Genomic DNA, 144,179 nt, shown 5'->3' with positions numbered 1-144,179 from the left:
CCGAGATTAAGTTCATTCTGGTCCTCTTTCTACAATACTTTTTCAAAAGCTCTAAACAAACCGGTGCTTTGGAGTCCTTTAACCTCCATCTTTGGTGTGCCTGAAGAATTCACACACACTTCACCAACAGGGAAAGCAACTCTATCGCTTTCGCATCTCTGGTAGCCTGCAGACGTATTTTACTTCATTGGAAGGATAAGAATCCTCCCTCCCCTAACTCTTGGCTAAAGGATCTAATGTCATTTCTACACTTAGAAAAAAAAATCAAGTACAGTATTAGGGGGTGCTCCGACAAATTTTATAAAACTTGGAATCCCATTCTTTCCTTAATCAATTCCATTCCCTCCTTAGTTGATTAAGATAGATGGTTCTAGTTAAGATAAACTGATGTCACTTTTTTTTTTTTTTCTTTCTCAGTCAGGATTCTGTAAGAGGCCAGTAATTGTCTTTGGTGCGATGATATGGTGGTCGAACTTCAGGCACAACATATACAAATTGTTATAGTTCTTTTTTTTTTTTTTTTACTGTTCAGCCCTCCTGGGTTTTTGTTTTTTTTTGGGGGGGGGGGGGGGGGGGTTGGGTTGTTTGTTGGTGTTCTAAAAGGGGGGAAAATGGGTGAAATGTATCTGTACTGATTGAACATACATTGTGTCTCGATAACCCAATAAAGATATGTATGAAAAAAGAAAAAAAAAAAAACTGAAAAAGTTTTTAAATTGCCATATTTTAACTTTTTGTTGGGACATGTTCAGGGCTAGACTGAAGCTGTCTCTTGGGGGCTGGTTTCACAAAGCTCTTTTGGACTGGTCTGTGATGTTGGAATGATCTTCATTTTGCTCTTAGATTAGTCTAACACAATGGCTGCAAAAAGTGGGTGCCATGGTACCCTGGTGTGCCTTGAAGTCAGTCCAAATCATATCATTGTTTATTAACTGTAGATTTGAACATCTCACCACATGAAAGATTTTGGTGACATTTCATTAACTAAGTTGACGTTATATCAAACTGTATTTTAGACTCTGTTTAATATGCAGCTATGTCAAAGCTAATCGCATGACAATTCCAGGTGCGATGGTTGTAGTTCTGGCTCTGATGTTTTTCCAGGAGCACAGCAGAAAAATAGTGATCATCAAAGCAGTAATAGAAGGATTTAACCTGGTAAATGGAACTATAAAAAATACACTGATACATCTCAGGTATCAACAGCATCTGAGCTAATCAATAAAACAAAAATCAGACTGACTGAACTCTACTCAGAAAACACCTTAAAATAAGGGTTTTGGCTCCTTGTGGAAGAAAGACATCCATTCTCTGTGGTATTATGCATACCCAGTACTTAGCCTTCAATTCTGTGTATCATTATCCAGTATCATGGAGACTGGTATCAACTTTCTATTTCTGTTTTTTCTACAACCTACATATAAAAAGGGGGAATTGAATTAATTATTTACTTCTAAGCCAAATTTTGTCTTTCTACTTTCTGTATTTAAACCACTTTGTTTTAACATATTCACTAGTACGCGTAATTCCAAATTGCCAGCCTCAAAATGTACTAGCCGTGACTTAGGCAAAGTAAAAATAAAGTACGATTGGTGCTGTAGGACTGCAGTACTTTGTCATGATGAAAAAAGAGATAACCGAGTAATTAAATGTAATGTAAATACATACTTACTTAGCTTGGACAAATATCGAATTATGTAAAGTTCAAACTGAAAAAAATTAGGGATTACTCGACACAATTCCACTGATTCTATCATGTTCTGATTTAATTTCTTCAGGCTTTTTTCCATCATTTTTGTAGCCAATTTTGGGAGAAATTTGTGATCATGTTTCATTCTGTCTGTTACATCCCTTTGTTATGTCCAAGGGGAACAGGGAACGGCAACATGACAAATCAAGGATTCAGACAAGACAAAGTTAACGGTTAAAGAAAAATGTTTTGAGGATGAACTCACAACTTGGTTTACAAAATGTGGGGGAGGAAAGGAAGGAGGTGGAGTGCCAAAGCAATAAAACAAAACAAGGCCTATACTAATCCTTATTCAAAACTATAACAACAATACACAAGTGGCATCCATCCACCGCTAAACTAGTGTTTTCAGACAGAGTTTACTACGTGATGAAATGTATAGGCCACCCCAACTTACCTAACTCCTTTCTTCCACTACATACCTTTAGAAATCCACAGCAAAACCAAGTCTGCCAAAGCATCTGTATTATGTGAGGACCAAATGCAAAATGAGAGAGTGAGCTCCTCAGCCAGGCTCCCTTTTATTGGGCCTCCAGACAGGTGATTGGCCACGCCAGAAATTACTGGGGGCAGTGGCTTCATGGCCTGTCAGGTGCAGCTCATCACCTTGTTAGCACCTGAAGGAAAACTATGGGAGGAAGAGACAGAGGAGAGAGGGAGAAAGAAAACAAAACCCTCTGCCCCTGCTGAGCACTAACACTGTCTCATTAAAATGTTTCATTTGTGCATTGGAATGGTTATCCACTGTTCTTCACACTTGGCATACCTAGGTTTGCAGACTCTTGATGTCTGTAGGTAGAGACAAAGATGATCCTTATGAAATTCCAGACTCCATATGAGCTAATGGATGACACTGACCAAAAATCACATACATATTGTCTGGTGCCCTCCTGTCAGATGACATGAGAATCTGTGTGACATATGACAACTGTATAAAGCTGAGCAAATGTAATGTTACTTTAAGGTTTTGGTGTGACTGTTCCCATTTATATATGCCGTCACAAAATCTTCCCTGTTAAAAGATCTGCGTTTGTAATAAAAATAATATATTCAAGTAAGTCAACTAAGAAGCACAGGGTTTTTTCAACACCACCAATTAAGCAATATAGAGAAGATATGATTTGAAAAAGTTGAGGAGAATTAACCTGATGCTAATGAGCTGTGACTTGAGGTCTTCTTTGCCATGAGAAAATGTGCAGTGGAGTTTTCGAGGTCAAAACTTTACAGTCATATAATATAGTCATTTCCACAGAATGTGCCTCTAGTTACTGTTAGTGTCTTGAATCGATACTGTAGTGTATCCTTGAATGGCTACTTTGAAACATTATCCTTTAATGTTTGTGTTAGACTGCCATCCAGTGCTCACTTTAGGAATCTATTACATATATAGTTAAATAGTTTTTACAGATCAGGGGTCTCATTCATTAAACTCCATGGAGGATCCACCCCACAAAAGCTGATATGTACCTATGCCAAAAAAAAATCTGATTTAAAAAACCTACGTTCACCCGAGAGTGCACCATTTCCCTTTTATAAATCCCAACTCAATTTGCAAATATGAATAATGAAACACTTTATAATGAGGAAAAGTGAAAAATAATTTCAATTGTTTTTCAATTCATTTTTGGTCCAAAGCCATTTTGAGCATTTCTCTGCCAAATAAGCGTCTTTTCGCACAGTAAGGTAAGGTTTTTCACTGAAATACAACTTAATTTACTTTACTGTGCAAAAAGACTCTCCTGTCGGAAAGAAAAGCTCAAAATGGGCACAAATGACTTTGGACCAAAAATGAATTGAAAAACAATTGAAATCATGTTTGGCATAATATTTATCCACTTTACACATTCCTTGGTAGGAAACTTATTTGAAAAAACAGTTTTCACTGAAATACAACTTAATTTACTATACTATGCAAAAAAAAAAAAAAACACAAAAAAAAACATGTTTGCCATAATATTTATCCAAATTTACACAAACCTTTTTTCACTGAAATACAGCTTATTTTTCTTTACTGTGCACCAATTCACAGAGAAAAGCTCTAAATATCTTTGCAGCAAAAATAACTAAATTTGCAATAAGCGAGTTTTGACTGAAAATGAATTAAAGAACAATTTAAACCATGTTTGACATAATACTTATCCAACTTTACATATTCCTTGAAAAACCTTTGAATAACACTTTAAACATTCATTGGTGGAAAACTAGCTTGGAAAACCTTTTTCGCCTGAAATTAAGCTTAATTTACTTCACTGTGCAAAAAGACACTTATTTTGCAGAGATAACTCACGGTTCAGTGTCTGTGTGTTTTCTGTTTCCTGTTTTACTTTGAAGTTGTACCCTTGTGTGTCGCGTCATACTTGTTAGTTCCTCCCGTGTGTTTTTCCGTTAATCCCCTCACCTGTCTGTGTCCATCCTCACTCCACCTGTGCCTCGCCCTGTCATTAGTGTCTCTGTATATAGCCTTTGTTCTCCCTCATGTTTTTGTCAGATCGTTTTGTTTTCCCCCGTCTTGGTCCATGTTCCGTGTTTACTCCGTCTTTCCTCTTTGATGTCCCGTTCCCGACCCTCTCTGCATTAGTGTGTGTTAGCCTAGCCTGTGTTTGTCCTGGTCTGTCTTGCTCCGTGTTCGTCCGTGTATCTCCGTGATGTCCTGTGTTCTCCACCAGCTTCCTCCCCAGTGTCTCCTTCAGTGTCTCCGCATGTCTCCAGTCTGGTATGTTTCTAGTTTTGGTTTTTGGTTCTCTTTTGATTTGTACTTTGCGTTTGTTTGCACTTTGTTTTAGCCTTTAGTTGTTACTTTATGTCTACTTGTCCCTAGTTAGTTTCCCTGTATTTTCCCATTTGTTTGCGATTTAGCTTTGTTTATTAAGAGCTTGCCTTTTGTTCCCCCCTAATCCTGCCTCCTGTGTGTGTCTGCACGTGGGTCCTCATTTAAATACACGTAAAACATAACAATAACTCCAAAATTGACGTTACTGTTTTCTACACAAATTATGAAGGGGAAATTGATTGAAACCATATTTGCCATAATATTTATCCAACTTTAAACATTCCTTGATAGAACACTTTCTTGAAAAACCTTTTTTCATTAAAAATACTCCTTAATTTACATTACTGTGCAAAAAGATGCTGATTTCGATGAGGAAAGCTCATAATGGCTAGAAGTGACCTTGGACCAAAAACGAATTACAAAACAAGTGAAACCATATTTTGCTATAATATTTATCCAACTTTAACATTCCTAGTTAGAAAACTTGCTAGAAAAAACATGTTTCACCTAAAACCAGCTTAGAGGTGTTGAGGCCACCCTAACCCTAACCCTTAGAGAGGGTTTCCCTCTTCCCTCCCCCCAATTATACTTCGACATATCACATCCTGCGTCACTGATTAAGGGAATTTCACCCTATATCAGTCGCGCATCCCACTCGCTGCATCTGCCTTTTCCCTCTGAAGAAGCAATACTCTTGCGAAACGTCAGGGATTTTGGTTGACCAAACTGGGCTTGGAAACCTCTCCTTAGCCTTTTTTAATCGTTTTCATTCGGGCTCTTTTGCCCTCAAATTGGATCCTATTTTAACCTTTTGTTGTTTAAATAAAGTGGATTTTAACTGTTTTTGGAGGCTCAACCGCACCACACTCGCCTCTCTTCCACCTTGGAAGGCCACATCAGCTGACAAATTGCACTGCATCAGAAACACTCTTTTCTAAGAACTACTATGCTTTTTGTGAAAGACTCAACATAAACCTCTCTGCCTAACTCCACTCCGGAGCATCCTCTTCCTGAAACTGTCTCTGAGCATCTCTCAAGGAAACCACCCGCCGCCATTCACCACGAGGAGCCACAGAAGCTGAGAAAGAGGGAACCCACTCCAAAAACAACCCTCAACGCTCTAGCTGGCTCCTCTCCCCACACACACACACGGATACAGAGAGGTGAGCATGCTGTCAGGTAAGCACCCACTCACAGTCTCTTATTCCACACACAGGAGACAACCCCCCCATTTTGGCCATCATCCTCAGGCAGGTGCAGCTTTTAGCAATAGACAGCCTTTCTCTCACCTCTCCGTACCCCGTAATGCGACCGCTCAACCCCACTATGGGAGGTGCGTGGACAACCCCAGAAGCCACATTCAGACCACCGCAACCCCGATTAGACAGGCACTAGATCCAGACACCAGAGCAATAGCCAAAGACATCTTTAAACTCATCCAGGCACTCCACCCCGAAAAAATAATAGATCAGGCTATCAGCACCAACACATTCCCGACAGGCATGAATAGGGTTGGGTATCGTTTAGGTTTTATCCGATACCGGTGCCAAACCGGTACTTTTGAAATGGTGCCGGTGCTTAAACGGTGCCCAAACCGGTGCTCAAACCGGTGCTTAAAGAATGGAAAACATACAAACTTTATCCTTAAACGGTGCCTTTTTATTTTTAAGGCATTTTGTGAAGTGCAAGTTGAACAGAATATTAATTTAAATCCCAACATAATATAAATACAACTAAGAATAAGAAATAAATTAACCAATATAAAATAAAATTCACAACAAACTGTCATAATCATCATAATAAAAACAGCAATGTATCAAAACCAGCAGCAATACAGAATACAGAACATACAGAACACAGAGAACATGCAAACAAATCACAAGATTTTACAGTACTTTCAATCAACTTTCAATTTTTAAGTGTTTCAAAATCACCTAGCAACTTTAAACTTTCAGCAGTTTTTCTGCAAAAAGATGACCATGTAAGCCTTTTCTGGTGATATGCGGCATCGCTCTTGGCTGATGGCATGCCCAGCACAAGAGAAAACCCTTTTGGAGGGCGTTGATGAGGCTGGGACACACAAGTACGTATCTGATAGGGGAGATAAATTGGGGAGAGCATCCCTCTTACCCCACCACTAGGCCACAGGGGCTTGTCCAGAGGGAATTGCAGGCAGACCTTTGTAGATGTCCAGCTCCTTCTGCACCTGCTCTGTGATGGAGGGGGCACTACTTGCTGTTTGAGAAGCTGCCTGGAGAAGCTCTCTGTCCTCAACAGCTGTTCCAAGGCCGACTTCCTCTGGACCTTTCTTGGCTGGAAAACAAAAAAGAAGTGTAAGTCTTGTAAAAATAGAGATCAGTTTTAGAATATAGTGGTACATGGTTCTTCTGATTGAAAAATTCTGAACTTACACATTTTTTCTGGCTTGTCCATCTCATCATCAACCTCACAGTCTGCCTGAGGGCCCTCTATAGGAGGCTGTGGACACACAGATAGTACAACAGCATTCCTTCAACACAGAAACTACAACATGATGCAAAAGAACAACGAGATATAATGTAATACCTGATATTGAAAATGCTGTGGTTCCCCTCCTTTTTATGAACATAGATATTGTCTGCAAATGGAAAATACCTGGTATCTGTTCTGCAGACTACCCCAGACCTTCTCTTTTTATTGAGAAGGTGAAACCAGTATCTTCATCACATTGCCTGAAGTGTGCCTCCAGCTTGGTCAGGATGGGGATGATTTGGCTCTATGTGGGAGACTTCTCACTTGACACACACAGGGTTGACATGTACAGGACGTGCATGCACTTAATAAACTCCTCTGCCTTCATTAAATCGGTCTGTGTGAGCCTTTCTAGCCTGTGGAAAATGATTAACAATGTTAAGCGTAAATGATAAATTGACATTGTAATTTAGCTATAACAAGTGACCCTCTTGTCATTCACCTGTCCTTCTCCATTGACTTCCTCAGCCGTTGATCCAGAGCAGCAGCCTGGATTGCAACAAACTGCTCCATAAATCTCTCCACCATCAGGAAAAGAGAGTTCCAGCGCATCTTAATGTCAAGAATGACATTATGCTCTGGCAAATCTAAAGCACAAACAGATATACACAAAAGTATTTTGCAGGAATGTCATAAACCTTCTGTGCTGCTAGGTAGAGGGTGTGAGCAAAGCATCCCACTTTTAAAAAATCCAAACTTCTCAAAGCAACATCCATGTTGCTGGCGTTGTCTACAGTGGCAGTGATTATTTTCTCCCCTAAGTGAAATTGCTCCACAACGCTGGCTATTTCTTTGGCCACAACTGGTCCTGTTTGTGACTCATAAACCGCTTCAGTGCTCAGCACATTCTGCTCCATTTTGCCTTTGTAGACGTAGTGGACAGTTACTGTGAGGAAGTGGTCCTGTGCAACACTGGTCCATCCATCACAGGTGATAGCTGCCTTGTTAACCTGTGCCTAACTTCTGGATGACGTTGCTTTTCTCAACAGAATACCATGCAGGTATAAATGTATTGGATAGGTCATCCCTAAATGGGAGTTGGTACCTAGGATTAAGGGCAGTGGTCATCTCCCTGTATTAAAAAAAATACATATGAATTGTCTTGATAGCATGTAGGTACAGTCTACACAACAAATACTTATTTTACATCATAGCAATATAACATTTTTCACCTGAATGATGGTGACTCCCCCGTTGAAAATGGATGGAGGTCTTTCACCACAAACTTTGTGACTGCCCTGTGAATTTCCTCCACCTTTTCTTTTGTCAATTGAGCCTTCTTGGCCAAGGTGAAGGGAGTCACTGCCATCAAACAACAAGAAGACCACTCCATGAGACAACTATGTCATGATTCTGTTTAAGTGCATACATTCTGCTGCCTAACCCTGGTGAAATAACTCAACATCATTTTACTTTCAACTAGCACGTGGCACATAATGTAGCCTATGGTGAAACACAAGGTAGGCCAGCCTATCCAGCCAACCGGTCTCATTTCTGATTGAATGCATAATTACGTTTTTATGCATAAAATCATGATGTAAAATGAAAGATCTGAAGTTAAACATTTTGCAATCACACACACTCGAACTTTTGCATTAAGCAGAGACAGCTGACATCCAGCAGGATTTTCGAACGTAACACAACAAATTGATACACAACGCTAGCGACGTTAGCTTGCCATTACAACGATGTTTGCTAGTTCATTCTACATGCAAGATTAGTGCATTAATTTAACAACATTAAGTTACTTACTCCACATAAATTACACATTAACAACATCAAGTTACTCACCCGAAGAAGAAAGGCTGCTGGTTGGGCAGGTTGAGCTGGATGTGCTTAGGGATGTGTTCCCTAAGCTGAGCAGACCCACGGCCCCTCCAGCCAGAGGCCTGTACATGGGCCCGCGGCCTGCGCTGATAGAACAGTACCCCCAAATTCAAAACATAACCACTCATAAAACCCACACAGCTCCTACTCCAGAGTCCCCTGCAGGAGCTGGCGCTCGCCCTGCTCATTCTATTTCTCCCCCGCCCTAACCTCACACCTGCTCTCGCCTCCCCACGTCGTCCCCCTCCTCCCGCCCTTAACAACATTAAGTTACTCACCCGAAGAAGAAAGGCTGCTGTCATCATCATCTGTGATGTCTACGACACTGGCAGGGCTGGGACTCTCTTCTACAGGGATGCTAACTCTGCTGGTGGCAGCAGATGTGCTTGGCGTGGGGTCTCGCAGGCTTTCAAAGATGGTGCATTTCTCGGCTTTTAAAAAAATGCCATGCATCATCAGATGTTTAATCAAATTTGAGGTGTTACCTCCCTTGCACAATATTGCCTTCAAGCACTTGTTGCAGGTAGCCGAGTCTGCTTTTTTTGTCGTGAAGTATAGCCAAACTTTTGAATGTTTCGCCCTAGGCATTTTGAAGGTTCGTGCATGTTGTGTCTGAGCCCGGCCCGGCCTGACACATTAACTGTAATTATGAGCCCGAGCCCAATTTAAACCCGACAATTTTTTAATATGTGGTGTAACAGTCAGAGTTATTCAATGTAGCGCCACTAGGTGGCGCCTCCTTTTGTTTAGTGGGTAATGTAACCTGTACGATGAAGAAGAGCGAAGACTCCCCATTTTATTTTGTCTTTTGTAAAGTGTTGGTGCAAGAACCTCGGCCTGTGTTCGTTTGCATGACTGCCTGTAACATCTAGTGCCGTAGAGACCTGGCATGGTATGGTCAGTATTATGAATAAAAGTGCCGTGCGGAAACTCCCACATGTTGCCTGCCGTCTCTTGAGTAACCGGAGCAACCTGCACTAAAGTGGACCATCACCTTCCCCTTCACCAGCCCACGTGACAGTGGGCTGTTATAACTGACGTTCTCAACTACAATTCCAAGTTGTTTGAACTACAGAAATCTGTTTAGAATTATCTTAATGAATAATGCAACAAGGACGAAGCATGTAAACTGCGTTGTTTGTTTATTCAGAATGGAATGGATCGCAAATGAATAAAGTAATGATTAAAAGAAAAAAAAAACCCAAATGCTTGATCAAGGGTCCGGTCCGGCCCGGCCCGGCCCGGCCCAAGGATAGTGGCGGGAAATATTGACCCGACCCTGCCCGCGGGCCGATTCGGGTCAAGTTTGGGCTCGGGCTCAGGCAGAGAATCTAAACTCTATGTCACGTGTAGCAGCGGCACGGCAATAGCGCCAAGGGTGCAGTAATTAAAGATTCAGTGGCACCAAAATGAAGCACTGAAATCTGCATCTTTCGGTCTGGTTACTACCGTTTACGCCAGCACCGGTGTTGTTATGGTACCGAGTATTTGTACCCATCCCTAGGCATGAATAAGCAAGTACACCATCTCACCGCATTTATTAAACCATCCTCACCCACCGACCACTTCAGAAACAGCACAGCAACGAACACCAACAACATGTCTCTAATTACAAAATCATTGCATTGATGTCATAGCCCGCCATACCAACATCTGGGCAAACCAGGCAGCCCTCACAGTAGCGATGGGCTGGGCCCAAAAGCGCTATGGCCACCGACTTCACCCCGAAACTTTCAACACCCTTTCGTCCCTCACCCACAACCCCTCCGCTCACAACAACACACATGTCTCCAAGTCCGAGCGGGACTCAACGGCAGCAGACAGTGACCCCCCGCTGACCACCGAGGTTGAGCTGGATGTGCGGGATGAGCGCCAGCTCCCTAAGCTGAGCAGACCCACGGCCCCTCCAGCCAGAGGCCTGTACATGGGCCCGCGGCCTGCGCTGATAGAACAGTACCCCCAAATTCAAAACATAACCACTCATAAAACCCACACAGCTCCTAATCGGGAGTCCCCCGCGGTCTACATCACAGACCGACGGGACCATACCTCCTCGACCCCACTACCGCCTAGGCGTACGGGCCGGGTGAAGGACCCCGGGATGGGTGCCCACCACCCTACAACCCACACACCCCACTCCTCCCCTATCAGCGCAGGCATGACTACACCAGAGCGTGCGTAGCGGGGAGATGGCGCTCACCCCGCTCATTCTATTTCTCTCTCCCCCTCACCTCCCCCGCCCTAACCTCACACCTGCTCTTGCCTCCCCACGTCATCCCCCTAATTGTTATTATGGACAAACAACAATACGCTTTTGAAGCACATCGTCATCATTTTCTCCCTCTACCACAACAAATTCATTACAGCAAAACAATGCAGCTATTTACTTCCAAAAGTCCACAAGGACCCCAACACATGGACCGTCCCTGCGGAGATTGCACCTGGCAGACCCATCGTCTCAGACTGCGGCAGCACCACCTACAATATATCCCAGTACATAGACCACTTCCTGGGCCCACTCTCCTCATTACAGGCGAGTTACATTAAAGACACTTACCACTTCCTAGAGATCATACGCCCCATCACCGTCCCGACCAATTCACTACTCTTCACAATTGATATAGACAGCTTATACACAAATATAAACACCAACATGGGCCTGTGCGCCGTGAACAACATCTTCACCCGCCACCCCCACCCCACCAGACCCAACTCCAAAATATTTTAAACTTCTGGAAATCTGCCTCACCAACGACGACTTTGCCTTCAATAATCAATGTTTTTTACAAATGGAGGGGGTCGCAATGGGCCACCACTACGCGCCCTCATATGCGAATATCTACATGAGCGAGTGGGAGCGAGAGGCCTTAGCAAAATGCCCACTTCAACCATCGTTTCACCTCCGTTACTTGGACGACATCATCGGCGCATGGCCACACAGCGAAAACAACTTTCATACCTTTGCGCAAATCCTCAACGACCACCACCCCTCCATAAATATCAAACACCTGCTACATCCCCAGTCCGTCAATTTCCTGGACACCACTCTTCAATTTCTTCCTACCTCCCGACCCACAAAAAAAATATTTCCACCATTTACTTTAAACCAACAGACAGTCACGCCTTACTACACAAAGCCAGCTACCACCCGCGCCACACTTTTAGGGGAATCATCAAGTCCCAAATACTACGCTTCCACCGCATCTGCACCCGCGAATCACCACGCCATTTCTACATTATTCCAGAGCCTCTGCAAACACCACTACTCAGCCAGATATTTCCACGACATTAAACGTACCACACTGGCCACACTCGCTCCCGCTTGCTCACTCCCCACCTCCCCCGAAACACTCCCAACCCTGCAACCGACGCACCAGTGGGCAAACAGCCCCTTACAGGGTGACTCCTCCCTCTCTCCAACCGCGCAACCCAAACTCGCCCCGTTAATAACATTTTCCCACAGCCAAACCAGACACGCCTATGGAATGGGGGGCCCTGGTTTGCATCCCTTTTAACACATAATAACTTAACTCATATGTGGCTGCTAATGACGACCACAAGGAGGATTACACGCTCAAACCCCTTCCCCCCCCCGCCCAACCGATTTCTCCACTCTAATTTGGTAGCCATATTGACAGGACCCTCTGGTGTTGATACCATCACCGCCCGTTGGCGCGTGACATAAATCTCCTGCCTACCACATGGGAGCCCTGGGTTCAAGTCCCCCATCAGACCTTAAGACCTTACAGTGTGATTGAGAGTGATGGCTTTCGAGACATGGTAAATATGTTAGAGCCGAGGTACAAGATACCAAGTAGACAGCATTTCACTGACAAATGCGTGCGAGAGTTGTACAACAAAGCAAAGAAAGCAGTTAAACAAAAACTGAGAAATGCAGAGTGAGTGGCGATAACAACCGATGCCTGGACATCATGTGCAACCGATTCCTATGTGACGATCACAGCACACCACATCTCTCCGGGCTGGGAGCTAAGGAGTCATGTCTTACAGACCAGAGTATTCAATCAATCACACACAGGGAAAAATATAGGCACTTTATTGAAAGAAGCATGTGTTGACTGGAACATTGCTGATAAAGAACCAGCCCTGGTAAATGATAATGCCAGAAATATGATTGTAGCTGGAGTGGAAGCAGAGATGACCCCTCATCTGGGGTGCTTTGCTCACACATTAAATCTGGCTTCACAGAAAGCCTTTCAAGTGGACACTGCTGCAAAGTTGCTGGGAAAAGTGAGGAGGGTGGTTTGGTTTTTGCATCGCAACATAAGGGCAGCTGAAGTCCTAAGGGAGAAACAGCAGCAACTGGCTTTGACTTCCCACAAGCTCATTCAAGATGTGTCCACCCGTTGGAATAGCTCCCATGACATGCTTGAATGCTTTTTGGAGCAGCAACCTGCGGTTCTTGCCACACTCATGTCAAGGGAGCTCAGAAAAGGGAAAGAGGTGAACACTCTTAATGAGAAGGACATCTGCAACGCTGAAGACATAGTCAAGGTGATGGCACCTGTCAAAGTTGTGACCACTATAATGTGTGAAGACGAGCAGCCGACTATATCAATGATTGCTCCCCTCAAAGCAAAACTTCAGAAGCACTTTGAGGCATCTGATGAAGACACAGAACTGATTAATGAGATGAAGGTGTTTAACAATGACTTTGAGAAACGGTACACACACCTCCATGACCTCCTCTACACTGCATCCGCTCTGGACCCTCACTTCAAAACTTTGCCATTCCTGAGTGACCATGATGCTGAGAGGATATTCACAAGTATATCAGCTGAAGCTGCAGCCCTGCATAACAAGGTAACCCCACAATAAACACACTCTCTCATTCACTCAACACAAAATAAATTATTACAGTGCATTCTAACAGTCTGTGACTGCTGGTACTGCACACTGTTTACTGTCATTGTCTACTGACAGTGTGTACTGCATTTAACCATACTGCACACACTGTTTACTAGTTAATCCAACTTTTAAGTTTGTTATATATGGTAAACATTTGTCTGGTTGTTAATCATAATTGTGATTTTATACATTGATTATTACTAGGAAGCAGAGCATATAGACAGTCAGGGACATCCAGTTCAGAGAGGTCCAATGCAGACAGGGCCAGCTCAGATAGACCCTGCTCATAGAGATCCAGACAACAGCATAGTTAGTCCCCAGATCCAGCATGAGCCAAAAGGTGTGTTTTTTTTATACACTTTGAGGTATAAGCAGATTAAGATTTATACATAATAGTAAGTTGAAAGAAAAGCTCTTAAGAGTCATGGCAAACAAAACCAGTAATTGTTTTGTATTTCAGATGCTGACCCACCTCGCAAAAAGAAAAAAGTGCAGCACTGGACCAGCTGTTTGGAGAAATCTTCAAAGTGAGAGCAGCAGCAAGATCTTCAAGGGAGAAGGCCAGTGAGGAAGTCTTGAGGTACAGAGAGCGGAATCCTTTGCCCCTGAATGGCAACCCACTACAGTGGTGGAAAGCACAGGTGGACCTACCACTGCTGTCGTCTCTTGCAAAAAAATATCTCTGTATTCCAGCCACCAGTGTGGCGTCAGAAAGAGTTTTCAGCACTGCAGGAGATATTGTTTCCGCGCAACGCAGTGTACTCCGACATGATCATGTTGATCAACTGATTTTCCTAAAGAAGAATCTTGACAAGTACAAGCATACATGAACTTCTTTACTGTGTGTGAGGTATAAACAGATTAAGATTTATATTTCACAAAATCATAGTAAGGTGAAATAATGTGTATTTGTGTGAGAGTGCAAGCATACATGAATGAATATTTTGTCTCACAGAAGAGTAACTAAAAAGAGAAAATGTTACAGTTATTTTATTTTCAGTGTTTGTGGCGGCTTTGCACTGTTCATAGTACTAAAGACTAAAGAGAGCTAATGCTGCATTCAGATTGTATCGGGTAGATGCATGGTACACACGGAAGGGAAAAAAAGGACATTTGTACGCTAGTGCTTCGTATAGCTGCTGCTTACATTTTGCTGCGTTATTGTATCCTGTTTTCAGTGAAATGTTGCACTTATGTTACTGTTGTGTTACCTTAACTTCTCGAGTCCACATGACTTGGCTGAAGCACTTGTGATATTATGAAATGAGAAAATCGATTTCTCTGAAATGCTGTTTTATTTTATTATTATTTTACCTCAACAGTCTGCTTATTGCCCTCCCATCTGAGCAGACAAACAGAACTCTGTCCAACAGTATTTTTTGTTTTTGTTTTCAGTGTTAGAGGGGCGTTGCAAAGTTCATGAATCGCAATGTATTGAAGAGCTAAGACTTCTGTGTTTTTTAAAATATTTTTTTCATATTTCTCCCCCTAACTAACTGCCAAAGTGAGGCACCTGTCTTTTTTTGTCTAAATGTGTCTATTGGACAAGTAATAAACACATTGACATTTAATTCTGAAATACAAAAAACATTTGCCTTCCATTTTCTTTCCCGTGCCATAAAGAAACAAAAATACTTGGGATTCCCTGGTCTTTTATGAAATATATCTATTTGAAGGTAAGCAATGCAACTTTTATAGAATTGCTTATTTTAATTTATAATGGAAAATGAATGTCTACATTAAACAAATGTTAAGAACTGTATCAGATTGCATCGTATCATATCGAATCGCATCGAATCGCACCAAATCAATCCGTATTTAAAATGTATCGCCCCTGAATCGTATCGTAGCCCATGTATCTAGATGCGTATCGAATCGTCTTATGAGGGAGAGACGCACACCCCTAGTATTTCATCCTGTCAAACAAACCTCCAAAACGCTATCTCCATCCTCTTCCGTAGCCTCTGACGCAGAGGATACTCTAAACGGTTCCTCCGGTCCATTAAAAGCTTCACTCTGGCCGCTCTCTCACCTGCTGAAGCCACGCGTCACCACTCCTTTGAAGTGTCCAGGGAGCGGGTCCACAAGGCAAGCACAAGCACCAATGGAGACTTATGTGTCTCACTAATCAGCACCTACTCTAAACAATATTTACTCCTGCAGAGAGAATTCAAAAACAGATTCCAAACTCACCTGAGCAGCCACCACCGCCTGGGCCAATACAGAGTCATCTCCGTGTTTAGGAAAAACAAAAACCTCCACAGTGCGCTCATTAAGGCCTTGTTTAATAGACAGGTGGCCGGCAGAGAGCTAATTAATCACTGGGCATTCAGGAATAGGAAGTTTCTGTTCAGCCCACACGGGGGTGTGGGGGCTCCAATAAATACAATATTCACCATGAAAAGCACAAATCATTTAATGCATAATATGCCAATCCTGCAATCTCCTGTACATAGCCAAAACAGGCAACACCCTGCTAACAAGGCTAAAACTGCACCTATATAACACTGGGGAGGGCAGACTGTCCACCCCCCTGGTACAACACTTCCAAACCCACTCTCCCCAGCACCTCTCCATCATGGGCCTCCAGACATGCGCTACATGGACAGTGGACCAGCGCAGAAGACACAAGGGTCTGTGGATCACCAAATCGAGGACCGAGGTGCCTTCAGGCCTCAACCTCCCCTAAAAAAGTCAAAGGGAGAAAAATTGTCACTGTCATGATCCTACTGCCTATATAGAGCTACAATAAAACCTGTACTTGCCAACTCTGTATACTTGTGTGCTGCCTTTCTTTCTTACATGCATTGTTTTAACCCCCAAAAAATCCAAAAAACTTAAACCTGAGTAAGCAAAAATATAAAAATATAAAAATGAAATTATAATCATAATTTCAATTGGCCAACACTCACCTACCCTTAACACCAGGGCTTGTGTCTGGAGGCTCTTCCCAACTGCGCCCAGCAGAGGGCCTCCTCACACTTTAATTGAATTGCTGGGCCTCTTAACCTGCTCCTCAAAAGGCCCCACAGGCCAGCCTGCAGGCTTATATAAATATAATCATTAAAATAATAAAAATGTGGTATCACAATGTTTATGTTATTCCCCTTTCTCTTTAAGCCTTTCTTTTCCCCACTTGACAGTGTGAACTCAGCAGTGACCCAGTCTGGCAGCTAACACTGCACTTTTTTCCTCCTTCATATTTATTATTATTTATTATTATTTATATACACCCCAGATTGCCTGTATGACAATATGGGGCATTTATTATGTTCTATCTGTCTTACGTTATTAAAACTATACATCTTTATATATATATATATATATATATATATATATATATATATATATATATATATATATATATATATACACACATATATTTGTGTGTGTGTGTTGTTGTGTACAGATAATTATACTTGTATATTGTCCTAATCATAATTATCCATAGAATATACCATATACTATACATACTATAAATTGTTTATAACTTTTTTCCTCCTATAATTTGCCATGATTTATGCATGCTATATGGCAATAGGATTCCCCTACTTATGAATTGTTTATGTTTTTTTCCTGCATGCCCAGCACTTATGGGGCCAGTGACCTCTCGGGAGCACGTTCCAACCCCAACTGCCTTGGCTCCAGATCTGGGTCCACCGCTGACCCCCTGACCCCCCTTCATTTTCATCCTTTTGTCATTACTATTTTACAGGCCACACACTGCACAGCTGCATGCACGCACAACCATGTGCACCTCTGTCCTTAACCCTGTAAGACCCAGATATAGAAAAAAATGAGCAAAATTTTTTTTGACCTCTCAGATATTGTTTTAGGAGGCCTCTGATGTAGAAATTAACAATTTACATTTTAGTAAGTTTTTAGAGAAATGTTGCAAATTTGCAACACTGGGAATAGTTGGAAGCAGAATTTCTGTGTTTGTACTCACTTTGTCTGAACAGATATACAGAACATTTAAGTAGCCATGGTCTGAGTTTCCAGAGTTTGTCCTTCTTTTCCATCTCTGACACAGTCAAGTTGTTTGTAAAGTGTAATGAAGTCAACAGAGATTGGAATCTGTTGCGGGACATCACATCAGAAACAGGGGTGTACCGTGTGTCTGTCTCCCAATACATACGGACTCCAGCCATTTGCATTAGGCCCATCTTCAGGTACATGCCAAGCATCTTCTCAATTTCCTTATTATTGGTGTTAACAGATGTTCCATTTTTTTGCAAGCTGTACTCATTTGTGTTTCTTGTCAGAGCCTCAATCATGTCTTCTGTCACAAACTTTTGGAATAGACAGGGTGGTAGACCATGTGTCGAGGGTAGAGATCTAAGTATTTCCATTAGTATGTCCATAAGTATTATCATTTCAATACAAATGCTAATCAAAATTCCACCACATTCAATCAATACTGTTTGGCTGGCCTATTTATGCTCTCTACTTACGATACTAAAAGGAACACATGCATCCCCCCAGAGCACTTACAGGTTCACATTCAAGACCATTTACACCTGTCCCTGAACAATGCAACAGGCATCCCCCTAACAAATCCAGAACATTCAGAACCTGTTTTTCTATCTCCTAAGGCTACAAACTGCTACTTGGGCAACACTGAGAAAAATAGCTCAGGATCATTTAGAAGTTAAAAAACAAACAAGAAACTACAAATATACAGGGAGTTTCAAATACTGCTATAGATGATGGAGTTTCAAATACCCCATACAATTTATTCATGTGTTTAATTATGGTCTAAGCTAAACTAAGTAAAAATTTAACAGAAAAACACATTTAGAGCTTAGTTACAATGAATCAGCTAACACTTTAAATTTCTACTACATTTTTTTTCAATTTGTGACCATGTGAGAAGTGCAGTGTCCTTATGTAATGTGTAAGGAGCACAGGCTATTTTGACTACCACTCTGATCCAACGTTGTAGAATTGCAACATAGACATAAGAAGCTCTAAATCAAATGTGATGAATGTTTTCCAAAATAACTAAATATGTACATGTTCTAAACATTGTAATAAACACAACAAAAAAAAATTAAGGAATTTTACTTACTTTAATCCTGACAAATCCAGTCATGCAAAAAAAGGAGATGAGCTCAGCGGGAAGTTTGCAGGTAGAGTGAGTTCATGGCCAGATGACCGAACCTATAAACACTTATTCTATCCAATAGCATTGTGAGGACAAACAATAGGACCCATTAACTATGTAAATGTGGTCTTGAGAAAAAAAACAAACATTTGCAGGCATTTTTTTAGAATTGTTAAAAGTGATGTGGTAAATTTGCAACAGTGGGTCTTACAGGGTTAACCATGGGTTGTGTGGGTACGAGCAACTGTAGGCAGGCCCCTGTGCCGGAGCACCGGACCCACATAAGTAGCAATTTAAAAAACAATTTTCCACACCTAACCCCTAAGCCTAACCCTAACCCCTTCCCTAATTCTAACCTTAACCCCTTCCCTTCTCTAACCCTAACCACTTCCCTTTCCCCTTCCCTAACCCTAACCTTAACCCCTCCCCTTCTCTAATCCTAACCCTAACCACTCCCCCTTCTCTTAAAAAATGAATACATAATTTATACTTACCTTCACAAATCATACTTACCTTAAATAGTTAAAAACAATAATCCATACTTACCTTTAAAACTCTAAATTAATATAAATTCATATGGGCATTAAAACAGTGGAGAAAAAAAAGGGGGAGGGACAAATGAAGCAAAAAGGAAAAAGAACACAACACTAAGCTTAAGGGATACAAATTTGGGAGGGTATAAAAGGAGGCATGTGGGGGAGAGAGCTCACTTCTGCTCTGACCACGGGAAGAGAAGCATCTCATTCAGACAGTCAAAAACAGCCAGCTTTTTCTTTACAGTGTGCCTTTGCCTGAGGAAGACCTATCATAGGTCGAAACGTCGCCCCTTGGCCACGTTTTTTTTTTCCATTTATATACATAACAACAATTTTATTTTTCTTCATTTAATAAACAATTTCATTTCATAGTTAATTTTAATTAGTTAAAAATACTTATATAAATACAATTTCATAAATAAATAACTATTATACATTTCAATAACAATATATAAACAGGGCTAGATTATTTAAATACACCATTAAAAAAACAGCAATGGATAGGGGTTGGACGGAGGTGCGTTATGGCAGGAGGCGCAACCGTCAACCCGGCTGGGACCAAGTAATTGAGGCTTCCAGGGGGAAGGACCGTGCACCTCCCGTGCCTTTTGGGCCGCGGGCTCAGTTCCCCTACTCTAGCCCCTAACCCTAACCACTCCCCTTTCTCTTAAAAAATAAATAAATAAATTATACTTACCTTAAAAATACTTAAAATAACAAACCATACTTACCTTTAAAAGTCAAATATAACAATTCATACTTACCTTATGGAGATTCTAACATTGGAGGAAAGGAGGAGGGACAAATGAAGTGAAAAGGACAACCTAACGCTAAGATTCCAGTGGATGCATATACGCTGTGTTACGGCTCCAGTACGGTTTTGCTCCGTCGTCCGGCAACCCCACCAACTGCGTTTTGAGTCCGCCATGCCGCAGCTCCGCCGAGCAGCTGGAGTTATGAAACCGAGGAATTCCGGCGATAATTACATAATCATGCACGACCGCAGTTATACGCATGTGTTATAAACACAATAACACGAAGTGTTTCTGACCGAATGATTAGAAGAAGAGCTTGTATTTGTCTCTTTTTTGAGGTTTGTGTGCTGGCATCAACACGGAGTGTTTTATTTTGAAAATTAACCGGATGTCATGTTGTTGTTTCGTGTCTGACTTCCTGTCTGCTCTGTGCTGAATTCAGCTGAATTGCTGCGCCGTGCTCCGGCATCCGCCAGATATAGAAGTCCTGCGTATCTGCTCCGGAGCAGGCACGCAACGCAGCGGACCTGGCGGAAGTTAACAGATAGACTAGAGTGAAACCTATCAGCTCTGCTGCCGTGGCGGAGCCGTAACACAGCAGACACGTATCTGGTGGAATCTAAGGGGTAGGAAGAAAGTTTAAGGGACACAAAATTGGGAGGGTATAAAAGGAGGCTTGTAGGAGACTGACTACAGTAAGAGAAGCATCTCAGTCAGCCAGTCAAGAACAGCCAGCTTTTTTGTATTTAGTGTACCCAGGCCTGAAGAAGACCCAGACAGGGTCGAAACGTCGCCCCAGGCACACGCATTTTTTGTTTAAAACATATAAAAACAATTTGATTTCTTTAGTTTATATCAAAATTTGACTTTAAAAATATTCATTCATAAGAACAGTTCATTTCATAAATAAATAAATAAATAACAAACATCCACATTATTACATATATACCAAAAGGCTACACCAGAATTAAAAAACGATTGAAAAATACTTACCCACAAGGATGGGAAATTTTGATGGAGGGTGGACTGTGGTCCGATAGGGCAAGAGACGCCGGCGCACCAAACAACCCTATGGGAACTGTTGGGACTGGGGGGTCGAGTATGATAATTTCACATGACTGTGGGTGGATGTGGCCAGGGGACTCCATAGCACCACCTAACATCGAAAAATCTGCATGCAAATCATTTTTGATTGTCATGAAATTCACAGGACTCAAAGGTCTCATCGATTTAGCCACAAATTCGTTTTATTGGAATTTTTGCTGCAACAGGAAGTCGGCCATCTTGAATGGCGTGCGGCGATTTTCATTTTTCCAACACTTTTTAGAGGACTTTAGGATGTTCGCAGACTCACCAAATTTGACACGTAGGTTCAAACTCAGGAGTACTTTAATTTGATGCCACAACTGCCCTCAGGTGCAGCACAACAGCTCAGTAGCGCCCCCTCATGCCTTTTCCCATTTAGTATGTACAGACAAACTCCTACAAACACCAAATTTGGCAGATCCATCACCAGTCACGAACATTGATATCTGATATGGGTCTGGGCCTTTTAAGTGCAAAGATGGCACCACAGCGCCCCCACAAGGATTGAAAAGGGCGCTTAAGCTTGAAGCCCCGCCTCCTACATGCACATACATGGACGAAATTCAGTATGCATATGTATCATGACCAGACGCACAAAACAAGAATCAACACCCATACCCTCAGTCCAACAGGAAGTCCACCATTTTGATTCGAAGTTCAGATTTTGTCGCAGTTTTGACCAATTTCCTGCTTCGTACTTTAACAAACTCCTCCTACAGATTTAACATCACAGACTTCACATTCAGTCAGTGTCATCCACATACCTTGAAGATGAAAAACTTATCACAATCTTTCGCCTATGTTATACCTGGTGGGAGTGGCGATGCAGTCCATTTCAGTGCTTCGCCATCAAGCAGGAAGCCCTTATAACTGCAACATACAAATTCACATCTACACCTGCAAGACACGAGTCTCGGCATCCCCACATTGTCACTCAGGTGGACCTGCAAAAATAACACATTTCAACAGACTTTTACAAATGATGTCCTATCAGTGTGATGTGTCATGAATTTATCTTGTGATATTAATTATAACAAGTATAATTCCCTCTTCCACATATGCCTCTCATATACAATTTCTGTACTTACACCATCTCTGTTCCATAGGTCACGCTCGCCAAAAGGGAAGTCTGCTGCAATGTCATAGTACTTCACACCTACACAAGAAAACCAGCATATTCATTACATTGCTCATGTATATAGAAAGTAGACAATGACAAAGCCATTATGGCAATTATGTGACCTTGTAGATATAAAATAGTAAGCAATTGTATAGTAGTTACATTATTTCTTCAGTGCAGATTGTCTACAACAACATCACTTGATCTACATGCTGTCACAGCTGGCTCTAGGCCATGACAAAAAGAGAGACGCACTGTTTCAAAGGAATAACAAAGGATGTTTATTTAACATAACCATAAGAATAAATCAGGCAAAATGAATGAACATGAGGTATGAGTAGTGTAGGATGGGCATGCGTGATGAGTGTGGGGTGTGTAGGTGTTGTAAGGTGCATAAAAAAGAACAAAAGAGTAATTAAAGCTAAGGCTGCCGCATCGACCGGGGAGACAGGCGTCCATCTGAGAGGAGAGAGAGAGACACAATGAATGAGAAACTGCTTAAATAGTAAATCAGATCAGTGGGCCCAGGTGTCTTCAGTTACCAGATTGCCAGGCTGGCCCAGCCCCCAACAACCAACTCCAGACCCAACTGGCAAACACCAACAGGGGTCGCCACACCACCCCCCTGAAGATGGGGTCCCTAAAGGGATCACGTTACAAAAAAACTGTTTTCACATAAACACCCAATTACATGTTACGCATTTTCTTACACACTTTTTTTTTTTTTCTAATTTTTTAACTCTACATTATACACATTACTTAGCTCACAGGGGCACGAGAAAGAGCATCTGCCATAATATTGTCTTTGCCTTTAATGTGTCTAATATCTAAACTGTGAGACTGCAAGAGCAGAGACTGCAGAGAGAATGTTGAAGTGCCCAGATAAGAGCTAGCGCTTCCTTCTCGATTGTCGAATAATTACGCTGGTACGAATTAAACTTTTTTGAGAAGTAACACACAGGTCTATCAACTCCATCCGTTTCCTGCAACAACACTGCCCCTGCCCCCAACTGGCTGGCATCTACCTGGATCTTAAACGGCTCATCTACACACGGCGCAGCCAGGACCAGAGCAGAGCACAAAAGAGACTTCACGTTTTCAAATACACTTTGACAACGAGGGGACCATACATACTTCACCTTCCCCTTCAACAAATCCGTCAGAGGCGCGACGACCGACGAAAAATTCCTACAAAAGCTCCGGTAATAACCGGCCAACCGTAAAAAATGCATTAGCTCCTTTTTTGTAGATGGGACAGGGTACTGCTCAAAAGCTCTCACCTTAGCATCTACCAGACCGACACACCCCTGTCCTACTACCCGGCCCAGGTACGTCACCGTCGCCTTGGCAAACTCACATTTGGCCAAATTGACAGTGAGACGTGCCTCGGCCAGACGGCCAAACAACGCATGGATGCACTGGACGTGAGCATCCCAAGTGTCACTAAAAATAGGCTGAAATTTCCCAAGCACGAGCAGAAAGAGGAACTTGCCAATAGCCTTTCAAAAGGTCGAATTTACTCAAAAATTTGGCTGTACCGACCTGGTCAATGCAGTCCTCCATCCGGGGTAATGGATATGAATCTGGTTTTGTGACTTTGTTTACTTTCTGGTAGTCTGTACAAAATCTGGGCGATTTATCAGATTTATCAACTAATAAAGAAGGTTGATGCCCAGCAGGACGACGACGGGACTGCAATATTGTTATCCAACATATATTGTATGTCAGACTCCATTACTCGGTGTTTGTGTGGCGTACACCTATAAAAATGCTGTTTTATTGGGGTGCAGCCCCCGACATCAATATCATGCTCTATAAGACGTGTGCGCGGCGGGGTATCACCGAACAAAGTTGGATAGCTCCGTATTAATTCCACAAGCTCAGCGCTCTGGGACTCTGAGTCAAATGACTGAGCAGACTCCCTAGATCATGCAGTGTGTCTGAGTTCCTTAGCCTACCACAAACCACAGGATCATCAGGTGCTCTGACATCTACCTCCCCGTCCAGCCCCAAGGCAATAGACACCAAACCTGAAGGCACAGAATCAACAGTGAGTGCAGGGCTAACACTTGAACAGGTGGAAACCGAAGTTACAGGAGCAGCATGAGAATAATAGGGCTTTAATAAATTCACATGACAGAGGTGGGACGTTTTCCTCCGCTGCGGAGTGGCAGTGAAGTAATTTTGCTCTGACACTTGCCACTCCACAGTATACGGACCTGTGAATTTTGCCTGAAATGGAGAATTCAGAACTGGAGTCAGGACCAAAACTTGATCTCCTGGACTGAACTGATGCCTCTCCGCCTGACGATCATAATGATTTTTCATTTTAGCCTGAGCTACATCTAAATTCTCGCGCACCCGCTCAACAGCTGTAAACAAGCGATGCCGAAACCCGTTAACATAGTCGATCAAATTTGTAGGTGGATCAACCTCAGCCATATCATCCCAAAGGACCGCAAGCGGACCGCACACCGTATGACCAAAAACAAGATCGTTTGGACTGAATCTGATGCTCTCTTGCACGACCTCCCGGGCTGACAACATCAGCCACAGCAGGCCTTCTTCCCAATCCCCCCCCCCCAAGCTCAACTCAATATGAGTGCAGCAGCGACTTTAACGTTTAGTGGAAGCGCTCCAACGCCCCCTGGCTCTGTGCATGGTACGCCGACGCACGGTTATGCTTCACCTTGAGCTGCTTGAGGACCTGTGAGAAGAGATGAGAGATAAAGTTAGAACCTTGAATCACCCTGGGAATACCAAAAATAGAAATAAACTGTGACAAAGCCTTCACTATTTACCTGGCGGTAACCGAACGCAACGGATTGTAAGATTTCAAAAGGCTGTAGCTTGGAAGTGGTGAGAGATAAATTCATAGTGTAAATGAGAAAAATATTCATAATGACCTAAAGTTTGTGATGTGAGTAAATTTAATCATCTAATTTGCATATTGTGACGTCACCAGGTGACTGAAAGTAACTTTCAGTAAAACTGATTTTTGAACATATTTACACAGAAAAAAAATATTTATATTGTCATCTCATCCTCAAAATAAAGGAACAGGAGTTTGATTGGCGTAAATTTACTAATCTAATTTGTATGTCACCAGGTAAAATTCAGTAAAACGGAATTCTGAACATATTTACACAGTAGATTTTTTTTTTTTCATCCTCTCATCCTCAGAGTAAATGAACAGGAATCTGATAGGAGTAAATGTCCTAATCTAACTTGTAAAAAGAAAAGAAAACTCTCGCCGTGATCAGCGTGTGTTGCTTGTGTGACAGTGTGCGCAGCTGCAGCATCGTCAGTCACTCGTCTCTGACGAGCGATCGTCATCAGAGGGCAAATCGTCCCTTCTGAATCGCGATCAGCAGAGATCTGTGCAAGCACCTCATCCGCACTGTAAAGTCTTTTGGGCATTTTGTTTTTTATTACAAAAATCGCTATCTGTCTCTCGATCTGTCCAGCACACTTCTGCCACGGCTCCGCGGCTCCCTCCTCTCCCACTCTGCCCGCTTAGCCGCTGCCGCTCCGACAGCCGGTGTCGGGTTTCAAACTTTTTTTTCTCAGGTATTTTGCATAGAAACACACCCCCAAATGACGTCAGGATTGAAGCTGAATCTATTGGCTATCTAGTGGTAGCAAGCAGTAACAGCACAAGGCAGTAGATTTAAAGATATGGGCTGTTTTAATGAGCAATGTTGCTTGTCGCAAAAATGCGACTTTGGCGCCTAGAGGGTTAAAAGTAATCAGAGGAGGAGGAGGCACATCAGCCCATACAGCACCACCAGCCAGATCGTTTCCCAAAATCATCTCTACTCCACCCACAGGCAACTTGGGCCGCACCCCCACCGCAACAGTGCCATGAACAAGCTTACAATCAAGCACTATATTATGCCGTGGCACAGATACCAGGCCCATCTCCATCCCACGCATCACAATATAATCCCCCGTTTCCATGACAGACGAAAACGGCAACACTGACTGCACGATAAATGAGTGTTTCGCACCTGTGTCCTGCAACAGCCTGATCGGCACACGCTCAACACTGCAGGGACCAACTCATAAGCTTTCAAAACCCCAGATTTCACTTTAGCGTAGCTCAAACAGTCAGCCGCACTCAATGCCGAGTATGCCTCTTAAGCCCTCCCCGTAAGGACACATTGAAGCATCAGAGTCCGGTCCACATCCGGCCACCCTCTCGCATCTGCAATGTGCTCAAACAGCGTAAAGAAGGTATCAGGGTGCCTCTCATTGAACTTGGGCACTAAACGCAAATTAGCACCCACATCAAAAGAACGCGACACAGTACCAAAACCCCAGGCACCCTCTAACCCTGACTCACCTGACAGCTTACCTTCCCTAATCAACTCCAATTTCATTTTTTCAGTCTCCTGCTGAACTTTCTTCAGCTCCATCTTACTCTCCATCTCTACTCTTAGTCTATGCTTTTCCTGCTCAAACTGCAACAACATCAGTTCTTTCTGTTGCTCAAAAGTTAAATTTGACACTGGCACGGAGCCTGGCGCACCAGCCGAAGAGACCCACAGTGCAGCCAGTTCCGACAGAGGCTCTCCCTTTCCCAAGACACCTTTCTCCAATAACTCGGACAAGATAACACACCTAATCTCATCCTTTCGCTTTTTGTCTGCAACCTTAATCTCAAAGTGCTCTGCTATCTGCAATAATGTTCCTTAGTACAGCTATTCACAAACCCCTCTGAAGGCGCAGCAACAAAGCCCAACACGGAAGCCATGCTTCCAGGTCTTTGGACCGATTGACTCGAAATCGCTCCCAAATGTGGTCCTATACTGGCTGAACGAGACACAGCAGTTCCCATTGGATTCCGGTGGAATTTGTATTTTTGGTGAATATTTTAAAGAAAAAAGTGGCCATTTTTCATGAAAACCTCGGCCCATTTTTTCAATAGCTTCCAGGTCTTTGGACCGATTGACTCAAAATCGCTCCCAAATGTGGTCCTATACTATCCCATTGGATTCCGATGGAATTTGTATTTTTGGTGAATATTTTAGTGAAAAGGGACAATGTTTCATGAGATTGGCTTAAGGCTGGGGTTAGGGTTAGGGTTATGGGGCTAGGGTTAAGGTTATGGGGCTAGGGTTAGGGTTACAGTCGTCTTTTGACCGATTGACTCGAAATTGATCACGAATGTTGTCGATACTGGCGGCAAGGAAAAACAGCAGTTTTTATTGGATTCTGGTAGAATTTGTATTTTTGGTGAATATTTTAAAGAAAAAAGTGGCCATTTTTCATGAAAACCTCGGCCCATTTTTTCAATAGCTTCCAGGTCATATCTCCACCAAATACAGTCCGATTAACACAAAACTTGTGTTTGGTTTGTGTTCCATGCCCACATGAGGGTTTGTGCAAAATTCGGTGCATAGCCACCAATAGGTGGCTATGCACCGAAGATGATGTGTGCAAAGTTTGGTGCAAATTGGTGAAATTGCCTGGGAGGAGTTCGAAAAAGTAGGTTTGCGACATTTTGCGAGCTAGCGAAAAAAAACGGTGGGCGGAAATGGGCGTGGCCTATATCAGGAGATTCAGCACAATTCACTGAACGCGTGGATGTAAGGTTTTTGAATGTACAACAAAGTATGTGGGAGTTATTAGCCAAAATGCACTTTCCTTGATTATAGCGCCACCTAGTGGTGAAAATTCACAACGACAACAGATTATAAAATTTTTCGCCAAGCCTAATGACTTTGCCAAATGAAATCGCGTTTCTTCCATGTTCAGGCAGTGAAAAATGCGATCATTTGCGACAAAGAAAAATAACAAATTAAAGCTGCAAGCAGCGATGAACGGGCCCTCGCAGTCCACGCGCGTCGGGGCATGCTGCTGACGTTACATGCTGCTGTCCGGGCATGCTGCTGTCGAGGCTTTTTCATGCAACAACTTCCGTAGAGGAAACAAAACTGAAGGCAGTGAAGCTGCTGTTTTGTCATTTAGCAATAAAAGCGCCACCTATTGGTCGAATTGCACGAAATTTTGTAGAAATGCTAATCGTGCCATGGAACACAATTGCCAAAAGTTTTGTGTTAATCGGATTGTATTTCATCAAGATACACAAGAATGTCTGTTTGACCACAATGTGCAGGAAATTGTTGTTTTATATTTTGGGCGTTCTGTGGACTAGCACATTTCTTTTAATAACTTTTTGTCAGGAGGGTCCACAGATGCTGCGTGCAAAGTTTGGTGTAAATCGGAGAAATTGCCTGGGAGGAGTTCGAAAAAGTAGGTTTGCGACATTTCGCGAATTTGCGAATGGAAATTCAGTGCGAACGTGGGCGTGGCCCACATCACACAATTCAGCTGAATTCAGGGAAGAGGTAGATATAAGGTTTAACAATGTGTGACAAATTATGTGGGAGCTATTAGCCAAGAACTGCTTTATGTTGATAATAGCGCCACCTGCTGGTCATTTTTGGTGTGTGAGTTACAGGGGCCAGTCTACACCACCCCTATGAATTTCATGTCCATAAATGTTATGGTGTGGGCACAGTGCCAAATATAAAATGAAACTGCCACCAGAGCGCCACCTAGTGTCAGATCGGTAACACCTTCGTCAGCTGTCCTCAGAAGGGCAGTGGCAAGAATTATACCAAGTTTTGTGTTAATCCGACCCACCAATATGGAGATATAAAATACTTCAATTTAAAGAGCGCCACCTAGTGGTCATCGGCCAAAATTTAGCACAGAGCCTTAGGGCCTCATGAGGAAGTAGGATCCTGAGTTTGACGTCATTTGGACAAACCAATGTGGAGATATGCAACACTTCCTGTTTGGAACGAAATCTGCAGGAAGTTGTTATTTAATAACTTGAGTATTTTTTGGAATATCAAAATTCTTTTAATAACTTTTTGTCAGGAGGGTCCACAGATGCTGTGTGCAAAGTTTGGTGCAAATTGGTGAAATTGCCTGGGAGGAGTTCGAAAAAGTAGGTTTGCGACATTTCGCGAGCTAGCGAAAAAAACGGTAGGCGGAAATGGGCGTGGCCTATATCAGGAGATTCAGCACAATTCACTGAACGCGTGGATACAAGGTTTTTGAATGTGCGACAAAGTATGTGGGAGTTATTAGCCAAAACGTACTTTCCTTATTACAGCGCCACCTAGCGGTGAAAATTCACAATGACAACAGATTATAAAATTTTTCGCCAGGTCTGATCTATATTCCAAGTTTGGTGAGTTTTGGGGTATGTTCAGGCAGTGAAAAATGCGATCAATTGCGACGAAAAAAAACAAATAACAAAAAAATATAAATAATCACTCGAAAAACAATAGGGACCTCGCAGGTTCCCTGCTCGGGCCCTAATAATAACCATTAGAAAAACAATAGGGTCCTCGCAGTTTCACTGCTCGGGCCCTAATTAAAGCTGCAAGCAGCGATGAACGGGCCCTCGCAGGCCACGCGGGTCGGGCTGTGCTGCTGTCGGGGCGTGCTCCTTACCCGGACCCATTGCCCCGTTATTGTGCGCGCATGTCTTAACTGATAGCCAAAAAGTGGTTTTGTGTTGATAATAGCGCCACCTGCTGGTGATATTTGGTGTGTGAGTTACAGATGCCAGTCTATACCGGCCCAATCAGTTTCATATCCATAAGTGTTATGGTGTGGGCACAGTGCCAATTATAAAATGAAACTGCCACCAGAGCACCACCTAGTGTCAGATCGGTAACACCTTCGTCAGCTGTCCTCAGGAGGCCATTGGCAATCAGTGTACCAAGTTTCGTGTTAATCTGACCAACCGATGTCGAGATATAAAATACTTCAATTTAAATAGCGCCACCTAGTGGTCATGGGCCAAGATTTTGCACAGAGCCTTAGGGGCTCATGGGGAAGTAGTATACAGAGTTTCATGTCATTTGGACACACCAATGTGGAGATATGCAACACTTCCTGTTTTGACTCGAGTCCACAGGAAGTTCTTATTTAATAACTTGAGTGTTCTTTGGCGTATCAAAATTCTTTTAATAACTTTTTGTCAGAAGGGTCCACTGATGCTGTGTGCAAAGTTTGGTGAAAATCGGTGAAATTGCCTGGGAGGAGTTCGAAAAAGTAGGTTTGCGACATTTCGCGAGCTAGCGGAAAAAAACGCTAGGCGCAAATGGGCGTGGCCTATATCAGGAGATTCAGCAAGATTCACTGAACGCGTGGATATAAGGTTTTTGAATGTGCGACAAAGTATATGGGAGTTATTAGGCAAAAACAGTTTGTGTTGATGATAGCGCCACCTGCTGGTCATTTTTGGTGTGTGAGTTACAGGGGCCGGTCTATACCACCCCTGTCAATTTCATATCCATAAGTGTTATGGTGTGGGCACAGTGCCAAATATAAAATGAAACTGCCACCAGAGCGCCACCTAGTGTCAGATCGGTAACCCCTTTGTCAGCTGTCCTCAGGAGGGCAGTGGCAATGAGTGTACCAAGTTTTGTGTTTATCCGACCAACCTATGTCGAGATATAAAATACTTCAATTTAAATGCATGCATCCTTCCTTTTGAAAATTTAAGAGAAATATCATTTCAGCTGTGAATAGATGTTTGGCAAAATGTTTGAGCAAAGCTTAAACAGTGTTAATAGTAGTATTGTCAGAATTGTATTGTGTCATTTCAAGTAAAGGAAATCCACCACAACTTCCCTAATTTCCAACAGTAGTTTAATTGTTTTTTTGTTTTCTTTCCACAGCATAACCAAAATCAGAGTGTTTGTGAAAAACAGACTTCCTCTGCGTACCAGCAGGAAAGACAGCCATTGGGGACATTGCAAGTGTTTATTTATGTACCATAAATACATCCAATAACTTTACTGCCTGACTATTTTACTTTACTGTAAGTACTATACAGTGATGTAGATTAGATTAGATTTTTTAAAGATTTAGTAGAGGAGAGTGATTTGTAATGTCAGCACTTCTGCCTGCTCTGCATTACTGTTGTATTTAAATCTCCTGTGAAAAGGCTTTGACATTTGTCACTCTGCTTGAAACAGGATATAATGGGGTTGGATGTAAAACTGGGAGCATTCCAGTTTAATCAGTGTCAATTTTGGCTGGGATTGTCCTTAGTTTTTTAATGATTGTGATTGTAAAATGTATCAGTTATGAAGAGTACATTTATTGTGTCATCATAGAAATGTAAAGATTTTCATTTTTTTCAGTTTTATATAATGCCAGATTAAAGAATACACATAATTTCCTTTTGTTTTAAAAAGTCCAAATTATTATGTTTGTTATAACAAAAAGCTGTCGCCATGTTTATCAGTAAGTTGTTATCTGTGTTGCGTCCTCTTTAATGGTGATGTTTCTGTTTGAATGTGAACATATAGTTTTGCAGCTAGGCCTACATGTTATTTGTATAAAATGTGCTATATAAATAAAGTCTGATTGATGGATGTGAGGCTGATTTTCTATTTTCAGTGGGTGGTGGCATGGAAAGGTGCCTACCTAAATATTAGGCATGTCACCCAAAACACAACAGTGACAGTTTTCATCTGCAATCTGTAGGAGGTGTTACTTTAATTTATGCCTGTGTTATGTGTGAGAGAAAGTGTGTGAGTGTGTGTGTGTGTTTGTGCGTGTGTGTATGTGTGTGCTTGCGTTTGCCTGTGTGTGTGTGTGTGTGTGTGTGTGTGTGTGGCTTTCGCCGGATTGTTTTGACACTTCAAACAAAAAAATCACTACACTACATAACACACTAAAGACACTACACTAGACACACAGTCGCCCTTTCACATAGAGACTCTGCATTATCGCCGCAGTTGCGTCTTGGGCAATTCTCCACCGTTGTTTCTACACACATAGCCAAGCATCTCCGGCGTAACCAAGCAACCAAGTCGGCGCTTCTCCTCCAAAAGACGCGTCACGGTACACGTCATGATGATGACGTGTGTTTTTTTTTCAAGTGTTTCCCCGGTGTCCTCCTGGTAATTAAAATATTTAGCCGCTGATTGTTTTTCATAATAAGGATGCTGTTATAATGTGTTGTGATATATATCCTCCCCCACTATGCCTTCCGTCGGATTACCGTCGCGGAAAGTGAATGACATGTTTATTTATCAGACTGTCATATCGACTTCGTCTCTGATACTACCTCCGGATGCGCATCAGATGTGCAGCGAAATGTCACCCGTTGCTGCATCTGACACCTTCACACAGATGTGGATGAGGAGATTTTTGTCAGCATACCCGCATGCAAACGGCAGTGTGTATGGGGTAACTATACATTCCTAACACACTAAATGTCATAAATGTCAGAAGTGTGTAAAGTCACTATCACCGTCTTCATTTCGTCTACGTCATTCCGACAACTTTGCCGTGTTGGTCAGCAACCAAATGCCGTCCCCTGGCTTATAATTTGTTGATTGGTTAATGTGTTGCATTTCTCTATCAATAATAACATGCAGTCATGTTCATATCTTCGCAATCAATTTCACTTGCGAGCAGTTTCCTGAGAATCTTAATCATTTCTTTCTCACCAAACTCACACCAAACGTGACAAGAATATATTGTAATTGTAAATTATTTTTCAGAAGTGTGGTTTTAGTTTGTCTATCAGCAAATGGAAAAACTGGTACATAGTCAGAAGTAGGCACTTTCGACACAAGTTTTGAAAGAAAACGACTCGGCTGCATCTTGCTGTTACGTCAAGTGCGACGTGATTGTCAGTCAACATTGTCTCCATGGATTCCAGAGATTTCTGATAGGTTGTTTCAAAAACTTCTCCTCCCATACACTAGCAGGCTATAAAGTCAGCGGTACCTCTGCTTTGCCGGTCTTTTTCTCTGCGGAATAAAAGGTAACTACCTCACGTCTCATTCACCTGTAAGACAACAGCTAATATGACAATATTAAATGTTAACAACAAAACATAGCTATTAGCAACACTGATAGTTGTCAAGCTATGTTGTTTTACCATTCAGACATTGTGTTGAAAGTGTCTACTGATGTTGCAAGTTATTGCTGGTTAGCTAGCTATCTGACTAATGCCAGCTACAAAGTGGCAATGTTAGCGTTGGGTGACCCACACAGGGCGGGATCTCAACACGAAGCGGCGCTAAAGTTTAGCTGCTTAGCTAGCAAGGACTTGTCGCGCTGCTACGTTATCAATTGAGTTTAGTCAGCACGTGAGAACTAGTCTGACTTGGAGAGTCTCCTGTTGTGTGCTACATGTGTGAAATAACAACTATAGTCTGGACTTTGTCTGCAGTGTATCTGTGTAAACGGCTTCATTCAGCGTCTCTCCCTCCCCTCTGGCACCGTGAGTTACCATGGTTACAGGAACGCCGTGAAACTTTATAATGATGATCAATAAGAAGTTTTTGGTTAGTCTGACTGTACAAAATCATGAATGTTGCCTGATTGTAGCTCAATGCTGAAATCTTGTATTATAACATAAAGAACAAAGCCTCAGAGCTTCTTTGATTACTAACAGCATGTTAGTGATGACAGAAAGGTGATAACTCCCCATCAGACTGCAAAAGTTGCTGTTTGTATGATGTATTTTTCTGTTAAACGATAAGAGGCTCACTTTAAACAATATTATTAATAATAATAATTAATGATAATGATGAGAAGAAGAAGTAGAAAAATAGCTTACTGAAAAGTTCTGTAGATGGTTGATTATTTGAAAGAGTAAAACTTGAGAGAAGCTTGGCAAAAAAAAGGCACAGATTGATTTCATAGATTGAAAATTACATTGAAAAGACAAGAAAACATTTTAAGTGTGAATAGAACAGCTGTTCAGATCATCCTCCTGCAAAACACTGTTGGTCAAATATTTAAACTTGATGTCTGCATTAGAGAACATGGTGTGGGGTGAGGCTGTAAATCTTACCTTATTTTTTTAGCACGTGTCAAGTAAAATGCCCTGTAACATGTTTCAAAAATTACAAATTGGGAATATGACTTGGCTACAGCTCGAAAAACCATTTCAGTCAAAAGATTTTTTTTTGCTTTAATCCATGTGTAATGTGTGTGAGTGTGCAAGTTGTTTTACTTGTGAGTGTTGTTAGGTAAATTTGTGTATGTTGTGTATGTTGCAGTATCGTTGTCTAGATCCAGCTATTAGACCTGACGAGCGATACAGACAGTCCATTCTTCTTGGCGAGCAAAGCATTGAAATCGCTGTACGCCACATGAGGAAGGCCAAGGCTGCCTCCAAGCAGGTCGCGTCACTCCGCGATGAGTGTCAGAAGAAGGATGAAACTGTGCTTCAGCTGCAGGCAGAGTTGGAGCAGCTGAAAAAAACGCTGCAGCCTGTTACAACTGGTAAGTATAGTCATTGTGTAAGCCAGCAGTATACGTATATGGAATGTAAGTGTGGGAAAGACTTAATGTAACAGAATGGTGATTGTGGCTATTATTACACTGCAGATATCAGTGATGCTGACATGGTGGAGGCGTGTGAAGATGGTAAGTTTTAAATGTGTTAGTTTGTTACATTTAATCCCTGCCTTCATATGAGCGTGTAATTGAAGTGTAATAACTTATTTTACTGTGTTGTTTATGTTGTTTGTTGTAGGAGCAGAAGGTGGCAGTCCTCCTGACACCATTTAAATGTTGTTTATGTTGTTTGTTTATGTTCATGTTTGAAGTTTTTAATAAATTAATAGTTCAGAATTTGGATGTGTGTTTGTTTCCTTTTGTATACATTTTGTATGGTGTTGAGGGTGTTTGAAATTGTCATAAGTCTTGACACAGAAAACAATCATAATCTTAAAGTATTGGAAAAAAGTCAAAAAAAGTCTTCCAGATGTGTTACTGTTAGTTAGTACTAACAGACAGTCAGACAGTTATCTTTGTGTTTGTAAAAGATGGAACTCAATTTTTGTCATGTGAGAGGTGGTTTGTTTTGTAATGAAAAACTTAAGATTATTGATGGAGGCAAGTAAGCATTATTTGAAGTATAAAGTTAAGTTTATATTTCTCCTTAAAAGCTGTTTACCTTGACTTGTTTGGTGTTATTGTCTTCAGCACAATTTCAATTGTGTGATTTTAGACTTAAGACTTTTATTTATCCCACATCGGGTAAATGTAGTTGTTACAGTAGCAGGTAGACAGACATACCATAAATACAAGAGCAGGTAGACAGACATCCAATATGTACAGGGGACAACAAACAAGTAGACTTAAAAACTACTGAAAAAAGATTTAAATAAGATACAGAAAAAATATAAATATGTAGAAAAAATGGTATTATTGCACAGGGTAATTACAGAAGATGGCAGAGAAGATAGTGGAAGATAAGAAAGGTGCTTATGGTGCTACATTAGTTTTCCTGTAATATTTTCATTTTGACATGTCGTATGAATATATTTAACTTAAAATCACACAAAAAAATACAATGTCAGTAGGAGTAAGTGTGATTTATTACTGTCAACACATTGTCTTTTTCCACCAATAGGAACAGGGGGTTATTTTCCCTGCATGCAGTGAGGCAAAATACGTGATGTAAAATCTGTTATCTGCCACCTTCTCATCATTTTTGGTGTGTGAGTTACAGTTGCCAGTTTATATTACCGATGAATTTTGTTGACATAAGTATTCTGGTGTTGGCACAGGGCCAAATGTTTAATATTTCAGAGTGAAGAATTAGGTGGCATTCGCGGTTATATGCCAACCTGGCAGCCATAGTCTACTAACAATGTATTATATCTGTTGATTATGGAAAACGCTGCGAAAAAGCAACGGAGTTTGATTTTGCTCAGCTTTTGAAACGGATTTGAACGCATCAACCAGTCACGTGGTGAAAAAAAACATCACGTCACAGCTCCAATGTTAGAACCGCTGTCTGTCACCTGGCTCTCGTCCTGTACAGACTGATATACATTGGCTCTACAGCTTTTTTCAATACATACACACAGATATATAAAGATACTGGCACATATTTCCACAGCTTTCGGATTAAGACAGCAGCATTGTTTTCTTCGTAAGGAACTTCAACTTGCTCAATACGGTGAGTTAATTTTGATGAAATCGTTTCCCGTCGCGGCACAGAGAAGGCTGCTCTGCCACAGCAGTTATTTGAATGTATAACTCTGAATTTCTTTAAAATACTGGTAACTTATAGGTAAATTATGTGTGTATGGTTTGTAAATGAGTATCATCAATGCTGTTATTAACACTGTTGGCTACTTTGCTGTCACGAGACAGTAGTTAGCAAATATAATTAGCATTGCTTGGCAGCAGAAACCTTTGGGTTTTTTTTTTAAACCAGCTAAAAGTTACCAAGCCTTCTCCTGCTGTAACTACTGTAACTAGCTACTCTGTAGTCATGGGAGAGGTGGTTGGCTGTTAGCACAGGTTATAAGCACATATTTGGCAGCATATGAATGCCTTTGGTTTGTTTGGTAAATCAGCTACAAGCTACTAGCAACGCCAGTCTTTAGACAATCTTCATTTATTTTAATATCAAAATTCATTTCAACTGTCATATCACCGCACTGGTAAACAACTCCGTTATTGCGCTGAGATCGGCGCGAGTATTCGCTGGTCTTGTCGCGCGGTGGGTGTCGGGAGTAAATTTTCAACTTCAAGGCGTTTAGCGCCATGATTGGCTCGACCCCATTTTTGAACTTTGCGGGCGTTGTAGCGTTTTACTGCGGACAGACAGAAAAAAAAGGGAATAGACAAAAAGAAACAAGCAACTTACTGATTGCACCCTCTACTATATTCCTAATTTAGCAATATAATCAAACTGTAGAACGACAATCCACTAGCTGTAAAGAGCTTTTCAGTAATTATTGTTTTCATTAATATAGCTATGTATTGGGGAGAATGTTATTGTAACATGGCTATAAATTGTGTTTTTAACCCTCCTGTGGTGTTCAGGTCAAATCTGACTGATTTATAACTTCATAATATCATAAAAATGTGATTGTTCCTCTGATTGTCTCAAAGCCTTATGATATCCACCACACTAGGCATTTGAACGTATCAAATTGTTTATAACCACTTTCATTGGATTTTGAGTTGTCTAATGAACTTTGTAACACCTGTGGTCTCCCCGGGCCAAAATGACCGGCACAGGAAATGAAAGGGTTAAGACTAGATTATTTTCATCCAATAGATGTCTCTCTCTCTCTCTCTCTCTCTCTCTCTCTCACACACACACACATACACACACAGATAACTTTTCATGTTGATTTTCTGTTTTCTGATTTGATTATTATTATAATTTTCAGTGTGTATTGTTTGGATATTCACTGCAGTTATTCATGTTCACCGCTAGTTGGATACATTATTTAAAGCATTAAAAGGTGTTAAATACAATTTGGTGATGATTATGTCTGAATGATGTTTTTTTGTGTTAATGTAAGAGCAGTTAAACCAGACCGGTCAAATTTGACCAGGAACACCAAAGTAAGGGGGGCGAAACAAACATAATACAAGGGTTAAAGTAAACCATCACCATTTTAGTGTAGTATTTTTAGTATAGTAACAATTTTTATTCTTCTTCTTCCATCACTGCTTGCTTGTTAAACGTGTGTTTGAGATGTATTTGTCCAATTATTGCAGGCTAAAGATGAGTTGTAATGTCAATATTAGTCAATTGTCTACATGTTATTAGATGCCACGGGGCAAGTCTTTTCGTCGTTCGGAGGCAGCCAAAAGACGTATGGCAGAACGGCGAACGGTTCACACACAAACAGACATGCTGCTAGTCTGGCTGAGAGAGAAGAGCCCACAGGAACTGGGAAGAGCCGGCCTTTAAATTCCTGGCTTCGAGGCAGGAACCAATCAGCTCCCTGGACAACCTACAATCACTCAAACACACCTGCAACCAATCACACACACACACACTCAGGTAACAGAGGGTTATTTAAGCAGAGAGACAGTAGAAACATTTATACGACCTCTGGGGTCGTAACATTCAGTGTAGCAGAAATGAGGTAGGCTTTGGGTATTACAGGCTCAAATCTTTCCACTGATAAACACATTTTGTATTAGAATTTTGAAGAATTGAATAGAAAAAATATGAAAATTGAATCAATAAACAAAGTACAACAACATGTTTGCTTTTATCATTTCAGGGATATTAAATGTCAATTTAATTGACCCAAATTTGAATTAAACTCAATTAAAAGGAAAAGTTTTCATTTTACCTACACAGTGGCATGAGTTACTCACCTTTGGAAGTATTTTTCTATTTAAGATTAGATTGTTTAATTGAAGAACACACGTTAAACATGGACACATCAATGGAAAATGCCAAATTTACCTGGTAGCCTTTGATTAGTTCCTCTGCAGGCTATACAAGAACTCCTTCAAGCAGCAGATGAATTTTCTTTGGGGAGGACTCCGAACCATCCCACCAAATATCTACATCTAAGTCTTCCACAGATCTAGGGAAAACAATTATATTTAACATAAACTGTGACGATTGTAGTGGTGAATAGGTGGACCCAAAAGTTGACGCCAAACAGGGAGCAGATCTGAAAGGTGAATTTATCGAACACAAGAGCAATGGCTGGCAGGTAGAGGTGGTGAGCTGCTCCACAGGTGCTACAGGGGGGGACTCACGGTTACGCAGATAGTTGGCTCAGGCAGATGTGGTTGTGCGAGGTGGCAGAAATGCGGGAGGCTGGGTGGCAAGTGGTAGAGGAGCTGGTCCACAGGAATGGTCCGGTCACACCGGAAGAGGAGTGAAGCTGGATTAAGGCGGTGGAGAGTGAATTTAGAAAGCTTCAAAACACATTTACTCTAGAGACACCAAGAGAAACCAAGTACCACTGAAGACTAGTCGTATTCTGATGCGTTAGCCGAAAATGTGGCAATTACTACCCAAACTCATCTCATTGATGTATTAGTTGTCAAAGAAATACCTTTCAAGAAACATAGAAGGTTTCCCGTGAAATATTCCAAAGCTTTTTCACCATTAACCTGCATCTAGAACGACGAGAAGTGGAGCTAACGTCGCTCTAGATCAACTTGACTGGATGACGTGGAGGTTTCGGTTGTTGAAGATAAACAAAACATAAGAGAGATTAACTCTCACGCTTGTCAAATGGATCATGATGAAGGATGTATTTCTTCTCTGCATGTGAAACATTAATCAAGGAATGTAAAAGGCGCTCAAAGACCAAACACATGCTGGCAAAACCTCCAACCATGAGCCCACACATGTTGACAAATCATCAGAATCTCAGTTATCATCAAGAAGATAAATGAAAGAGCTGACCAAAGTGCTGTCCACTACAACACATTTCAAATAGACAGTCTAAAGAAAATCACTGTATTTCTGCCATCAAGAAGTCAAAAACCTGAAAAGACAGAACGTGACCCTAAAAGACAAATGTTAGCAGCTACAGAAAAAAAGTCACTAAGATTGAGGTTAAAGTCAATGAGGTTGATCTTTACAGCCAACAACATAACCTCTGCTTACACGCCGTTCCAGAAAAAGATGAAGGCAACACCAAATCAGCATTCCAGGATATCTGTTGAGCAGTGCTATCTGCTACTAAATCAGATACGGTTGTAACTGCAATTGAATTGTCCACCGAATTGGGAAATCTAAAGATGGAGGATCCAACCAGTCAGTGAGGCCAGTAATCATTAGGTTCCTGTCCAGAACAGCCAGAGATTTGTTGTTGACAGGTACCAAGAATAACAACTACCTGGAGAACAACCGGCTCCTCTTCAAATAAGATCCGACTTCGACTGACACAGTCACCTGCAGTTGTCTGTTAGATAGAAGGCAGAATTTGCAAGGCAGGGAAGGTTCAAGACAAGACACCAGTGAGTTGCATCATGAGTAATGTTGTATCCGGTTTTTGGATCTTCTGCTGCTTCTATTTTATTTTTGAAATTGTTTCTGACTTTTACATGCAGTGATCCTGGCTTTCTTGGACCCCAGAGGATGAACCCTTTAGATTTTAATGACCACGTGACCTCTCCTATAGCTCCATCCTTAGGATGAACTACATTTTTCAATATTGGCTGTCACAAAGTGGTGGACTGTCCTACAATTTCATTTTGTGAGTGTAATGACCACTGCAGCCTGTAGGGGATGCTAGCGGGACTAAAGACTGTTTGTCTGCTTGTGCTACTTGACTGGAGAGGGTTTGTTTCTCCAGTTTTTTTCTGGAACATTTTTCCATCATCATCTAAAAACCACACACACACACACACCTCAGCACTGTTCACTCTATCTCTCTCTCAGTCTCAGATGTAGCTCTCGGTGCGCATGGGCAGGGACATATTGAGTTGCCTGTTTGCATCTGAACAGAGCGTAAGTTATGTGTGCTTGAATTTGGGAGGGGGTGAGGAGGAGTAGGAAGAGGGAGGTCTGTCGGCTGCAGGATTCCATCACTCTTAGCAACGGTTACTGAGTTACCACGGTAACGCTCTGCAGTGTTTTACGCTTCTCCTTTGTGCTCCTCCAGCAATCCTCTCTCTCTCCCTCTCCTGTCTTTATTGCTGGTCGGCTTCCTCCTTGCGTTGCTACGGCGATGCTCTGGGACAGGATGCAGCTGGATCATTCTGCAGCCGCAGTGATGGAGTGCAGAGCTCAACTGTTAGCTCTGAACTCATGAAGGAAGTTGTCAGCTGATCACCGTTTCATCTGTTCCTGCTTTTCACATTTATAACAAAAACAACAATTTGTCTTTTGACACCTTGGCTTCTCTAACCGATCAGAGATCATCATTTTGGATTTGCCAGGCTGTCAGGTGACATCACAGGAAGTTGGATGTTGGAAGTTCCATCGACCCCAACGCTCTTGGCTGTAAACAGCGTGGATGTTTTCACAACTCCAACAGTCTGAGAGACACCCAGGCGCTTCACAGAGACCAGACTTTGCTCCGTAAACACTTATCCATTCGTAAAACCCCCACCTCCTCTTCTCCTCCACCACGCCAACATGAACGAGGGGGTGGAGGAGTCACAGCTGCCAGAGGAGGTGCTGGAAGCTGAGGAGCAGGAAGTGGTACAACAACAGGAGATACAGCAATGGGAGAAGGAGAAGCCACAGGAGGGAGAGCAGGAGAAGATGAACCAACAGGACATAGGTCAAGAGGAGGAGTTTGGGGGGGTGCAGCAGGAGGGGGATGTGCTCCAGATAGAAGAGGAGCAGGAACAGCAGGAGGAGTTGCAGCAACAGGAAGAGGGGCAGCAGGAGTGGGAGATGCAACAGGAAGAGGAGGTACAACATGAGGAAGAGGTTCAACAGGGACAGGAGGAGATTCAACAGACTAAGGCAGAGGAGTCCCAGCAGGAGGAGGTGCAGACTGAGGAGGTGTCACAGACTGAGGAACAGGAGACCGATGTGCAGCAGCACACTGAACAGGAGCGACAGTTTCAGGAGGAGCAGCAGTTTAAAGAGGTGCATCTGTTTGAGGAGGAGCAGGACTTTGAGGACACTCTGGAGCAGAACCACAACAACCAGGTCCTGAATCGACTGAGAGGAATGTGAGTAAACATAGATTACAATGTTGATGATAATAATTTAATAGTCCTATTGAAAACTGGTGATCATATGAGAATCACTTGATTACTGTTAGGTTTGGTATCAGACTGACAGCCTCGCTGATGGCATCAGCGTGATCATGTGGTTGCCGTGGTGATGTTGGCACAGACAGGATGGAGAGAAAACAGATGACAGAAAATGTGCAGAAATCCGTGTGCTACATCACTGAACAAAGAGACACAGAGAGACTGTGTGTGATTTTTGATTAGGTCACCGCCCCCTGTCTGTCCGTCTGTCTGTCAGATATTTTCTCTGTAATGGGCACTAACAAGCTACCATCACAGCAGGAACGACGTCACCACACCTGTCTGAATTTGAAGCTACAGCAGCAGATATAAAACACAGTTGCTATGGTAATGGCACAGTGTTGCGATGCAGTAAACTCTCTGCAAAGATAGACAGAGAGAGAGAGGTGGAGGCAGGGCATGAAAACACAGTGGGTGAAGAAAAGAAAAGAAGACTCAAATTGGGCATTAAAATATTTGAATCAATGTCCTGTTGATGTTTCATGGGTGTGTTTACATACCAATAACAGCGTTATTACATCATCAGTACTCACTGAGAACACACGTCTTTACTGGAGTCTAATGAGAGCAGGAACACTGCAGAACTTATAAATATGTTTCATGTAACAACAGCATCGCAAGTCATTATGAAATTAAAGAAATACTTAGGCATTTCTGGAAATCTGATTATTCACTTCCTCTTCTGAGATAGATAAGAAGATTGACACCACTCTCACATGCGTCAAGGCTATTGCTTAGCTTACCTTAGCATAAAGGCTAGAAACAGGGGAAAACAGCCTGTCTCTGTGTAAAGGTAACAAGATACCAGTGTCTTCCTAAACCACCCAAAACCTGTTAAGCTGTTAGCCAAGTGATGTTGAGTCTAAAATGATTTTTCTTTTTTTTTTCTTTTTTTATGGGCTGAGATTCAGTCTTGTCATATTATGTTGAGGGCTGACATGTAGAAGCATTTCTTTGAACTCTGTTTACTGCGTCTAATTATTCCATCGCTCCTCTGATTGTCAATATTATTCTGACTGCTGAGATCCTGAAAAGCTCATATGCCAGAATGTGTGCTGTGTTACTATGACAACCATCAACTGAATGTTGTCATGATATTACCTGCAGAATAACTGCAGAGTTTGTATTTAATCTATTTTGATATGTTCAAAAGTTTAACACAACACACAGCTAATGTAAATGTACCCAATTTTTTAATGCGGTGAAACGTCATTGGGAATGCACAGTAAACAAACAATAGTCTCGCAGCACTCTGAGCCCATTCTCAAGGCACCCAAGGGTGCCGTGCCAACCACTTAGGGAAACACTATTTCAAAGGTGCCGGTAGCCACATGTTTTTAACCTTGAACAGAGCCAGGCTACCTGTTTCCCCTGTTTGATATCATTTGACATTTAATATTAAATCTACAATTGTTAAAACTGTTAACATTTGTGTACAATAAAATGGGCATTGGGTGGCTTGGATTGCCATGACAATAATAAAATCCTGTCAAGGGATGCCATGGTTTAAAAAAGTTTAAACCACTGCTCTAAAGCTCAATAATCAATTGCTGAGCTTCAGCAGTGCTGACAGGGAAATATGCTCGTTGTGAGCAGTATCTAACCTGATGTTTGTTACACAACAATCTGGAAGTGCGCCCTTAGTAACTGTTTGGAAAAGGGAGGCTCTTACAAAAAATACTAGGAAGATGATTGGATGAACCATCTGTCTATCAGCATCTTATAGCAAGCTAACTTCAACCAATCACATCAACAGTATGAGAGCACTACCAACAGCAGTGCCAGTTGGTAAATCTAACTCTTATTGAAGTCAGTTGGGAGAAGAGTGAAAACATTGTTTTCTTTTGAGAAAGCCCTCAGTGTTGGTCTTTGCTCTACTTTCAATGAAATATACTCTCCACTTCTGACATCACTGATGCTATAGCAGCTACGCTCGCCTCTGGAAAAGGTCACTTGATTAGTTCCTCAGTGTCTCTAAAACCACTGCACTACACATTCAGCTTCCTCAAAACTGTATCACTTTTACCAATATACACCCTACATTTTCCTTTTTGAATGTTTCTGATGGGATGTGGCCAAAAGTAGTATGTGTTAAGGTTTGGCAAACAAAGGTGAGGACACAAATGCAGACATAATGGCGCAGGCCAGATGAAGTCTGGTTTAATGAAGAGAAGCTCTTGCTCATAAATCCAAAATGCAGGTAACTAAAGGCAAACAAAAAAGGTTAGCAACAAAAAAGGAGTAAGCCAAGATAAAAAAAAAACTAAAGTACAAATCAAAAACTAAGCCAAGTACAACCCAGGTTAACAAGTAACAAATGCAGGTAAAACATGACGAGAAGACTAGACCAGACCAAAATCAGTTACAAAAACTCAGTCACTGAAGGGCTGGACAACTGGGGGAAACTAGAGAAAGGCAGGCGGCCTGGGCGCAGAACAGATAGACAAGGCATGGATAGATGGGATGGGTTCAGAGGATGACCAGGACACAGGGACAATGGGTGGAGCAGGTCTGGAGGACGACCAGGAAGGAGCGGCAAAGTGCTGGGTCACCAATGGGGAATCAGGGGCTGGCGCTGGTTCAGCTGTCGACAGGGAACCTGGGGCTGATGTCTGCCGGAGTGCTGACAGAGAGCCAGGTACTGGAGAGGCGTTGGCTGACCCAGGGACTGGAGGGGTGTCAACTGACCCAGGAGATCAGATATTCTGTCATTGTAACTTGTAAACTGTGATTCTGTTGTTCTTTTCTGTACATGCGACATCTATTGCATCTGTCAACCAGTGGAATTCTAGGGTTGGACTGCGAGCTGGGAACTTGGGACCAAACTCTAGCAGGCAGAGGGGTGTACTGGGAGCTAGCATGCTTTAGATTGGTAGTGTGGGAAGTAGGTGTCCATAAAGTCTGTAACCAGCCCAGGAATGGAGCTCCTAAACCAAGGCATTGAGGATACTTTTTTAAGTGCATAGGAGACAAAAGCCTCTTTTTGGCCCTCAATTAGATCCAAAAGTTCATCAGAAATTGTGTCTGCTCGGTCCATGTTTTGGTAGTTTTCACTGTTAAGGTTTGGCAAACAAAGGTGAGAACCCAAATGCGGACACAACAGAAGCAGGCCAGTTGAAAAAAGTAAGCTTTAATGAAGAGACATTGTAGTCCATAAATCCAAAATGCAAGTTACAAAAGGCAGGCACCTTTGCCCAATTGCTTTCTCTAGTGTACTTATGGTCTGGGATTGTTGTTTCCTCAGTCGTCAATTCACCCATGCTATATGAATGTAAAACCTAAATAGGTGCAGTGTTCTTTTAATTCTACAGCATACAATGATATTTTAGATACATTTTATTTTTTACTGTGTGTTAAGTGTGCATTTCACAATTGAGGTGTCATATGTAAGATGGGAAACATGTATTTCAAGTGCTTTATTTGTAACACTGATTCTTTTAATGGTCTGGTGCAGTTTTGGAAAATGTGAAATCCTCTACTACATGAGAACCATGACTCAGACTGAAACTCCTCTAATCAGAAACATCTCATGTTTCTGCCGAGATCCTGAAAATTAGATGAATGAGGGGGGCGCTGTCGAGCGATGAGAGAGTAGGACACACTCACCTGTAGATCCTACAGACTTTAAGTTTAAAATTCCATTTTAACATACACGAAATATAATCGAGGAAAGTTACCGAAAGGGTAATTGAAGCTTTTGGGGAAGCTAAGGGAAGAAGAACCCGAGGAAAAATGCCAAAAAAACACAATACAAAGTTGGACGTGAGCAACAAAACGGCCCAAACAAGGCCCCGGGCTCAACTGAAGAAGCATATGCCAGAGAGGTCGTTCGAAAAGCCGACGACAGTGACGTGCTGGGGGCTATAGCGTTGCTCCACTAGGAGCTAGCGCTCATCAAGTCAGAGATTTGTAACAAAATTGAGGCCAAGATCTCCGAGGTCACCATTACACTGAGAGGGGAGATAACAGCGTTGAAAGCCGAAAATGACACAGTGATATCAGCGCTAAAAGCCCAAATGGACTCGCAAAACTAAACTTTGAAGGAGCTAGTGGACTCGGCTATGATGACATAATGCAGAAAGCGATGTCCATCAAGAATTTAACGTACCAGGGTCAACAGATCCAAATCCTCTGAGACTTCCCACCTGAAGTGGTTAAACGCCCAGCTGCGTTAACTCCAGCTAGGAAGATGCTAAGCGACAAACCCGGAGTCAGATTTGGACTTCTGTATCCGAACAAAAAATGCGGGTGTCACACAATGGGTCAGAGAGGTTCTTTACGGATCCGGAGCCACACTGTTACTTAGACATGAGCACTTGTCTCAATAATGTTTCTTTGGGATCTTTGTTTGCTTTCCAATATTTGAACCAGACTTCCCCTTCCTTAAATCATCTAACTGATAAAACTATTAGAAGTCTTGATTTGTGGTCAACTATAATTGTGGAGCTACACTTGTAGGAGAGGATGGTTGGGATTAAGAACTGGTTGCTAGACAGTTGGTGGGGAGTTTGGACTTCTGAGAAGGGGCTGGCCCCGCTTCTAGAGGTTTAACTGTAGGAGCAGTCGGGGAGGATGACTGTTTTTGTTTTTTTGTGGTTTGTCTCTGGGATGGGAAGAGGGGTAAGGGTAAAAGTGGGGTTGGGAGGGGTGCACCTAGACTGTATCATATAATGCTAAACAACAGTGCATCAGGACACACTGCAGGAGAGTGATCTGCCCTTATGGCAGCTGTAGCTGATAAGATAGGAGACACAGGAATAGGAGGAAATTTAACTTTTTGTACTTGGAATATGAATGGAATTAACAAGCCAGTAAAACGGGGCAAGGTGCTGTCTCATCTGATAGAGCTATCAGATGAGATGAGATGTAATCCTCCTACAAGAGACACATCTGAAAAACGAAGCACATGGTAAAATTAGAGCCAAATGGATACGTTTCTACCACAAATCTGATAATCGGGGGGGCCTTTAATTTAGTACTGGATACTTATTTAGACAGATCATCAACGCAGAAAGTAGGACCATCTAATGTCTCTAACTTTCTGAAAGCATATGTCAACAATACAAACTTATTTGATGTATGGAGGATTCTGAATGCAACAGGCAGAGAGTAGTCATTCCATTCCAAAGTTCATAATGTATATACCAGAATCGATTATTTTCTGTTAGATGGCAAACTGCTGCCTGGAGTTCATAATGCTGAATACCACAATATTATCATTTCTGACCATTGTCCTGTTTCTGTTTCACTGAGACTGCTTGAGACAACAAAGAATTATAGATCTTGGAGGTTGGATCCCCAATTGCTGGCAAGGAAAAAGTTTTAGAGACTCAGATGAGATTGTTTTTTGAGACAAATGATAAGGATGATGTTTCACCAATTTTGTTATGGGAGACTTTTAAAGCTTACGTGAGAGGATGCATTATCTCCTTTCAATCCTTGCAGAAGAAATGTGACAGCTTATAGCAATTACAATTGGAGGAACAAATACGAAAATTGGATGCCGAAAACGCGGCTCAGCCATCCACGGAGATGCATAATAAAATAATAAGAGTCTGGGGCCAGATGGGATATGCAATGAATTTTATAAAAAAGTTGCACTTCCCGGTTGGGGAGTGAGCTCCTGACCCAAGCGAAGGAGTTTAAGTATCTCGGGGTCTTGTTCACGAGTGATGGGAGAATGGAGCATGAGGCGGACAGACGGCTTGGTGCAGCATCTGCAGTATTGCGGGCATTGTACCGGGCTGTCGTGGTGAAGAGGGAGCTGAGCCGCAAGGCGAAGCTCTCGATTTACCGGTCCATCTATGTTCCAACCCTCACCTATGGTCACGAGCTGTGGGTAGTGACCGAAAGAACGAGATCGCATATACAAGCGGCTGAAATGAGTTTCCTCCGTAGGGTGGCTGGGCTCAGCCTTAGGGATAGGGTAAGGAGCTCAGACATCGAGAGGGAGCTCAGAGTAGAGCCGCTGCTCCTTCGTGTCAAGAGGAGCCAGTTGAGGTGGTTCGGGCATCTGGTTAGGATGCCTCCTGGGCGCCTCCCCATGGAGGTTTTCTGGGCACGTCCAACTGGGAGGAGACCCCGGGGCAGACCCAGAACTCGCTGGAGGGACTACATATCTCATCTGGCCTGGGTACGCCTCGGGATTCTCCCGGAGGAGCTGGAAAGTGTTGCTAGGGAGAAGGAGGTCTGGAGCTCCCTACTGAGCCTGCTGCCACTGCGACCCGACCCCGGACAAAGCGGAAGAAGATGAGATGAGATGAGATGAGACATTATATTAACCCCATATCTGCAGAAGATGTAAAGGGAAGGCCCTTGAGGTTGGCACGCTACCACCCACATTAAACGAAGCCACCCCAACACTCATTCCAAAGAAAGGGAAAGATTTAGAGCAAGTAGGTTCATATCCAGTGTCATTATTAAATACTGACCAGAACATTTTGACCAAGTCTTTAGCTAGAAGACTTAGGGCCGGATCTACTAAGATCCCAAATTGCTTGTACAAATCTGCGTGCGCAATCTAGAAATTTGCATGTGGGGTTGAACCGCGGTTTGCGGGCGATTTACTAAGAGTGATTGCGTAAATGACAACAGGTGCTAACGTGATGGAGACACGCCTATTTAAATGAGGGTTTAGCGTGTTTCATGGTTTTCAGCATGGCGAGTTTGAGAGAGCAAAAGCACAAAGTGAAATTCGACACTTTGGAATCATAAGTGTTGGTAGAGGAAGCGAATAAACATTTCAATGAGCTGCAGCAAAGGAATCTGACGGTCGTGCAAAGGAACGCCGTGTGGGAGAAAATCGGTGAAAAAGTTAATGCTGTTGGAAGAAACAGGCGAACAGTGGATGAAGTGAAAAGGAGATACCAAGACATCAGAAGAAGAACAAAAGAAAAATTGGCGTATAATAAAAGGTCTGCAAATAAAACAGGCTTCCATTGTTTTGGCGTCTCCTTCCATTGTTTCGGCGTCTCCTTCTTGCAACAATAACCGCAGCCATGTGTGCGCAATTACGCATAAAAAAACGGTTGCACCTCCCTTTGAGACATGTTAAATATAGAAGCAGTTTCTATTAGCAAAATTGCTTTCAGGTTTGATAAATCACTTTGCGTGTGCTAAATTAATATATTTACATTTTCTCCACCCAGAACACGCACAATTGTGTGTAAACGCCCCATATTGCATATTCATTGCTGCAAACGTACTAACTGGATGCAGACACGCTATTTTGCACCTTTGACAGACGCAACCCTTTTTGCGCACTGTTAGTAAATCAGTTTTTACAATTTTTTGTGTGTGCAAAGAGTTTGCACACGTTTTAATACACACAAACCCTTAGTAAATATGGCCCTTAGTCCTCATATCATAGACATATATACATAGATGCCTCACTGAGCGGGTTGCTGCGATACGTTGACGTCGCCGCCATATTGGATGTGGCAGATCTGCCCCGTGAACTGATACAAGTCAATGGAGTGAACTTTATAAAGCGCCCTTCTACAAAGTGCTGTAAGTTCATGCCTCTCATTTACCCATTCACACACGTACGGATATATTTGGGAAACAGACAGGTACCAAAAACAACGTATTGTAATAAATGTGGGTTTTGTCCTTTAGCAGGAAAATACTGCCAGTGTCAGAGCCTTTAAATAATCACACAATGGCATAGTACAAAAAGGCAATCTTTCTTAAATCATCACAAGTTAAATATAAAAGCTAATTCATAGAGGTGAGGAAGGTCAGTCATAACAGGACAGCCAATACATGTTTCATTTAAGTGAAGAACCACTACACACAGGGCTAGACTCTAGCTTAAGACACACCATTTCTAACCAAGGCACGCTAGCACCCTCAACGCAGGAGGCACTGCAAATTATCAACCACAGCAACCTGAAAAATCACAGCAATCCACAACACACCATTTAAAGTGAAACCGCTTATAATAATAATAATAATAATAATAATAATAACTTTATTTATATAGCACCCTTAAAAACAAGGTTTACAAAGTGCTTTGACAAACAAAGCAGAAGCAGGATACTCAGGAACAATTAAGACAAACAGAGCAATGAAGAGCAATAAAAACATTTCATATAAGAGCAATGGAAACATATAAGAAATGTTAGATCATTAAGTAATTACATAGAGTAGAATACAGAGAATACAAAACAAAACTGGGAAGATAAAAATAAATGAATAAATAAAGAAGTGATAAAATAAAACTTAAAAATTAAAGAGTAAAAGAGGAGACGACATCACAAAAAGGCGAGTCTATAAAAGTGGGTTTTAAGAAGTGATTTAAAAGAAGTTACTGATTCTGCAAGCCTTATCTCCTCAGGTAGGTCGTTCCAAAGTCGAGGGGCTGTGACAGAAAAAGCTCGGTCGCCTTTAGATTTAAGCCTCGACTTTGGAACAGCCAGGAGACCCCCACCCGAGGATCTAAGGCTGCGAATTGGTTCATATGGGGTCAACATTTCAGTTATGTAGCTTGGAGCCAGACCAAGGCGAGCTTTAAAAGTGATCAGTTAAATCTTAAAATCAATTCTAAAATGAACAGGGAGCCAGTGAAGGGAAGCTAAGACTGGGGTGATGTGATGTCGTCTGTTAAAACCAGTGAGAAGCCTAGCTGCTGCATTCTGAACCAGTTGGAGGCGAGAGAGGAACTTGTGATGTATGCCGGAAAGGAGGGAGTTACAGTAGTCTAGTCTGGAGAAAATGAATGCGTGGATAACTTTTTCCAAGTCAGAATGTGAAAGTATAGGTTTGATTTTTGAGATGGTTCTGAGTTGGAGGTAGCAGGCCTGGACAACTGTTTTAATGTGTTTGTCGAAGGTGAGATCTGAATCAAATATGACTCCCAAGTTTCTAGCAGCGGGTTTAATGTTAGTGGAGAGTGGACCAAGGTTATTTGCAATGATGCTGGTGTCTGTGTTTGGGGGACTGAATAAGATGATTTCTGATTTTGACTTGTTTAGTTGAAGAAAGTTTTGTGCCATCCAACAGTTAATATCATTGAGGCAGTCTAAGACAGCAGCTAGGCTTCTTGGGTCATGCGGTCTCAGCGGAAGGTGTATCTGTGTGTCGTCTGCATAGCAATGGAAAGAGATGTTGTGTTGTTGAATGATGTGGCCTAGCGGAAGCATGTAAATAGAAAATGAAATTGGACCTAAAACTGAACCTTGCGGTACACCACAGATAATTTGAGCTGTAGATGATGTATGATTACCTATGGTGACCGCGAAGGTTCTCTCTAAAAGGTAAGAATAAAACCAACTAAGCGCAGTGTCCTTGATGCCAACCCAGGTTTTGAGGCGGTCAATTAAAATGGCGTGATCTACAGTGTCAAACGCGGCACTGAGGTCTAAAAGAATTAAAATTGCACTTTCCCCTCTGTCGACTGTTAAAAGCAGGTCATTGGTAACCTTGAGGAGGGCAGTTTCTGTACTATATAATGCTCTAAAACCTGATTGAAACTTCTCAAAGATGTCATTATGACACATAAATGCTAAAAGCTGAGTTGAAACCACCTTTTCTAAAACTTTGGATAAAAACTGGAGTCTAGAAATTGGCCTAAAATTACTAAGAACAGACGGATCAAGGTTTGTTTTCTTTAAAAGAGGTTGGACCACAGCATGTTTAAAACTGGAAGGAAAAATGCCATTTTCCAGAGAGCTGTTAATAATCAATAAAATACTAGGCCCAACTATGTCAATGACGTCTTTTAGAAATTTTGTTGGAATAATATCAAGACTGCACGTAGTTGATTTCATCTTGGTCATGATTTCAGATAAAAGAGGCATAAAAACAGGTGTAAAATTACTAAAGTGTGTGTGGACGTCCCTACTGACATGTAAGATGCGGTCTGGAGGAGTTATTTTCTGCTTGATATCATTGACCTTGTTGATAAAAAATTTTAAAAACATCTCACATGTGTCATCGGAGGCGCCACTAAAATGGCTGTTGGAGGGAGTAATGATGGAGTCTATGACCTGGAATAAAATTTTGGGGTTCGAGTGATTGGATGAAATGAGATTTGAGAAGAAGGAAGTTCTTGCGTCTTTAACTGCTTTCTGATAAGTCCTCATAGATTCTTTCCATATTTCATAAAAAATGTGCAGTCCTGTTTTCTTCCATTTTCGCTCTTTTTTCCTACATTCTCTCTTTAATTCCTAGGTGAGATCGTTTAGCCAGGGCTGTGGAGAATTCTTTACTTTCTTATTTTTGTAAGAGTCCAGGACCGTCTGGGAGGTGTGATTAAAAAGAGAGACAAGCTCTTCAGTGTTAAAATTTGGTTAAAAAGCAGTTAAAAAAGCAGAATTAAAAAGCTCAGAAAATTTGCTAGCAGACATGGAATTAAAAACCTGACGTCGGGCTGCTGTAGTGCGTTCAATAGCTACCTGAGATAAAACCACATTGAATAAAATTCCTTTGTGATCAGACACACAGATATCCTTTGTTTCGAAGTTTCCTGGGCTGAGACCGCAGTATAAAACCAAGTCAAGAGTGTGACCCTTTGAGTGTGTTGGTCCTTGTACTCCCTGAGTGAGGTTAAAAGATTCAATAGTTTCCATAAAATCTGTGACAAGAGATTGGGTAGGGCAGCAGACATGTATGTTAAAATCACCTAGAATAAGAATCTTGTCATATTTTGACATAAAATGGGATAAAATTTCAGCAAACTCTTGGATGAAAACACTGTTTGGTTTTGGAGGTCTGTAGATTATTAGAATTAATACTGGGACTTCGGAGTGTAAAATAAAAGCAAGATGTTCAAACGATGTAAAAGTGATATAAAATACGGGTACATTTAAAATCATTTCTGTAAATGACAGCAACCCCCCCTCCCCTGCCTGACATTCGTGGTTGATTGAGGTGTGTGAAATTAGGGGGGGTTGCCTTGATGAGAGGGCTGCTGTCTCCCTGGGATAACCATGTCTCTGTGATGATAAAAAAGTCTAGGACATTCAAAGTAATAAAATCATGACATAAAAAGGTTTTGTTGTTTAGGGATCTGATATTTAAAAGACCAAAATGTACAGGTTTACAGACAGGTGTATTGGGTAACAGAGGTCGTGAGGGGATATGGATTAGATTGTTCTGATTTGCAGCGGAGGGTTGTGATATTGAGCGCGCTGCTGTGGGTCTACGGTAGGAGATGACAGTAGATATAAAAGAAGGCGATACAGTTCTGGGAGGTGTAAAGACAGTAGTAGGTGACAGTGACTTAGCAGATCCTACCGTGCCGCCATGTCAGTCTCTCAGAGTGGAGTCCATGTTTTCTGACAACATCTGGGATCCCCTCCAGTTTGGGTGGAGGCCATCACGCTTCAAAAGGATGGGCCTCGCCCAGAACAGGTCGAAGTTGTTGATGAAGGGGATCCCAGTGGCGGCACAGTAGTCTTTCAACCAGGTGTGGAGTGAAAACAGTCTAGACCATCGTTCTATTCCTCTGTTGTGGGTGGGGATGGGGCCTGAGATGATGATCTTGTTACCAGTGTCCAGTAGTGAGATGAGAAGCGATTGAAAGTCCTGTTTTAAAACCTCTGATTGTCCAGCTCTGATGTCATTTGTTCCAATGTGGATGATGATGGTGCTGATGTTGGAGTACGTTGTTAGAATGGTGGGGAGTCTGTGTTTAATGTCCAGGATGCGGGCACCGGGAAAGCAGAGGGTCTTGGAGGGTCCGGATGAGGGGTGGAGGCGAATGTCACGAACTATGGAGCTGCCGATGACCAGGGTGCAGGTGGTGGAGTCCACAGGAGAGGGGAGGGGAGCAGGGGGGTCAGAGGATGTGGGAGGAGAGGGCTGAGATAGGTGGAGAGGGGGAGGTCGGGGTTTTGAAGGTCCAGGGAGCTTGAGGGCTTGGGGTTGGTGGGGATGGGCCTGTTGAGGATGGGGCGCAGGGGTGAGAGTTGGGGGGCGGGCAGGGTGAGAACAGTCCTCATTTGGGGCCAGGGAAAGAAAGCGGTTTGACAGCTGGAGGGGGGGATGATGATGTGATGACTGCCCTTCTAACCTTCCTCCCTGGCGCCGAGGTACCTGCTTCCAGGGGAGTCGGGGGGTGGAGTTGGTGGGACTAGGAGGGGTTGGTGAGCAGGTGAGATGTGGGGGAGCAGCTGTGATGGTAGGGGGGTCTGGGGGAGCACCATGTGTGGTGTTGGTGGCGGGTGGATCGTGAAGAGGGAGGGTAGCTGCTAAAAGTCCAGGGTGGAGAGGTCCGAGTCCAGGTGAACCAACTAAAACAGTACTATTAAAATTGTCTTGCAGTTTGGATTGTTCCTTTAAAATAGCATTTCGATCCGTTAGCAGTTTAATTTGTCCTTTTAGTTCAATGAGGAGATCCTGAAGGTGGTTGATTTTAGTGCATTTTGAGCAGATAAAGGTATTGTCAGTAAAATCCTCCTCGAGAATCACTAAAAACATGTCGCATATATCGCACTTCATTACTTTGGGGTTGTCCCTCTCCGGACCAGCCGGAGAGCTGTGCGGCGTCATGGTTTAAAAAGAAAAAAAAAGAAACAGTAGAAGTAAGAGTCCGTCGGTAAAGGCGGTGAGTAAAAGAGTTTTAAAACAGACGGATAAAACGATAAAACAACAGCGGGAACTAGTGTGGTGCAGCCGGCAGGACACCGCCCGCCCCTGTTCACTTACCTGGCCAGAGCGGATTGCCCCCGGCGCTTACACCGCCGGCTGGGCGCCAAGACGACGGTTGGGCCGCCTCACCGAGCTGGCACCCAATTATCGTTTAGACCAACTGCGACTGGAGGGTCACAACTGGACTAGGTTGTAAGAGGGGGGGGGGGGGGCAGCTAGAGGGGGCAATGATGGTCAGGCAGTAAACACGGGACGGGGTTCCTCCGACCGCACACACAAACAGCTGTATTCCGACTTCCGACGTACGTAGTGAATGAAATGAAGACTACGTCTGTTGATGACTTACAGACTTATGACTTACAGTTACCCTTCCCTCACCTGCAACCTACTCCCTCCCCGCACTATGCAAACTACACTACACTTGCTGGACTCAAAACGCAGCTGGTGGGGGTTGCCGGGCAATGGACAACGGAGCAAAACCGTACCGGAGCCGGAACGCAACGCACATGCATCCAGTGGAATTCTAGAGTTAGGTATCATCTACAGAGAATTATGCGTTACTTCTGTTTGGGGTGCCCAGCTTTAAAAATAGTTAAATGCAATTAATTTTCATCTGGTCACGTCAACCAAATATTTTCCGTCATTGACTGATATTTTTTTACATCATGTCATTTTGACAGATTGTAATTCACACCCCTGTCCAGTTGGTGGCGGGTGTGAGATATTAATTAGCTACTGTCTACTACTGAGTATTGTCTTTGATCTCAAGTTTTTCTTTGCCATTGCAAAATGTCACGGCAGCTAACTATCCAAAGTTTCTTTAAAAAGCCCAATAATTGTGATGGTGTTGATAAACGAGGTGAAAAAATAGGGACTGGTGTGGCAGGATGGACAAGCACGTGGCAGGATGATGTAAATGAGCCAGCAGCAGCTAATAACTTTAAGGACCTTAAAAGGGAATACTGGGCTTATTGGGAGCAGGAGTTCATGTGGCTGAGGTGGAATGATGGAAAAATGTTCTGTGACATCTTTTTAAAAGCTAACATGAGTAACGGATTTGTCCAAGGGTGCACAACAATGCAGAAATTGGCACTGATTGACCACAAAAGCAGCCAGGGTGTGTGACTATGATAAAACATATGGAGAAATAACAGGTAACGGGGCATTAAAAACACAACTTAAAGGAATAGTTCACTCTAGAATGAAATTCAGTCATTATCGACTCACCCTCATGCTGATGCGAAGTCCGGTGTAGTTTCTTATTCCTCAAAGTGCAGCTGGAGACCCACGGGGGTGCCCTCCGGCAGCAAAAATCCATATAACGGGCGTCAATTGTGCCCGAGACGAAAAGGTCCATAAAACTACACAAAAACTCTGTAATATTCCTCCATACTGCTCGTCCACTGCAATCCAAGTGTCCTGAAGTGGCGACATCCAGAGTTTACTCAAAATGACGTCATTTAGTATATTTTTACAGCCTAAACAGTCACTATACTATATTTGCCTGGAGGGACGCTCCCGCGTGCACGCAAGTCTCCCTCACAGCACTACGGAAGCCGCGCCAGACAAGATCAACGAGAAGTTGTGATAGATACACCGGTATTTACATCCAGCTATGAATTTCATTCTAGAGTGAACTATTCCTTTAAGGTTGTGTTGTACATGGCAAATACGAACACTGCAAGCCACCTGTGTCCTAAACTACTAAACCTTTTACAGTCTGCTGGGTGTCCAAACCTGAACAGTGCACAGACGTACGCCCACCATGAAACAGTGAGTCAGTCAGATGGAGGAGTCAATAACCATGACCATAACCAGTGCTATCCATGACTGCATTGCTAATGGTGAATATGTCAGGGTAATAGTAGATGAAACTACTAATATCACCGTTGAGAAAATGCTGATCACATACCTGACGTTTCAGCTGAAAGGGGAGCCTGAAACCGTGGTCATTGGCAACTATGCTATACCCTCTGGCACTGCAGAATGCATGACAGCAAAAACTAAAAAAGTAGTATTGGGCCGTGGCATAGTTATGGCTCGTGTTGTTGGGCCGAAAGCCTGGAGTTGCACAACAGTTATGCCAGAATGACTGTCCCTATTTCGTTAACATTCACTGTGGTGAGCACAGATCTCTGGCTATCTGCGATGCCTCCAAGGCTGTGCGTGAAATAAGTGCACTTACTACAAGAATTCCACCATTCAAAAACACGGACTAAATGAACTCCAAAATGAAAAGGAGGAACATGACCTGCTGAGCTTAAAACAAACATCGGCTACACGCTGGCTGTTGCTGGAGAGGGCAGTTGAGGGCGTACTCTGGTGTTGGAGCTTGAGGAGGAGGAAGCTGCGAGGAACTGCCCAGCTATGAGTCTCACCCCTAAATTCCACCAGATCCGTGTTCAGTCTGTCTCTGCTCCACCAGGCCAGCCGGTGGGGGTTGACGAACGACGGAGCGCGGAGCAAAAACGTATTGGAGCCGTTCCGCAACGCACATGCATCCAGTGGAATTTGGATTCGTGGAATTGGCTGTGGTAAAAGGCATGAACCTCACCTTTAACAGAAAGAGGATGTTAACATCTCTTCCATCCAACCTGTCAGGAACATGGCCCTGGCTAGCCTAGAGGACTTGATGAAAGGGCCAGGTGAGGCGGAGGTGAAATCCATTGAGGCATTACAAGACAGCAAGTTCTGCGATATCATGCTCACACAACCAGATGCGCAGACCTTCTTCATTTTGCGAGTACATCGTGGAAGTTACTAAATCTATCAAAAAAAAGATTCCCTCTTAGCATGTGGGCATCATTGCTGACCTGGACACCGTAGTCAATGCATCTCGTTATCCAGGCGCTGACAGTGCGTAGAAGAACTACTGAAGAATCCCAGTTTCCAGTGTGGCAGCAGAGCTCAGCTTCAACAAAATTTAAACGGTGATGAGAAGTCGTCTGTCTGAGGCAAAAACACAAAACCTGATGACAATCGCCTCTGCAGCTATTATCATCATCATCCAGCCTTGATGCATTTGATTACGCACAAGCAAGCACACACTTTAAATCTATACGGATGAGGAGAAAGGTTTGAGTTCAGGCTAGGCTACATTTAGTTCAGTTAAATTAAGTTATATTTTTGTCATGTTCATTGTTCAATTGTCCGTTTACACACAATGGCACAGTGTTTTTGGTGGCCTTCCCTGTTACTGTTTGGGATTCAAAAATGTATTCATGTAGTTTCATAAAATTCATACAGCAGTAAATGTTTGAGAAAAATAAGGAAAATCCTTTCAGCACCTGTCTACATGAAAAGTGAGCCCACGGTCAGTGTCAGCTGTTTATCTTTTCTCTTCATGCCATGGCTTAAACTCACCAGAGGAAGAAGTCTAGTCCGTGTCCACAGTTTGCATCGTAGCTTTGCCAACCCCTGGCAACAAGCCAAAAAGTCGGTATTTCCTTCGTTTACCTGTTCAGCACAAGTAGATTACTTCTCTTCTCCAACCTCTACGCTTAAAAACATAATTTATAAATTGTTCTGTAACAACATATAGATTATAATCTATAAATTCTTTATTTTATAAAATAAAAAGGAATGATTGAAAACTATTACATGTCTTATCATTTTATAAAGTAAAATTACAATAATGGAAAATAATTGATTATGTCGGAATTTTTACGTCCCTGTTACGGACAATCAGAAAGTCTTCCATCACCTCTGCTCCCAAATGTACACACTGCACACATTATTGTGTTGCAAGTCCCAACACAATAATTTGGTGTAGTTACAGTGTTTTATGGTCATTTCTGTATTTTGTTACCTTCTGTATTTGTACAACTGCTGTTTTAGGGAAAGAGACAGGTTTCCATCTCAATACTTTCTTACATATTGGGTTTTAATGAGGTCAAAAGAAAAGAAAAAGCGCAAGGGACCATCTAGTGATGGGATCGCACTGTCCTCCTGTTCTCCTTTAAAAAGTAACTTAGTTACTTTACTGATTACTTGTTTTTAAAAGTAACTAAGTTAGATTACAAGTTACTTTCAAGTCAACTGTGTTTAAGGGCAGCATTTCCTCTACAACATACCGCCCGACCAACTTCTTCAACTCTCCCCCACTTACTTGTTTTGCACCGAAGTCCAGTTTTTGTTGTTTGGGAGGTGGGGGACCTCCTGCAGAAGTCGAGGCTGTGGCTTTGCTCGCAGCTGCTTAACACCACCTGGTGGGACTTGCTCTGTAAAGTTAACTGTGCTGTGCTGCGACTCCAAATGTTTCTTCAAATTTGACGTTGTGTTTTTGAAGCTTGATAGTACTTTGTCGCCAGCACAGAGTGTACAACGAACCTTAATATTCTCATCTTTAGCTGACACAAACTCAAAATAATGACTGTATTTCCAGCTTGAAAACACGCATCTCTCACCTCCCTCCATTGTTGATGTGTTTGTGTTGCTGCGTGGTGTTACACGTGAGTTGTCCTCATGCTGAAAACGTGACTTGTCGCATACGTGACATCACTCCCCGAGACGCAAGAAGAAAGCAAAAATATATATCTTTACTAAGGAAAATGACAAAAATAATAGTAACCCACGGTGACTTGAATAAGTAACTTTAATCTGATTACTGGTTTGGAAATATTAACACATTAGATAATAATGTTTTCTGCACGGCATTATATCAATCTGACAAAAATCTGTCCAGAGACAGTCAGACATAAAAACACCTACCAAAACACTGAAAATCGCCTCAGCATTAGTTCCTGCTACAGTATGTGTCTCCAGCACCACGTTTTGCCATAACACACATAAACACACACTCACAAGGTGAAAAAATGTATAAACCTCGTTTAAATCAACAAGTTGTTGACATGCTTCATTTGATCTGGAATTAGTCATTCACAGCTGTGGAATCTGACCCTGAAGGCTAATCACACCTCTGACACAATGCAGCTTTGAATCTGACAAAAAGGACCTGCTATTTCATGGTCCATCAGTAATTGTACACTGGCCTGTGTGGGCAGATCAGCGCTGAATTATAGCATTTGCTGTGGAGTGAGCAGTGCCAGACTCCTGCATTGTGTTATTGGTCAAAGTAACAAAAGCATGCTGCAGCACCAACACTGACAGGTGAGACAGACACTGACGGAGATTGTTTCTGGAGAGTGACTCCCTCACTGATGCCTTCAGTGAGGGAATTTGCATCTTTTCATCCTCGTGATTTTCCTTCTTCTATCACAAGGTGTGTATCGTCTGTGTGTATCGTGTTTAATTTTTAGTGGTTGCCTCCATCTTCACTGCCTACGTGTATTCTATTGTGTTGGAGTTACATTTTAACAGTAAATAAAATTGAAAAAATAAAAAAGCTGTCCCTCTCTTCTCAGCAGAGACTTCGCTGCATCGAATTGCTCCACTGTTACCACGGAAACTAGGGAGAACAATGATAAAACAAATGTGTACACTTGTATTCCCTTTCAAACAGTACATATCTATATGGTTTATCGATCTGCATTTACAGTTTACAGCTATCAGGAAGAAGTCATATGATCAATATACACAAAAGGTTCAAGCACTGTTCCCACCAATGACCAAACACAAAAAAATTGCACACTCACAATTCAAGGTTTAATATTAATGAGGCAGCTAATTTTGTGATGAGAATGATGAGCTGAATGGATTTTCTTGTTTGACATACTAATGTGTCTTTGAGTTGTTTGGGGTTTTTTTTGTTGCAGCTCTATAGAGAACTGAAAATGTCAAAATCATTAATAAATTAATACATTTCTCAATAAATAAATTAACATGACATTAAATGCACTGAAAATAAATGTAGGTATAAGTGATTTATAAAATGTGACATAAATTGATATTTCTGCTTTAATTTGCCTCTCAATTTATTTGCCTTTGTATTAATTCAACTATGTATTTAATTTCCATTTATTTATTATTTTTGTTCATTTAGATGTATTTATTTGTTTGTTTCTGTATTATTTTAGCTCCACATTCATTACTCCCTATTTATTATTTTTGTTTGATTTTGGCAGGCCTAGATATAATGTGAGCTCAGCTCAACTCAAGTGAAATATTGCTCAGTACTCAAGGAAGCACAATGTTAGGTCTAATTTTGTTTGATTTAGTTTTTTTTTTTTTTTTTTTGAAAAGCTGCAACCAGCAATAGCGCAGACCAATCAATCCGTCCCTTTTGAACTGCATGTTTTGAATGGGCACTGCACTAGTTGCTGTAAATGCCCCAGAGTTAGCCAAGATGATTTTTTTCAGCTGTAGACCCTGAGCAGAAAAAGTCACAGGAATCTCTGTGGATATCATAGCAATTAAATATTTAGAACAGCTGTAAGAGCAGCTTTCAGCACTCCTTACCTGCAGGTGGAGCAAACATTCAACACAGAAGTAATCAGTAGCCCCAGTCACACTGCCCTTTCAGCATGGGTTAGGCGAATCTTCGCATCACCATCTGTGTGAAAGTTACAGAGGTGGAGAGGGGGGACAGTTTCTGCAGCTCTGATCCGCCTCCGGAGGTAGTATCAGAGCCACAGTCGACAGATACATGTTTAGATTAACAGGGTGGACACCAGAGGAAACAAGTTGAAAAAAACACACAGATGTCAATGTCATGATGTGTACCGTCACGCCTCTTTTGGATCCACAGTGCAGCTTGGTTCAAGTGAACAAACAAAGGTGGACAAAAGGCCTTCGCTGCAGCGATAATGTGGAGTGATGATGCAGCAACAAAGTCACACCCACAAAGCATGGTAAACAAAACAAACAAGATGAGGTAAACAAGTTTAATGCAGCTCACAAATAGTCAAAATACAAATTATTTTGACAAGATATCAATTAAATGAAGCAGAAGTGGTTATGTGTTGAACTGATTTATTGTTGGGGAGTGAGAGATGTTTTGCTGAAACAACAGCACATCACACAATATTGGAGATCTTTTGAGAAGTGTAAAAATATTTGCGGTTCATTATACAGCTATGGCGGGACAAATTAGACCAACACATCCCCATTCCCAAACAACTTAATAGGTTGATTGTCAACATGTCCCAAAACAACATATATCACCTTTCCTAAAAGACAACATGACAGTTGCTGTGTACCAGTTAGGTTAGGTTTAGGCAAGAAAACTACTTGGTTAGGTTCAGGAAAACATGGTGGTTTGGTGGTTCTGTAACTTCCGTTACAAAGGTCACATGATGCTTATGAGGAAACTTCACTATGATAAAGTTAAGTTAAAATAACTCACTTACCTGACTGTCCATCCCCGCCTTCCTCCCTATATAGACTTTTCGCTCTTTATACTACTTTTTAGGGCCCAAGCAGGAAACCTGTGAGGTCCCTATTGTTTTTGTAGTGATTATTATTAGGGCCTGAGCAGGAAACCTGTGAGGTCCCTATTGTTTTTCGTTTGATTATTATTCGGGCCCGAGCAGGAAACCTGCGAGGGGTCCCTATTGTTTTTCGAATGATTATTAGGGCCCGAGCACAAATCTCGTGCGAGGACCTATTGTATCTGTAGGCGGAATTCTTATTATTATTCTTCCATCCCCGAGATTGCATATTTGGTGGCCTGAACATACCCCAAAACTCACCAAACTTGGAACATACGTCACATATGCGTGCTGCCATTTGAATTCGACAAGATTGGGGCTGGGTGTGGCCAGGGGACTCCATAGCGCCACCTAATGTCGATTTGTCCCCGCAACATTTTTCTCAGATCGTCGTGAAATTCGCAGGTGTCATGGGTCTCAAGGATTTAGGCTGGAATTATTTTTTTCGGAATTTTTGCCGCAACAGGAAGTCGGCCATCTTGAATGGCGTGCAGCGATTTTCATTTTTCCGACGCATTTTTCGGGACTTTAGGATGTTCGCAGACTCACCAAATTTGGCCCGTAGCCTCCTCCCATGAGTACGTTAATTCAATACCACAACTGCCCTCATGTGCCGCGCGACAGCTCAGTAGTGCTTCATAACGCCCCCCTTATGGCTTTTCCCATGCATTTTTTTCATTTCTATGCCTCGTACTTTATTATTAATATTTCAAACTTTAAGCCCCGCCTCCTACATGCACATACATGAACGAAATTCGGTATGGTTATGTATCATGACCAGATGCACAAAAAACCCTCTTGGACCCATACCCTCAGTCCAACGGGAAGTCTGCCATTTTGGTTCAAAGTTGAGATTTTCCTGCCATTTTCACCCATTTCTATGGCTCGTACTTTATTTAACTTGTCCTACAGATTTAACACCACAGACTTCCCAGTCACTAGGTCTCATCCTCATACCTTGATGATGAAAAGTTGTCAAAAGCTTTCGCCTACGTTATTCCTAGTGGGCGTGGCAGTGCGTTCAATTGCGATGACCCCCTTATGGCTTTTCCCATTTTGTAGGAGTTATTTCTATGGCTCGTACTTTATTCAACTTGTCCTACAGATTTAACACCACAGACTTACCAGTCACTAAGTCTCATCCTCATACCTTGATGATGAAAAGTTGTCAAAAGCTTTTGCCTACGTCTTTCCTGGTGAGCGTGGTGGTGCGGTCAATTTCAAAGCTTAGCCGTTGTAAGAGCCATTTCTAAGTATGGTGTGTGTTTGACACAATTGTCCACTAGGTGGCACTGTAGTGTTGTGGGTCACATGTATCGTGTGTAGGAACCTTTCCATAGCCTCACCCACTTGACACAAGAGGTTTGCCTCATATCAAGCAATCTGACTTTTTTTATATAGCACATTTCATACAAATAAAACATCTCAAAATAAGATAGAAAACACGAGAAACACAGTGGAAGTCAAATCAAAAGTCACACACACACTGTCTTTTGCACATAACACATGCATACATTTTTGAACGAAGGCAACTGAAGCAATGTCTTTGGTCAGCAATGCAAGTGAGGACAAACATCAGATGCTTTACATGACAAGAAAAGCCACACACATGCCACGTGATACACTACAGTATGACAATTGATGGGCGATCTGTAACGCCACAGAGTTGACACAGGTGGCATTATCACCCCTTTACATGCCTCGTACTGTAACTACCTCCTTTTACATATTTAACACCACAGACTTCATGTCAGGCAGTGTCATCATCACACTTTGATGAGGAAAAGTTAACACAATCTTGTGCCTCCCTTATACCTGGTGGGCGTGGCAGTGTGTCATTGTGATGCTTTGCTTATGTATGAGCCATTTTCATGTATTGTGTGTGCTAGACACAAATTGTCCACTATGTGGCGCTGTTGTGTTATGGGTATCATGCATCCTATTTAGGTTGGAACCTGTCCACAGCCCCATCCACTGGACACAAGAATGTGGCATCATATCAATCAGACTTTATTTCAATGGTACGGTTCATACAACTAGAGAAGGCAAGTTCTGAAGAACTTGCGGTTATGAATGCTCCCTGTTGAGAAGCTGACGCCAAATGCGCAATGCTGGCTGTGAAAACTTTGAATAATGTCAAGAATATTTAAAAACTGTGAAATAATTTAGGGTTTGTTGAAAAGCTAAGGCCAAACTGAACTGGTGGCTTTAATTCATTTAAAGTCTCGTCTGAAGACAATGAAGCTTCCTAATAGTTGGGTGAGAATGAAGGATTAAAAATAGAATATAAGCTGTGAGCCAAACAGGAGTATGAAGAGATGTTAATAATAATAATAATAATGTTAATAATAGTTAATAATAGTGTGACTGTATTTTGTCTCAGCCTGTCCAACACAGGTGTTGTTACTTGCTTACACTACTGCACGTCCTTATAGACATGCTAAAAATGCCAAACACATTGTCTGCCTTTGCCATTTCTCTATCTTTTACTTTCAACGTACCCTTTTCGTTTGAGGCACAGCAGGGGTGACCGCAGGCTCAGCTGGTGATGCAACATCTGCTTCAGCTGCAGCCAAAAATGCCTGGTCAAACCGCACAGGCGACAGCGGAATGAAGCACTCGCGCAAAACCACGTGCGGCGCATCCACCTGTGACAGAACAGACAAGGACTACAATGACTAACTGTGTTTTTGTCCACTAAGTGAACCAGCTGCACATAAAATTGTCAACAGAACACAATGCTACTGCACACAACACTAACCTCATGCTGACCCTGGCTTTTGGGGGAGGTGCTGGAGGGTCCAGGTTCTCCGGGCTGGGTCACCTTTCAAAAATTATAAGCAAAATCAGTCTCATGAATCGTACCAACAGCAGTCACACTGTCTACAGAAACATATTTCTCAGTTATAAATCAACGTTAACTCTTACAGTAGCTAGTTTATTACCTTTTTGTTGCCTCCAACAACAGACCACAGGAAAGGGTCTTGTGGATGTGCCACCTTGACTTCCCCAGTCACAACGACTCTTGGCCTGATGTGCCGAATGGGTGCAGCTTGCCTGGAGGACACCTCTGCCTTGGCTGCTGGCTCCTGCAACTGCAAATATGCACAGGAGGCCAGCAGAGACACGAGCTTGGGCATCCCCACATCGTCGCTCAGGTGGACCTGCAAAGACAACACATTGCAGCAGACTGTTACAAACACTATCCCATCAATCTCATGTGCAATGCTTTTAGCTTGTGAAATGACTTGTATATATATATATATATACATATATATATATATATATATATATATATATAGATAGATAGATAGATATATTTGAGAGGCATATGTGGAAGAGGGAATTATACGAGTGATGATAAGTCATTTCACAAGATAGACCATAACGATTATGTCAACAAAATTCATAGGGGTGGTATAGACTGGCCCCTGTAACTCATACACTAAAAATGACCAGCAGGTGGCGCTATTATCAAGACAAAAGCGTTTTTGGCCAATAACTCGCACAAAATATGTCACACATTTTTAAACCTTATATCTACATGTTCCTTCAATTCAGCTGAATTGTGTGGTGTAGACCACGCCTACTTTTGCGCTAAATTTACATTCGCAAAATCATGAAAAATAAAAAAAAGTACTTTTTCGAACTCCTCCCAGGCAATTTCACCGATTTGCACCAAACTGTGCACACAGCATCTCTGGATGCTTGTCACAAAAAGTTATTAAAAGAATTTTGGTAGTCCAAAAAATGCCCAAAATATAGAACTACAATATCCTGCACATTGTGGTGAAACAGACAGTCTTGCATATCTTGACGAAATACAGTCCAATTAACACAAAACTTTTGCTAGTTGTGTTCCATGGCTCGATGAGGGTTTGTGCAAAATTCGGTGCAAATCGGCCAATAGGTAGCGCTTTTATTGCTAAATGACAAAAGAAGAGCTTGACTACCTTCACTTTTGATTCCTCAATGGAAGTTGTTGCATGAACAAGCCCCGACAGCAGCATGCCCCGACAGCAGCATGCCCCAACAGCAGCATACCCTGCGAGGGCCCGTTTATCACTGCTTGCAGTTTTAATCTTCACTTGCTCCTTTTCAGCTGTAATAATTAGTACAGCCACTAGAGATCACCACCCTAATGACAAAATTCGGTTGTAATAAGCTGTTTTTATTTTCAACCCATATGGTCATTTTTCTGCTGAGGACAGGCTCAATTAGACTGGTAGTCTAGTATTAGACTCAGTAATTGAAGGGAAACGCTGAGGGCTTTGTTTCTCCAGCACCCAAAACAGAGTATTAGAATATTAACACAAAAAATGTAAATAGAATAAACAATATATTATTGATATACATATTAAAGATATATTACATTACATTTCTGCATTAAAATTTTTTTAAAAATTACTAGATCTTTGTTATATTTTTTTTTAGTTTTGTACTTGCATTATCCCAAATATTTGCAGCAATCTTCAAAACCAGAGAAATCTGTAATTTTAGCCAAGGTAAGGTGTTTCATTTGGTCGCCTGTAGCTGTAACTGTGAAGAATGTGAAGAAACACCACATGATACCTGTTGAAATCAATGGGGAATATTAATTGATTATTGACAATAATTAAGATATTAATGTTAATCAGTGAAATGTATGTCATCAGTATTCATTAATAATCACTGGAGCACCATCCTGGAATCAGGGATCAATAATCAAATGATGTGCTTTTAGTCTCAAGGCCTGAAGTTTATCAAAAATTATTAATATGAGAGAAATATCAATAATTAGAGAAATAGAAGGTGTAAATCCGAGCACTGACCATCTCAACCAGCTGTTATTATAATATTAGATTGTGCATAATAATCACAGAAAACTGCTCAGTTATAATCAACAGTGTTTATTAACGTGTGTCCTCAATCCATAAACCACTTACTTAACAAACAACAGTTGCTAACTACAACCAGCAATTCTCCAAAACAACATAAGTACGCACAGATATATATATGGATGGAGATCTGTATATGTATATGTGTGTGTGTGTGTAAATATGGCCGACAGGACTATAAAATAAGCAGCATACAAAATGGCTACAAAATGGCAGATGTGACTTGGGGAAAACATGTTCGTAAGACTACAAAATGGCAGACGTGACTTGGGGAAGTCACGTTCGTAAGACTACAAAATGGCGGACGTGACTTGGAGAAATCATGTTTGTAAGACTACAAAATGGCGGAGGTGACTTAGGGAAGTCACATGCGGACACAAATTCAGAGATGATGATAGTGATTGTGCTGAATCATGTACCTTGAATTCAAAAATGGCAGGCGTGAATATGTCAACCAAAGGTAGTCACTTGAACGAACGCACGAGATTTGAACAACGGCAATGGTTCCAACACCTTTGGCTTCATGTGCACTATGACTACACACAAGATGGATTAGGAGGAACAGTAACACACTGTTTCAGAAAGGTAGCCATGCTACCACGAGGCATCCGCATCTAAAGTTATAAAAGGGAGATACCATGACACACACGTATCTAATATTATAGCGAGGTCATTAACCATAAGTCCCCCGGATATGTGTATATGGGTGTGTATATGTGTATGTAGGTTAGTAAAAGGGAAAGAAAGCAAGCAAACGCAACAACAAAGAATAACACAACAGCTGTGAGATGCACAACAGTCATCTCTCTCTCAGTCAGAGATCAGCAAGCGAACCGAGGTTTGTTTACTGTCCGCTGATTGGACAGAACCACGACGTACTATGGACTCACGGCGGCAAGACTACAAAGGCTATCCACTGAGTGGATCAGCGCAAATTAGCTCCTAGAGAGCATAAACACATGTAATCAGCATACAGTGGGTTATACCATAGGTAGGACTCGGCAGTCCTTTCACAACAAAAACTTAAGCAACACGCTTTAACTATCTGTCTCTGCCTAAACAAAAGCCTCTTACTTGGGTCGCTCGTTGCGACTAGCGTGCGTCCCGTCAAACTCCAAACTCCAAACTCGTTTTGGATGCGAGTGTGGGGTCAGCTGCAGCGTCCTGTAAAACAGTAATAAAGAATATTCTAACCAAAAGGAAAAGAAAAAGAGTCTCTGTCTCGTCCAGCGAGTTAGGGACTGTAGCCTAGGTCAAAGCAAATTCAAACATTTCACCAAAAACACACCCTTATGGTAACTGCTGAATAAAAGCTGGAGCTTCTTCACAGCATCGCGATCGAGTTTTATTGATTGCGGCAATTTTTGTCCAATAGGGAGCGGGGTTAGAATTTGGGACGGACATTGCATCGAAGTACAATTTGCCGGACCTTTGGCGTTGGCTCAGTTCCTTTATCCTAAAGTCCTGCTAGTTTGAGAGGGACTTTGAGTAAGGCTTCTGGTTTTCCTTACAGGCCTCTCTATTGTTTGCAGTATGTGGATGAGGTCTCAACATACCCCTGAAGAAAAGGAAGTAAGAAAGTGAACGTGACTGGAAATAATCATTTAAAACATTAGCTCGTCTGTACGCCTGTCAGATTCAGATAGATTTTATCAGCAATAGTGGTTGTTAACAATTAACACACCAACTCCCATGATCCCATGCTATGTCACCATGTCATTAAACTGTTTGTTTTGTTTTCATTGTTTTGACTGAGAAACCCCTAGAGGCAGAAATTACATTCTGTGTGTTTAAAGCAAGGAGGTGGGTTAGGGTTAGGGTTGGGTTAGGGTTGTGTGCATATCCAGCCCCAGTTGAGTACAGATGCAAGACAAAAACAGCTTCATTTTTGGGTCCAAAGATAGAGCATGAGAGTCTTCTCTGGCAAGTCTTTTTCAGACTTTCAAATCTTACTGAACCTAATGGATCAAATTCTGTTCAAAAGAGTGTCATTTTGACACAGAATAATCTATTGATAATTCTGTAATGATTGTGTTTGGGGGGAAAAGGTTATTTTGCCCAAGTATGCATCATGTAACCTGAAATACTGAATGTGGCCGCTTTGCCAAAATGTTCCTGGGAGCAAGGTCATTATGACCTGAACAAACATACCTGGTCATAGTCAGTTTATGATGAGGGCTGTTTGTATCCAGAGTGTGATTGGTATATTTAAGTGACTGTTGTGTTGTTTTTCTTTTTCATGTTTACAGGCAGAAATATAAAAGTACTTCGCAGAGGTAAGACACACACACACACCACACACACACACACACACACACACACACACACACACAAACACACACACACACACAAACAATATGAGGAAGCACAGGATTAAAGTACAGGAGTATAGCATTTACTCCAAAGAGACATTCCCCCTGTAAACTTCTCCCATTGTTTCATTTAAATAACTGGTTGAGGCCTAAAGAGTTTCACTTATTCAAGAGAGAAAAGTCCAAAAAAAAACAGCTTCTTGCAGATTTAGTTTTAAGTATCTAAGTACCAGTAAAATGAGCACGTTTATCAGCCATGTTGAGAACTGACATGAACCAATGATGATGATAATAATTGAATATTATTAAAAATTGTAGGTTTTTTAGACAAAGGAAATGCTTGAATGTCTGCAGACTCGAACTTGAATTCTCTCTCACTCCGTCTCCCTGTCTGATTCCAGCTGTAACCATGGCTACTAAAACAGATTTCATCCAGTTTACAAGAAGGTGTTTGGTTACCATGACAACGGCACAATGCCTGGCCACAATGGTGTCTTTATGTCTCCCTGCAGTCAGTCTGTTGTTCAAATCTCAAACAATTTCTTCACCCTGAATATAAGAACAGAATCACATCCTAGCACAAAATATCCATCGGCCCATACATCTATTCATCCATCTATCCGTTCACTCTCAGTTTGTACACCGGGACTGTATAGGAGTTATTGGATACATGTACAGAATGCCACTTCACACCCACTCAGCAACTCCTCACATGCACATTCTGAGATCATATTCAATTGAAGTAAGGAACAGTGTTACAGTGTTGTGGGAAGCCTTTTGTCTATCATTAGAGAGGAGAAGATTAATATGGAACATGGGTTCAGCCTAGCTTGGAATAGCTTAAAATTGCAACATGAACTGTTGTCCTGGCTGATGAAGACATGGTGAGAATAAATGGATACCACAGTCGCGTCTAAAAGGTGACATGTTTCATTCCTGGAAGAGACTCCTATGTCTTACTGTGGGAGTGAGATGATTGACAGGAGGCAGTAAACAGATTTCCATGTTCTGGTTCTGTGGTGTGAAGCGTCTGTGTGGGTGCAAAGTATGAAGACTGGTACTTCCTTCTGTCAGTAGCAGGTGTAAGAAGACTGGCCAATCATAGATTTATTGGTATTTGTCATACATATACATACTGATATACAGCCATATAAAAACCTTTTTTTAAGAGGTTACCGGTGAATTCCCAAGACCAAAAAGTTTGTTAAACTGTAACATATCCTGCCTCTGTTACATGCATTTTTGTTTTTACCCACCACATTTCACACATTCCCCCCCCCCCCCCCTATATTGGTATCGGTAATTCCTCCATAACTCAAGTATCAGTCGGTCTCTTTTGCTCATTTTAAGGTGTGTTAAGAAGAATACCATACATCGCAATAGAGGACATGATAGTATATAACAGTGCAGTAGAGTGCAGTACAGACAACAGAACAGTGCAGCATCATTTTACTGATGTATTGCTTGCTGCCGTGCCTGAATGATTTGAACATTAACCCCACTACTTTGTCACTGACTATTTAGAGTATGTCCACTCCGATTTCAGCTGACCAAAAAGCTTAAACATGGAGAAAGCCTTTGAATGTCCAGAAACATAGTGTTAGTATAATTCTTCTCAGCATTCTGAGCCCAAAAAGCCAGGTAAGACTGTAAGAAATGGGCTGCTTTTTATTGTGGGTGGGTGGGTTCAAGGCTGTGATTGAAATCTGGCAACACTGAGCTCAGGCAGGTTAGCATTAGAAGCCTCAATGACATGACTGACGACAAGATGAAGACAACAACTGGTACAAAATATTTCCTGCCAATCCCAGTTTGTAAGGCCTAATACTGAATAGCTCTTATTTAAGAGGAGTGGCTGGTTGTGCTATTTTGCTGCCAATAATGCACGCAAACTAAACTAGTCCAGCAATTAAACTAGTGAAATGAGGAAAAATGGGGAGTTTTTATGAATTGTAATGCAGTGTTTTTTTTGTTTGTTTTTTCCTGCAAACCATTTAAGTTTTCAAAAGTTTCAAATTTATGTATGCCCTGATCATTTGCAGGGATCGAGAGGGTCTTTCATATATGCATGATATAAATTATTCTTTGGCCCTGTAAATATTACCCTGGTTTTATGTTTAAATTCTACAAGAAATTATTTTTGATCCTTTTACGAAAATTATCACCTCACAATTGTGTGTTACTTGCTGTTTGTAAGTTATTTTGAATTTGTCATTTTGATAAGTAAAGTCTAACCTTAGCACCAAGTATTATTTACTAAAGTAATGTATTGGCCATATAACCTGTTAAAAGCAAGTAAAATGTACAGCACTTGTTCAAGTTTACCGTGTGCAAACCCGTTAGGGATGGCCGTGATCAGAGGAGAACTTGCACTCCTTACCTCAGGAGTCAATTCAAAACAGGCCAGGACTTGTACCTGTACAGCTGACTTCAGCTGGATGAGGGCTTGGACACACATTTTATGTGAATATTCTTGGAATATTCTTGTGGACACAAGTGAGTAAGTTCATGTGCTTAGTTAACTTTTAAACATTCCAGTTAGCTGTCAGCTGAAATCATTGTTACTGAAAATGTAACATTAGTCAATCCACCTAGCTAGCTTGTTACCGTGCTAACGAGCAAACTTGACCCGGTTGCATGCATGTGTCACGTAGCTACTTTCTGTGGCCAGTTGCAGGTAAAATACTGTATTTCTTCTGAGCTTCAGACTTGACATCCTATGGCTAAATTCACCATTTTGAATAGGGAGCGTGGCACTTCGATCCGAAGAGTCTTTTTATTGGGGAAAGGGTGGCCACCAGCTGGACACATCACACACTCACCAGTCACCAGTTGGCACTAAGGCAGGAGTTCGCGTAATACTAGTGAAAACATTATATTTCAGATGCAGATGAACTGTGTCTCCATACCGTTATCTTGTGGTGAGCTGTAGTGGGAAAATATTGCACATGTGATGTTCTTTAAGTGACTGACATTCTTTACATTACCTGTCAAGCCTTGAATGATATTTGGGACACATAACCTTGGTTCCAATATGAACAGGGGTAAGGAGTTATTCCTGAACAAAGTTGTTTTCATGTTTCTTGTGTTACAAGCCCCCTATGTCTTATTCTTGGCTTGGAGCCACAAAAGGTAATTCTGTCAAGGGTGGTGATGTATGAACTACAGGTGTGGGTGTAAGTTAAGGTTGTGTGCATGTATAAAAGCAAACCACAAGGTGTTTCACGCCTTCAGCCAGAGCATTCCATGTTGATGGTTGAAGCATCCACCTGCAAGTGTTTGAATAAAAAAAACACTACTCTCTCCTGTGTTCAGTCTTCTGTTCACAAGAAATGACCACAACAGAGCTTAAGGCAAGTGTTTCTCCCGTCTCAGAACATATTACATTGCCTCTTAATGCATCATAGACAAAAGTGTGTGCAATGTGCATGTAAACTGTTGTGCCCGTTTGTTCCTGTGTAAATTGCAAGAGACCCCAGCATCAGCACTCCAGAAAAGAAACACACAAACACTTGAGAAGCAAACATGTCACACTGCAGCGTTCTGGATACGCGGTTTAGTCTCAGAGGCTGGGAGTCCAGCCAAGAGCGAGTTGCAGTAGTCCAGGCGGGAGATGACCAGCGCTTGGACCAGGGGTTGTGTTGCATCCTTTGTGAGGGCAAATCTGCAGGAAGAGGCCACAGCAGTGATGTTGGGGGTGCAGGATAGTTGGTTGTCGAGGATTACGCCCAGGTTCCTTGCAGTCGATGAAAGCGATACTGTGATGTCCTCGACAGTGACTGACAGGTCCATGCGAGGGCAGTCTTTCCCCGGGATGAAGAGGAGTTCAGTTTTATGAAGGTTGAGCTTGAGGTGGTGCACAGTTCAAGATTCAAGATTCAAGATTCAAGAGATTCAAGATTGCCTTTATTGTCATTGGACATTAACATGTCAATGAAATTTCCATTGCAACCCCTGTGTAAGAAGATAATAAAATAGTAAAATAGAAAGAGCATGCAACAAAAAAATAGAATATGTATAAATATAATAGTTGTCCAAGCGGAGATGTCTGGCACCTTGTAGGCCAGGCTGGTTCCCAAGAAATTAGACACATGTGCACTGGCAGGCCCTGGAGCAGACAGGAGGCCAGCCGGTTGACGGCTAGCAAACACCGGAGCTGACCGATGGCTAACAGGCTGATGTCTGCTGGGTCCATTCTGGTCAGTTCGTTCTGTTACAATTTACAGTTAAACAAGGTGAGGACCCAATTGCAGACAACACACGGGAGGCAGGATTGGGCAACAAAAAGCAAACTTTATTTAAACAAAGCTGAATGTACAAAAACCAAGGAATCCAGAAAAAAACAAAAAACGAGTCCCGAGGACAAAAGACAAAGTAACAACCAAAAGGGCAGAAGCAAAGTGCAAACAAAAGCAAAGTACAAAACATGAAAACAACAAGGAACAAAAACCAGGAATATACCAGGGAGACACGAGGAGACACTGTAGAAGATACTGGCGATGACGCGGGCTGGAAACAGGGTGGCATCACGGGGGAAGATGGACGAACACAGAGGAAGACGGAACGAACTGACGAAAACATGAGGGAGAACAAAGACTATATACAGACACACTAACGAGGGAATCAGGTACAGGTGGAGTGAGGCAGGAAAAGAACAGGTGAGGGAAAGGAAGGAAAATCACAGAGAGGGAGGTACAATTTCAAAATAAAACAGGAAACACAAGAACAACAAGAAACGGAATCATGACAGGTAATGGAGACCTACTTTGCCTCAGCCATGTTATTCTATGTATGTAATTCCTGTCCTCCAGCAGTCAGCTGTTTCAGCTATTCGGGTCACTGCTGTCCTTTTCTGGCCAAATCCATGAAATGCAGAGTTGAAGGTCTTAATGAATTATTCGTGAATTAATGCTAAAAGGGCTAGGTGATGGAGACTTTATTTCCTTTGTGTAATGTTCTCTATGAGAAGTAATGGATACTTTTTGCGTAAGCCTAATCTTTTCTATGCAGATTATTCCTGTTCACTGGCCCTGTGACTAAGCTCAACTTGTTAGCTACTAAGGTCATTGCCGACCTCTTTTGGCCAAATCTATTCATTGCCAAATTTCAGGTCTTAATGTGTAAAAGGTGGTGTCAGGACCCAAATGCAACACACAGGAAACCAGGGGTAGTCTGTAACAGCTTTTAATAGTAAACCTCAGCAGATGACTAACAAACACTAATGACATCACAATAAAGTCAATATCAGAGTCTCTGGTGGAGCTGGCAGTTAAGCAGGCTGAATCTGGCTGTGAAGCCGGTGTGCACGTTGAAATCCCAGTCCACACACACAATACCAGATGGGAGAGAGCAGATGGCCAGGCCGTGAAGGCGGGAGTCGGCTGATGGACAATCCCTTGGAGCACGCACGAAGACAAGTTTGGCAACCGGAAGCCACAGAGGAGCAGAATGACAAATTCACTCCGGAGCGTGGTGGAGGGAAGGTTTTGCCACAGGTGAAGCAGTTTCCACAGAAGCAGCAGACAATCTCACTATCAGGGACAGAAGGCAGGTGCTGCACAATTAATCGAAATATAAAAATCAAAAATTTTAAAAATTGAAATCATATGTTGCAACATCCAATTGCAAGAAGCTACAATTTTTGATAAAGGTAAAACGGCATTATGGTGATCAACACATAACAGCACTATGATTTTAGCCGATTATTTTCCCTTATCCAATGGTGTATGGCTTGGTAGTTTAGTTGCACTGGATCCAAGCTATTTTAATGCATTACTGTTTGGGGTCCTGCCTCCCAGATATCTTTAGGGGCCCGGTAAGACAGAGTGCAGTCTTTGCAGTGAGAGTCGTCGTTTTCCAGCTGTTTTCTAAATGCAGATGAACGCAGAACAAAAGCAAAATTATGATAAACAAGTTTAACATAATGATTAATGTTTTGTAGTCACAGAGACCAGGTTAATCCAAGGCTACAGTAGTGAAACAGATTACCCTTATCCATTTTATAATCCTGAGTTTTACTTGCGTAAAAGTAGTGTAATCAGTAACATTTTACTCTACACAGTAATATTATAAAGCAACTAATTACTTTCAAATGATAATAACTAGTAATATATTACATTTTTGAAGTTACTTGCCCAACAATGGATTTTTCATTGGCATGTAGCAACTGTTGTAGATGACTGTCACTGGCATGTTACAGGCTCAGTAGCATGCTAAAATTTTTCAAAAGATTCAACATTCAAACTGTGAAGTCTAGTTTGGTTAATTTGCCAAACTTTAGAAGCAAATAGGCAAATTCCTCAATTTAAGTGTATAGTCGTGTTATTAATAGTCCGAAAGCTTAGATTCTCATAATTCTATTCATGCAAACCATTTCAAGATAAAACCACATCACCAAGGTACAATCAACAAACAAACAAACAAGCTAACAAACTAGTACGTACCAAGTTTGGCCAACTCACCCATTAAGTGTCTGAGTGTTTCAGTACTGCATCAAACTAAAGAAAACTTAATTCCAAATGTCCAGTAGTTCCATTTCACGAACATTTTTTGTCTAAAACACAGTATTCCGTACATAAATGGTAACAAAATGGCAAAAAACCTGCAATCACAGATACTTTTCCAGGCTTCTATCTATCAAAAAATTACTCTCATTTAACAGCAGACACCATTATACCTCTACATTGGAGATCCTGAGAGAGCAGCCTTTTGACTGACAGCTCATTTGAGCAGATCGGACATTCTAAGCCCGCCCTAGAGCCTAAAAAAGCCAATGACTGAATGTGTAGACAAGTGACCCTCTCCCTCTTATTTGTTTTCTCTCCTGAGCCACTTACACTCCGGCCTGATGATTGATGCATCATCTAGCCAATGAAATTTCACATTTTCAAATAAGTTTCTAAACAGACCCATGGACCTCTGACCTTAAGGCAAAAGGATGTCAACTTTGGAAGAATAACAACTTTGATTGCTCTACATAAACATAGATTGACCACTAGATCTCTCTAGGGCCGTAAATTGTGGGGGTTGACCAACATTCATCGAGTGTGTTTCGCCCTGCTCCTGCTCCAGATCAGAATTCTGCTTCAAAATCTGCTAATTTACAGGACACCACACTGCTGTCTAATGAGTTTTGGTAATAACGTTCAACACAGTGATATAAGGAAATGGCAGTACAACATGAATGTATTAGATGCTTACTAGTATGATTTACTTATGATTTAAGTTCTATTCTAATGTATTATTTTAGATGTTCTCCACTGTTGCGTATATAATCCTAATGTACAGATAAGAAAATGTTCATTTGTTATGTTACTTACTTTCTGTTATTTGATTATTGTTCAGTGCTTGATAAGTGCTTCAATTGGTTCTTATGATACAATATGTTGTATATATTGACGACAGAATGAGGGAGTTTCTAATTTGCAAGTGCGCATAATTCAAATATTGACTTGAAATCAAATTACTCCCCTTTAAGAAAAGAGGCCAGTTCTCTTTCCACACAAAAGAATTCATTAGTAATCAGTGAAAGCACTGCAAGTATCCTCCCTCTTACAAAACATGCCTCCTAGTAGGGCTGCCCGATAAATCGAATTTTCATCGTCATCGCGATATGAACATGTGCGATAAACACATCGCAAAAGACTGCCTGACACGCGATGAATAAGAAAAATCATTTTGTTTACATGCGCCATGCATGCACCGTGAGCATGCCAACATTTCAACGGAGCCATGAATACAAAGGCCAATCAGATGAAGCCCCAGCTAGCCGTTAGCAACCCTGACAAAATTAATCGGCATCAGTTTGGTGATGATTGCCAGGTTATGATGGCTGAGGGAGGAGAAAAAAGCGATGAAAATGGTCGACGAAGGCCTTGTGGTGAAAAGAAACAGCACTTCTGCTATATGAACTTATTTTGGATTCAGGAGAGACGACGTAACGTGGGCTGGTGAAGGGGAAGGTGATGGTCCACTTTAGTGCGGTTGCTCTGGTTACTCAAGAGACAGCAGGCAACATGTGGGGGTTTCCGCACGGCACTTTTATTCATAACACTGACCATACCATGCCAGGTCTCTACGGCACTAATGTTACAGGCATACATGCAAATGAACACAGGCCGAGGTTCTTCTACCAACACTTCACAAAATAAAGACAAAATAAAAAGGGAAGTCCTCGCTCTGTTAGCGGTATCCTTTCTCATGAGGAGCGGAAGTACACCTGCTCTTCTTCATCGTACAGGTTACATTACCCACTAAACAAAAGGAGGCGCCACCTAGTGCCACTACATTAAATAACTGACTGTTACAACGTGTTACAATGACAGGTACTGTGTGAGCACATCAGCACATCTGGGAATGTGGTAACATGTCACCGTACACGTCTGAAACCTAACAAGGTTAACATGCTGGTTTTCTTAGACTTAGACTTAGACTTAGACTTCACTTTATTGATCCCGTTGGGATGACTCCCTCAGGGAAATTGAATTTCCAGCAGCATACAGTTCACAATAAACTCTTAGCTAAAAATAGAAAATAAAGATAGGAATAGAACAAAATACAATAGAATACAATAAAAATAAAATAAAATAAAATAGGATAAATAAAATAAAATAAAATAAATATAAATGTAGAGGACTGTATATGTGTTATCTTGGCCAAGAACTTGTGTTAAGGGAATAACTAAGGTTGTAACTTGCCCTAACGGGTAGATATTTTTTCCTGATTTTATTTTCTCTTGATTTAGTGGGCTGGCCCTACTCTATTTCAGTTTTGTCCCTCATACTATAGATCTCTGCACCTTGTTAGGCAGAGTCAAGGGCCTTGATGATTGTGATGAGAGACATTACAGTTAATTTAAAGTGCCATGTTTAATTTATATTTATGTAATTATTTAAGTTGTTTCCCCCTGGATGTTTTATTTATTTCAACTCTGCATGGTAAGAGATGTTTTGGTTGAGTTTGCAAGAAAATAGTTTAAAGGGAGCAGGGGAAATTAAACTTTAATTTCATATAGGTATAATGTCTTATTTAAATTAATGTTCTGCTTAATTGGTTGGGTATTCATGTGCAGTTTGTTCAATAAAAGTATGTTCGAAATAATTTATTTCATTCTTTATTCAGTGGACATTGGCTATTCAATGTTTGGGGTCTATGTTAGCAGTGTACCTATTAATGCGGAAACACTATTATTAACTGTATAGTTAATAATATGCAAACTTCAATATTTGTTTATTTATCGCAAGTTATATCGTCATCGCAATATTGAACATCGCACATCGCAGATTTTCCTCATATCGTGCACGCCTACCTCCTAGACTATAAAACTTTAACACAAGTGCTGCCTTGGGGCTTTTTCAGCTCATCCTTGACTTTTGTTTTTTTAGTTTTACTGAGCGCTAAGCAAAGCTCTAGAATAAACTGAATTGAGAAGACAGACTGCACAGTGTCCTAAAAGCCACATACAAAGCCTGGTGTTTGCTATAAGAATAATCATACGTTTTGTAATCCTCCTTTTTTTTAATCTAGTTAACTTTTGACTTTTGAAGACTTTTTGGCTCCATGCATTCCAACTCTGACAGATAGGCCTTGTCTGAGACTGGATTCATCATCCTGAAGAAGAGAGACCAGCTGCTTTACTGAACCTAATGTATTGCGGTTATCATCTGGCCATCTGTCACCATCGCTCCAGATCACTGAGTCTGCTTGCCATATTCTGCTCTTTGCAGGAGGTTTGCCTTATCATCAACCCATCCATCACCGCAGAAAAATGTGAAATGACCAACTTCATATGTTCTGTCTGAGAGTTGATGCAGGTCTAATTCTTAAATGATTTTTGCTTTTATTGAACTTAGTTAAATATTCCCTGATTTGTGTTTTTGAATCATTCATCATTCATTGATTCATTCCCTCTGTCAGCAATAGTTTGTTGACTAATTTGACCATTTAATCAGGCATTCACTCAGTCATTCATTCTTGTAAATATGTACAGTACCCTCCAAAACAATTGGAACAGCGAGGCCAAATCCTTTATTTTGCTGTACACTGAAAACATTTGGGTTTGACACCAAAAGATGAATATGAGACAAGATATCAGTATGTCAGCATCCATTTCCAGGTATTTACATCTAGATCTGTTAAGAAGATAGAAGATGGCACCTTTTGTTCGAACACATCCATTTTTCAAGTGAGCAAAATTAAACAATAAATAGCACTGAATGTCTACTCTCAGTTTCAGCTTTGAGTTTTGCCTTTGCAGACTGCATTTATAGTTAAAAAGGTGTAACCAACACGAAGACCAGAGAGCTGTCTATGGGAGAAAAGCACACAATTTTGAAGCTGAGAGAAGATGGAAAATCAATCAGAGCTATTGCACAAACCATAGCTGGCCATAGCCAGTACAACCATTTGGACTGTCCTGAAGAAGAAAGAAACCACTGGCGTACTCGGCAACAGACGTCGAACTGGTAGACGAAGAAAAAAATCAGCTGAGAGCTGTAAAGAAAAACCCTAAAACAACTGTCGGTGACATCACCAACAACCTCCAGAGGGCAGGAGTGAAGGTATCACAATCCACCGTTCGCAGAAGACTTTGGGAACAAAAGTACAGAGGCTACACCAGAAGATGCAAACCACTCATTAGCAATAAGAATAGGAAGGCCAGAGTGGAAATTGCCAAAAAGTACAGAGACAAGGCTCATAAGTTCTGGGACAGAGTTTTATGGACTGATGAGACAAAGATTAACCTTTACCAAAGTGATGGAAAGGCTAATGTGTGGAGAAAGAAAGGATCTGCGATGGGCTCATCGATCTTCATAGATGATGGTAGCAGCAAAATAAACTCAGAAGTCTACAGAAACATTTTGTCTGCCAATTTAAAGAGACATGGAACCAAACTGATCAGGAGAACCTTCATCTTGCAACAAGACAACGACCCAAGGAGTTCATCAGGGGAAAGAGGTGGAAGGTTTTAGGCTGGCCAAGTCAATCTCCAGACTTAAACCCTATTGAGCCTTTTTTGAGGAGACTGAAGGGAATCACTGAAGGCTATTAGTTTCAAGTCCTCATCAGTTTTCTTGAAGTGTAGCTCGTAGTCATAAGTACCTTTTAGGTATCTCAAAACATGTTTAGCAGCCACTAAGTTCTCTGCTTTTGGCTTTGCCAGTGTTTGCGACAGTTTACTCACTATCCAACTAATATCCTGTCTGGTACAAGTCATGGCATATATCAGACTGCCTACAATTTCCCGGTATTCTTTGGGATTTTCAACATCATTGCTGTTGCCCTCCTTCTCGCTGTCACTTTCCATTTTTAGCTCACATGGGGTAGATCTAAGTTTACAGTCTGACATTCCAAACTGTTTAAGCATTTTTAGGATGTACCTTTTCTGACTCATTTTGATTTCCTTTCCCTTTTGTTCAAACTCAATGCCCAGGAAGAATGATATTTTCTCCAGATCTTTCATTTTGAATTGGGATTTCATGGTCTCTTTGAACCTGTCGAGCAGATCGTTATTGCTAGCTGCAATGATAAAATCATCCACTCAGATTAATACGATAATAGTTTCATTTCCTATCTGCTTTCTATACACACAGTGGTCAGATAGATTTCTCACAAAGCTGTTTTCTTCTAGATCAGGGGTGTCAAACTCAAATACACAGTGGGCCAAATTTTTTAAAAAGTCGAGGGCCGGACTGGTTAAATGTTTATTGAAAGTTTATTGAAATGACCTTATTGCACATATTGAACCTGGAACCACAAAACCTAAAAGTTATTGCCCATAAAACAACATTAATCATTAAATAAATTAAATAAAAATAAAGAATAAAGAAAATCAGTTGCATTTATTTTTTATGGCTCTATTTGCAGTTTTTCCGGCGTAAATTCAAATGAAAACATTTTTCTACAGGCAAACTAATTTCCCTCAAAGAAAAATCAAATATCATGTTGTAGCAAGACAAAAAAATGCAAAAATGAAATTGCATTAAAAACTGAAAATGAGTTAAAGCTCAGTTTGCTGGTCTGTGATGCTCACTAGTCTGAGCCAGATACTTGGGGTCTCATCTTGGACACAAGTTCATCAATGTTTGGGGTCAGGTTCTGAGCTGAGGAAATCCTCAGGATTGAGTGAAGGTGTTCATCAGTAAGGCGACTCCTGTGTGATGTTTTGTTTATCTTCATCAAAGAGAACAGATGTTCACACAGGTATGTGCTGCCAAACATAGGGAGTGTTTGAGGAGCTTGGGTGCGCAGCTGGGGCATTGTGTCGGGGATGAAACGTGGAAACTCTGCAGCGCCCACAGACTAATATTTTGCCTTAAGTATGTCACTACACTGGAGCTCAATCAGCTCAATTTGGAGGTTTGATGGTGCGCTTTCCACATCAGCTGCCACTTCACACAGCATTTTTTTTATCTCGGAGCTGTGTTGTGTCTTTCCCTTTGCTTTCCATGAACTCACATATTTTCTTCCGCAACTCGAAATATCTTTTCAGCACCTTTCCCTGGCTTAGCCATCGCACCTCTGTGTGGTAGGGCAAGTCACCATATTCTGAACTTAACTCCTCCAGAAAAGACTTGAACTGGCGGTGATTTAAACCTTTGGCTCTGATTAAGTTAACTGCTTGTGTTATGGTGCTCATCACATGCTCCATTTTCAAGGCTTTGCCACACAACGATTCCTGGTGAATGATACAGTGATAAGCTGTCAGCTCACCTGTCATGTTTTCCTCCTTCATCTTCTCCCGGATCCATCCCACCAAGCCACTCTTGACCACACATCGCAGGCGCTCCATCAGTTGTTAGTCCAACAAGTTTATCCCAAAGCAAACCAAATTCATTTATACATCTGGATACCTCTTCAAAGAGATCTTTCCCCGTAGCTGTGCCATGCATTGATTGTAATCCCAACAACTCTTCTGTTACGCACAAGCTTGAGTCCACTCCACGGATGAAAATTGACAGCTGGGCAGTGTCAGAAGTATCGGTGCTCTCATCCACAGCAAGGGAGTATGCAATGAAATCTTTTCCCTTTCCCACAAGCTGTTGTTGAAGATCAGTGGCAAGCTGATGTACACGATCAACAACGGTGTTTCGGTTCAAGCTCACATTTAAAAATGCTTGCTTTTTTTCTGGGCACACGGTGTCGCAAACTTTCATCATGCAGTTTTTGACAAATTCTCCCTCGGTAAAGGGCCGCAACCTCTGCTGCCACAGCAAAATTGGCCTTAACAACAGCCTTGTTTTGTGATTTGGCTTTTGTGAACATAGCCTGCTGTGACACCAGACTTCTTTTTAACTCTTCTACCTTCTGGAGCTTATGTTGTATTCTTTCTTTACAGCCACACTGTCTCCGCACAGAAGACACACAGCTTTGCCCTTTACATCCGCGAACATATACTCTGCCTCCCACCTGCCTTGAAAACCCCTGTTCTCAAAGTCCACCTTTCGTTTAGCCATTTTTTGGGGGAGAGAGGTAGTTGAAAGTTGACACAGGTGAGTAGCTCCATAGGCCTGCTGATGAACGAGTGAGGCACGTTCCCGTGGGCCCAAGATTGACGTGCCAACGCACTGGCAATGCATTGTGGGACTTGGAGTATTATGGTGGTGCGTTCAATATGTTGTAGTGTATGATTAGGAGAAAACAACCTGTGAATGTCATGTAAATTGGATGATGTTTGTCGTCACAGCACATAGCTGAGCGAAAGATAGCGCCTTAGTAAGCTTCTGTCAGAAATGTATGTATGTGTTATGTGTGAGAGAAAGTGTGTGTGTGTGTGTCTTTTGGTTTCACTTCTGTTTCGTTTTGCTTGCTTTTATTGTCTTTAGCTCTGTGCTACATTGTATTTGTGTGAAATGTGCTATATAAATGACGTCTGGTTGACTGATATGAGGCTGACTTCCTGTGTCCAGTGTGTGCTGCCATGGGAAGGTTCCTACCTAAATAGGTGCATGTGACCCACAGCACAACATAGCCACCTAGTCGACAGTTTGTGTCCAACACACACCATACATTGACATGGCTCTTACAATGGCCAAGCATCGAAATTAACGGCCACGCCCAACAGGTACAACGTAGGCAAAAGCTTTTGACAACTTTTCATCATCAAGGCATGATGATGATACTTAGTGACTGTGAAGTCTGTGGCGTTAAATCTGTAGGACAGGTTAAATAAAGTACGAGGCATAGAAATGGGTGAAAATGGCAGCGAAATCTCAACTTTGAACCAAAATGGCAGACTTCCTGTTGGACTGAAGGTATGGGTCCAAGAGGGTTTTTTGTGCGCCTGGTCATGATACATATGTATACCGAATTGCGTTCATGTAAGTGCATGTTGATAACCTTTTGTCAGGAGGGTCCACAGATGCCACATGCAAAGTTTGGTGCAAATCGGTCAAATCGCCTAGGAGGAGTTCGAAAAAGTACGTTTTTCATTTTTTGTGATTTTGCGAATGGAAATTTAGCGTGAAAGTGGGCGTGGCCAACATCACACAATTCAGCTGAATTCAGGGAACACATAGATATAATGTTTAAAACTGTGCGACATATTATGTGGGAGTCATTGGGCAAAAACATTTTTGTCTTGATAATAGCACCACCTGCTGGTCATTTTTGGTGTGTGAGTTACAGGGGCCAGTCTATACCACCCCTATGAATTTTGTTGACATAATTGTTATGGTGTGGGCACAGTGCCAACTATAAAATTAGACTACCACCAGAGCGCCACCTAGTGTCAGATCGGTAACAACTTTGTCAGCTATCCTCAGGAGGGCATTGGCAATGAGTGTACCAAGTTTTGTGTTAATCCGACCAACCGATGTCGAGATATAAAATACTTTTAAAGTAGTATACAATTTAAAGAGTGCCACCTAGTGGTCATCTGTCAAAATTTAGCACAGAGCCTTAGGGGCTTATGGGGAAGTAGTATCCTGAGTTTCATGTCATTCGGACACACCAATGTGGAGATATGCAACACTTGGAACAAAATGTACAGGAAATTGTTATTTAATAACTTGAGTATTCTTTGGAATATCCAAAATATTTTGATAACTTTTTGTGTGGCGTGTCCACAGATGCTGTGTGCAAAGTTTGGTGCAAATCGGTGAAATGGCCTGGGAGGAGTTCGAAAAAGTTTGCGACATTTCGCAAGTTTGCTAAAGAAAACGGAAGTGGAAATAGGCGTGGCCTATATCACGAGATTCAACACAATTCAGGGAATGCGTGGATATAAGGTTTTGAATGTGCGACAAAGTATATGGGAGTCATAAGCCAAAACGCACTTTCCTGGATTATAGCGCCACCTAGTGGTGGATGTTCACGACGACCATGGATTATAAAATTTTTCGTCAAGCCTAATGTGTTTGCCAAATAAAATTGCATTTTCATCCATGTTCAGGCAGTGACAAATGCGATCATTTGGGACAAAGAAAAATAATAATCATTTGAAAAACAATAGGGAAATTGCAGGTTCCCTGCTCGGGCTCTTATTAAAACTGCAAGCAGTGATGAATGGGCCCTCGACCCACGTACGTCGGGCTGTGGCGCTGATGGAGGGTGCGCGGCCAGATGTGTGCTCACCCATTACCTGTGAAAAGGTTCCTACCCAAATGGGATACGGAGACACAAAACACAACAGTGCCATCTAGGGGACTATTTGTGTCCAACACACAGCATACATGGACATGGCTCTTACAATGGTCAAGCATAGAAATTGACCTCACCGTCACACCTACCAGGTATATCGGAGGTGAAAGCTTTTGATAACTTTTCATCTACAAGGTCTGAGGATGATACTGAGTGAATGTGAAGTCTGTGGCGTTAAATCTGTAGGACAAGTTAAATAAAGTATGAGGCTTAGCGAATACTTAGGCTTAGCGTACCGAATTTCGTTGATGTGTGTGCTTGTAGGAGGCGGGGCTTCAAGTCTGAAATATTCCAGGGGGCGCTATAGTGCCATTTTTAAACTTAAATGGCCCAAACCCATTTCAGATATCTGTGTTCGTGACTGGGGATGCATGTGCAAAATTTGGCATGTGTAGTTGTTTGTCTGTACGTACGAAATGAAATTCCAACAGAAATAACTACTGGCTAAATAGATGAGACCTATGAGTACTACAAATTAATTAAATGGAGGTGGTGCCCCCCTCTAATCAGTACTAATATTTCATATACTGTATGTGGTAAGAATGCTACGATATACTTTGGATGATCTGTGTTGATTTCTTTCTTTGTCTTCTACTGTATTTGGTAATCAGGCTTATTTGCATTCCAATAACTGAGCATGTGTGTGTGTCTCTGTGTGTGTGTGTCTGTGTCTGTTGTCAGGCTGAAGGGGTTCCTGGAGCAGATGGACCGTGGTGTCGTAGACTTGCAGGAACTCAGAAGGAACCTGGAGCTGGCTGCTGCCATGTTGGACGCTGTCTACACTGATGAGACAAGGTAGGAGTGAATAGACTGATGGGCGAATGGATATGAAATATGAATGCATAATTGAATCCTTGTCACTGGTTGTCCAAGCTGTGACTGACAGATGTTTCTTTCTGTTCTGAAGGCGTCTGTTGGACACTGAGGACGAGCTCAGCGACTTTCAGGCGGAGTCAGTGCCCAGTGAAGTACGTGATTGGCTGGCATGTACCTTCAGCAGGAAGATGGGCGTGGCCAAGCGTCGTCCTGAGGAGAAGCCAAGATTCCGGAGCATTGTCCATGCAGTACAAGCTGGCATATTTGTAGAGAGGTAAAAAAAAAACATTTTTTTTAAAATAGAAAAAATAAATAACAGTCACGGCCCTTTTCAATTATATATATTTTAAAGTATTAGACCTCACCTCAGTAGATTTGCAACAAGCTACAAAATCAACATTCGTATCCAAGTTATATTTCTAAATTCTTATCCTTTTTTAACAGCTAAGAAACATTTTATAAACCATTGATTAAGCAATTGTAAAGGTTTAGAAATTCCATTCATTGTTTGTTTACAGTGAAATAACTATTAACTAAAGTTTAATTCACTCTACTTTCTACACCAATTACATCCTTACCAGCTAGCAAACACTCATTCTACAAGGACAAAAACAAAACAAAACAACTAACTATCTGTCTAACTAACTTAGGGATCAGTATATGGAGCTACATGACACTCTTACATTTAGCCTCCAGAAAACTCAACTAATATCTCTAAAAAGATATGCCCTAAGATTTGAATTTTGTAGTGTTTTTTTAATTGCCAATATATAGCCAAAAGAATATGTACACCTCTGTCCACATACTTGCCAAAGCATACAATCTGACCAAGCAGATAAATCTACATCGGGTTCAGGAAGAAACCATAAAGGAACAGGAGACTAGACAGACCCAATTACATTGCCTCGCTCAAGCCCAATGATTACTGCAAGCTGTTTCATATAATGAAGGAATTAAGACTTCTCCTTACCTGTAAACTTCCAGTCCAGCCGGACGATGGAAATGGGGGTCGAGTGCGGAGGATGAAGGAAAGGGAGGTCAAGTGCGACGTACAAAGGAAAGGGGGGTCGAGTGTCGAGGACGAAGGGAAGAGAGGTTGAGTGCGGAGGACGAAGGAAAGGGGGTCGAGATTGAGATAGAGGAGAGGGGGTCAAAGGAAAGGGGGTCGAGATCGAGATGGAGGAGAGGGGGTCGAATAAGGTTGTAGGGTGTCTGGACCATTTAGGAACCATGAAGGTTGAGAGTGGGGGTATGTCTCGGTGAGCATACAAACCTCAATTGGCGTGGCTTCATTATCCCCAAAAAGGTTTACTGGGCTATGGGCTTGTCGGATATGGGAGTTTAGGAAACAGGCTGTTCAAGATTGCTTGCCGAGGTGCGATGACGAGTTGCAGGAACTGAGGGTTTAGATGTAGATTGTGGCTGAAAACAGAGGGACTGGTGTTGGGTGATGTCTAATGAGCAGATGAGGGTGATTTTTTGGACCACTCGTGCCCCCAAAGAAGTGCAGCAATGACGACTGGATATGGTTCATAGAGGGCTGTGGCATAGTCTGATGCCACTGTGGGTTCTCGGCAGGAAAAGACACACGGAGTGATGATTTTTACGATCTTTTATTTCTTTATACTCGGGCCACACAATAGCTCTCTCGGGGTCGATCACAGGCGTCCTTTGCTGCCGACCGCCAGGAGCATCCGTCCATGTGTGTCTCACTCCTCCTCCCAGGTCCAGCACGCTACTGTGTTTTAAAGGAGAGAGTGATTAGCTCAACAGGAAACCGGTGTGCCAATCACTCTCACCTGGCGCTGCTCTCCTGAGCCCTCCCCACACCTCTCTCCTGCAGCTGATGCACCACGCCCCCTCCACATACCTCCACCGCCCGACTTAGGCCGGGGAGCCGTCCGGCCTAACCCACTCCCCCCCCCCCCCCTCCTCATGAGAGCGGGAAAGGAAGTCGGCCACAGCCATCTGCACCCCCGGCCTATGGATCACCGTGAACTTAACGGCTGAAGAGCCAGATACCACCGGGTGATCCGGGCGTTGGCATCCTTCATGCGGTGGAGCCACTGGAGGGGAGCGTGGTCCGAGCAGAGGGTGAATGGGTGCCCCAGCAGGTAGTACCGCAGAGCATCGACCGCCCACCGGATGGCCAGGCACTCCCTCTCCACGGTGCTGTACCTGGCCTCCCTCTCGGACAGCTTGCGGCTGATGTACAGCACTGGGCGGTCGAAGCCCCGCACCTGCTGGGACAGAACGGCCCCCAGCCCTCTGCCCGACGCATCAGTCTGCAGGACAAAAGGGAGAGAGAAGTCAGGTGTGTGGAGAAGAGGCTCCCCACAGAGGGCCTGCTTAACCCTCTCAAACGACACCTGGCACTGCTCCGTCCACTGGACCGTATCTGAGGCACCCTTTCGGGTGAGGTCAGTCAAGGGGCTGGTCAGCTCCGCGAAGTTGGGAATAAATCGCCGGTATTAGCCGGCCACCCCCAAAAACCGCCGCACCTCTTTTTTGGTCTTGGGCCTTGGGCAGGCTGCAATCGCTGCTGTCTTATCTACCTGAGGACGCACCTGCCCGCCGCCCAAGTGGTACCCCAGATACCGTACCTCCCTCCGTCCAACTGCACACTTCTTCGGGTTGGCCGTGAGCCCCGCCTGCCTCAGTGACTCGAGCACCGCGGCCACCTGCTGTACATGCTCCGCCCAGGTGTTACTATGGATGATGACGTCATCCAGGTAGGCGGCAGCATATACAGCATGTGGACGCAGCACCCGGTCCATGAGGCGTTGAAACGTGGCTGGGGCCCCGAACAACCCGAATGGAAGTGTAACAAATTGGTACAAACCGTACGGAGTGGAGAAGGCCGTTTTCTCCCTAGACTCTGGAGATAAGGGAATCTGCCAGTAGCCTTTGGTCAAATCCAGCGTCGTGAAAAAACGAGCAGTGCCCAGGCGGTCCAGGAGTTCGTCGACCCGGGGCATAGGATAGGCGTCAAACCGTGAAACATCATTCACCTTACGATAGTCCACACAGAACCGGATAGACCCATCTTTCTTGGTTACAAGAACGATGGGGCTACACCAGGCACTGTTGGACTCTTCTATTACCCCCATCTCCAACATGGCTTTCAATTCTGCCTGGACCACTTTTCTCTTGTGTTCAGGCAAACGATAGGGCCGTGAACGCACTGTCACGCCCGGGTGAGTCTGCACGTGGTGTTGAATAAGGCTTGTGCGTCCTGGCAGGGGGGAGAACACATCAGCGTAACGCTGCTGCAACCTGGCAATGTCTGCTCTCTGGGACGGCGAGAGATGGTTTTCACATAGGAGCGAGGCAGGATTGGTCGATTTTGGTACCTCAGGCCCCAACTCATCTCTCTCTGCCACTGCCGTCACCAGGGAAACAGACTCAGCCTCTCTCCAAGCTTTAAGGAGGTTGAGGTGATAAATCTGTGTAGCCCCTCCCCGGTCAGATCGCACAAGCTCATAGTCAACCTCACCCACTCGCCGTGTGACCACAAAGGGCCCTTGCCACTTGGCGAGTAATTTGGAGTTGGAAGATGGGAGCAATACAAGCACTTTATCTCCCGGTGAGAATTGTCTTAACCTAGATCCTCTGTTGTACAGCCGCTACTGACGTTCCTGGGCCCGGAGCAAATTCTCACGTGATAACTGTCCTAGTGTGTGGAGTTTTGCTCTCAGGTCCAGGACGTATTGAACTTCGTTTTTACTGGGGCTTGGACCTTCCTCCCAGCTTTCTTTAACCAGGTCCAAAACCCCGCGTGGTCTCCTGCCAAACAGCAGTTCAAAGGGAGAAAATCCCGTGGAGGCCTGGGGTACCTCGCGTACTGCAAACAGCAGAGGATCTAGCCACTTATCCCAATTGCTACTATCATCGTGAACAAATTTACGGATCATGGACTTCAACGTCTTATTCAGGCGCTCAACGAGGCCGTCAGTTTGAGGGTGGTAAACACTGGTCCGAATTGACTTGATGCCCAATAATCCGTACAGTTCTCTCAGTGTTCGTGACATAAATTGGGTGCCTTGGTCAGTCAGGATCTCTTTCGGGATCCCGACTCGGGAGATAACTTGAACCAGCGCCTGCGCCACACTCTTTGCAGAGATGGTGCGCAGCGGCACTGCCTCTGGATATCGTGTTGCATAATCCACAAGAACTAACACAAAGCGATATCCACGTGCGCTCCGGTGAAATGGCCCGATGAGGTCCATCCCAATACGGTCAAAAGGGACCTCAATCAGTGGTAATGGGCGCAAAGGCGCTCTCGGGGTGGCGGGTTGGTTAACCAACTGGCATTCGGGACAAGACGCACACCAGCGGCGCACATCCGCCCAAATACCAGGCCAATAGAATCGGGCCATTACACGGTTAAGTGTCTTTTCACACCCCATATGTCCAGCCATCGGGTTATAATGAGCCGCCTGGAAGACCATTTCCCGGCGGCTTTTCGGTACCAACAACTGGGTCATTATTTCTCCTGTCTGAGTGTCACGGCTCACTCTGTAAAGTCTGTCCCTACGTAATGAAAAGTGTGGATATGTTAACGTTGTGTCAGGGCGCACCATGTGACCATCAATTTTTATCACTTGGTCAAAGGCAAAGCGTAGAGTATCATCACGAGACTGCTCGAGTGGAAAATCTTCCATGGAGTCAAACACAGGAACCTGCGGAGCCTCCTGAGAAGGCCCCGCTGGCTCCCCCTCCCCGTCTGCAGTGTCGGACAACCTCGCGTCACCGCTGAGCACAGCGCACATATCCCATGTCCCTGTCGGCCGTGAGCGCACCCCCACACACTACCCCACTAGCTTATCAAACCCCGGCCAATCAGTACCCAGAATCAGGGGGTGCGTTAGGCGGGAGCTAACCGCAGCCTTCACACTATGCTTTTTACCCTTAAACCGAATTTCCACTGGTACTACAGGGTATCTGTGAATATCCCCATGCACACACCTAATATCCACCCATCCAGCCTCTATCAGAGCCCCGGGTCGAATCAGACTCTGGTGAACTATAGACTGCATGCAGCCCGAGTCCACCATCGCCTGATATGTACCCCCCTGAATCCTTACCGGAACGCTGTACGTCCCTCCTGGACCGGGGGAGGGTGCTGGAGGGCCGACAACCCGAATCACTTGACCGACCTCCATGAGTGGGCATTCACGGCGGAAGTGTCCGGGCTGTCCACACCTCCAGCACTCCTGCCCTGCCGCCTGAGGAACCCTCTGTGGGCTGAGAGCAGCCCCTGTAGCGGCTGGAACCTGGGAAGGAAAGAGAGGAGAAGGGGGATTAGATCGGGGAGGAGGAGAGGGTCGAGCGGGTGTGTGTGTGTGTGTGTGTGGGTCGGGCGCAGGTCTTCTCCGGGGTGCCGGCGTGGGACGGGCGGGAGAGGCTGGCCGACCCTCATGTGCCCAGGCTCTGGAGAGCACGGCCAGATGGTCCTCCGCCAGTGTGATGGCCGCAGTCAGGTCCACCGGGCGGTGGCAGTGCACCCAGTCTGAGGTGGCAGCTGGAAGCCCCTCCGTGAACTGCTCCAGGACGATCTGGTCCACCAACCGGACCTCGCCGGCGGAATCCCCGGGCTGCAGCCATCGCGTTGCCGCGTCCTTCAGCTGCTGTGCAAAGACGAACGGCCACTCTGCGGGTCCGAGCTTGGCTCCCCGAAACCTGCGGCGATGGTCCTCCGCGGAGAATCCCAGTCGGTCCAGGATGGCCCTCTTTATGTTCTCGTACTGTCGGGAGGGGGCAGGCAGGCCGAGCGCCGCAGTTTGCGCGTCCCCCGACAGAAGGGGGAGCAGTCGCACGGCCCACTCCGCCTCCGGCCAGCCGCATGCCTTCGCCATCTCCTCAAACATCCCCAGAAATGTCTGTGGGTCGTCCTGCTCCGACATTTTATGGAGCGCCAACCCCACGAGCGAGGGGGCCGGTGCCGCTACCCCCGCCCGATTTACCATCACCTCTAACAGCTGTGTCTGTTTCTCGGCCTGGCCCTGAAGCGCTGCCAGCTGCTGCCTGCTGAGCATGGCCTGGTCTCGGTTCATGGCCGCTATTTCTGCCAGCATCTGCGCCAGCGCCATAATCGGTTCTGTCATCCCCCGTCTCTGCGTTCGCCTGCCGAATCACGTTGGGTGCCGATGTGGCGTTGTCTGATGCCACTGTGGGTTCTCGGCAGGAAAAGACACACGGAGTGATGATTTTTACGATCTTTTATTTCTTTATACTCGGGCCACACAATAGCTCTCTCAGGGTCGATCACAGGCGTCCTTTGCTGCCGACCGCCAGGAGCATCCGTCCATGTGTGTCTCACTCCTCCTCCCAGGTCCAGCACGCTACTGTGTTTTAAAGGAGAGAGTGATTAGCTCAACAGGAAACCGGTGTGCCAATCACTCTCACCTGGCGCTGCTCTCCTGAGCCCTCCCCACACCTCTCTCCTGCAGCTGATGCACCACGCCCCCTCCACAAGGGCAAAGGAAGGAGAGAGTGAGAACAGTTGAGAGGGGCCAATTGGAGGCGGACCATCTACCACCATAGTAGCCTCCGACCCTACTGTTGGTGCGGCGGTGGTGGATGTCCACAGGCTGGGTGATTTGATTGTCGTAAAAGAAAGAAATGCCGTTCCATGATGTGAGAAAGTCATGCCATGTTCGTAGCTCCATTTTACAGGAGTCATCTAAGGTAATGTAGTCATGGATGGTTTGGGGGTGATAGGGGAAGGACGTGCCATGGGTGCGAGTCCAGTAAACACTGGAGGAGTATGTACGGGTGGGGAAAAAGGATGGGGTAGTGGAGCAGCGACGACACATTCAGAGGCTGGGTGTGAGGGAGCTCTGCACAGGTTGCAGTCCAGGGAGGGTCTTACCGCAAATATGCAGCAATAGAGCTCTGAGTCCAGGGCCCCCCAGTAGGTGCCCTGGGTGAAAAGGACGTGGTAGGTGAAGAAACCAGTGCCATCAAACCATAGAGCCAACCCAGTTAGCAATTTTTGGTTCTAAAAACGTTCTGAGAATGTTACCTAGAATGTTCTCCTAATGTTTTCAGCGGGAAGTTTTCTTTAAGTTCCCAGAATGTTCGAGGATAATGTTATCTAAAAACATTCTAAAAATGTTTGGTGATAACCTCCTTAAAATGTTCAGTGACAACATTGCTCGAACGTTACGCCCTAATGTTCTTGAAAACGTTCTCAGTGGGAAGTTTTCTTTAAGTTCCCGGAATGTTCGAGGATAACGTTATCTAAAAACATTCTAAAAATGTTTGGTGATAACCTCCTTAAAATGTTCAGTGACAACATTGCTTGAACGTCATGCCCTAATGTTCTTGAAAACATTCTCAGTGGGAAGTTTTCTTTAAGTTCCCAGAATGTTCGAGGATAACGTTCTCTTAAAACATTCTAAAAATGTTTAGTGATAACCTTCTTAAACTGTTAACTAAAAGCCCTGTTAGAACATTATGCCCTAATTTTCTTAAAACATTTTCAGATGAAAGTTTTTAATGTTTCCAGAATGTTACTATTTTAGAGTTGGATAACATGCTTTGAAAAAAATCTATAAATGTTTTGCAGTAACTTTTCATTAAAATATTTAAACATTAAAACATTATGACAACATTCCCACTTCATCTTAAGACAAACATTTCCTTACTGACCACTGGTCACTAGGATCACTGATAATTTCCTTAACTATTGGAATTGGACTATTAACACATGTAAAAGTTTGATAACATCAATGTTCAAAAGTCTTTCAACAGAATTATTTATTTATATTCTTTCATTTAAAACAAGGGTTAGGGTTAAGTTTTTTCAATTGTACTTTCCCCACTAACCAAAAAACCCAAAAATCAACAAAAACTGGCAAAGCCCCCACTCTCACTCTCATGTGCACTCTAAACCTAAACTTTAAACTTAACTTTTTGGCATCATCGTAATATAAATCATTAAAACAATAATACAAAAAAATTATCAATTTTAAATTTTTCAAAAAGACAGAAAAAAAGTCAGAGTCCTCTAACAATGTGGGGCTTCTGCTCCTCTCAAGTGCTGCTGTATTGTCATGGCTCTGAACCACAGACGGTCCACCTGCACGATCGTCCTCTGTCACAGACAGTCCACCTGCATTATCCACCTGCATTATAAAAAAAATAGTATTTAAAATCAGAATCGTTTCTGATTTATCAAAAGTCTTTTTGGTAACCCTTTAAATCACAGGCCGTTAATTACGCAGTAATTACTGGAAATAACCAAGTAATAGCTAAGTAAAATATATGTTATATCTAGTAACAGCATTACAAGGAATTGTAGTTACTATATAATATTCAAGTAAACAATAACAACAATATAATAACTATAAGATGACAGAAAGGCATCTCAATTTGCATCATAACTCACATGCCACCTCTAGCAAACATGCATATCTGCTCACAGCTCATCACAAAGTGCGTGCTTGTTTTTTTCACCAAAAGGAAAATGGGGATGACAACGCATTTATTTTTGAACAAATGCTTAACACTGACCTGAGTCCATCTGTGGGGAGCATATCGCAGGGTATCTGAAACGCAGGTTTCAACTGTCTTCTGCAGGGTCTTGGGGTGGTTCTTCTGGCAGGCCTCTAAAGATGAAGAAAGACAGAGAAAAAACAGATCTAGAAAAGCAGATAGTTGAAGTGTTTTAAGCAGTACTTTATGTAGCTTAAGCTGGACTAAAGTTCTTGAAGCAGTAGTTGAATTAGCTGAAGCAGTATCTGAAATGCTTAAAGCAGTAAATGGTAAATGGTCTTGCATTTCTATAGCGCTTTTCCAGTCTGCTGACAGCTCAAAGCACTTTACAATACTTGCCACATTCACCCATTCACACACACATTCATACACTGATGCCGGAGGCTGCCATGCAAGGTGCCAACTGCTCATCAGGAGCAATTTGGGGTTCAGTATCTTGCTCAAGGACACTTCGACATGTAGCTGAGGGGAGCCGGGATTCGAACCAGTGACCTTACTAGACGACCCGCTCTACCTCCTGAGCTACAGCCGCCCTTAGCAGAATATCTCAGGCAGTACAGTGGATGTCATCTTCAATTGCCTCTCCCAGACGAAAGCCATTCAGCTGCCAGCCGGCTGAACTAAACTTTGTCACACCATAAGGGTCACTGCTTTAGAAAAACTAAGGACATCTATATTGTTCATTAAGAAGTTGAATTGGTACGTGAGATTGTAGGCACTGGTAATAATGCCACCTGGTCACCTTTCTTTTGATATTCTCAATTTGTCCTGTAAAAGTAGAGACCAGGACAAATGGACATCAAGGAAGGGGACAGTCATGTCAATTAATCCCTATCCCTTTTCAAAAGATGTTTTGCTACACTTTGATGTTCTCACCAATTTAAAGGTAGGCCTACTAGGCCTATGTGTAAGAATCAGAATGACACTGATGGCCATTAGGGCAACTGCAGACAGCGACCTGTTGCATGGGAGCGAGCAGCCAGTGGCCACAACAGCATGGATCTGGCGTTAGTTGCTTTGTAGCTAATAAAGTCATTTGCAAATGGCAACCTAGCCAATTTATCAGCCCCAGGACGGCTGGGAGTCTGGATGCATTAGCGACATCATTGTGGTGTGTTTGGTCATGTCTTGGCTTGCATTGGCTTTGGGGAGGTAACTTAGCCTGCTTCCCTGGAGCTGGTGTGGGTTGGGACATTTTATAAAAGAAAATTCACTGTCTAAGGCCTTAATAACATCCCGAAAACATTTTCTGAATGTTACTTTGAGAATATTCTTCCTTTGTTAACATATCACATTACAGAAATGTTTTATAAAATAAACATTCTGTAACCTGAGGCCTTAATAACATCCTGAAAAGATTTTCCAAATGTTGCAGTGAGAATGTTCTTTTGTGATCATGTAATATTTTATAAAACAACATAATCTGTTACCTCAACAATGTCCCCCAAACATCCTCAGAATGTTGCAGTGAGAATGTTATCGCTTTGTGAACATATCACAATATAGAAACATTTTATAAAAAAAAGTTCTGTAATCTGAGGCCTTAATAACATCCCCAAATAATCCCAAGAATGTTACACCTAAAACGTCCTTCCTTTGTTAACATTTCACATTACAGGAACGTTTTAGAATAAATGTTTTGTGATTGTAGGCCTTCATAACATTCTGAAAACGTTGCGTTTTTTGCATTGAGTGTTGCTTTGAGAATGTTTTTCCTTTGTTATCATATAACATTGTGGGACTGTTTTAAAGAACAACATTCTATAATCTGTTAACTCAACAACATCACCAAAACATTCTCAGAATGTTGAATGTTCTACCTTTGTTAACATATCACATTACAGGAATGTTGTAGAAAAAATGTTTTGTGAACTGACATCCCGAAAACAATTTCCAAGTGTTGCTTACAGAATGTTCTTCCTTTGTTGTCATTTAAAATTGTTGGAATGTTTTATAAAAAACGTGATATAATCTGAGGCCCTAATAACATCCTGAAAACATTTTCAAAATGTTGCTTTCAGAATGTTCTTCCTTTGTTAACATATCACATTACAGGAACATTTTAGAATAAATGTTTTGTGATTGTAGGCCTTTATAACATTCTGAAAACATTTTCCGCATGTTGCTTTGACAATGTTCTTCCTTTGTTATCGTATAACATTGTGGGAAAGTTTTATAAAAAACGTTCTGTAATCGGAGGCCTTAAAGTGTTGCTTTGAGAATGTTCTTCCTTTGCTATTATGTAACATTATGGGAATGTTTTATAGAAGAACATTCTATAATCTGTTACGCCAACAACATCACCAAAACATCTTCAGAATGTTGCACCTAAAACATTCTTCCTTACTGATTTAACATTATAGGAACATTATTTGAAATGATAAACATCCTTAAAATGTTCTTTGAACATTAGATAAAAATGTTTTCTTTAAAACATAATAAGAACTTGTAGGGAATGTTAGCCAATGTTGTGAGAATGTTCCCTGCTAGCTGGGAAGTCCCAGGTGGTGGGAGAGAGTCATCCAGCTCGGCCCTGTGGTCGGGGAAAATGGAGCAGATGGTGTCTCGATAAAGGGAGAAGGCGAAAGCGAACCCCACTGCTGTGAGCTCCCTGCAACGTGAAGGGGAGGGGTGTCTGGGCTGGGCTGCACTGGAGGGTGTGGAGAGCTCCCTGGGGGCGGCAGAGGTGGATGGCTGAAAAAGTTGGTCAAGGTCAATGTAAGTACCTGATAAGATCTGCTGCCTGTCGTGCAGCTGGAGGGGGGCAGATGGGAGGGGTGGCAGAAGCCAGAGTGAAGTTACCGTTGGTCATATGGCCTAATGATGGGTGGAGCAAGGGGGGCGCTGGCAAGGGGTGCTGTGGGAACAGAAAAAACGGGGTTGTTGGGGGAGGGAGGAGTACAGGGTTAGAACAGGAGGAAATTGAGGATGAACGGCAGTGGTAGCACCCTGGCCGGAAGTGGCAGTGGCAGTGGCAGTATGAAAACTGGTTTAGTGGTTGCTGGTAGAGAGGAACTGGGGGTAGCCGCAGAAGCTAGATTAGCTGAAGGAAAGGAAGAGGGAAGAGAAGAGAGAAAAAAGGTTAGACTGATGAGACACATAGGCAGCAGGTACAAGTGGAGATATGACCTGGCCCGCTGTTGGTGCTGGAGGAGGTTGCTGCATTGTGATGTCATCGGCGCACCCCTGGTGATTGGTGCTCAGGGGGGAACCTGGAAATGGGTGGTTGGCTGGAGTGGCAGTGGAAGTGGAGGCTGTGAGGGGCTGGAAAAGCTGGGCTTTGTTGTCAGTCCGGTGGAAGTGGATTTTCCTGTACTTGAGGGCACGCTGGAGGAAGGTGACTGTCCAGTTCGAGATGGAAGCAATGGGGAGAGTAGGCAAGAGTGGGTGAAGTGGTGTTGATGGTATTTGGCTGAAGCCGCTGGATGGAGAGTAATGGACAATGTGGTTCTGAGGGACGTGGATAGCGGAGCACAGGCATGGTGGCTGCTCGTGTCGGTGTGGAGATGATCATGGATGGAGGTGATTTGGAGATAATGAATTGACCGTCAAAGAGATCGTCGTACAATGGGTTGAGAATCAGCTCGTGATCCATGAGGTAGGCGATTAAGCTTTTAGTTAACTTGAAAAATGTCGGTCTAAGATCGAACAGAGTTAGAACTTGAGACAAATGGGAGAGAAATGGTTAGACGCACCTATATAGGTCTGCACAGGTTATTGAATTAGAAGGGCATGAACTTTAGTTATAATAAATTCATATGGAGCACAAGTATGCTTCTTCTGATTCCCAAAGGTGATTCCCCCACCTCCATGCATATGAATTGCTCTCTATGACGCCCCTTGACCTTAGGTCCCTGAACACGTTCCACAGCAACTTTGTAAACATGATGGTAGTGATAACTAAACACTGCAGAGCATACTGAATGGAAAAGTCCCACTCCAGCCAGTGTTTCTAACTGTCAAATGGTTAACATTCTTGCTTTTAGTTGTGTTCTAAAAGCACCACAGCAAATTATTGGGGCCTTTGCCTAGACCCGATCTAGTTTTGATAAGAACGGAAGTCCCGGAGCTGATGTGTCGCGGGCTGCTGACTTAATCAACTCTGCGACCACGAAACATCAGACCCTGCACCCAAATGCCTTCATAGCAATTTTTGGGGATTTTAACCATGTTACTCTGATAACAACCTTGCCCATTTTCAAACAGTTTGGAGAGTGTAAGACAAGGGAAAATGTCAAGGAAGCATACAACTCGATAACTCTCCCTCCCCTGGGCAGATCAGCTCACAACCTGGTCCACCTCAGGCCCCTCCATATACCAGCAGTCCAGCGGCAACCTGTGATCACCAGTCCGGATGCACATGGGGTGGACATAGATGGACCATAGACTGCATAACAGATTATGTTAATTTTTGCATGGACAGCATAATCCCCACTAAGACGATATGTTTCCCCAACAATAAATCCTGCGTGACTAAGGACATGAAGGTAGCACTGAACAGGAAGAAGGCTGCCTTCAGGAGCAGAGACAAAGAGGAGATGAAGAAGGAGCAGACTGAGAGAAAAGATCAGCGAAGGCAAGGAGTGTTACAGGAGGTAGCTGGAGAGCAAACTCAGTCAAAACAAAAAAAGGGAGGCATGGACTGGTATGAGAACTGTGAACTAAGTCATGTTTTTTTATTTTATTTTTCCAGTGCATTTAACACCATACAACCTGCCCTGCTCCGCAATAAGCTACTGGAAATGCAGGTGTATGCTCCACTATTGACCTAGATTACCAACCACCTCATAGGTCTGCCACAGTATTTGAGGCTGCAGAACAATGTGTGAGACATCATCGTGAGTAGGACGAGGCACTAAGGGGACTATCCTCTCTGCCTTTCTGTTCACACTCTACACCTCAGACTTCAGATACTGTTCATAGTCGTGCCAGCTGCAGAAGTTATAAACATTTAACATCACGTGCATCATGATGTCGATTATCAAATGCAATATTACACTACTCAAAATTGGTGAACGATATTGGGATATTTTAGTGTTTCACTTGATTGTTTATTCTTTGACATCTGAATTTTTATTCTGTGTCTTTTGAATATTTTTGGTCCCCAAAAATAATGCAACACATTTCATTCAACTTTTATTGTACATCCAGTATCCAACTCTAGACACATACTCCACTTTTGATAATTAGCACACAGTCAAAAATGGGTTTTCCCACCATGTTCAATGATGACAGCCTGACATCTTTTGCCCATACTCTTCACGAGACGTTCAATATTGGTTTACAGTATGGCACCCCGATCTGCAACGACATAAACTTGGACTTCCTGGAGGTCACATGGTGGTGAGTCATGGGCATAGAAGCAACGCTTCAACTGGTCCCAGAGATGCAACATGCAACATCATGATGCAGGGTGATCCTGCTCTCATCAGTGAAAATCGCTGACAATGACTGCTGGAGGGTCCAACCAACATGTAGACATGCAGACATGCAGACATGTTCCGTTGCCTGGCATTCAAGGGTGTCACATGCAACTGTTGTCTGGCTTTCAATCCATCGTGGTGACGGCTGTTCAGGATGGTCTGATCAGACACATTGGTTCCATTGACAGCCCTCAGACATCTCTGGAGTTGTGTTGCAGTGGCATCCCAGTGGCGTAAAGCATAGGCCCTCAGATACAGGTCATCTGCCCTGTCTGTTACTCATGGGGCACCACTACGAGGCCTTTCCCGCACTGGACCAGTGTTCTGATGTCGAGAGATCAGTCTGCTAATGACAGTCTGAGACACTTGAAGTTCTTTAGCAACATCAATTTGCCTACTCCCTGTCTATATACAAGCCAAAGCCAGGAGGTGCTCCTGCTTAGTCAGCTTACATCGGTTGACAATGACTATTTCAAATGGCCACAATGGACACTCACTAGCAAACGTTTGCTAACATTGCTCATGCTAGCTATGAAACATTAACATTGATAATGCTAGTGAATGGCTATGCAGCCATTTTTCCATATCTCTAAAATTTAAAAGATCACAGCGAGAGTCTGCAAAAGTCAATGACAAACATACATTGAACACCCTTGCTGAAGTAGTTTTCCTTCAAATGGTAACAAAACCAGGGAATTGGAGTTTCCACCTTCCTGAGTTTTGAACCGCTTCAGATCTTCCTCACCCCCTACTCCACTCTTAACCCACTGGTCACCAAGTTAGTTGTCCACAATCTGATATCAAAAGCCAATAAATCCATTCAATATGTTCTACCAACAAGAAAACAATACTCAACAAACTTTCCCTCTTCCTGTACACGCATGTGCCTACTGTAAGCACCTCTGTGAGCTGAGCCTGTTTTTTTCTCTTCTCCCCAAACTGTTCCACCTAGTCTCACCCTGCAGTGCTGTGATTGGCTTTGAATGACACCCTCCTCATTTGCATAATGAAGCAGAAATGGATACAGAAATGTAAAATGAAATACAGGAATAAATAAGTTTGTGGAAATAGGGGGAAAATTCAAATGGTAAATAATACAGAAACAAATACAGAAATAAAACACATCAATGGTGCATTTAATGCATTTAAATATTTCTTTATTTATTTTATAATTTTGGCAAGTTTAGTTCTCGATAGAAACCAGAAGAGTGAGGCTGTTATAGCAACAGATTAATGCCATGCTTTTGGAATTACATGTTCACCAATCACATAGGCAATGGTTGTTTATGTCCACATACTTTAATCAAAGTAGTGTATTATATTATTCCGATGATTGATGATTGATTAGAAATCTGGAGCACCTGAAGACGGAACAGAAATCAATTATCAACTCCTTCAAAATAAACATCAGAAAGCATCCGGCAGATCCATCATTGCAGATGTGATTACGAGGTCTAACATGAAGTCTAATGATGTTAGCATGCAAGTAAGCTGGAGATGGAGATCATATGGGGAAACTATAATGTCCAATGTCATTAGAGATGACTCCGACTGATAGAACAGTATCAGTTCATCTGATGACACTTAATGACGCATGAAATCAAAAAATATCTGCCACTCTGCGGCGAAGTTCACTGTGTGTGTTTAGAACATGGTTACCATGGTGATAAACAATCCATCCAGGTCACAAACTGTGGAGGAAGGCAGATGGAGATCTGCGTGAGGAGTGTTTATATGCATGCAACTGTCTGTATCTATGCCTGAGATTTGAGCATGATATTTTTATCTTTCTATGTGTGACATCAGGATGTATAGACGGACATCAAACATGGCTGGTCTGACCTACCCTCCCACGGCTTTGACAGCTCTGAAGGTAAAAACTGTTTCATGACTGCAGTACATGTACTATGTGCTGCAGGAAGTGACATTTTATTACTGATTTATTTTTTTAATTATTGAAAAAATGTGTGTGTACATATATATATGGGCTGTCAAGCAATTAAAAAAATAATCAAATTAATTACAAGCTTTGTGATTAATTAATGGAAATTAATCGCATATGACAATATTTGCTGTACGCATTTTAAAATATTTCAGTGGAAATTGATTTTGGTAGATGAGTGAATCAATAAATAAATGGACATTCTAAACTTAAAAAGGAGATGATATATAACCTTGATATAAATTCCTTGCCATATAAGTTGCACAAAACTGTGGCCATTTTTTTAAGCCCCACAGTGTTTTGGTATTTTAATGATCTTTCCTGACAATGTTTTATAATTTCTGACAAATAACAAATAATAAAGAATCTGGGACACAAACAACTCATTATGTTACAAGATAACTGCCATTAAAAAGTCACTTCTTATGTTACTGTGTTATATAAAAGTAACGCGTTAGAGTACTTTAGAGTTACCAAAAATGGCGGTAAAACCCCCTTTGCGACTCATTGCGCATGTTGGTTATATTGTCCAGACAGCGTGTAACCAGCTATACATGTACCTTTGAATGTACTGACTCTACCGTCATTTTGTAGCCTTCTTTACAGCCCACAATCAGTAAATCCGCAGCCTAATAACTGGAATGATAGACGCAATATAACATTAACAGCACCTTATTTTGCTAACAATCTGACAGCGAACTGGAAAGAAGCATTCGGTATTAGGCAAAGCTGTTTCAATGAAAAACAATACAACACAGGTTCTTTTAGCCTCGTATATGATGTTTAAAAATGCAACTAATGAAGCTGTAAACTATGAGTATGTTTGAGTAACAGCACTATCCCTATCCCTGCTAATATCCATGCAATTTGTATCCATGCTAATATCCATGCTATTTGTATCCATGCTTATATCCATGCTATTGCTACCCATGCTAATGATGTTAATCATGCTGAAATGACAGCGTCTGATAGCAATGGTATAACATCTGACTATTAACCACAGCCCATTCTCAGTTTAAGAAAGAATGTTAACCATTTGACAGTTAGAAACAATGGCTGGAGTGGGACTTTTCCATTCAGTATGCTCTGCAGCATTTAGTTATCACTACCTTTATGTTTACAAAGCTGCTGTGGAACATGTTCAGGGACATAACATCAAGGGGCATCATAGAGAGCAATTAATATGCATTATTTTTTTGACAGCCCAAGTATGCATATAAACAGAAATCTAGTTAAATGAAACCATTCAGTCAGTCAGATCCTACTCTGGAAGAAACTCGAAAGAAAAGGAGGAAGCAGAAGATAAAATAAAGACTGAGAGAAGTCTGAATGTTAAAGAAAGAACTGAGGGGGTAGAAAAGGAAAGGATGAAGTAGGAATGGCAAAAAGTGTACAGAGAAGAAATAGAGGAGGGCAAGATGGAAAGGGAAGAGTTATAAAAAGAAAAGTAAAGAGAGGGTGGGGATGTAGTAGCAGCAGGGAGGAATGTAGGTATGAAGAGGGAGGAGATAGAAGAAGACAGGAAAATGTAGACAAAAAGTGGAGGTAGAAAAGGCAAGGAAGAAGAGAAGGAAATCAGGAGGTATAGAAAGGAAGTGTTTAATTTCTACAATCTATCTTTAATTTACCACCTCTGTGTCACCAGTTTCCCCAGTCTCCACAATGTTTGTATGCAGCCTCTTGTGGTCAAAATAAGTCTTACAGAAACAAACACTTACTTTCCTTTTGAATTTTTTTTTTTTTTCACTCCCTGAGGAGCAAGTGAGAATTTGTTTTTCTGGTGCTCCATATTCTAAGTTCTTCTTTTTTTCATGTGTGTAGCAGAGTAAAAAAAAAAATGTTTTTAACGAGATTTTTTTTTTTTTCACTCTGTTACACACATGTAAAAAAAATGTAGAACTTGGAAAATGGAGCACCAGGAAAAAAAATTCTCGTTTGCCCCTAAGGGTTTCCCTAGCCTTTGGACGGTTTGTGCTTGGGCCCTGAATAAAACTGCAAGCAGTGTTGAACAGGCCCTCGAGTCAGGGCCTGCTGCAGCCGCGAACCGGTGGCCAAAAATGGACTGTATGACGTGGCTCTTTATTTTCTGCTTTGGGCACTGCACAAAGGAGTTAAATGTGACTTCCTGAGTCCAATATGTGGCACAAGAGAACAGTCACTAATCACATGTTAGGTTCAAGTATGTCAAGGTAGACTACATTTTGAAAGTTTCGTGTTAATCAAATGATTGCCAGAAGAGGCTAACTTCCTGTTGCCACTAGGTGGCACAATGACTATGGCTCCTAAATTGCATGTAGATGTGTTATGGCTGGGACTCTAATCAACCAAGTCAAATTTGGAGAAGATTGGACAATGAACACTCACTTTACAACAAGTTCCTGTATCATCATCATTTTTGTGACAAAACACCAACAGACATTGATTATTGTTTACAAATCTCATCGCGAGCAATGTATACAATGCAGCAATCACATTCATTTTCTTCAGAAAATGCTACTCTTTCTAGTTAGTTATTGAGATGATAATGATGAGCGAGATAATGTCTAGCCTGAGTTTTCCTGGTTGTTTTCCAGGAAGTGGATCAGTGGTCATTTGATGTTTTTTCCTTCCACGAGGCCACAGGAGACCACGCCCTCAAGTTCCTGGTCTACGACCTGCTCACCCGCTATGACCTCATCAACAGGTTTAGGGTACACACAGCTTCATATCATTAACACTGCTGGTGTGAGGCCTAATGTCAGGGTGGGTGGAGCTTAGTGTACTGGGTAGACAGATCTCTTTAACAAAAGGGTTATGTTGCCTCTAAATCTCATTAATCAACACACTATCTCTTGTTTTTTTACAATCTGTATGAAAACCAAAGTGAAAACACAGGTTGTGGTTGTATGTGGAGTTTAGTATATTTTGGTATATATACTATTTAGTCTTTTTACCCAGCCAAGAAAACAGTCCAGCACAAAACAACCCATAAAACCATAACTTGCAGTTGTCCTGTAACTCTTTTTTTTTTTAAAACTTATAAGGCAGAAAAAATTTATTTATTATTGTGTAATTAAAACTTTACTTTCTCCTAATTATAAGATGTCTATCTCATAATCTGGGTTTAGCACCTCAGATTTTTTATAATGAGATGTTATCATAATAACAAGACACTTAAACTATAGATAAAAGGAAACCTCCACAACGCACTTCATTAAACAGAACTATTACCACCAAACAATATTATGATCCACCTGCCTCAAAGTTAAATTCACTGTGAAGTTAAGAACAGTGGATTCATGGTTCATCTTTGACTGCATCTTCTGTAACAAATAAATATTGTAATGATAAATATTCAAAGCTAGTTTCACTAAACTTAGTGTGTTGGTTGGGTTACAAGCTTTTAAATAAAAATGATCAAAAACACCTGAGCTACTAGATATCTTTGGTCCTGCATGACGGAGTATCCACATAGGTACAGCGCAGTGGTCATTTTACCTGTAGTACTTGTGGTACATGTACTATTTGTAGTGCTGTGTTCAGATCCCAGTGCAGGCTCTGGTGCAGTTTGTTGAAGCTCTGGAGAACGGCTACAGCAAACACAAGAACCCCTACCACAACCTGATTCATGCTGCCGATGTCACTCAGACTGCACACTTCCTGATGCTGCACACTGGACTGATGGTAACACACACTCGCACACAGTCTCTAGAAACCAGGGCTGGCGTGTGGTCCATGGGCCAAAAGGTTCAATTTGGCCTCCCAGATGTTTCTAGCAAAAAATAAATATGTAAATAAATAAAATAAATATAATGATTATGCTGTTTGATTTTGGTGAGGTAAGAATGCATTTTAAATATGTAGTTTATATGTGCATTTTTAAATATGTATGTTAGTCCCGAATTATTAATTATGTTTCATAATCTGAGCATGGCAGACAGAGTAACACTTGCAGTCAGTCATTAAGAAAACTTTGGATTCTAGTAACACTTTGCATCTTAACAATACAGTACAACAGGTGTTTGCTTTTAGCCCATGGCCCACCATCGAGTTACAGTTTTGTCCCTTCAAGGGAAAAAGTTTGGGCAGCCCTGCTATGGACAGTAAATTGTGAAAAAATTTGACTGATATTACCCTCGTCAGCTAACAGAGTGAATGCATTTTTGTATGTGTCTGTTTGTGTGCAGCATTGGCTCAGTGAGCTAGAGATTCTTGCAATGGTTTTTGCTGCAGCAATTCACGACTTTGAACACACAGGAACCACCAACAACTTCCACATCCACACCAGGTAAGATATGCAGTAATTTATTCAGACTATTCAATATTATAGAAAAAATATCAAAGGATGTGTGGAATCTGATGGAACAGTGACAGTTCTTTTCCTCACAAACTGAGCCTGATGGAACAGGAGTGATTTTAATTTAGTCTTTTCTCTACTTTGTAAAAGTAAGCCATGACCTTTTTCAAGATTTTGTAATTTAGGTGCAACTTTGAAAGACTTTTAAATAACTGATAACAAAAAGACACTACAGCCATGCTAGTAGATCTGAAGGGAGACACTGTAGCTGAAAACATTGACATGTTGGGCTATTTTGCAGGTATAATGTTCACCATCTTACTTTAGCATGATAGCATGCTCGCATTTTCTAATGCGTGCTAAACACAAAGAAGGCTTACAGTTGAGGCTAATGGAAATGCCATTAGTTTTGCAGGTAATCTGTGATAAACCAAAGTATTGGAATAACTACATTTTTGACTTGGTGATCTCACTCAATAAATAGTTATGGGCTGACCAAATTCATCCTGAGTGGGACATGACTGTGTGACTCAAATTTACAGCAATCCATTCTGTAGTTGTAGAGATACTTACACTAAAATCATAAATATCAACTCAAGATGTGCTAGAAGAAAAGTCAGGGGGCCACCAAAGTCTGTGGGATTTATCCTTCAGACACAGTGGACATCTGCACCAATTATCATGGCAATCAATGTAATTGTTACTGAAATATTTTGGGGTGGACTGTAAATATTGAATGTTCAGAAACACTTGGACAGTGTACATGTCTTGACAAAAACATGAATGAATGTCTTAACCAGGAGAAGAACAAGAACAGAAACATGTTGTTTTGGGGGCTTCTAAATATGACAGATTACAAAAAATGTCAGCACCTGATTGGATGTGTGTCTGTCAGGTCAGAGGTGGCCATCCTGTACAATGACAGGTCGGTACTGGAGAACCATCATGTCAGTGCCGCCTACAAGCTGATGGCAGAGGAAGACATGAACATCCTGGTCAACCTGAACAAGGATGACTGGAGGTGCACACACAGATCACACTTCACTGATGAGTTGATACTTGTATACTTTAAGAGCTGAGGGCTCTGTCCTGGTGATTGCTCAAAGATTATCTTATATGTATTGATTTTTTGCAGGGAGCTGAGGGCTCTGGTCATAGAGATGGTGATGTCCACGGACATGTCGTGTCACTTCCAGCAGATCAAGACCATGAGGAATTCCCTGACACAGACACACAGGTCAGAGCTATAATCATGACCTCTGACCTCTAATATTCAGCGAATGTATAATTTATAGGTTTATTCCTTTGAAGTGGAGAACGGAGATCAATTTAATCGAGAAGTCACACTTTTAGATATTTGACTGGTCACTTAAGAAATTATTGGTGGTGATGGTGCCCCTAAATTGAGTGCAAAAACATTGAGATTCTGCTACAGACTGGAGGTGTCTACTTTGTGCAGCAGCAGGGCTGCAACAGAGCTGCAGCACAACAGGAGTCACATTTAACTTTTAGCATGAAGAGAGCTGACTGACAAGATGATGGAGGTGGATTTGTTGTCAAAGTGAAAAGCAAATGCGCCTGTTTAGCAATATGTCAGATTTTTAACTCATAACAGGTAACCTGGTTAATGAGGGAAAAAGAGTTGTTGCCTCTCTGAGAAGTTGGAGGTGTGTACCCGTGTAACCCTAACCGGCAGTTTGAAACCCCTGGTGTAGAAGGATTCATACTGCTGTAGGATAATGTGCCCAAACACACCTCAAAACTTTATAAGAACTACATGAAGACCAAAGAAGACCTGACTGTAGTGGACTTTCCGCCACAGTCATCTGACCTCAACCCCTTTGAACATTTATGTCATCACAAGAAGCTTTGTGGGACATTGTCAAATCATGCTGGGATAACAGGAGTCAGAAGCATTTACACAGGTGTAGAGTACATGCCCGCTTGAGTGAACACTGAAAAAAAAGGGGCATGCCAAATACTAAGATATACTGAATTTCATGGACATTTTAAGACTCAACTTTTCACTCATATCGTTGAGCTGATATTATGACTTATTAAAAATATCACAGTAGAAACAAATGCTATATCGAGGTAACTTGGCTAGTGGTCTCTGACTTTTGGACCCCACGGTATATCAAAAAACGATTCCTGTTAATACGCAAGGAACCTCTTGAGTCATTATATGTCATATTTGGTGTGTTATAACTTCCATATAGAAGAGAAAACTTCCACATGTTGTAACAAACAGAAAACCAGATCCAGTGGTTCCTAAAGAGGCTGTAGCATAAATCAATCTTACAACATGCTTGATCAAATGTAACTGATCGTTGAGCTGTTTTCATGCAGTGTTAGGGAAGTGGTGGCCTTAAGCTTAGAGAGGGGGGCTTGTAAGAAAAGTGAAAGCACTTGCCCCTCCCTCATTACCACCACTGAGGTGCCCTTGAGTGCAAAGTCCTTAACCCAAACCGCAGTTAGGGAGCTGCTCAGCTTCCAGGTGTACAAAAATGGACATATCCCTCCATATCTGTCAACACCTGTCTGTGCCATTTATCTGATCTAAAAAGCCCAGGGAAAAGCTTCAACCTCTCTTAGCCTGTCCAGGAAAAGCTAGTATAGATAAAGCATGGGTGGATAATTTTTGCAGTGTCTCATCCCAAGCATCATTTTTTTCTGTAATTGAATTCAAAAAGTGAAACTTTCATATATTCTAGATTCATTACACAAGGTGAAATATTTCAAGCCTTTTTTGTTTTAATTTTGATGATTATGGCTTACAGCTACAAAAATCCAGTATCTCGGAATACCAGAATATTACATAAAACCAATCAAAATAAGGATTTATAATACAGAAATGTCGACCTTCAGAAAAGTATGTTCATTTATGCACTGCTTTGATAGCGGCCTTCAGCTTGTCTGAATTGTTGAGTCTGGTGTCTTTCATCTTTCTCTTGACAATAGGTCAGGTCAGGCGAGTTGGCTGGCCAATCAAGCACAGTGATACAACAATCAGCAAACCAGTTACTAGTCCTGCTGGAAAAGGAAATCAGAATCTCCAGTACAGTATGGGGATGCTGATTTCCTTTTCCAGCTGGACTTGGACCCTACCCACAGTGCCAAAACTACTAGTAATTGGTTTGCTGACCATGGTATTACTGTGCTTGATTTGCCAGTCCAAAACTGGGCCGTGTTCCTGCTCGTCACCCTGGAGGAGGCTAACTAGTGCTCATCCATTTTTAGAAAACATCTTAAATGTCTAAGTGGGTACATCTGAATCCACACAAAACATAGTATAGTCTGAGATCACATTAATTTGTTCATTCAAATCTGGACATTCAAAAATCTCCCATGAGGTACAGTCGAAACAACCGTGCAAACATGAGATGCTGTCCCCATTTCAAGATCTTAACGGTCCTGATCTAGGGCTTCTCCCTCTCCAAAAGCCTCTGATTTGATGGCCAGAGGTAAACCACATTGTGGTCTGACGCACCCAGGGGAGGTATGGCAGGTCTTATTTTTCCTAGTGTGAAACTTCACATATTGATAGAAAGTGTGCAGGCTATTTCGCAATGAACAGTTCCCAGAAAAAATATGGTGCATCTGGAGAGATGGATTTAAGTTTTTGTGAAAGGTGGTATATTGCCTCTGATGCTTTGACAGACTTTGCTTGTGGGTGAATGTAAACCACAAAATCAGTTGTGGAAACTCACGAGGGCAGTAGGGGGGTCGGGTGACACACATTGCAGTTCAATGTCAGGAGCACAGAAGGGCTCCCGAGTGAGAAGACACACTCCACCACCATGAGGATGGGTCCACATGCCTCAGTATAAAATCAACTCTTAAATCGTCCAGGGCTTTAAAATTGCACTGCAGTAGGAATTCTCTTATGTATTGGATGCTTTGAATGACGCTGCCTGCAAGGTTTCTGTGATTAAGTCCATGAGTAAAATAGATGCTTAAAATCAACAGAGCAAGTCCAATAATCCATGCAGATGAAGCCATGGCTTTATTAAGCAGTTAATATTGTAATACAACAATGAAAACAGCAGGAAAAATATAAAAAACCTACAAAAACATCAAAAAGAGACAGGACATGCCACTGTGAAACACTCTGGTTGCCAAAGAGCAGCGCCCCTGGTGTTAAGCATTGATTAGAAAATATGTCTTAACATGAAAGATATCTTGTTATAACATGAAAGAATGCAATAATTCTGGGAGTCAGTTGTACTTTTTTTTTCTATATAATCCTACCACCATGCCTGGACTGGACTCAGGTTTCATATGGCTGGTCCATCTGATGAAGACAGGCAGATCATCCCTGGGAGTTTTGTGGAATGGACAACATAAGGTCCTACAGCCAGCTGAACTAGATCAGTCTGTGCATCCCTGAAGGGGCCTCCACAGGGATAGCACAGAATCTAACTAGAGTCCAGCTTTCCTTCTCTTTTCTCAACCCTGCTGGAATTAGGGTGGCCATTTTAATATGTTTTTCCACCAGATTACATAAAGGTGCATACACATACCACATAGCTAATAATAAATATACAAGATACAGCTCATGACAACATGCCCTTCCAATTCAGATTACATAGGTCTAATAAACATCATACAGAAACTAATCTTAATGTTTTTATCTGGATAGATAAAGGGTAAAAAAAATACAGCACCTTCTGTTTCAGAGTATCTGAGTCCATCTGTGACTGTGAGTCCTCAAGGTTGCTTCACAGAGGCTGGTTAGAGGCAAGTCAGAGGATGGTAGGAGGCAGGTCGGAAGCTGGACAGAGGCAGGACAGAGGCTGGTTGAGGCAGGCCACAGAAGGCCTCAGCATGGTGGACCTGTAGCATCAACAATGAAACACAAGAGAAATCACACTGATGAAACAAGTTGAGACACATAGCCTTTCCTTATCCATATTGCTAATTAACATGAACAGGACAGAGTTGTATGACATTCTCACCTGGAGTTCAGGCAGCTGGTCACAGGCGGGGTAGAGGCTGGTTGAGGCAGGGCAGAGGCTGGTAGGAGGCTAGTTGGAGGCTGGGTAGAGGCTGATAGAGAATCTGATGGTAGAAGGGAGGTCTGGCCTCTTGGGACTGGCACACAGTCTATTTGCGATACTTCAGCCCTTTCCTGGCTGCTTCCAAGAGTTTCTTGTTTGCAAGGAATTTCTTGTATATCTCTGTGCACTGGTCTGTGAAATTGATGCAAATCTGCAGCTCTGCCTTGACACTGTCCACTTCCAGTCGATTTCTCTCATTTCTCCAGGCTGTGGTCATCATTGAAAATACACGCTCTGTATGTGCATTACTACATGGGATGGAGAAGATGTAGGCACTGACCTTCCTGCACTCCGATTGTTAGCTTGATGCTTGTCAGTGCTAGCATGTCCGTCGATAGCTGCTTTCCCTTTGCTGCTGACATCTACGTTGCTTCGACACAATGTACAAAAAAAATGAAACTCATCCTTTCTACTTTTTGTCACAAACCCGTGTTCTTTTGCCCATTCCGGGTTAAAGGAGGTCTTTCGCTTCAGCATTTTCAGAATTTTAGTCCAACAACCGACGTTAGCTAACGTTACGTTCTCTGTTGCTGAGAGCTTGATTGACAGCCTGGTGGTAGCAACTGGCCTGAGGGCATTGTGGCAAATCAACACATGGTTGAATATTAAAATTAGCCATTTGTTGATAGGTCATGACAGGAAAATGTAACCAATGAAATTACTTATTTTGACACAGCTTTTTTGACACACATTTTTAGCCAATAAGTATCAAACTAACAAGGTAATGTGTCAAAAGGCAGACCTTTTTTGTTATTTTCTCAAAAGGAGGACAAATGAGTGTCCGGCTTAAGGCTGCGCCTGCAGCCGGACAGAGCATTTAAAAGCCGGACTGTCCGGCCTAAAGCTGGACGAATGGCCACCCTAGCTGGAATAGAGGTGTGGAAGTGGCAGCTGTCATGCTTCTTGGCTCACACATGGATGGGTTTTGGTGGAAGGCACTGTATTCAGCCTCTCAACATGCTGGTTCTGCCTGTGTTGCAGCAGCAGCTGTCTGGAGATCTGCACTGTGCACACTCCGATCAAAATAAAAGACGGCTGACATGACATATACAGAAGACTGCAGTGGAGCAGTTTTTGTCCTTTTTCATGCACTATTGAATAAACTAAACCAAGATTTTCAGTGTTAAATGAGAAGATGTTGACCATAACCTGTCAAACTCACCAGAAGTGTTGCTTTTCTGACTTAACTTAAATACTGTTAAAAAGGCCAGCTAATTTCCAGAGCCAGACTTTAATGTAAAGGCTGTAGCAAAGCGCCCCTTTATGGAAATGTATGTTTAGGCAGGCTTAATTTGGCAGTTAGCATTTTCATGATGAAGTAGTGTGCTGCTCAGTCCTGCATCTTCCTGTAGAGATTTCTTCTCAGCCAACTCTACTTTTCAAAAGTGTTTGTGCGTGCTACTAAGTGTCAGTCACTTATTCCTTTCTTGTTCATAAGCATTAGGATGAGTCTTTGTGTTTTATGAAACTGAGTTGTTATTGTGCTGTTAGCTTCTGCTACTAGCATGGTGTGACCGTGACTGACATTCATAAGTTACCTGGCCTTGCTAAGCTAGATCAGTTATTACAATAGTGAGAATTAAGTGTTTCATTAGCAACTGAGTCAAATTGTAGCGCTATCTTGCCTTTGTGTTAATCAAAGATATTTATGTACATTCATGCCAATTGAAGGATTCTCTATATAGCAGTTAATTTATGTTAAACTCATTTGGATTTGCAATCTTGTATTTTTTCCTCATTTCTCTGTAGAAGCCACACTTGTAAATAACACTAATGGATAGAGAGGAGAACTTTAACTTAACATTGGCTCATTAAAATACTTGGTAGTGGACAATGTCTCATTGTGTTCTTACCAGACATGCTGTAGGGGTTGTCAGTCAGTATCTGGGCAGTTTCTACTGTAGAATTCACACTTTGGATCAAATATAGTTTTTTTATATTATATTATTTATAGTTTATTATTGAATGCTTTTCAAATTACTTTTTCATTCAATTGTTTTGTTGTCTCTCTCCAGTATAGACAAAGTGAAGGTTTTGTCTCTGATGCTTCATGCTGCAGACATTAGTCATCCAGCCAAAGCCTGGCCACTGCACTACCGTTGGACTCACAATCTGATGGAGGAGTTCTTTCGACAGGTAGATACACACACACATGCATGCACGCATACATAAATACACACACACACACACACACACACACACCATTTTTTAGGAAAAGGCCTGTCTGCCAAACATGACTCCATCTGGAAAGACTCCTGGTAAAATATACAATATCAGAGTTGGGAGCTACAACATCAGTTTAATCCACCACCCACTGCTTACTTTTTGTGCTCATCTTTCCAGGTTCGACCTCTGTATATAAGTTAAATATACTGTACATGTATTTCTAATCACCTGAATTATAGTGATGCAAGGAAATGAGGTATCTGCAAAACAGCTTATATTGTGGCAAGCTGCTCGAGCCTCCCACAGCTTTCTTAATAAACATGGTTTTCACATGAATCATTTCAAATGCTAGTCTCTAAATCTGACTGAAAGTAAACACAAAGAGAAGAAATGGCTATTATATCAGCACAAGTCATATAGTAGCAACCATAATGGGAAGGTTTATTTTCCTATAATTTTCCTTTTTCCATTCTCTTGACTTTGTGTTGATAACATGGTAATGTTTGCTACTCATCATACTAACCCTTTCAGTGTAGCATGGGGTGGCTGTAGCTCAGAAGGCGGAGCAGGTCATCCACTAAGGTGGAGTGCACTCGGGCTGTACACTGAACCCTAAATTTACCCTGATAGTCAGACCAGCACCCAGTGTGGTAGCTTGCTGTCATCATTTTATGAGCGTGTGCATGAATGAGCAACAAAAACCTTGTAAAGCAGCCATTTACATACATCTATTACAGAACTGAAAAGACAATGTGTTGGGTAGTCAGATTGCTTTATGCACCTCCCGACCCCTCTTTCTGCTTGAATTTACACTGATTGCTTTGTTGTGTTTTTTCATGCCCGAGTGACAAAAAGTGGATGCAAATCAACTAACACCCACATTGATTCAAGGGAAATAATTGATTGTAGAGAAAAGTAGAGCATCAGCAAAATTGGAACGCGTTCAGTGACCAAACTGTAAAATGTACAAAAACCACAAACAATGACTTTGTAGTCAACATGTATTCACTACACTACAAAGACATGATGATAACAAAACATGTCATCAGAGGTGACACTTCCTTCTCCCTTGTCCCCACAGTTATCAAACTTTTTTTTTTCTGTTTATTGATTTTTAAGTTGAAAACAAACACAACGTATAACATCCCCCCCAACAATCTCAGCAATAAGAAAAAAGTCAAAAAATAAATAAAAAAATAACAATAATAACAATAGTAATAATAACAGGAAGAAAAATAAACAATACTGTTTATCATTGTACTAATAAAATAATAATGATCAGTTCAGTAGTTATCAAACTTTTATTTAACTTTAATCTTATTAAATCATTATCAGTGTCTATTGTGTCCTTGAGACAATGTCCTGGTGTGTTCAGAGTCATTTTATGGCTATCCTGAAGACACCGGGCTGGCTGGGAGGTTTCCCAGTCAAATCCAAATTCAAGCAGGGTTAATAATCCTACAACTGTGTCTTTTCCAGGGAGATAAAGAGGTAGAACTTGGTCTTCCTTTTTCTCCTCTCTGTGACCGCAAAGCCACCATGATTGCCCAATCACAGATAGGTAAGAACAACAATCAACCGAATACCTAATGAACACAGGCAGGTGAGGAGTACTGTTAACTAGTAACAGAGAATAGAACTATACTATTGACTTCTGATAGGAGACTGTCAGCGTATATTAACTTTGGTTCAACAGTCACACCTGCCAGTGGAACTAAACACATTCTCTGATCTCTGAGGGTTGGATCTGATTAAATTATACACATCTTCCTACCTTTCCTTCTCTTTTCTATCCATCTTTTCTATCCATTTCTGCCCATCTCTCTGTCTGGTTGCAGGTTTCATAGACTTCATTGTGGAGCCAACTTTCAGTGGTCTGATTGACACAACAGAAAAGGTGATTGGTCCTCTGATAGAAGAGGACAGGAAGGCCCGAGAGACTGGAAACAGGAGGTCCAGGTATAACTAATACTATTTTTTGGGAAAGTGGTGGAACATAATTTGAATCATACTTCTTGTACTGTAATTCTTTGTAGAGAATAACTTTCTCCACAAGTTTAATAGACTTTACGTTGGGTTTTGAAAATCTGTTCTGAAGCGGAACTGGTTTTACTGCCAATGCTTCCATGGACACAAAACTCTCCTCATTGAATCATCCCAGTGAGCAAAAAGTGGTCTAGATCACGTCTTTTAGACGTCATTTATGGACCCAGAGGACGGTTAAAAGACGTCCTCTGGGGAGCCAGAATGGAAGTTTTTTATATGTCTTTTCTGGACGTTGTATAGAAGTTTATTTTTCGTTTATCGACTAATTCTGGCTGTCAGTGGACGTCCAGATCATAGCCAGTGTGAACATCTATTCTCTACTAATTCTGGATGTCAGTGGATGTCTAGATTATGGCCTGACTGGACGTCTTTTCTCAACGTCATTTATCGACTAATTCTGGCTGTCAATGGATGTCCAGATCATGGCCTGGCCCGACGGACATGATATCAACCTGTTTTGGACGTCCACAGATGTTGCCTGCTCAGTGGGATAAGTCCATACCATGAGCACAATAAAAATGAATGCACTAATGCAACTTTTTCTCCCCAGGTATCGATTCTGATACCTAAACTCAGGATATTTGCCACCAAGTATCAGTCTGACACCGGGATTATGTTTTTCCTAACATTTAAAAATATACATCACTGTGTGTGGAACTAATTAAGATATGCATAAGCTTACAGGAGGCCATGTGACAGACCTAAAGGGGCCTCAAGGGGTTCCCACTGGTTGAAACCTACTCAAATTTTAGGAGTTAGTTCCCATTCGGCATCAGTTTATATGGGCCTCCCAGTTGTTCTAGATGAGGCCCCTGTCTTATACAGTTGGAACACTAGGGGACATGAGACTTGTGACTAGGCTCCATTGATTCCATAACTCTGCTTTGTTCCAGTTTAACAGGAAGTGGTTCAGTTACTGTAGAGTCGGTGCAGAGACACAGCAGTGGTCGCCATGGGAACAGTGATGATGGACAGATTGACTTTTCACTGACAGCCATTGACCTGCCAGCTCTGAGGCTCCACCTATCTGGCGTCATTGCCAGCAACAAGGACAGATGGAAAGAGCTGTCTGTGCATGGTATAAAACACCCCCGGTTAACTGATGTTTTCTTTAACTTAAAATGTTTTGTACAGTGCATAAGTTTCTTCCTATGAATATAGAAGGGAGATGATTCTTTATCTAGTGTCCTGTAACTCAAATTTTCCTGTGTGTCTATTGTGCACAGAGATCGCCAATAAGGAGCAAGAGGAAGTGGAGTCTGATGCCAACTCAGACATCCAAACCCATATCTCACCCACTCACAGTGTCCCTGATGGACACATCTCTGACCAATCGCAGAAGTCAGATGGCTCTCCTCCAGAGGAACCACACAACGACAAGTGTCCAGACCACATGCCTGCAGATCACCGGACCTGGAATGGTACAAACATGACATTGGGTACATCACAAGTCTCTTAAATTGCATCCAAATACCATCACTGGCATTTTTTCCTTGTCCGTCCTACTGAGGATGTGAGGAGAGACACAAGAAAACCTCTCTAGAAAAGATGAAAAATTAGGAAATGTGTTTTAAGGGAAATGAGACAACCTTTCCTCTGAAGCATCATGTGACACAACATCCATTGCTGATGATCACAGCTGGATTAGCTTTCAGTAAGTTTTTGCAGCTGTTTGTGTCTGCACACATGTGCATAATACTAATAGGAGGTACACAGTTATCAGTGCAGAGCAGTGGTGTTTTCTCTCTGTAGCCTGTTACCTGTTTAACAAACACCTTGACTATATAACAAGCTGCATTTTTTAATGCCCCAGAATATGATTATAGTGTCTTTTGAAGACTGAAATTTACTGATTAGGTTGAATGATTCAGGGAAAATTGAAATCATATAACTCATATCAAATCTCACTATAGGGATTATCAACCACTTGTGCTGCAAAGCAAGGGTTTTAAGGGAAGTGTTTCTTGCTGACAGACTCTCTTTGACTTTAATAGGAGGAAATATCAAATAAGAGACTGGGGTTGTACCCATCATATGCAACAATTTCCTAAACGCACACTCTCAATGAGCTGACCTGTTGCTGTGGCAACCTTTGCAGGGGCGAGGCCAGGGGAGGAGATGGAGGAGGATGATGACGAAGTGCCTGAAAATGCCTGACACGCCATGACTATCTCACCACTGTATCTGACTGTGGCAGGTCACCATGGCAACAGATGTTGCGGTGCAGTGACAGCGAGAGTTCAGGCTCTCCTGTTTAAACACAGCAGCTGACTCAATGTGGTTCAGTGGCTATCAAAGGGCCATCAGACCTTAAGTTTACAACTGATCATGAAAATATCATATTCACAGTAACAACATTCATCAAATTACAGCTTCTTAGCAGCTTCATGGTCAATTCACGGCGGTGAAAGTGTTTTGTGATTTCATTAGAAAATATCAAAATTTGAATAAAAATAAAGACAGACAGGTGAAAACCAAAGAGCCTACAGTGGCTGAAATTTTCTGCCACAGCCATGGCTCGCTAGCTGACCATTACCTGGAGGAATGAGACATGGAGCTGTTAAGAAGCAGTTGGGAAGGTTTTGTGAATGAAGCTGAGGAGAGTGACAGGTATGTTGTTATACACCTCTTATAATATCTTAGGAGTGCAAAGAATGATTACTGATCTTTTGTCTGTTTGTCTGTTCTGGGTTCATATCAAGCATGTTTTGCTTCAGCCCATGACCCAATATGTGATGTCTGGCCTGTCAAAGATAGTAATGATGGAAATCTCTAGGCACCTCACAATTAGATTCAGAGGCCTATGATACAATGATAAAACGAGTGATGCATCAAATTTTTCTATACATGATTTATTTTTTCTGTGTGACAATGTGCTACATGTAAAACACAGCATATTTGTAATAAGCCATAGGTCATTTAAATATACAGATGATTTAACTTGATTTTACTAAGCTGGTTGCTCAGCCATCCCCAAACTCATGAAAAAACATTTGCTTAGGCCACACCATGATGCACATGTTTATGTCTGTTATGATTCACCATCCAATTAGTTCACTGGAAAGCAAAGCTGGAATTGTTACAGGCAAACATAATGTGTTTTAAATTTCCAGTTTATTGACTTTTCTGCTTTGAGACATAATCTTTCAAGAGAGGATCATGGTCCAAAAAAGAATATTTTTTTCCCAATAGGTCCCTCAGGATAGTTAATCTTGCAAGCAGCATGGCTTTAGGGATGGAATCAATGGTCTGTCAGTTGGTTGATCTGCCACTTTGGTCCAGGCTGAAATATTTCAACAGCTATTGGACAGACTGACATGAAATTTTGTGCAGATTTTCATGACCCCCAAACAGTGAATCCGAATGACTTTTTTTGTGTAGCACCATCTTTAGGTGAAAACAGGTTCAATTTAAACATTCCTAAGTCTATAGTGGCATGAAAAATACCTGCAAAACTAATGACATACCCGTCAGCATCAGCTGTACCTTGGGGTTTGTGCTTGTTTGAAAATGTTAGCTTGCTAATGCGCTATATTAAAATGGTGACATTATACCTGCTGTACATTAGCATTCAAGGTTTACTTAGTGAGCACAGTAGGATGCTGACATGAGAATTCAGCTCAAAGTATTTCTGTGGATAAATTGCCTCAGAGACACTAGCATGACTGAGTCTTGCTGTTACATGATTGGTTAGTGATTTTAAAAGATTTCTTTCAGCATTTCTGCTTCATTTAGACAGTCACAGCAGGAGAGATAAAGAAAAAGCAGGGGAGAGACAGAGGCCTCAGACCGCTGTGGTAAGGACTCAGCCTTAGCACATGGTACATGCTCTACCAGGTGAGCAACTGAGGACAGTTGGTGACATTGTCTTTCCTAGTAGAGCAGGAGTAACACTGGCACTATCTTGTTGTAGAATCCTAAATTGTGAACACAGCTAATTCAAAGACAAAGCAAGAAAGTCAGGCTGTACCCACCAGTTTGGAGCTTCATTATGCTGCACACTTTTTAATTTGCTTTTGGTTTTTTTTGTATGTCTCTTAATTTGGTTTAAACCGGGAATTTCTGCACCGCTGCAGATAAAGATTAGGGTACACTACTACTATTAGAATTATACAATTTGTAGAATTAGATTCAAGTGGTGGCTGTGCAGGATTGTTTCCAATAACTCCAGAGCATTGTAGTTCATAAGTCATAAATTTATTGAAAAAAGACGCATTTAATCATTATAGAAATTCACCATCTTTATATTTTACAAAGTATTCAGCATCAAGCCATAGTCGTTGGCATTTAGCTTTTCATTATCATTTTCGCTGTGGCCAAAAAGCTGTTTGCTCTCCTGCTTGCCATGCACAGAGGGAGGCATGTGACGCACCCGTAATCACAGGGTGGTCCCGCTGCAATCTAAAAACACCATGAATTATATTTATGAAAACATGATAATAAAAAGACTATGTTGACTTCAATGCTTTTAAAATCCAAAAGGAGAACAACCACCTATAATTGTGTGGTCAGATTGTGAAAAGTGAGTATTTCTCTTGTTTTTGTGTGTGTGTGTGTGTGTGTGTGTGCGTGTGTGCGTGTGTGTGTGTGTGCGCGTGTTCAGGCCAAACCCCCATCCATAAAGTGTCTCAGCAGAGTTCATTGGTGTGTCCTTGTGAAAAAGATGATTCTAATAGCTTGGTGATGTGGTGATTTGTAGGTAATTGGTGAAGTTCTGTGACAGGCCAGCTTACCACTAACATCTTAGCCAGACAGGAACATGCGAGCTCTTGCCAGTCACAAGAGCTTTTGAAAACAATAGTCCAATAAAAAAATACATTTCTCAAGTTCCAATTCTGCGTCTCTGTTTTAATTGTTCAGTTAAATCTTGGTTTCTGTCAAATATAAAACATATCAGTGTCGATGATGTGTTGTCCTGTCTGACTAATTCCACCCATCATACAGCCAGAGGAAGGCAGAGTAGCCAAAAACTGTACTCAAGTAGAAGTACTGTCACTTTTCAAAAACAAGCACTCAGTTACAATTTGTATGGTTTTTATAGTCAGACCCAAAAGCAGACACAACACAGGGGGAGGGTTAAAATACATTTATTTCGGTTGCTCAGGTAAATTGGGGTGGTGGAGGAAGGCTCAGGCTCTGCAGTTGACTTAGCTGGGGCTCCCAGTGCAGAACGGCTTAGGCTTTCACACTGGCACAGGTGAGCGAGAAGCGGTGGGTCCCCAGAGTGATCTGGCTGGTGGCTGAGGTGCAGGAGGCTGGGTGGCAGAGTGGCTGTGGAGCTAGAGCTGGGAATGACGAGGAGATGCAAAAGTTAGTCTTAGAAGGTTCAAAGTTACACACAAGTTAAAAGTTACTAGAAGTAGTACGACAGGTTTCAGCCATAGATACCATGGCATTGAGTGGAAAACAATCTGGCAGCAAGTGAAGAGAAAACCAGAGTATTTGAGCTGGCGCTGATGATTAGATGGGCTGCAGGTGTGTGAGCAGCAGAAGCTCCAGCATCCATGGAAGCCACGGCCAACTTTTGCAAGAAACCTCAGAGCACACATAACAAAAACAAAAACACAAGGTACAGAAAAAACACCACACAAAGTCTACAATCATGACATACTCAAGTAGATGTAAAAGTTATCAAAATAACCTCTTGAGTTAGAGTACGTACTGAAAAAGTTATTGAGAGACTCAGTACTTTGAGGGATAAACAAAAGGAAAAGAAAATACAACGACAAACTTCCCCCCGACATTTAATGTGGATATGACTGGAATTATTTCAACCACAGATGGTCCTCCTCAGGTGAAGGTAGAGTAATCAGATCTACTGATTAGCTAACCTGCCACATTTACAACAGAAGAATATCCCTAGTCTTTATCTCTGGTTGAGTGTCATCACAAAATATTGTATTATTGCTTTTTACTTAAAAAAAATAAATAAAAATAACATTCTTTGCTTGTTGTCTTCTAGATTTACATGTGCAATAGAACATGTCTATAGTGTCAAAAAGTAAAGAATGTCAACATGTTACAGTGTCCTTAAACTTTTATCATTCCAGTATGGACGCCTTAAGTCCCAGTTTCCATCACAGACAGCCACAGACCAGGTCAGTTGAATAATATGAAGACAATTGAATAGGGTGGTTAAATGTAAATGACTTATTTAGGCTAATTAGGAGACAATGCTAAATTCACTTCTTCACATTGACCTGATCTGTGTTTAAAATATTATATCAGTTCAGTCCACATGTAATAAAAGTTCTTCTTTCTAATGTATTAGCATTAAAACTACAGACACACTTATTGTTCTCTGTCAGCTGTGTCAGGACAGGTCTCTGATAAATGTACCCAACAGACCTGAGACCAGCTGACCACCTGTCTCTTAACATAATGTACATGAAACAAATCTGTGGAAGATTAAAAGTACGGTGCATTAATACAATACAATTTACTCAAAAAAGTTACTCAGGAGTAAATGTAACATGTTACCACCCACTTCTGCATACAACCACACAAAACTGGTTCTGACCTTCCTGCTGCTAAGCTGACCCATGAGCCATGTAAACCATTTGCCATTGTCACAGTCACATCCCAGTTCTCACACTACACTCCTCCCTCCCAACAGTTTGAGTCATCATACACCTATACAGAACAGAATGAGATATAAACAAACAATATCATTGGATAGAATATTTTCTAATAATCTTAAGATTAGTTATCATTTAAATGCTGATGTACATTGCTTCTATTTCAGAAAATATGAAATGTATAAAATGATCAAATATATCAATGAGCTTCGGTTCTGTTGTGAGGAAATGAGTCTAGTCCTCACAATATTATACAAGTAGCTTTGGATCGACATGTAAATGTTAAGCCTATAGGCTATGACTGCAGCTTTATGTGACGTGATGTGGATCAACTGAGTCTATGCTCGTGCTGCTGATGATCCAGCATCTCCTCCGATGCTGAGTCCTCCTGACAGACTGAAGCATAGCACCTGCAAATTATAGATAACTATATTATCATTCATTTTATCAGCTGCATCAGGCCCGTTCAAACTGACTCCCACAGATACATATACATTTGTAAAAATAAAATACTATTTATATACAATGGAGTAACTTGGCTGAATACTTGATGGTTATTATTCACTGAGAGATTCAAATTCATATATTCTGTATTTGTCATTCAAAAAGGGAAACCTGAACACTCAGTACTGCAGATAATCAATTTTATTTCTTTCTCACCAGTCTCACTAATGAAGCCACATCTAATCAAGAGTATGTCTGATAAAACATTGTAAATTGCAATGTAAAAAGAGGCGGAGAGGAAAAATAAGGAGAAACCGTAGAAATGGAATAGGACAGCATCAGGCTTAAGGGGCTTTCCATTTCTTTCTGATACTCTTGTTGTGCACTGATTCACTTAACTGAACAGCCAAACAGTGATTTCTCTCACTGAGGGCTTTATTACATGCTCAGTTGTCCACAAGGGCCAACTAGTGCAAACTAGTGCCACCACAACAACTGGGGCCCAGATGCTCACCAACGGCCTGACAGTCGTCAACAGCTGACTGTCGGCCTGGTGTGTCAGGGCACTTATGCTGGTGTAGTGACCAGTGTTACTATACCCTGCCTGCATGTTCCATTTTACTCGTAAATGTGTTTTAATTACAGGAACTAAAGATGCTCTAACTGCAGTTTCACTGTGCCTTTAAGAGATGTACAGTATTTGTTCCACTGACTTCTGTCTCATACCTGTCAGCTGACCATGAGTCATTTGTGGAGAAAAGCAGGTTTATATCAAAGTGGACAAATAGCTGGAATAAAGTTTGTTTTACTGTGGATGCTATACAAAAATGACCTAACCTATACATGCTGTGACATAACTGATTGGGAACCTCCCAGGTGTCATATATGTTTGACAGTTTGAATCCATGAAGAGCAGGGCAGCAGTGAATCAGTGTGTATTTCTAACTTTTAAACAGGCAGTTTAAAGGGCAAAATCACACCAGAGTTTATATGTAAACACTTTATAGGAAGTTTCTTTTACAACGAGTCTTCTTGTTGTAGAAACTGTGGACATGAGCACTCTGATGGAAACAGACTAATGACACTGAGGCCACAGAAGTGTGATTGTCAGAAAATAGCAGAATTTTTCAATGTATGGACAGGAACTGGGAGATCGGACAGCTTCTGTTGCGTCAGTTAAAACCATGTTACTGTGACTTGTCCAGATTGTGAATAAAGAACGTATCTGTTTATTATATCATACTGACAAAGGCAACAGAAACACCAGTTTTTATAGCGACAGCTGCAAAGCAACTGACATCTCTCTCATGCATACATGACTTATTTATTGCCCTGATATGATGGAAGCCTGGCTGATGGCTGATTGTTTATTCACTTTCGTCATAATGTTTGTCCCACCATGAATATTTTTGCCTCTGAAAATGAAAAGCGCAGAAACTCCCAACTGACTCTGTGCACAAAGCCTGGACATGTCACTTTTGAACATAGGTCAGTAGTTTGTTGGCTTAGGTCCTAAGTGCAGTTGCTGCTTCTGTGACTCTTAGTTACTTGTTTTGAGTATGTAGGTCGGGTGTAATGCAGCCCCCCGCACACAGTGAATGACAGAACCATACTGTGCGTGCCCAGCCTGTTACATATAGGTCACATAATGTAATGAGTTGCGCATGCACAGCTTCTCAGCTTTGCTAATGAGACGTTGCCCACCTTTGTTCAAAAATGCTTTACAACTCAGTAGTTTTAGCAATTCATCACTTTAAATATGTAGCCAGGGAATAAATCCCAGCATTAAAATAGTTTGTAATGTTCCTTTAAAACTAAAACCGTGTCATAGTTTGTGTGAAAAGTAGTTCCCTCTGCCTGAGGAATATCAAACTATCTTGTTTGTGTTGGTAATTGTGAGCCCTGCTGCTATTGGTCAGTGAGTAGAGATGTCAGGTTTCCTAAGTGGGAATTGGGCAAGGGGTGGGACAAGAGAGATCGGGAAAAAAGAAGGAAAGAGAGAGGAGGGGAGATTGAGGTGTGCTCCGAAGCATGGCCGCTGTGTTTTCTTTCTCACCATAGCGATTAGTCTGCAGCTAAGTTAGCTAAGGTAGAGTGTGTGTGTAATGAGAGAGTGTAATCTTACTCTTACGTTAAGTGAAGAGTTAATTGATATACGCTTTGTTGAAAGACTGTGAGCTTTGGAGTTAACGTGCAACTCTCCAGACTGCTAAGGGATAGCACAAATGCTAATCTTGTGCTAGTACTTCGTGGAGGGACTGTGACGCTCGGACAGAGTCAAAGACAGTGTACCGCGGGATCGGACCAACTCGGGTCAGCTGTGGTGGTTGAGGGAGACCCGCCGTGTCTCTCTTCCAACGTCAATAGACGTCGTTGCGGCAACGAGACAGTTAACGAGCGGCTCCAGTGAGTCTCGGACTAGGTCGGGACTTTTTTCCTGCATCATCGGCTGCAGGTACAGAGACTGAGAGACTGGTGGTTCAGCGTGGGTGAGTGAGCACGGCATCGGACACAGTGTCGCCAAAGTTTCCCAACACCTCACAACTCATCCACAAACAGGCCTGCAACGGGGTTTTGGTATTTTCTTTGCCGGCTGTTGTATTAATTGGTTGTGAATGCAGGAGGCATTCACAACATATGTTCTTCTACGCACGGAATTCTTTATTTTTATTGGTTGTGAATGCAGGAGGCATTCACAACATATGTTCTTCTACGCACGGAATTCTTTATTAGTGGGCTGTGCTACGCAAAGCCCACTATGGACACCTCTATAGCAAAGCTATAGGTGTCCATAGTGGGCTGTGGACAAACACCATTCAAACTTTAAAATGTAGGCACGGGACTTGTGTACTTAAGTTGTGTTTGAACTTTTTTCTTACGATGTTTCGTTTCTGAACGGTGACCCTTTAATGATGGTGAGTGATTTTGGAAAAATTCAGGATTTTCAATGATTGTGTATGGCGGAATGTTGGTGCAGCAGGCTGCAGGAGCCAAATGACAGAGTGGTGCAGACTCAAAAAAACTCTCAGAAATTCTCTCTTTCCGTGACGACCCCAGCCACAAATTACACAGTAGAACCGTGATTTTTCACAGAGTTGTAGCCACACTTGTCTTCTTTCTCCCAATGTGTCTACTTTATCAGTAGGATTTACGGTTTTTGATTTATCTGCCTCTAACCGACAAGAGTAGCGCTCAACTGCTCCATTCACTCCAATTTATTAAAGTTATTAGTGTGAATGCTTTGAAGCATTCACACTATTGTTCTTTCTTATTATTCCTGCTTCCGTACGTTTTTTGGCTCACTTCTCCTCCTACAAATTTTGAGCTACAGAAACCATTCAACTATCAAAATGTTCAGCTCGTTAAGGACATGATGGCTTGTATTTTTCTTTTTTCTATCTTTTATACTTTTGGAAATATTCAGCTTTTTCTGCAAAAATTTTCCCATTCATCCTTATGGGGAAAATTTTCTAATTTCATTCTGCTACTACTTCAACATGTGCAGCTACAGAAACCATTCAACTATCAAACTTTTTAGCTTTTTAAGCTCTTTCAGCCTATTACTTTTCAGCTTTTCAACCTTTTCAAATATTCAGCTTTCTGCCTTTACAACTTTTTCAAATATTCAGCTTTATGTTCAGCTAGAGAAACTGTTCAACAATCAAAATATTCAGCTTCATGTTCAGCTAGAGAAACTCTTAAATTATCAAAATATTCAGCTCCATGTTCAGCTAGAGAAACCCTTCAGCTATTAAAATCTTAAGCTTTTTTCAGCCAATTCAGTCATTACTTTTCAGCCTTTCTGCCTTTTCAGCTTTTGAAAAATTCAGCTTTTTCTGCAAAATCTTGACCATTCATTCTTAAAGTTTTATGCATTTCCGGCAGTACATTCAGCAGATTTCCGAAATCACTTCAGCCGTCAGCATTCACACTGTATTTTCGCAGGAAATGCAATTTTTCTAGTTATTAGTGTGAATGCTTCAATGCATTCACACTATTGTTCTTCTGGAATTTATTAGTGTGAATGCTTCAAAGCATTCACACTATTGTTCTTCTGGAATTTATTAAAGTTATTAGTGTGAATGCTTCAAAGCATTCACACTATTGTTCTTCTGGAATTTATTAAAGTTATGCTTTGAAGCATTCACACTAATAATAACTTTAATAAATTCCAGAAGAACAATAGTGTGAATGCTTTGAAGCATTCACACTATTGTTCTTCTGGAATTTATTATTAGTGTGAATGCTTCAAAGCATTCACACTATTGTTCTTCTGGGATTTATTAGTGTGAATGCTTCGAAGCATTCACACTATTGTTCTTCTGGAATTTATTATTATTAGTGTGAATGCTTCAAAGCATTCACAGTATTGTTCTTCTGGAATTTATTATTAGTGTGAATGCTTCAAAGCATTCACACTATTGTTCTTCTGAAATTTATTATTATTAGTGTGAATGCTTCAAAGCATTCACACTATTGTTCTTCTGGAATTTATTATTAGTGTGAATGCTTCAAAGCATTCACACTATTGTTCTTCTGGAATTTATTATTAGTGTGAATGCTTCAAAGCATTCACACTATTGTTCTTCTGGGATTTATTAAATTTATTAGTGTGAATGCTTCAAAGCATTCACACTATTGTTTTTCTGGAATTTATTATTATTATTAGTGTGAATGCTTCAAAGCATTCACACTATTGTTCTTCTGGAATTTATTAAAGTTATTATTAGTGTGAATGCTTCAAAGCATTCACACTAATGTTCTTCTGGAATTTATTATTATTAGTGTGAATGCTTCAAAGCATTCACAGTATTGTTCTTCTGGGATTTATTAGTGTGAATGCTTCAAAGCATTCACACTATTGTTCTTCTGGAATTTATTAGTGTGAATGCTTCAAAGCATTCACACTATTGTTCTTCTGGAATTTATTAGTGTGAATGCTTCAAAGCATTCACACTATTGTTCTTCTGGAATTTATTATTATTAGTGTGAATGCTTCAAAGCATTCACACTATTGTTCTTCTGGAATTTATTAGTGTGAATGCTTCAAAGCATTCACACTATTGTTCTTCTGGAATTTATTATTAGTGTGAATGCTTCAAAGCATTCACACTATTGTTCTTCTGGAATTTATTAGTGTGAATGCTTCAAAGCATTCACACTATTGTTCTTCTGGAATTTATTATTAGTGTGAATGCTTCAAAGCATTCACACTATTGTTCTTCTGGGATTTATTATTATTATTCCGGATTCCGTACGTTTTTTGGCTTTCTTCTACTCCTACAAATTTTGAGCTACAGAAACCATTCAACTATCAAAATGTTCAGCTCGTTAAGTACATGATGGCGTGTATTTTTCTTTTTTCTAACTTTTATACTTTTGGAAATATTCAGCTTTTTCTGCAAAAATTTTCCCATTCATCCTTATGGGGATGTTTTCAAATTTCATTCTGCTACTACTTCAGCATACGTTCAGCTATAGAAACCGTTCAACTATCAAAATGTTCAGCTTTTTAAGCTCTTTCATCCTTGTACTTTTCAGCTGTTTAGCTTTTCAACTTTTTCAAATATTCAGCTTTTTCAAAAAAAAAATTAATATGGAAGCAAATGGGAAAATCTTCAAATCCTCTTCAAAACTCATCCACTTTCAACCTCTTCTGGTCCCTCATACTTTGAGCTAGAGACACCATTCCAACTTTAAAATATTCACAAGACCTTGAACTATTAGGCATGTATTTCAGTTTTTGAAAATCTTTTACAGTTTTGAAATAATCACAGTTTTAGTTTTAAGGATTTGTAACTGGTCTTCTGGTTTTATAATGGGTGTGTATTGCGTGAGCTAGAGTGCGTGACATCATCGCTAGAGTGGAGAGCAGCTGCAAAAACTTTAGAAAAAACTGTCTTCAGCTTGATTTGGGTCCCACATCTTTTACTTCACATAGACAATATATACATAGAAATGTAGGAAATCTTGTTGGCTTTCAGGTGATGGTCTTATTTCAGATATAGGACCTAAACTTTTGGCTGTAGAGGCCCTCGAGCAACAAGCACTCCAGCAACTGCCCCATAAGCCGCAATGTTAATTTTGAGCCTAAATTTCTGGAGTGGAGCAGACGGTACCTGTTTTGTCTCTCGCTCTCATGCCCTCATTTTTCACTCTACACAAATAAAAAACACATCACAGGCTTCAGCAATGTGTCCTGTTACTCACTGTATACATATTTTGGCCATAATCATTACACTTTTTTCTAGACTTGCAGGTGTTTGGGAGGTGTTTTCCCATTCATTCTTATGGGGACATTTTCAAATTTTGTTCTGCTACTGCTCTAGCTTATGTGCAGCTACAGAAACCATTCAACTATCAAACTGTTTAGCTTTTCAACCTTTTCAGCTTTTCAACCTTTTCAAATATTCATCTTTCTGCCTTTTCAACTTTTTCAAATATTCAGCTTCATGTTCAGCTAGAGAAACTGTTCAACTATCACAATATTCAGCTTTTTCAGTCCATTAAGCCTTGTGCTTTTCAGCTTTTTCTGCAAAATCTTGACCATTCATTCTTATAGTTTTATGCATTTCCAGCAGCACGTTCAGCAGATTTCCGAAATCACTTCAGCTGTAAGCATTCACACTGTATTTTCGCAGGAAATGCAATTTTTCTAGTTATTATTAGTGTGAATGCTTCAAAGCATTCACACTATTGTTCTTCTGGAATTTATTAAAGTTATTATTAGTGTGAATGCTTCAAAGCATTCACACTATTGTTCTTCTGGGATTTATTATTAGTGTGAATGCTTCAAAGCATTCACACTATTGTTCTTCTGGGATTTATTATTATTCCTGCTTCCGTACGTTTTTTGGCTCTTTTCTACTCCTACAAATTTTGAGCTACAGAAACCATTCAACTATCAAAATGTTCAGCTCGTTGAGGACATGATGGCGTGTATTTTTGTTTTTTCTATCTTTTATACTTTTTGAAATATTCAGCTTTTTCTGCAAAAATTTTCCCATTCATCCTTATGGGGATTTTTTCAAATTTCATTCTGCTACTACTTCAGCATACGTTCAGCTATAGAAACCGTTCAACTATCAAAATGTTCAGCTTTTTAAGCTCTTTCAACCTTGTACTTTTCAGCTTTTTAGCTTTTCAACTTTTTCAAATATTCAGCTTTTTCAAAAAAAAATTTAATATGGAAGCAAATGGGAAAATCTTCAAATCCTCTTCAAAACTCATCCACTTTCAACCTCTTCTGGTCCCTCATAGTTTGAGCTAGAGACACCATTCCAATTTTAAAATATTCACAAGACCTTGAACTATTGGTCATGTATTTCAGTTTTTGAAAATCTTTTACGGTTTTGAAATAATCACAGTTTTAGTTTTAAGGATTTTTAGCTCGTCTTCTGGTTTTATAATGGGTGTGTATTGCGTGAGCTAGAGTGCGTGACATCATCGCTAGAGTGGAGAGCAGCTGCAAAAACTTTAGAAAAAATTGTCTTCAGCTTGATTTGGGTCCCACATCTTTTACTTCACATAGACAATATATACATAGAAATGTAGGAAATCTTGTTGGCTTTCAGATGATGGTCTTATTTCAGATGTAGGACTTAAACTTTTGGCTGTAGAGGCCCTCGAGCAACAAGCACTCCAGCAACTCCCCCATAAGCCGCAGTGTTAACTTTGAGCCTAAATTTCTGGAGTGGAGCAGACGGTACCAGTTTTGTCTCTCGCTCTAGTGCCCTCATTTTTCACTCTACAGAAATAAAAAAGACATGACTGGGTTCAGCAATGTCTCCTGTTACTCACTGTATACATATTTTGGCCATAATCATTACACTTTTTTCTAGACCTGCAGGTGTTTGGGAGGTATTTTCCCATTCATTCTTATGGGGATATTTTCAAATTTCGTTCTGCTACTGCTCCAGCTTATGTGCAGCTACAGAAACCATTCAACTATCAAACTGTTTAGCTTTTCAACTTTTTCAAATATTCAGCTTCCTGCCTTTTTCAACTTTTTCAAATATTCAGCTTTATGTTCAGCTAGAGAAACTGTTCAACTATCACAATATTTAGCTTTTTCAGCCCATTAAGCCTTGTACTTTTCAGGTTTTTCTGCAAAATCTTGACCATTCATTCTTATAGTTTTATGCATTTCCGGCAGCACGTTCAGCAGATTTCCGAAATCACTTCAGCAGTCAGCATTCACACTGTATTTTCGCAGGAAATGCAATTTTTCTAGTTAGTGTGAATGCTTCAAAGCATTCACACTATTGTTCTTCTGGAATTTATTAAAGTTATTATTATTATTATTCCTGCTTCCGTACGTTTTTCAGCTCTCTTCTACTCCTACAAATTTTGAGCTACAGAAACCATTCAACTATCAAAATGTTCAGCTCGTTAAGGACATGATGGCATGTAATTTTGGTTTTTCTATCTTTTATACTTTTGGAAATATTCAGCTTTTTCTGCAAAAATTTTCCCATTCATCCTTATGGGGATTTTTTCAACTTTCATTCTGCTACTACTTCAGCATACGTTCAGCTATAGAAACCGTTCAACTATCAAAATGTTCAGCTTTTTAAGCTCTTTCAGCCTTGTACTTTTCAGCTTTTTAGCTTTTCAACTTTTTCAAATATTCAGCTTTTTCAAAAAAAAAATTAATATGGAAGCAAATGGGAAAATCTTCAAATCCTCTTCAAAACTCATCCACTTTCAACCTCTTCTGCTCCCTCATACTTTGAGCTAGAGACACCATTCCAACTTTAAAATATTCACAAGACCTTGAACTATTGGGCATGTATTTCACTTTTTGAAAATCTTTTACGGTTTTGAAATAATCACAGTTTTAGTTTTAAGGATTTTTAACTGGTCTTCTGGTTTTATAATGGGTGTGTATTGCGTGAGCTAGAGTGCGTGACATCATCGCTAGAGTGGAGAGCAGCTGCAAAAACTTTAGAAAAAACTGTCTTCAGCTTGATTTGGGTCCCACATCTTTTACTTCACATAGACAATATATACATAGAAATGTAGGAAATCTTGTTGGCTTTCAGATGATGGTCTTATTTCAGATGTAGGACCTAAACTTTTGGCTGTAGAGGCCCTCGAGTGACAAGCACTCCAGCAACTCCCCCATAAGCCGCAATGTTAATTTTGAGCCTAAATTTCTGGAGTGGAGCAGACAGTACCTGTTTTGTCTCTCGCTCTCATGCCCTCATTTTTCACTCTACAGAAATAAAAAACACATCACAGGCTTCAGCAATGTCTCCCGTTACTCACTGTATACATATTTTGGCCATAATCATTACACTTTTTTCTAGACTTGCAGGTGTTTGGGAGGTGTTTTCCCATTCATTCTTATGGGGACATTTTCAAATTTTGTTCTGCTACTGCTCCAGCTTATGTGCAGCTACAGAAACCATTCAACTATCAAACTGTTCAGCTTTTTAAGCTCTTTCAGCCTATTACTTTTCAGCTTTTCAACCTTTTCAAATATTCAGCTTTCTGCCTTTTCAACTTTTTCAAATATTCAGCTTTATGTTCAGCTAGAGAAACTGTTCAACTATCATAATATTCAGCTTTTTCAGTCCATTAAGCCTTTTACTTTTCAGCTTTTTCTGCAAAATCTTGACCATTCATTCTTATAGTTTTATGCATTTCCAGCAGCACATTCAGCAGATTTCCGAAATCACTTCAGCCGTCAGCATTCACACTGTATTTTCGCAGGAAATGCAATTTTTCTAGTTATTATTCCTGCTTCCGTACGTTTTTTGGCTCTTTTCTACTCCTACAAATTTTTAGCTACAGAAACCATTCAACTATCAAAATGTTCAGCTCGTTGAGGACATGATGGCGTGTATTTTTGGTTTTTCTATCTTTTATACTTTTTGAAATATTCAGCTTTTTCTGCAAAAATTTCCCCATTCATCCTTATGGGGATTTTTTCAAATTTCATTCTGCTACTACTTCAGCATACGTTCAGCTATAGAAACCGTTCAACTATCAAAATGTTCAGCTTTTTAAGCTCTTTCAGCCTTGTACTTTTCAGCTTTTTAGCTTTTCAACTTTTTCAAATATTCAGCTTTTTCAAAAAAAAAATTAATATGGAAGCAAATGGGAAAATCTTCAAATCCTCTTCAAAACTCATCCACTTTCAACCTCTTCTGCTCCCTCATACTTTGAGCTAGAGACACCATTCCAACTTTAAAATATTCACAAGACCTTGAACTATTGGTCATGTATTTCACTTTTTGAAAATCTTTTACGGTTTTGAAATAATCACAGTTTTAGTTTTAAGGATTTTTAACTGGTCTTCTGGTTTTATAATGGGTGTGTATTGCGTGAGCTAGAGTGCGTGACATCATCGCTAGAGTGGAGAGCAGCTGCAAAAACTTTAGAAAAAACTGTCTTCAGCTTGATTTGGGTCCCACATCTTTTACTTCACATAGACAATATATACATAGAAATGTAGGAAATCTTGTTGGCTTTCAGATGATGGTCTTATCTCAGATGTAGGACTTAAACTTTTGGCTGTAGAGGCCCTCGAGCAACAAGCACTCCAGCAACTCCCCCATAAGCCGCAGTGTTAACTTTGAGCCTAAATTTCTGGAGTGGAGCAGACGGTACCGGTTTTGTCTCTTGCTCTCGTGCCCTCATTTTTCACTCTACAGAAATAAAAAAGACATGACTGGGTTCAGCAATGTCTCCTGTTCCTCACTGTATACATATTTTGGCCATAATCATTACACTTTTTTCTAGACCTGCAGGTGTTTGGGAGGTGTTTTCCCATTCATTCTTATGGGGACATTTTCAAATTTTGTTCTGCTACTGCTCCAGCATATGTGCAGCTACAGAAACAATTCAACTATCAAACTGTTTCGCTTTTTAAGCTCTTTCAGTCTATTACTTTTCAGCTTTTCAACCTTTTCAAATATTCAGCTTCCTGCCTTTTTCAACTTTTTCAAATATTCAGCTTTATGTTCAGCTAGAGAAACTGTTCAACTATCACAATATTCAGCTTTTTCAGTCCATTAAGCCTTGTACTTTTCAGGTTTTTCTGCAAAATCTTGACCATTCATTCTTATAGTTTTATGCATTTCCGGCAGCACGTTCAGCAGATTTCCGAAATCACTTCAGCTGTCAGCATTCACACTGTATTTTCGCAGGAAATGCAATTTTTCTAGTTATTAGTGTGAATGCTTCAAAGCATTCACACTATTGTTCTTCTGGGATTTATTATTATTATTCCGGATTCCGTACGTTTTTTGGCTTTCTTCTACTCCTACAAATTTTGAGCTACAGAAACCATTAAACTATCAAAATGTTCAGCTTGTTAAGGACATGATGGCGTGTATTTTTCTTTTTTCTATCTTTTATACTTTTGGAAATATTCAGCTTTTTCTGCAAAAATTTTCCCATTCATCCTTATGGGGATTTTTTCAAATTTCATTCTGCTACTACTTCAGCATACGTTCAGCTATAGAAACCGTTCAACTATCAAAATGTTCAGCTTTTTAAGCTCTTTCAGCCTTGTACTTTTCAGCTTTTTAGCTTTTCAACTTTTTCAAATATTCAGCTTTTTCAAAAAAAAAATTAATATGGAAGCAAATGGGAAAATCTTCAAATCCTCTTCAAAACTCATCCACTTTCAACCTCTTCTGCTCCCTCATACTTTGAGCTAGAGACACCATTCCAACTTTAAAATATTCACAAGACCTTGAACTATTGGTCATGTATTTCACTTTTTGAAAATCTTTTACGGTTTTGAAATAATCACAGTTTTAGTTTTAAGGATTTTTAACTGGTCTTCTGGTTTTATAATGGGTGTGTATTGCGTGAGCTAGAGTGCGTGACATCATCGCTAGAGTGGAGAGCAGCTGCAAAAACTTTAGAAAAAACTGTCTTCAGCTTGATTTGGGTCCCACATCTTTTACTTCACATAGACAATATATACAGAGAAATGTAGGAAATCTTGTTGGCTTTCAGATGATGGTCTTATTTCAGATGTAGCATCTAAACTTTTGGCTGTAGAGGCCCTCGAGCAACAAGCACTCCAGCAACTCCCCCATAAGCCGCAGTGTTAACTTTGAGCCTAAATTTCTGGAGTGGAGCAGACGGTACCGGTTTTGTCTCTTGCTCTCGTGCCCTCATTTTTCACTCTACAGAAATAAAAAAGACATGACTGGGTTCAGCAATGTCTCCTGTTACTCACTGTATACATATTTTGGCCATAATCATTACACTTTTTTCTAGACCTGCAGGTGTTTGGGAGGTGTTTTCCCATTCATTCTTATGGGGACATTTTCAAATTTCGTTCTGCTACTGCTCCAGCTTATGTGCAGCTACAGAAACCATTCAACTATCAAACTGTTCAGCTTTTTGAGCTCTTTCAGCTTTTCAACCTTTTCAAAAATTCATCTTTCTGCCTTTTCAACTTTTTCAAATATTCAGCTTCATGTTCAGCTAGAGAAACTGTTCAACTATCACAATATTCAGCTTTTTCAGTCCATTAAGCCTTGTGCTTTTCAGCTTTTTCTGCAAAATCTTGACCATTCATTCTTATAGTTTTATGCATTTCCAGCAGCACGTTCAGCAGATTTCCGAAATCTCTTCAGCTGTCAGCATTCACACTGTATTTTCGCAGGAAATGCAATTTTTCTAGTTATTATTATTCCTGCTTCCGTACGTTTTTCAGCTCTCTTCTACTCCTACAAATTTTGAGCTACAGAAACCATTCAACTATCAAAATGTTCAGCTCGTTAAGGACATGATGGCATGTAATTTTGGTTTTTCTATCTTTTATACTTTTGGAAATATTCAGCTTTTTCTGCAAAATTTTTCCCATTCATCCTTATGGGGATTTTTTCAAATTTCATTCTGCTACTACTTCAGCATACATTCAGCTATAGAAACCGTTCAACTATCAAAATGTTCAGCTTTTTAAGCTCTTTCAGCCTTGTACTTTTCAGCTTTTTAGCTTTTCAACTTTTTCAAATATTCAGCTTTTTCAAAAAAAAAATTAATATGGAAGCAAATGGGAAAATCTTCAAATCCTCTTCAAAACTCATCCACTTTCAACCTCTTCTGGTCCCTCATACTTTGAGCTAGAGACACCATTCCAACTTTAAAAGAGTCACAAGACCTTGAACTATTGGTCATGTATTTCAGTTTTTGAAAATCTTTTACGGTTTTGAAATAATCACAGTTTTAGTTTTAAGGATTTTTAACTGGTCGTCTGGTTTTATAATGGGTGTGTATTGCGTGAGCTAGAGTGCGTGACATCATCGCTAGAGTGGAGAGCAGCTGCAAAAACTTTAGAAAAAACTGTCTTCAGCTTGATTTGGGTCCCACATCTTTTGCTTCACATAGACAATATATACATAGAAATGTAGGAAATCGTGTTGGCTTTCAGATGATGGTCTTATTTCAGATGTAGGACTTAAACTTTTGGCTGTAGAGGCCCTCGAGCAACAAGCACTCCAGCAACTCCCCCATAAGCCGCAGTGTTAACTTTGAGCCTAAATTTCTGGAGTGGAGCAGACGGTACCGGTTTTGTCTCTCGCTCTAGTGCCCTCATTTTTCACTCTACAGAAATAAAAAAGACATGACTGGGTTCAGCAATGTCTCCTGTTACTCACTGTATACATATTTTGGCCATAATCATTACACTTTTTTCTAGACCTGCAGGTGTTTGGGAGGTGTTTTCCCATTCATTCTTATGGGGACATTTTCAAATTTCGTTCTGCTACTGCTCCAGCTTATGTGCAGCTACAGAAACCATTCAACTATCAAACTGTTTAGCTTTTCAACCTTTTCAGCTTTTCAACCTTTTCAAATATTCATCTTTCTGCCTTTTCAACTTTTTCAAATATTCAGCTTCATGTTCAGCTAGAGAAACTGTTCAACTATCACAATATTCAGCTTTTTCAGTCCATTAAGCCTTGTGCTTTTCAGCTTTTTCTGCAAAATCTTGACCATTCATTCTTATAGTTTTATGCATTTCCGGCAGTACGTTCAGCAGATTTCCGAAATCACTTCAGCTGTCAGCATTCACACTGTATTTTCGCAGGAAATGCAATTTTTCTAGTTAGTGTGAATGCTTCAAAGCATTCACACTATTGTTCTTCTGGGATTTATTAGTGTGAATGCTTCAAAGCATTCACACTATTGTTCTTCTGGAATTTATTAAAGTTATTATTAGTGTGAATGCTTCAAAGCATTCACACTATTGTTCTTCTGGGATTTATTATTATTATTCCGGATTCCGTACGTTTTTTGGCTTTCTTCTACTCCTACAAATTTTGAGCTACAGAAACCATTAAACTATCAAAATGTTCAGCTTGTTAAGGACATGATGGCGTGTATTTTTCTTTTTTCTATCTTTCATACTTTTGGAAATATTCAGCTTTTTCTGCAAAAATTTTCCCATTCATCCTTATGGGGATTTTTTCAAATTTCATTCTGCTACTACTTCAGCATACGTTCAGCTATAGAAACCGTTCAACTATCAAAATGTTCAGCTTTTTAAGCTCTTTCAGCCTTGTACTTTTCAGCTTTTTAGCTTTTCAACTTTTTCAAATATTCAGCTTTTTCAAAAAAAAAATTAATATGGAAGCAAATGGGAAAATCTTCAAATCCTCTTCAAAACTCATCCACTTTCAACCTCTTCTGGTCCCTCATACTTTGAGCTAGAGACACCATTCCAACTTGAAAATATTCACAAGACCTTGAACTATTGGTCATGTATTTCACTTTTTGAAAATCTTTTACGGTTTTGAAATAATCACAGTTTTAGTTTTAAGGATTTGTAACTGGTCTTCTGGTTTTATAATGGGTGTGTATTGCGTGAGCTAGAGTGCGTGACATCATCGCTAGAGTGGAGAGCAGCTGCAAAAACTTTAGAAAAAACTGTCTTCAGCTTGGTTTGGGTCCCACATCTTTTACTTCACATAGACAGTATATACATAGAAATGTAGGAAATCTTGTTGGCTTTCAGATGATGGTCTTATTTCAGATGTAGGACCTAAACTTTTGGCTGTAGAGGCCCTCGAGCAACAAGCACTCCAGCAACTCCCCCATAAGCCTCAGTGTTAACTTTGAGCCTAAATTTCTGGAGTGGAGCAGACGGTACCGGTTTTGTCTCTTGCTCTCGTGCCCTCATTTTTCACTCTACAGAAATAAAAAAGACATGACTGGGTTCAGCAATGTCTCCTGTTACTCACTGGATACATATTTTGGCCATAATCATTACACTTTTTTCTAGACCTGCAGGTGTTTGGGAGGTGTTTTCCCATTCATTCTTATGGGGACATTTTCAAATTCGTTCTGCTACTGCTCCAGCTTATGTGCAGCTACAGAAACCATTCAACTATCAAACTGTTCAGCTTTTTGAGCTCTTTCAGCTTTTCAACCTTTTCAAAAATTCATCTTTCTGCCTTTTCAACTTTTTCAAATATTCAGCTTCATGTTCAGCTAGAGAAACTGTTCAACTATCACAATATTCAGCTTTTTCAGTCCATTAAGCCTTGTACTTTTCAGCTTTTTCTGCAAAATCTTGACCATTCATTCTTATAGTTTTATGCATTTCCAGCAGCACGTTCAGCAGATTTCCGAAATCTCTTCAGCTGTCAGCATTCACACTGTATTTTCGCAGGAAATGCAATTTTTCTAGTTATTATTCCTGCTTCCGTACGTTTTTCAGCTCTTTTCTACTTCTACAAATTTTGAGCTACAGAAACCATTCAACTATCAAAATGTTCAGCTCGTTGAGGACATGATGGCGTGTATTTTTGGTTTTTCTATCTTTTATACTTTTTGAAATATTCAGCTTTTTCTGCAAAATTTTTCCCATTCATCCTTATGGGGATTTTTTCAAATTTCATTCTGCTACTACTTCAGCATACGTTCAGCTATAGAAACCGTTCAACTATCAAAATGTTCAGCTTTTTAAGCTCTTTCAGCCTTGTACTTTTCAGCTTTTTAGCTTTTCAACTTTTTCAAATATTCAGCTTTTTCAAAAAAAAAATTTATATGGAAGCAAATGGGAAAATCTTCAAATCCTCTTCAAAATTCATCCACTTTCAACCTCTTCTGCTTCCTCATACTTTGAGCTAGAGACACCATTCCAACTTTAAAATATTCACAAGACCTTGAACTATTGGTCATGTATTTCAGTTTTTGAAAATCTTTTACGGTTTTGAAATAATCACAGTTTTAGTTTTAAGGATTTTTAACTGGTCTTCTGGTTTTATAATGGGTGTGTATTGCGTGAGCTAGAGTGCGTGACATCATCGCTAGAGTGGAGAGCAGCTGCAAAAACTTTAGAAAAAACTGTCTTCAGCTTGATTTGGGTCCCACATCTTTTACTTCACATAGACAATATATACATAGAAATGTAGGAAATCTTGTTGGCTTTCAGATGATGGTCTTATTTCAGATGTAGGACTTAAACTTTTGGCTGTAGAGGCCCTAGAGCGACAAGCACTCCAGCAACTCCACCATAAGCCTCAGTGTTAACTTTGAGCCTAAATTTCTGGAGTGGAGCAGACGGTACCGGTTTTGTCTCTCGTTCTCGTACCCTCATTTTTCACTCTACAGAAATAAAAAACACGTCACAGGCTTCAGCAATGTCTCCTGTTACTCACTGTATACATATTTTGGCCATAATCATTACACTTTTTTCTAGACCTGCAGGTGTTTGGGAGGTGTTTTCCCATTCATTCTTATGGGGACATTTTCAAATTTCGTTCTGCTACTGCTCCAGCTTATGTGCAGCTACAGAAACCATTCAACTATCAAACTGTTTAGCTTTTCATCCTTTTCAGCTTTTCAACCTTTTCAAATATTCATCTTTCTGCCTTTTCAACTTTTTCAAATATTCAGCTTCATGTTCAGCTAGAGAAGCTGTTCAACTATCACAATATTCAGCTTTTTCAGCCCATTAAGCCTTGTACTTTTCAGCTTTTTCTGCAAAATCTTGACCATTCATTCTTATAGTTTTATGCATTTCCGGCAGCACATCCAGCAGATTTCCGAAATCACTTCAGCTGTCAGCATTCACACTGTATTTTCGCAGGAAATGCAATTTTTCTAGTTATTATTATTCCTGCTTCCGTACGTTTTTCAGCTCTTTTCAGCTCCTACAAATTTTGAGCTACAGAAACCATTCAACTATCAAAATGTTCAGCTCGTTGAGGACATGATGGCGTGTATTTTTGGTTTTTCTATCTTTTATACTTTTTGAAATATTCAGCTTTTTCTGCAAAAATTTTCCCATTCATCCTTATGGGGATTTTTTCAAATTTCATTCTGCTACTACTTCAGCATACGTTCAGCTATAGAAACCGTTCAACTATCAAAATGTTCAGCTTTTTAAGCTCTTTCAACCTTGTACTTTTCAGCTTTTTAGCTTTTCAACTTTTTCAAATATTCAGCTTTTTCAAAAAAAAAATTAATATGGAAGCAAATGGGAAAATCTTCAAATCCTCTTCAAAACTCATCCACTTTCAACCTCTTCTGGTCCCTCATACTTTGAGCTAGAGACACCATTCCAACTTTAAAATATTCACAAGACCTTGAACTATTGGTCATGTATTTCACTTTTTGAAAATCTTTTACGGTTTTGAAATAATCACAGTTTTAGTTTTAAGGATTTTTAACTGGTCTTCTGGTTTTATAATGGGTGTGTATTGCGTGAGCTAGAGTGCGTGACATCATCGCTAGAGTGGAGAGCAGCTGCAAAAACTTTAGAAAAAACTGTCTTCAGCTTGATTTGGGTCCCACATCGTTTACTTCACATGGACAATATATACATAGAAATGTAGGAAATCTTGTTGGCTTTCAGATGATGGTCTTATTTCAGATGTAGGACTTAAACTTTTGGCTGTAGAGGCCCTCGAGCAACAAGCACTCCAGCAACTCCCCCATAAGCCGCAGTGTTAACTTTGAGCCTAAATTTCTGGAGTGGAGCAGACGGTACCTGTTTTGTCTCTCGCTCTCGTGCCCTCATTTTTCACTCTACAGAAATAAAAAACACATCACAGGCTTCAACAATGTCTCCTGTTACTCACTGTATACATATTTTGGCCATAATCATTACACTTTTTTCTAGACCTGCAGGTGTTTGGGAGGTGTTTTCCCATTCATTCTTATGGGGACATTTTCAAATTTCGTTCTGCTACTGCTCCAGCTTATGTGCAGCTACAGAAACCATTCAACTATCAAACTGTTTAGCTTTTTGAGCTCTTTCGGCCTATTACTTTTCAACTTTTCAACCTTTTCAAAAATTCAGCTTTCTGCCTTTTCAACTTTTTCAAATATTCAGCTTTATGTTCAGCTAGAGAAACTGTTCAACTATCACAATATTCAGCTTTTTCAGCCCATTAAGACTTGTGCTTTTCAGTTCTTTCTGCAAAATCTTGACCATTCATTCTTATAGTTTTATGCATTTCCGGCAGTACATTCAGCAGATTTCCGAAATCACTTCAGCCGTCAGCATTCACACTGTATTTTCGCAGGAAATGCAATTTTTCTAGTTATTATTCCTGCTTCCGTACGTTTTTCAGCTCTCTTCTACTCCTACAAATTTTGAGCTACAGAAACCATTCAACTATCAAAATGTTCAGCTCGTTAAGGACATGATGGCATGTAATTTTGGTTTTTCTATCTTTTATACTTTTGGAAATATTCAGCTTTTTCTGCAAAAATTTTCCCATTCATCCTTATGGGGATTTTTTCAAATTTCATTCTGCTACTACTTCAGCATATGTTCAGCTATAGAAACCGTTCAACTATCAAAATGTTCAGCTTTTTAAGCTCTTTCAACCTTGTACTTTTCAGCTTTTTAGCTTTTCAACTTTTTCAAATATTCAGCTTTTTCAAAAAAAAAATTAATATGGAAGCAAATGGGAAAATCTTCAAATCCTCTTCAAAACTCATCCACTTTCAACCTCTTCTGGTCCCTCATACTTTGAGCTAGAGACACCATTCCAACTTTAAAAGAGTCACAAGACCTTGAACTATTGGTCATGTATTTCAGTTTTTGAAAATCTTTTACGGTTTTGAAATAATCACAGTTTTAGTTTTAAGGATTTTTAACTGGTCTTCTGGTTTTATAATGGGTGTGTATTGCGTGAGCTAGAGTGCGTGACATCATCGCTAGAGTGGAGAGCAGCTGCAAAAACTTTAGAAAAAACTGTCTTCAGCTTGATTTGGGTCCCACATCTTTTACTTCACATAGACAATATATACATAGAAATGTAGGAAATCTTGTTGGCTTTCAGATGATGGTCTTATTTCAGATGTAGGACTTAAACTTTTGGCTGTAGAGGCCCTCGAGCAACAAGCACTCCAGCAACTCCCCCATAAGCCGCAGTGTTAACTTTGAGCCTAAATTTCTGGAGTGGAGCAGACGGTACCGGTTTTGTCTCTTGCTCTCATGCCCTCATTTTTCACTCTACAGATATAAAAAAGACATGACTGGGTTCAGCAATGTCTCCTGTTACTCACTGTATACATATTTTGGCCATAATCATTACACTTTTTTCTAGACCTGCAGGTGTTTGGGAGGTGTTTTCCCATTCATTCTTATGGGGACATTTTCAAATTTCGTTCTGCTACTGCTCCAGCTTATGTGCAGCTACAGAAACCATTCAACTATCAAACTGTTTAGCTTTTCAACCTTTTCAGCTTTTCAACCTTTTCAAATATTCATCTTTCTGCCTTTTCAACTTTTTCAAATATTCAGCTCCATGTTCAGCTAGAGAAACTGTTCAACTATCACAATATTCAGCTTTTTCAGTCCATTAAGCCTTGTGCTTTTCAGCTTTTTCTGCAAAATCTTGACCATTCATTCTTATAGTTTTATGCATTTCCGGCAGTACGTTCAGCAGATTTTCGAAATCACTTCAGCCGTCAGCATTCACACTGTATTTTCGCAGGAAATGCAATTTTTCTAGTTATTATTATTATTCCTGCTTCCGTACGTTTTTCAGCTCTCTTCTACTCCTACAAATTTTGAGCTACAGAAACCATTCAACTATCAAAATGTTCAGCTCGTTAAGGACATGATGGCATGTAATTTTGGTTCTTCTATCTTTTATACTTTTGGAAATATTCAGCTTTTTCTGCAAAAATTTTCCCATTCATCCTTATGGGGATTTTTTCAAATTTCATTCTGCTACTACTTCAGCATACATTCAGCTATAGAAACCGTTCAACTATCAAAATGTTCAGCTTTTTAAGCTCTTTCAGCCTTGTACTTTTCAGCTTTTTAGCTTTTCAACTTTTTCAAATATTCAGCTTTTTCAAAAAAAAAATTAATATGGAAGCAAATGGGAAAATCTTCAAATCCTCTTCAAAACTCATCCACTTTCAACCTCTTCTGGTCCCTCATACTTTGAGCTAGAGACACCATTCCAACTTTAAAAGAGTCACAAGACTTTGAACTATTGGTCATGTATTTCAGTCTTTGAAAATCTTTTACGGTTTTGAAATAATCACAGTTTTAGTTTTAAGGATTTTTAGCTCGTCTTCTGGTTTTATAATGGGTGTGTATTGCGTGAGCTAGAGTGCGTGACATCATCGCTAGAGTGGAGAGCAGCTGCAAAAACTTTAGAAAAAACTGTCTTCAGCTTGATTTGGGTCCCACATCTTTTACTTCACATAGACAATATATACATAGAAATGTAGGAAATCTTGTTGGCTTTCAGATGATGGTCTTATTTCAGATGTAGGACCTAAACTTTTGGCTGTAGAAGCCCTTGAGCGACAAGCACTCCAGCAACTCCCCCATAAGACTCAGTGTTAACTTTGAGCCTAAATTTCTGGAGTGGAGCAGACGGTGCCGGTTTTGTCTCTTGCTCTTGTGCCCTCATTTTTCACTCTACAGAAATAAAAATCACATCACAGGCTTCAGCAATGTGTCCTGTTACTCACTGTATACATTTTTTGGCCATAATCATTAGACTTTTTTCTAGACCTGCAGGTGTTTGGGAGGTGTTTTCCCATTCATTCTTATGGGGACATTTTCAAATTTTGTTCTGCTACTGCTCCAGCATATGTGCAGCTACAGAAACCATTCAACTATCAAACTTTTTAGCTTTTTAAGCTCTTTCAGCCTATTACTTTTCAGCTTTTCAGCCTTTTCAGCTTTTCAACCTTTTTCAAAAATTCAGCTTCCTGCCTTTTGAACTTTTTCAAATATTCAGCTTCATGTTCAGCTAGAGAAACTGTTCAGCTATCAAAATATTCAGCTTTTTTTTTTTTATCCCATTCAGTCTATTACTTTTCAGCTTTTCTGCCTTTTCAGCTTTTGAAAAATCCAGCTTTTCCTGCAAAATCTGCTCCTGCATATGTTCAGCTAGAGAAAGCGTTCAGCTTTCCAAATCTTCAGCTTTTCAAGACCATTCAACCTTGTACTTTTTAGCTTTTCAGCCAGCTTTTTCTGCTAAATTCATTCTCATGGGAACATTTTCAACTTTTGTTCTGCTACTTCTTCAGCATACGTTCAGCTAGTAGTTCTTCTACTATTACTACTTCAACTACTACTTCAGCTGCTACGTGTACTACTACTACTTCAACTACTACTTGTACTACTACCACCACAACTAATACTCCTACTTGTACTACTACTACTACTTGTCTTACAACTACTTCTACTATTACTACTACTACTTCTACTACCACCACTACTAGAAGTGTGTGTGTGTGTGTGTGTGTGTGTGTGTGTGTGGCATGGATATGGACCACATAATGAAGTGATGAATGTCACTAGTAAAGGCAATATCCAAGACTCCGTTACAAATCGAGTGATTTTAAGAGATATTGCATCATGAGGAGAAGCTTAATCAACTTTTTGGAACAACTATGACACATTTTAACTCATTGGTGCCTTCTTTCAAATTCGGCATTAAGTACAATACATTACGATTTGTCTTTTATTGTGAAAAGTATCAGTGTCAGCGCGACGCGTTTAATGTCGGACATTGTATGCGCTGTTATCTACTTTATCTATTTCCGTCCTAACGTTGGTTAGGGTTACTTATATTAGAGATCCCCACAAAGCTCATAATGTAACACGAGTCCTGACTTCTTTTACCACGGGCTCTATGAGATATTGCAGGATTTGGGGATCGCTTTCAGAGGATTTTGTGTTCAACGCCAGAATTTCCGAGTGTCTCCTGAACGCCTCAATCAAACGTTGACGCAGCAGCCGGATCTTCCGTCAGTCGCTGTATGCTGTTTGACAGGTAAGTCTGCCCCTCACGGCCAGCAGTTATGAACGGTCCAAATACAGGTTTATTGTTTCAGAAGTACATAAAAAGTGGTGTTTAATTCGTACGGGAGT

General features: G+C 41.3%; 1 protein-coding gene across 1 annotated transcript; it reads left to right on the top strand.

The window, feature by feature from the left end:
* Positions 1-41,208: 41,208 nt before the first annotated feature.
* LOC141002543 (dual specificity calcium/calmodulin-dependent 3',5'-cyclic nucleotide phosphodiesterase 1A-like) lies at positions 41,209-116,978 on the top strand. The gene is made up of 18 exons (XM_073473894.1): positions 41,209-41,274; positions 41,386-41,613; positions 41,653-41,756; positions 68,889-68,915; positions 85,272-85,385; positions 85,498-85,680; positions 101,138-101,204; positions 103,847-103,963; positions 104,796-104,936; positions 105,440-105,540; positions 106,445-106,570; positions 106,685-106,786; positions 112,625-112,745; positions 114,255-114,336; positions 114,614-114,734; positions 115,715-115,899; positions 116,048-116,242; positions 116,920-116,978. The coding sequence occupies exons 1-18, from the start codon at positions 41,209-41,211 to the stop codon at positions 116,976-116,978; spliced, it is 2,139 nt and encodes a 712-aa protein (XP_073329995.1).
* The last annotated feature ends 27,201 nt before the right edge of the window (positions 116,979-144,179 follow it).

This window comes from Pagrus major, chromosome 9 (genome assembly GCF_040436345.1).
Source record: "Pagrus major chromosome 9, Pma_NU_1.0".
Taxonomy (NCBI): domain Eukaryota; kingdom Metazoa; phylum Chordata; class Actinopteri; order Spariformes; family Sparidae; genus Pagrus; species Pagrus major.
The sequence above is the reverse complement of the archived record's forward strand: the minus strand, read 5'-3'. Positions and strand labels throughout refer to the sequence as shown.

Coding starts and splice junctions, on each gene's coding strand:
- LOC141002543 (XM_073473894.1), top strand. CDS start 41,209: ATGAACGAGGGGGTGGAGGAGTCACAGCTGCCAGAGGAGGTGCTGGAA. Junction 41,614..41,652: donor CTGAGGAACAGGAGACCGAT/GTGCAGCAGCAC, acceptor CAGTTTCAGGAG/GAGCAGCAGTTTAAAGAGGT. Junction 85,681..101,137: donor GCTGGCATATTTGTAGAGAG/GTAAAAAAAAAA, acceptor GTGTGACATCAG/GATGTATAGACGGACATCAA.